Source organism: Ochotona curzoniae, unplaced genomic scaffold (genome assembly GCF_017591425.1).
Source record: "Ochotona curzoniae isolate NIBS_2020 unplaced genomic scaffold, NIBS_Ocur_1.0 contig_65, whole genome shotgun sequence".
Classification (NCBI taxonomy): Eukaryota; Metazoa; Chordata; class Mammalia; order Lagomorpha; family Ochotonidae; genus Ochotona; species Ochotona curzoniae.
This window is the reverse complement of record NW_024466508.1, coordinates 267,110-395,803: the sequence shown is the minus strand read 5'-3', so window position 1 is coordinate 395,803 and position 128,694 is coordinate 267,110. Positions and strand designations below refer to the sequence as shown.

Genomic DNA, 128,694 nt, shown 5'->3' with positions numbered 1-128,694 from the left:
GCCCTGGGCCGGGGCGGACACCGTGCGGAGGGCGGGCCGGGGGTGGGCGCGGGCCCTGGGCCGGGATGGACACCGGGCGGGCCGGGAGGAAACGGATACCGGGTAGACAAGCTGCCCTGGGATTGTGGGCGGGGTGTGTGTGCCGGGCTCGGTGGATGAGCTGCCCCGGAGCGGGCATATGCCCGGGGCTGGGGTGGGCGGGCTGCGAGTGGGCGCAGACACCAGGCGGGCGGGGTGTGGGCGCGGGCACAGTGGGCAAGCTGCCCTGCGGCAGACACCAGGTGGACAGGCGGCCCTTTCGCCCGAATCCCGCGCAGCGTGCTGAGCTACCTGGCGGGAGTTGCCTGGTTCCTGGCGCTGGCCTTCCCGCCGCTGACCCAGCGCACCTACATGTCCGAGAACGCCATGGGCTCCACCATGGTGGAGGAGCAGTTCGCGGGCGGAGACCGCGCCCGCAGCTTCGCCCGAGACTTCGCCGCCCAGCGTCGCAAGTCGGGGTGAGTGGCCGGGCCGGGGGCGCGGGGCGGGGGGCCTGTAGGGGCGCAGCTGACCAGAGCCCGTGTCCCAGGGCGCTCCCGGTGGCCTGGCTGGAGCGCACGATGCGCGCCATGGGGCTGGAGGTCTACACGCAGAGGTTCTCGCCCAAGCTGCCCTTCCCGGATGAGCTGCACGAGCGCTATGTACTGGGGGTTCCTGGGGGGGGCTGGGGGCCGGGGGACGCCCCGCTGTCCCGCGGAGTGACCCCACACTACCCTGTGCAGCTCGTGTCCGGCACCAACGTGTACGGCATCCTGCGGGCGCCCCGCGCCGCCAGCACCGAGGCCCTGGTACTCACCGTACCCTGCGGCCCCGACGCGGCCAACAGCCAGGCCGTGGGGCTGCTGCTGGCACTGGCCGCCCACTTCAGGGGTGAGGCACCGGGGCCGCTGGGTGGGGGGCCTGTCGCCCAGGCAGCTGCTGAGCCCGCCTCGCCCCCCCAGGGCAGATTTACTGGGCGAAAGACCTCATTTTCCTGGTGACGGAGCACGACCTGCTGGGCACCGAGGCCTGGCTGGAGGCCTACCACGACGTCAATGTCACAGGTACAGGTGGGCATGCTCCTGAGGGCGCCACCCCCAGCACCCACTGGCACCCACAGCCTGGCCCTTACAGGTGTGAAGTCATCCCCCCTGGAGGGCCGGGCGGGCGCCATCCAGGCAGCTGTGGCGCTGGAGCTGAGCAGCGACGTGGTCACCAGCCTGGACGTGACAGTTGAGGGGCTCAATGGGCAGCTGCCCAACCTGGACCTGCTCAACCTCTTCCAGACCTTCTGCCAGAAGGGGGGGCTGCTGTGCACACTGCAGGGCAAGGTCAGCTGGCCGACCAGTACGGGGCGCCCCGACAGGGAGACGGGGGCCGGAGTAACCCTACGGGGGAGCGGGGGCACTGGAGGCAGCTGCCCTGACCTGTGCCGCCTCCCTGAAGCTGCAGCCTCAGGACTGGAGCTCACTGGACGGGCCTCTGCAGGGCCTGCAGACGCTGCTGCTCATGGCTCTGCGGCAGGCCTCCGGCCGCCCCCACGGCCCCCACGGCCTCTTCCTGCGCTACCGCGTGGAGGCCTTCACTCTGCGTGGCGTCAACAGCTTCCGCCAGTACAAGTACGACCTGGTGGCTGTGGGCAAGTACGTGCTCTGGTGCCCTGTCTGGCCGGGGCGCGGTGGGGTGTGGGCTGGGCAGCTGTGGCAGGTCTCCCGTGTGGCAGGGCGCTGGAGGGCATGTTCCGGAAGCTCAACCACCTGTTGGAGCGTCTGCATCAGTCCTTCTTCTTCTACCTGCTGCCTGCCCTCTCCCGCTTCGTCTCCATCGGCCTCTACATGCCGGCTGCCGGCTTCCTGCTGCTTGTCCTCGGTCTCAAGATATCCTCTGCCATGCCGTCCACGCGGGCCCCCGCCTGCCGTCCACCTGTGGGCCCCCGCCCTGGCCCTCCCAGTACACCTGTTCTGGCAGTGTCCTTGACTCTGTCACGCCCTGGAGCTGTGGATGCAGCTGCACGAGGCCGGCGTGGGCCCTGAGGAGGCTGGAGGGGGGCCTGGACCCAACCCCTCTCTCCCCCCGGTCCAGGTGCTGGCCCTTCCCACGTGTGTCCTGAGTGGTTCCCACCGCTGTAGTCAGTCTCACGCTGCCCATGGGGAGGGCTCTGGGGGTTCCCTGGGCCCCAGGCCTGGACCCAGCTCCCTGTCCCCCGTGCAGGGTGTGAGCCTGACCTCGCTTGTGGCCCCCATGCTGATCTCACAGGCCATGGGCCTGGCCCTCTACGCCCTTCCGGTGCTGGGCCAACATGTGGCCACTCAGCACTTTCCGGTGGCTGAGGCCGAGGCCGTGGTGCTGACGCTGCTGGCGATTTATGCAGCTGGCCTGGCCCTTCCACACAACGCTCATCGGTGAGGGGCGTCCGGGTGGGATGGGGCAGGCCTGGGCGGTGAGGGGTCCCCTGGCCTCGCGTGTCTTGGGCTGTCGCTGAGCTCTCACCTTGCAGGGTGGTCAGCACACAGGCTCCAGACAGGGGCTGGATGGCCTTGAAGTTGGTGGCGCTGGTCTACCTGGCCCTGCAACTGGGCTGCGTCGCCCTCACCAACTTCTCGCTGGGCTTCCTGCTGGCCGCCACCATGGTGCCCGCTGCTGCACTTGCTGAGCCCCGTGGGCCCCGGTACGTGCGTCCATACCCTTCCCGCAGAGCCCAGCTTCCCCTACCGACACCCCCTCCCCGCTGCCCTGTGCTCACGGAGTCCGCCGTGCTGCCCTTCCCCAGGCCACTGTATGCTGCCTTACTGGTGCTGACGAGCCCGGCGGCCACACTGCTGGGCAGCCTCTTCCTGTGGCGGGGGCTCCTGGAAGTACCGATGTCGCTGGCCGAGGGCTGGCAGCTCTTCCTGGCCGCCCTGGCCCAGGGTGTGCTGGAACACTACACCTATGGCGCCCTGCTCTTCCCCCTGCTGACCCTGGGCATCTACCCCTGCTGGCTGCTCTTCTGGAATGTTCTCTTCTGGAAGTGAGGGCCCATGAGCCAGAGCCTCACATACCCCCCACCCTGCCTCCTGCCTGGGAAATAAACAGGTTCTCTCTCAGCCACCCTGTTTTGGGTGTTGCCTGGCACGGGGCATGGCCTGCCCTCTGGTCTGCCAACCAATTGGCATCCCTGGCAGCCAGACACTGCTGGCCCACCAGGGAGAGGGGGCACCCAGCGTGTCAGCCCCTGGCAGAGAGCCTCCGGCTCTGGCTCATGGGAGGGCACCTGCAGGATGCCGCTGTGGCCTACAGGCTCCACACACCCTGTTTGCTTGGAACAGGCCCACCCACGCAGGATGCCAGCGCCTGGGGTGCCTGCCTGGCACTGTGCTGCAACTCTAGGGGCTGCCTACAGCACCCACAAGTCCCAGTTGAACAGGGTGAAGCGCCAGTCCTCGGTGATGAGCGGCTGGAGCACTGGTAGGAGTTGGTGTGGGGCCAGCCCAGCTGCCTGGGGACCAGGAGGGCCTGGGCAGTTGGTTTTGCACACAGTTGGTGTGGGGCCAGCCCAGCTGCCTGGGGACTAGGAGGGCCTGGGCAGTTGGTTTTGCACACAGTTGGTGTGGGGCCAGCCCAGCTGCCTGGGGACCAGGAGGGCCTGGGCAGTTGGTTTTGCACGGAAGCTCCTACACTCAGAGCCAGCGAGGTTCTCCCTGGTGCCTATGAACTTGGAGACTCTGCCCAAGGGAAACCATGTCCGACTTTATGATCTCGTGTCCCTGCCTTAGGGGAGGGAATGCTGACCACACCTTTGAGGGGTCTCTAGAGCAGGCCCAGCGAGGGCAGCAGCCCTGGGCAGGCTCTGGTGGCTCACACAGGGCTCCCAGGAGAACCACAGGCCACACACCTCTCCCTCCTCCCCAGGCAGGGCTCCGAGTCACTTTCAGGGTGAAGGCTTGGTCCAGCCCGGCTGCTGCACACCGGGAGCTCCTCCGTCCTTCCCTGCCCCGGTCTGGCAGGAGCTGGGATGTGGCCATGCGGGTGTCCCAGAGGCCCCGCCCTGCACGCCTCCTGGCCTGTCCTACACTCACTGGCCTTGGGTGGGCTGGCATTTGTTTGCATAGCTGACCAGGGTGGAGAGGGTTGAGGTTTAGGAGAAAATGGGCAAGAGCATTGTTTTCAAATTCTCTTTGCCTCTTGTATCTGGGGGAGGGGGAGAGAAGGGGAGAAGCTGCCCGCCTCCCTGTTGGGCACACCCCATGAGAGCTGTGTTGCTGGTCCCCAGCACTCGTTTAACCATCGGGACGAGGAGGACGAGTACCAGGGCACAGGTGTTTTTTGGGGTGTCATTTTTTGATAGGGAGTTGGAAGTCCTGCCTGTGCTGGTTCTCCCCCCGAAGCAGCCGTGGTAACCCAGGTGTTCTGGGTAGGGGCAGGCCCCCCGTGCTAGGGGGAGCTGGGACTTGAACCAAGCACCCAAGGGCTGTGCCAGACACCTGCCTGGGACCTCAGTGTAGACCCAAGCACATGCCACCTGCAGCTGCTGGTGACCATGTGACCGTGCTGTAGCCTCAGGGAGGGAGTGTCAGGTGGAACCTGGGGTGCATCAGAGCCAAGGGGCAGCCGGCTGGGGGAGCAGTGCGATGGGCTCTGCACTGGGGTTCACGGAGGGGCAAGATGTGCAGGCCACACCCACATCCACAGGGTGTCTTCCAAGCTGCTGGTCCAAATGCCGTTCATGCGAATGGTCTGGCACGGGAGCCCAGGTGGAGCTCTGGGAGGGTGGCCGATGCTCTGGCACATCCAGCCCCCGGACCAAGGCCCTCGCGCCGGGGTGGGTGGAGGAGGGTAAGCCACCCTCAGGGTCATTGTAAGGCTTGTTCTTGTCATTACAGCAACTGTTCCCGTCTGCAGGGTCACTCCCCCAAATCCCACACAGTTGGGGCTGAGCCAGACAAGCCAGGCACTCCATGGTTCTGTGGGGTTTGCAGAGACCCGCCCCCCCTGCACTGCCATCCAGGTGTGAGGCCAGAGTAGGGCCTGGCACCCCTAGCCAGCGGCTGCCCTGTCCAGGAAGCCAGAGTGAACACTGGATTTCAGATGAGCATTTATGAACACAGGCATCAGCTTGATGCTGTCACTCACAAAGCAGAAGTGTGGCTCCCAGGTACCTGGGTCTCGGGCTGAGGGGCTAGGCAGGCCCAGGGGCCCGAGCCGTCGTCACTGCAGGAACGGCCATGTCGCTACCTACTCCACTGCCAGGCCGGCCTGGGGATGAGCAGAGGGGGCACCATGTGAGTCTGCCCACTGGGCACAGAGGCCAGCTGCTGTCCACCGTGGTGTGGTGGGGACCTGGGCAGCACCTCCACAGGAGGCAGCATCCCAGGAGGGTTACATTTTAGAGATTTCTTTTTTATCAGAAAGTCAGATACACAGGATGATGTTCCATCTGTTGATTCGCCAGCAGGATCTGGATGGGAAGCGGGCCCCCTGGGTTAGAACTGGCACCCATATGGGGTTGCAGTGCATGCAAGGCAAGGAATGGCTGCTAGGCTAGGGCTGGGCCCGAGGGGGGGTGTGTGTGTGTGTGTGTGTTTAATAAGAATGCAGGACCATCAAACACGGTGGGGAGGCTCATGGTAGAGGAGAAGCTGGGTGGGACAAACACTTCCAGTTTTTATTTGCTTTGTCCTGTATGGGGGACAGCGAGGACCATGCCCAGCTGCCAACTCCATCAGTCCCCAGGGATGGGGGATGTCCACTTGATGTCCTCTTACCAGGGTTTGCCTGGGTGGTTTTGACACCGACATCTGTTGGTCTCACTGCTTCAAGCTCCAGGAGATCCTCCCCAGGTCCGCTGGCTGACAGCCCACCCCAGTGCAGCCACTCTCCCAGACACTGCCAGAGCTCAGCCAGGAGCTGTCCAACCTGGCTGCTCTCCGTCTCCCGACGTGGCCAAAGGAGCTGGCCAGCTTGTTCCCCACATGCACCTGGGCGTGCTGTCCACTGCACAGGCTTCAGCAATGGAGAAAGTTCAGTTCTGACACATGCATTCCAAGGTTGGACCACAAATCCTGTGCTCCTCCCTGTGGCTGCACTGTTGAGTCCAGTGGTCCAGGTGAGGTGTCCCCCCAAGAAACCTCACCTGGGGTGACCCCCGACCTGACTCGCGCATGCCAGCCAGCACAGGGTCCAGTTCAGTTGGTCACCCGTCAGCCTATGCCCACACTGCTGATTGCAGTTGCCTGGTCAGGTCCAGCCCCAGCCCCATGTCCCATGCCGATAGGTGCTGCACCCCAGCCCAGCCCAGTCGGGGAGACTCCAAATAACCCACACAAGGCCAGCCTCCACCCCGGTTCCTGTGTGCCAGTCTGTGCCATATCTCAGTCAGGTTCTTGTTACACCTATGGGTGTTGCAGCTTAGCTCAGCCCAACCCACCCTACAACCCAGTTTGCACGTATGCTGCCCCCAGCCCTGACTAGCGCTCACCAGCAGGAGCTGCAGCTCAGCAGAGGAATGCCCAGTTTCTCTACCATGCCCACTCCTAGACCCGGACCTTGCACTTCCCAGGGAGTACTGCAGTCCAGTCTGGCACGACTTGCACCCTGTCCCAGCACTTGCTAGTGGGTGTTGTAAAGCCCAGCCTGTCAGACCTTGTCCTGGCCCTTGCACATGCCAGTGGACATTGCAGCCCAGTCCGGCATGGCCCATTTCACCTCAGCATTGGCCAGTGGGCGCTGCAGCCCAGTCCGGCATGGCCCATCTCACCTCAGCATTGGCCAGTGGGTGCTGCAGCCTGGCTCCTCCCAGCCTGCCCCCAGTTCTCATGTGAGCTGGTGGGTGTTGCATCCAAACCTGGCCTAGCTTGCACCTCATCCTGACCCACAATGATTACTGTACCCCAGCCTGGACTGGGCTGCCCCCAGCTTCAATTCTCACACTCTCCAGCCTGGCTGCGTCTTGACAGGGGAGTTCCCCAAGCTCCCCGTCAGTCATGGGTCTTGCACACACCAGTGGGTGTCTGACTCAGCCCACCTCCAGTCCCAACATGCATGGGTGGGCACCAGACAAGCCCACAACCCTTCTGGCTCTCTTACTGGCCCACCCCCAGACCTGGCTCTCCTGTGGACCAGCCACCAGGCTCCCCTCCAGATCCAGTATGCTCACAGGTCAGTGGGTGCTACCCGGTGTAGTCTGACTCGCAGTCTCAGCTTTTGTGGGTGCTGCTGCATGTCGTGGCTCAGCCTGCCTCACACCCACTTCTTGGGTGTAGGTCCCAACCCCAGTTCCTATAAGTCTTGGGGGTTCCATGGTCATGCTTAGCCCGTCGCTACCCCAGCTCTTGAGCAGGCCAGCAGTTCCACAGCCACCAGACCCAGTTCTCTTGCATGCTGGTTAGTGTCATGGCCCCGCTAATATGGTCTACCCCCCCCCAACACTCCTTGGTTCTGTGGTCCAGCCCTGCCAGGCTGTGCACTGGTGGGAGGTGGTAATACCAACAGCTCAGCTCAAGTCTCCCATGGGTGGGTACACGGTCTGGTCCAAAAGGTCCTCTGGTTTACCTCCTCCAAACCAGCTGATCTGGCTAGCTTACCTGCAAGGAGCCTGGTCACAGGACCTCCTGCAGCACACTCCCTGAGCAGTTGCCCTTCCACACATCCTCACACCCTCCCTGAGCAGTCCACAACTTCCATACCCTTGAGTGCACTGGTTCCCAAGCCTGGGGCCCATACATGCTTGTGCAGGTCCCCAGACCCTGTGTGCCAGCGTGCTGGCATGCTGGCACAGGTAACAACTTTGGCATTAACCCGGCCCAGAATGCCTGGCAGCAGTCAGGTTGACGGAGGGACAAGGCCATCTGGGCAGCTGCTCTGGAGAGGAAGAGGATGCATCGCAGTGAAGGTTGTTAGGACGATTCCTTTGCTCCTTCTCCCTGGGTGAAGACTGTCTGCTGAGGCATCGCCAACCTGGCTGGAGGGGCTTCTCCTTTTAAACATTTCCAATTAGCATCTCATACATACCTATAAATTTGCAGAGTTACAGAGAGGGGAAGAGATCTTCCACCACTACAGATTCACTCCCCAGATGGCTGCAATGGCCAGACCCGGGTTGGTCCAAAGTTGGGAGTCAGGCGTGACTTCCAGGTTCTCACGTGGGTGCAGGGGCCCAGGCGGGAGGGGGAGAATACGGGCGCCGCAGGTGCAACTGATCCGTGGATGCACGGGGGGCCACGGACCCCCTTAGCGGTGCTGCCCGGGGCCTCGCCACGTCCCGGGGCGGCCCGGGGGACCTCGCCACGTGCCAGGACGGCCGGGGCACCTCGCCAGGACTCAGGGCGGCCGGGGGACCTCGCCACGTCCCAGGGCGGCCGGGGCACCTCGCCAGGACTCAGGGCGGCCGGGGGACCTCGCCACGTCCCAGGGCGGCCGGGGGACCTCGCCACGCGCCCGCAGTTCCCGCCACGCGTGAACCCAGGCCAGTCCCGCGGCGCAGCCAGGCCGTTACCGCAGCAACCGGCGATGCCGCGAACCCCGCCCACCCGCGTCCACGGCCCCGCCCACCCGCGTCCACGGCCCCGCCCCGCGCGGCCGGCATCTCGCGAGGTTTGCGCTCGCGCGGCGCGAAGGGACCGACGGGCGCGGGGGCCGCGCGCAGGAGGGCCAAGATGGCGGCAGCGGCGGCCTCGCTTCGGGCGGCGGTGCTGGGTCCGCGGGGCGCGGGGCTGCCGGGCGCGCGAGCCCGGGGCCTGCTGTGCGGCGCGCGGCCCGGGCAGCTGCCGCTGCGGACGCCTCAGGTGAGCGCTGGCCGGGGCCCGGGCCCCCGCGCGGCTGCGCTCCCGGTGAAGGTCACTCCGGGGAGGCTGCGGGCGCGCGCCGGGACAGCGTCCGGGGGGGCCCTGCCCGGCTGCCCGCGCCCCCAGCCCCGCTGCCCGCCGGCCGTGGAGCCCGGGAGCCGGGCCGGGCGCCCTCTTCCCCGTAGCAGGAGCCGGGGCCGAGCGTGGTGGCGCGGGGCGGGCTGGGGGCTTTGTCCGAGGGGGCGTCCCTGGACGGCGCCGCCGCCGACTGTCCGTCCAGACGGAGCCCGCGTCCCCAAGTGACCCCCAGCCTGACCTCGGCCAGCCGCCGTGACCTTGGCCCACGCCGGGTCTTGCGGGCCCCTCGACAGGACCCGGGGACACCCCGACCCTGACCTGAGCCCGGTGCCGGGGAGGTGGGCGCGCGGGCCGGGTCGGGCCGGGGAGGTGGGCGCGCGGGCTGGAGAGGTGGGCGCGCTGGCCGGGCCGGGGCGGGGAGGTGGGCGCTGGCCGGCCCCGGTGCTGCAGGCGCTGAGCGGACCTCTTGCAGGCAGCGTCCTTATCGTCCAAGCCTGGCGCGTCCCGCGGCCGGAAGGTGATGCTGTCGGCGCTGGGCGTGCTGGCGGCGGGGGGCGCGGGGCTGGCCGTGGCGCTGCACACCGCCGTGAGTGCCAGTGACTTGGAGTTGCATCCGCCCAGCTTCCCGTGGTCTCACCGTGGCCTGCTGTCGTCCCTGGACCATACCAGGTGTGCGAGCGGCCGGGGCGGGCACGGGGTGCGGCCGGGCGGGCACGGGGTGCGGGGACCTAGACGCCGCTCACGCGCACGCTCCCCGCAGCATCCGGAGGGGCTTCCAGGTGTACAAGCAGGTGTGCTCGTCCTGTCACAGCATGGACTACGTGGCCTACCGTCACCTGGTGGGCGTGTGCTACACCGAGGAGGAGGCCAAGGCTCTGGCCGAGGAGGTGGGCAGGGCCAGGGGCAGGTGGGGGGCGCGCCACGCCGCCAGCGGGCCTCCCCGGGTGTTGACCTGGGCTCTTGGCTGCAGGTGGAGGTCCAGGACGGCCCCAACGAGGACGGGGAGATGTTCATGCGGCCAGGGAAGCTGTCGGACTACTTCCCCAAGCCGTACCCCAACCCCGAGGCTGCCAGAGCTGCCAACAACGGCGCCTTGCCCCCAGACCTGAGCTACATCGTCCGCGCCAGGTGCGCGGGCGCCGCGGGGCGGGGCAGGGGCGCCCCGCGTCTGCTCGGAGCTGACACCGGGGTCTGATTGCAGGCATGGAGGTGAGGACTATGTCTTCTCCTTACTCACGGGCTACTGCGAGCCTCCCACGGGCGTGTCCCTGCGCGAAGGCCTCTACTTCAACCCCTACTTCCCGGGCCAGGCCATCGGCATGGCCCCGCCCATCTACAACGAGGTCTTGGAGTTCGACGATGGTGAGAGCCGCCTCGGGCTGCTGGGTGCCCTCCTCCCACACCCTGCCCGGGTGACCACCAGCTCCATCTGTCCCTCTCGCAGGCACCCCGGCCACCATGTCCCAGGTGGCCAAGGACGTGTGCACCTTCCTGCGTTGGGCATCGGAGCCAGAGCACGACCACCGCAAGCGCATGGGGCTCAAGGTGCAGGCAGCGGGGTGGGGTACGGGGGCGGGCTGGGCTGGGCAGGGGCAGGGGCTGCTCGGGCTCCCCCCTGAGCCGGCTCTGTCCCTAGATGCTGCTGATGATGGGCCTGCTGCTACCCCTGCTGTACGCCATGAAGAGGCACAAGTGGTCGGTCCTCAAGAGTCGGAAGCTGGCCTACCGGCCGCCCAAGTGAACTCACCGGGCTGTGCCACTCGGCCTGCCTGAAGGACGCTTGGGCTCAGTGAGGCTCCAGCTGGGCCAGTGCGGAGGGACGGGAGAACACGGCCAGCTTGGAACCGCCACCTTGGCCCGTCACAGGAATAAATTAAACTTGTCTCTGTACCCAGCAGAACTGTTCTCTGACGGGCTGAGGGCATGGGTCCTTGGGGTCAGCGCCCTGCTCGTCACAGCAGCAGCCCTGCGGCGCTGAGACAGGGAGCAAAGAAGGGACTGTGGGAGGGGTGTGCCCAGGCGCAGCACCTGGGGAGAGGACGGACCTGCTCGGGGACCCCCCTCCCAGCAGCCATGGCAGCTGTTGATGATGGGGAGCCATGACGTGTGACCTCAGTAGACCCTCTGGGGTGCCTGTGGTGGGATCCTTCACCCTGTGGGAGGCTGTGGGGGAGTGAGCCAGCAGGTGCTGTGAGCATAGACCCACTGCATCCTGCCCTGTGGGGGAGCATCTGGACTGGGGGTTCGGGAAGGACTCGGGCCCCATGGCCAGGGCTGGGGCGGCTCGTGGCAAAGACGGAGGCAGGGACACAGGCAGTTCTTGAGCATCTTTAATGTCCCTTCCCCAGCAAAGCTGCCCCGAGATGGTCGTGAAGTGATCCAGGACCGAGGGCCTCTGGCCGTGTCTTCCACCACCTGGGAATAGACCAGTCATGCCTGGGCTGCTGGCCCACTCCAGTTCCGCTGCCCCGGGGGTTTCCACTCTGGTACCTCGGGGTGCTAGGCGGAAGCTGGGAGCAGGGGGTCCCATGCACAGGGTCTCTGGGCGCTGCACATCTCACAGCCTGGGCGGCTCAGGGCGTTGATGAAGGTACATGAAGGACAGGGCCAGCCGGGCTGGGAAAAAGGGACAGGGGTCTGCTTCCCTGCCCTTCCTGGTGGCACAGCACCACCCAGGCTTTGCCCACTCCCACCTGGCTCACCTGCAAGGGGCTGGGGAGGCTGGAGCTGGCCGGCTGAGCCCCTGGCAGCCCCTGTGGCTGGCCACATAGGTGCCTCAGCTCCCCTTCTGTCTTCAGGGGCCGCTGAGGGCTGAACCCTGCAACAGGAAGCAGGTTCAGGGTCATGCCAGGCTGTACCCTCACTGCCCTCACACCACAGGACCGGGGACTAGCCTGGCGACTCTCCGGTGGCTGACAGCAGGTAGAGGAAGGCAGGGTCTCCGTCGTGCCGGATGCCGTAGGAGGCCAGGCTACGTTCAGGGATACACAGGCACCGCCCGATGACCCAGCGCTGCACGGCAGGCGGGAAGCCAAACTCGGAGAACACCTAGGGCCAGAGTGTAGGGCTGGGCCAGGGACTGGGCAGGGAAAGCAGACTCGGAGAACACCTAGGGCCAGAGTGTAGGGCTGGGGACTGGGCAGGGAAGGCAGACTCGGAGAACACCTAGGGCCAGAGTGTAGGGCTGGGCCAGGGACTGGGCAGGGAAGGCAGACTCGGAGAACACCTAGGGCCAGAGTGTAGGGCTGGGCCGGGGACCGGGCAGGGAGGCCAGTGGCCCTTGGTTGTGCTCACTTGCTCCCGCAGGGCGGCAATGGTGCTGTACGGGTGGACCTGCAGCGAGATGTGGGCTGATGACGCCATGGATGCAGCGGACGCGGCGTCCTCAACTGTGACCTGCAGCCTGGGCCACGTTCAGGGTCAGGGGGCGGGTGGGGCAGCGGCGGGGCGGGCGGGGCTGGGACGGGGTGGGCAGGGCCTCACCTGAGGGACCCCAGGGGAAAGCAGGTCTCCTGTAGCCGCACACTGAGGGCCGCGTGATGCTGAGCTAGCGCGGCTGCCGCGTGGGCCGCCCCCTCCTCATCTCCAGCTTCGATGGCCCGGGCCAGGCGTCCCGCCAGCTCCTCTGCAGGGCGAGGGTGGACAGCTGGGACTGCGTGCCCAGTGCCCACCCCAGCCCGCCCGGCTGCCTACCCGTACCCTTACCGTTCTCCACCTGGCCGCCGGAGCTCCAGGGCAGATCCACCTCATGCTGGGGGGCTCTGGGCGTGGGGGCCTCAGGGGGACTGGGTGGGGCTGGGGGTGGGCTGCCACTGCCTAGGAGGTAAGATGGAGGGGAGATGGGGCCCTGTGTCCCAGCTTGGCCCATGCTTCACTGCTGCTGGTGCAGGGTGCCCCCAGGCAGGCTGGCCTCTCCGCCCTCCTGAGGCCCCACTTTCCTTCCAGCTCCTTGCTTACGGCCTGGGAAACAGCCGGAGTGCCGAGGTCCCTGCACCCACAGGGAGGCCCGGGAAGAGCGTGAGCCTGGCCAGTCCTCGCTGCAGCCACCCAAGTGAGCCAGAGGCTGCCTCTGCTCAACTGCAACTTTGCAAAAAGTCACTTTACACGTATGTGCAACACTTTAGTATCCCAACATACATTTAAAAAAGAAAACTTACTTATTTTATTTGAAAGTCATAGAGAGTCCCACTTGCTGTGTCACTCCGCACAGGCTGCCACAGCCAGAGCTGAGCCATCAGCTGCCAGCTCCTGGGTCTCCCGCATGGGCAGGGGCCCAGGCACTCTTTCCAGCCATAAGCAGGGAGCTGAGCCGCCAGTGGTGCACCCATGTCCAGGTCAGCACTGCAGGCAGGAGATGAGCTTGCAATGCCACAGCACTGGCCCCTAACTTTTAACTCCATTTTTCCCAGGAGTGTTTTCACGTTCCTCCCTGCTTGGCAAATGGCCCGACTGTCGCTCTGTCCCTTCCTGCCTGACCCGACAGGCTATGCCATCCTCTCTCCCTGCCTCCCTCTGCTAGGCTCATGAAGCAGCAGTGCAGCTCCACCACGGCACCCACAGTCCTGTGATTCCGTGCTCTCAGCCTCTTACCTTCCTGAGCCTCACCCGTCACTCCCGTCCCCCCCGTGTCAGCAGAACAGGTGCGCCCAGCCCCCCCGTCCTCACTTCACTCAGCAGGGCAGGTGCACCCAGCCCCGCCCCCGTCCCCCTATGTCAGGACAGGTGCGTCCAGCCCCCCAGCTCCCCGTCAGCAGGACAGGTGCGTCCAGCCCCCCAGCTCCCCATGTCAACAGGACAGGTGCGCCCAGGCCCCCAGCTCCCCGTCAGCAGGACAGGTGCGTCCAGCCCCCCAGCCCCTATGTCAGCAGGACAGGTGCGCCCATCCCCCCATGTCAGGACAGGTGCGCCCAGCCCCCCCAGCTCCCCGTGTCAGCAGGACAGGTGCGTCCAGCTCCCCGTCAGCAGGACAGGTGCGTCCAGCCCCCCAGCCCCCCGTCAGCAGGACAGGTGCGTCCAGCCCCCCAGCTCCCCGTCAGCAGGACAGGTGCGTCCAGCCCCCCAGCTCCCCATGTCAACAGGACAGGTGCGCCCAGGCCCCCAGCTCCCCGTCAGCAGGACAGGTGCGTCCAGCCCCCCAGCTCCCCGTCAGCAGGACAGGTGCGTCCAGCCCCCCAGCTGCCCGGCCCCTCAGCAGGCCAGCCCCGGCCCCCCAGCACCCACCGTCCTGTCCGTCCTGTCGGTCCTGTCGGTCCTGTCGGTCCTGTCGGTCCTGTCCGTCCAGCGAGGCCCCCTGGACCAGGGCCGCCCAGCGCTGCGCTTCCTGCGAGCTGAGGAACTGCAGCCGGAGCGCGCCGGGGCCGCCCGGGGGAGGCTGCAGCTCGTGCTGGCTGGGGCCCCGCACGGCGTAGGACACGGACTCCAGGGGCCACTGCCAGCCGACCTGCGGGGACAGCGCGCTCAGCCGTCCGCGCGCCGCGGCCTCCCGCCGGCCCGACTCATCGCGCCCCGACTCACCGCGCCCGGCCCCGCGCCCAGCACGTCCAGCCGCAGGCGCCCGGGCCGCTCGGGGTCGGCGCGCAGCTGCAGCCGCCGCAGCTGCGCCTCGGCCCCGGCGCCGGCGTCGAGCGGCAGCACCTCGGCGTGCACGGCTAGCAGCACGGCGGCAGAGCTGGACCCCGCGGCCGCTCCGGTCCCCGCGGCCCCTCCGGCCGGCGGCGCCATCTGCAGCGCCCGCCGCTTCCGGGTGACGGGCACGCCCCGCGCCGCCGCCGCCCGGAAACGTGAGCCGCTAGCCGAGGGTTCCGGGAGCCGGGTCGGCGCTTCGCCCCCACCCCGCCCAGGGGCGGGGCCGCACAAGTCCCAGCCAATCGGTACCGCGGAGGAAGGCGGGCTCGCCGGGCCAGGAGCGTGACGGGCAGCTGTGCCAGCCAGTCCGCGGGCAAGGCCCGGCTGAGTGACGGGTCCCGCCCCCAATGGCGGTCCGCGCTCGGGACCCGGAGGCTGCAGCAGGCCATTCCAAGGCGTGAGGCCGGGCCCGGCGGACGCTTGTTGTTGTCCGGCGGGGAGCGGCGGTCGCTGGCTGGCCTTCTCGGGCACCCGGGGCGGTCCGCGGCGGGGCGGCGCGGGGCAGGGCGCGGGGCTATGCGGCGCAGGCGCGCCGTGGGGGCCGCCAGGGCCGGGAGTGACGGGACGTCGCGGCGGAGCGGCCCGAGGCCCTGAGGCCCACGGCCCGAGGCCTTGGTCGGCCAGGCAGGTGGGTGTCCGCCCTGCGGCCGCAGCCCCCGGGCCCCGCTGCCCGCGCACGGCTTCCTGGGCCGGAGGCGCGCTGCCTGCTGGGAGTTGTAGTCGCGGCCGGAGCCGCTGCCGCGCGGGGTCACGGGGTCACGGGGTCGCTGCTGCCCAGCGGGGTCACGGGGTCGGTGCTGCTCACGGGGTGACGGAGTCCCTGCTGCCCAGCGGGGTCATGGGGCTGTAGGGTCGGTGCTGCCCAGCGGGGTCACGGGGCTGTAGGGTCGGTGCTGCCCAGCGGGGTCACGGGGCTGTAGGGTCGGCGCTGCCCAGCGGGGTCACGGGGCTGTAGGGTCGGCGCTGCCCAGCGGGGTCACGGGGCTCTTTCCCTCCATACCAGGAGGCAGCCCCGGGACAGGAGAGCCCCGGCAGGTGTCCGTCGGGCCCTCCGTGGGGTGCAGGACCCTCCCCACTTAGTCCGGGTTTGGGGGGCGCTGCTTTTTGGAGGATGGAGGTGGGGAGCCTAGGGAAGGAGGTGAAATGAGATCTTGAGGGGCTCCCCTGCCCCTCCAGGCAGCAGAGCTCTCAGGCAGGCGGGCGGGGAGACCACCAGCCTTGCCCGTCGGCCCTCAGGCAGCACAGCCCCCCGGAGCACCCCGCACACAAGAACATGAAGCTGTTGGAGAACTCGAGCTTCGAGGCCATCAACTCACAGTTGACGGTGGAGACGGGAGACGCACACATCATTGGCAGGTGAGGCGTTGTGCCCAGCGCCGGTGTGGGAGGACGGGGGATGTGGGGGTCCTCCACGGTCCTGCCTGCACCCCCAGGATTGAGAGCTATTCGTGCAAGATGGCAGGCGACGACAAGCACATGTTCAAGCAGTTCTGCCAGGAGGGTCAGCCCCACGTGCTGGAGGCACTGTCCCCACCGCAGACCTCGGGCCTGAGCCCCAGCAGGTGAGTGGGCCTGCGGCGGCCCCAGGCAGCCAGGGCGCGAGCCGGGGGGGCGCTGACTCCGTGTGCCCGCAGGCTGGGCAGGAGCCAGGGCGGCGAGGACGAGGGCCCGCTCAGCGACACGTGCAGCCGTAAGACCCTCTTCTACCTGATCGCCACGCTCAATGAGTCCTTCCGGCCCGACTACGACTTCAGCGCGGCCCGCAGCCACGAGTTCAGCCGGGAGCCCAGCCTGAGCTGGGTGAGGCCCAGGAGGCCCCAGGGCGCCGGTCCTGCGGGGGTGGGGGGCACGGCCAGCCCCGTCAGCCTGGGACGTGCCCTCCTAGGTGGTGAACGCTGTCAACTGCAGCCTCTTCTCTGCTGTGCGAGACGACTTCCGGGCCCTCAGGCCGCAGCTGTGGGATGCTGTGGACGACGAGATCTGTCTGGCTGAGTGTGACATCTACAGGTGTGGGGACAAGGGAGACGGGGACGGGGAGACGTGGGGGACGGGGAGACTTGGGGGATGGGGAGACATGGGGGGACAAGGAGATGGGACGGGGAGACTTGGGGGACGGGGAGACATGGGGGACGGGGAGACGTGGGGGACGGGGAGACGTGGGGGGACAGGGAGACGTGGGGGGACAGGGAGACGTGGGGGACGGGGAGACGTGGGGGGACGGGGAGACGTGGGGGGACGGGGAGACGGGGGGACGGGGAGACGTGGGGGGACGGGGAGATATGGGGAGATGGAGGGACGGGGAGATGTGGGGGGACAAGGAGATGGGACGGGGAGACTTGGGGGACGGGGGGGACGGGGAGATGTGGGGAGACGTGGGGGACGGGGAGACATGGGGGGACGGGGAGATGGGGGGACGGGGAGACGGGGGAAACGGGGAGATGTGGGGGATGGGGAGATGGGGGGACGGGGAGGTGGGGAGACGGGGGGGACGGGGAGATGGGAGGACAGGGAGATGGAGGCACGGGGAGATGGGGTGACAGGGAGATGGAGGCACGGGGAGATGGGGGGACAGGGAGATGGAGGGACGGGGAGATATGGGGAGATGGGGGGACGGGGAGATGTGGAGATGTGGGGGGGACATGTAGGGCTGGGGCACGGGTATGGGGGCCTTTTCAGTCTCCTTCCCCATTCTTGCACCCCCAGCTATAACCCCGACTTGGACTCAGATCCCTTCGGGGAAGACGGCAGCCTCTGGTCCTTCAACTACTTCTTCTACAACAAGCGGCTGAAGCGCATTGTTTTCTTCAGCTGTCGCTCCATCAGGTCGGCCGCCCCAGCCCAGCCCACCCTGGGTGTCCTCCCCTCAGCCCAGCCCAGCCCAGCCCAGCCCAGCCCAGCTCAGTCCAGCCTGGGCATCCTTGCCCCAGCCCAGCCGGGGTGTCCTCCCCTCAGCCCAGCCCAGCCCACCCTGGGTGTCCTCCCCTCAGCCCAGCCCAGCCCAGCCCAGCTCAGTCCAGCCCGGGCATCCTTGCCCCAGCCCAGCCGGGGTGTCCTCCCCTCAGCCCAGCCCAGCCCAGCCTGGGAGTCCTCCCCTCAGCCCAGCCCAGCCCAGCCCAGCCGGGGTGTCCTCCCCTCAGCCCAGCCCAGCCCAGGCGTCCTCCCCGGCCGGACCTGAGGGACTTCCCTGTCTCGGCAGCGGTTCCACCTACACCCCGTCGGAGTCCGGCCAGGAGCTGGACATGGAGCTGGGGGAAGAGGAGATGGAGAAAGAGCCAGGCGGCGAGGCGGGGGCGGAGGAGGCCGGCGCCAGGGAGGACAGGTGTGTGCCGGGCCTGGGCAGTGGGTCGTGGGGGTGCTGTGCCCCACCTCTGGGTGGGGGCTCCTTAAGGCCCTCTGTGTGCACCCCCGGCCAGAGTCCCTGTGGTTTGTATGTGACGGCGAGGAGGAGGAGCAGAGCCAGCTTCGTCCAGCTTGGACCAGGCGCACACCTGCTGGCCTGAGGTGCCCGGGCCGCCCTGCTGCTGGCCGGAGCCCGGCGCTGCCCCCGGCCACGCCTGCCGGCTCTGGGCTCAGCCTGCACTCTCCTGCCCCGTGCCAGGCTGCGCTGGGCAGCAGGGACCCTGCGACACAGCGGCGGCGACAAGGACGCTGGACCACAGAGTTTATTTTTGTATTTCCCTCCGGGGCCACACTCCAGCCCGCGGGGCCCTGTGTGTGGACCCCTGCGCGCACAGCCCCCGGCTCTGACCTTGGATGGCCCTCGGCGCCCCCGACTCCTCACCTCGCCCGTTGGGCCGTGTGCACTGAGTGTCACTTTGCTGCAGCTCGTTTGTTTCAAATAAAAGTTTCCTGACTTGGCGCGGCCCTCGTTTCGGCCCGGGTGGGGGCGGGGCGGGGCGTGCGGCCGTGGACTCCTAGCAACGGGAGGGGCGGTGGGCAACGCTCCCCGGGACTGTTGGCCGCCGAGATGGAGGGGGCAGCGCCGGACCCCGCAGGGGACGGCCTGCTTGCCGAGGAGGAGGACCTGTACGACGCGGAGGCCTGCGACGTGCCCGACCCTGGGCTGCTCTCCGAGGAGGACGGTGAGGCGGGTCCTCCGGCGGCTCGGCCTGGCCGCCTGGCCGGCCACCCCGCGCCCAGGCACGGCCAGCTGACGGCCAGCTGACGGCCGGCTGACCCGGTCCCCCGCCCGCAGAGCTGCGCCTCTCGGGACCCCCGCACGCCACGCAGTCCTTGGCCGGCAGCCAGAGGTGGCGCAGCCTCACGGTGCGCGCCCGTGCCCGCCAGCTGTGGCTCCTCCTGCGCGCAGGCCTCCACGACCTGGTGGAAAAGGTGCAGCTCCGGCCTCGCCTTGGGGCTCGGCCTCTTCCTGGGGCCCCCGCCCCTCTCTGGGGGAACCGCCTCATCCTGGGGTCCCCACCCCGCCCTGGGGGTCCTGGCCTCTTCCTGGGGTCCCCACCTCGCCCTGGGTCCTGGCCCCGTTGGACTGCCCTCGCAGCCAAACGCCGCAGTCTCCCCGCCCCTCCGCAGGAGAAGCGAGCAGAGCTGCGGGTCGCGCGCCTGACCCACGGCCTGGAGCCCCTGCGCCGTCTGGAGGTCCCTGCTGGGCTCCGCTCCGTGGCAATAGACCCGTCAGCCGGACGCTTCGTGGTGCTCGACGGTGAGGGCTGCCTGCACCTGCACCGAAGGGATGGCTGGGCGCAGGGCAAGCTGCTGGCCCCCGGCGCCCTGATGGGGCTGGCGGCTGTGCTGGGCCCACTGGGCGCCGTGGGCCGCTTTGTGGGCTGGGGCCCGGCAGGACTGGCCATCTTGCGGGCTGACCTCAGCCTGCTGTGGACCAGTGAGCCCAGAGTAGGCTGCGAGATCACCTGTTGCTTGCCGGTACCTGACCTGGGGCTGCTGTTGGTGGTGGAGGAGGCCGGCCGCCTGGCGCTGTGGAGGTTCCGCTCGGGGGGTCGCTGTCTGGTGCCACGGGGGTCGCCCCTGCAGCTCCCGGCCAGCCTAGAGGGGACGCTGAAGCGACTGGCTCTGTGGCCGGTGCCCCCTCACGGCCTCCCACGCTGCCTGGTGGCCTACGGCTCTGCAGTCCTCACCCTGGACCTGCAGGACTGGGCTCTTGTGGATGTGCGCCGGGATCTGCACAAAACGTGAGAGGGCCTGGACAGGAGGGGCCTGGCAGGGGTGTCCCAGGGTGCCTGCTAGGGCCTGGGCCACAGGAAGTGTTGCCCACTGCAGCACCGTATCGGACCTGGCGTACTGCGAGGAGGTGGAGGCCTTGGTGACTGCATCCCGTGACACCACGGTGAAGGTGTGGGAGTCCGACTGGCAGATCCGGATGGTGTTTGTGGGCCACACAGGTGTGGGCTGCAGCGCGTCCACTCCCAGCTGCCCAGAACGCTTGCTGCTCTGGCGCACTTGAGTCCACCTGCGACCAGTGGTGCACAAGGGGTGACCTGAGCCCCTTCCTCCCCCCACGCCCAGGCCCGGTCACAGCGATGGCTGTGCTCCCCGGCACCACGCACGTGGTGTCAGCCTCGCAGGATGGGACGCTGCGCACCTGGGACCTGCAGGCGGCGGCACAAGTGGGCCAAGTGTCACTGTGCTGCTGGTGCCAGGACGCGCTGTCGGCGCGTGTGAGCCGCTTGCTGGCCCCTGTTGGCCCGGGCTGGCCCATGCTCTCACTGAGCACCAACGGCTTGGGGCTCTGGTCCCTGCGTGAGCTCCACTCGCCGCTGGCACAGCTGCCGGCGCCCGTGCTGCATCTGCAGGTGGCGCCCACGCTGCCCATGCCCGTGCACCCGTCGCTGCCGCCGCGTCTGGTGTGCGCCTGCGCTGACGGCTCCGTGTACCTGCTGTCGGCTGCGACAGGGCGCCTGGTCAGCGTGCTCTTGCTGGAGCCCGAGGACTGCGCGGCGGCAGTGGCTTACTGCCTGCCGCGTGAGGCGCTGTGGCTGCTGACCCGAGCTGGGCACCTGGTGCGCGCCAATGCGGCGAGCTGCCCCATGCGTGTGCTGCACCGCCTGCCCCCGCCACCGCCCTCAGAGCCGCAGCGCTGCTGCCTGCACCTCTACAGCCACCTCCCAGACGCCGCCAGCGCCTTCGCCACCTGGGAGCTCGTGCGCCAGCACAGGGGCGAACTGCACCACAGCGTGGCGGCCCGGGCCGGGAAGAGCAAGAACCGGTGGGTGCAGGGAGCTGGCACGCACGTGGGGCAGACGGGGCCAGGGCTGGTGCCGAGCCAACAAGCTGCGTGGCCCCACAGGTTTCTGCCTGTGCTGGGCCACACGGACGGGTTCCTGTCGGTCTTGGATGTGCTCACGTCCCAGACGGTCTTCCGCACCGAGGCGCATAGCCCAGGCCCGGTCATGGCCATTGCGTCCACCTGGAGCAGCATCGTGTCCTCCGGTCAGCAGTTGCCCCTGCCCCTGCCCCTGCCCCGCAGCTGTGTCAGCCCTCCACAAGGCCCAGTGTGGGCTGCCTGCCCCTTCCGCGCAGGCGGAGACCTCACGGTGAAGATGTGGCGTGTCTTCCCCTACGCTGAGGACAGCCTGAGCCTGTTACGCACCTTCTCCTGCTCCCACCCAGCCCCATGGCTCTGTGCGCTGGGCAAGCGCATCACGGTGGGCTTTGAGGACCCTGGCAGTGCCACCTATGGCCTGGTGCAGTTTGGCCTGGGCAAGAGCCCGCGCTGGGACCACCGACCCCAGGACGACCCCTCGGATCACATCACCGGTGAGGAGGTGGGCGGGTGCTGTGTGGTCACCAGGACATCGCGCTGCCAGAGCCCTGACCTGGAGTCGCCCATGCCAGGCCTGTGCTGCTGCCCTCCGCTCAAGCTGTACGCCTGCTCCAGCCTGGACTGCACGGTCCGTGTCTGGACCGCCGACAACCGCCTGCTGCGGTGGGTGCGGTGCCGCGCTGGAGGAGTGCTTCCCCACCCCGGGGCTGCCCTGGGTGGGTGGATGGGGCCAGGGCCCCTCCCTGACAGGTAGGCTCCACACAGGCTCCTGCAGCTGAGCGGGGCCCCTCAGGCCCTGGCCTTCTGCAGCAACGGTGGTGACCTGGTGCTGGCGCTGGGCTCACGCCTCTGCCTGGTGAACCACAAGCTCTACCTGCCTACCTCCTACCTGGTTAAGGTGTGCGGCCAGGGCAGGGGCGGCGGTGGGGGAGTGAGCCCGACTCCTCGGCCCCCCAGGGCTGGGCGCAGGCTCTCCTCTCACCTTCAGAGACTGTGTCAGAAAGCCCCCGATGTCATGGATGACTCCCCACTGCCGCTGACCCCTGAGGAGCTGCCGCCTGCAGCTCAGCTGCACAGGTTGCTCGCCCTGCGCCGGGCGGCCAGCCTCAGGTGGGCCAGCTCTGCCCAGGGCTCCTGGGGGCAGGGGCCGGTGGGCTGGGTGCCTCCCACCGGAACACCCTGCCAGTGTCTGTCCCTGTCTGCAGTGCAGCCCTGCCCTTGGCCCGTCACCAGACGGCAGAGCCTCAGGAGCTGGAGCTGACGGAGGTGTGAGGGCCCCTCACTGCCCCTGCCCAGGCAAAGCTGAGCCTGGGGCCTCTGTGTCTGTGATGCAGAGGAAGGACGGGGGAGCGGGAGGGCAGGGGGAGCGGGAGGCAGGAGGGCAGGATGAGCCCTGGCCCCCCCTAGGATCTGGACAGCCTGGCGGCCCGGAACCGAGACCTTCAGCAGCTGAGGCTGGGGCTGGTGGTCCCGGAGGCCCCGCCCCAGCTGTCCTGGAGGCAGCGGCAGGAGGCCTTCAGCCAGTACCTCTGCGCCATTGGCAGTGCGGGCCTGCTGGTGGCTGTGCGTCTGCCCCCCATGCCCCATCCCCCCACGCCCCTGCCGGTGGCTGTGCCTCTGCCCCCCATGCCCCATCCCCCCACGCCCCTGCCGGTGGCTGTGCCTCTGCCCCCCATGCCCCATCCCCCCACGCCCCTGCCGGTGGCTGTGCCTCTGCCCCCCATGCCCCATCCCCCCACGCCCCTGCCGGTGGCTGTGCCTCTGCCCCCCATGCCCCATCCCCCCACGCCCCTGCCGGTGGCTGTGCCTCTGCCTCTTCCCTGCCGCTTCCCCTCGCCCCGCCTCTGCTGGGTCTGACCCCCACACCTGCTTCCCCAGGACCCTGAGTCTGGAAGGGAGTCCCAGCAGTGGAGCAACCTGGAGCAAGACCCCGGGGACCCGTTGAAGTTGCTTGGTGCTAGGCGGCAGACAGTTACGCCCAGGGCCCAGCTCCCGCAGGGCGTGGACACCCAGGTTAAGCGCTTCGCTCGCCCACCCCGTGTCACCCTGCCCCTCCGGCCTTCCCACCAGGGGGTGCACAGCAAGGCATCCCAGGTGAGGCCACTGCGGCAGCCCACCTCTAGCCCCTGCCACCTGCTGGCCTGGTCCGACTGACGCTTGACTCTGGCGCTGCCCCAGCTCCTAGCCCGCTCCTCTCTGAGCTACGAGCTGGGCCTGGGCATGGACGCAGTGCTGTCATCAGATCAGCTCCCCTGGGAGATGGCCACGGTCCGGGGCCGGAGCTCGCTGTCCTACCTGCAGCACCGGGTAAGGGTCCCAGGCTGCGCGAGGAGCCATGCGGGGACAGGACCAGAGCTTGGTGCAGAGCCTCTGCCCCCCCAACCCCCAGGTCCCCCTGCTGCTGAAGCGACGGCCGAGGGAGCGCCTGTCCAAGCTCCGGGGCTTCTTTCCCACCACCATACACAAGGTGAGACCCCAGTGCCCTGTGCCTCTGTGTCCTGCTGTTATGGACGCTGGCCCCTGCTTATCAGCGCCTCTGCCTGGCGAAGCACAGCTCTGCCTGCCCGCCTCCTACCTGCTTAAGGTGTGCGGCCAGGGCAGGGGCCGTGGGGGACCGAGCCCCAAGGCCGAGGGGGCAGGGGGAAGAGTCGTGGCACGTGAGGACTCTGCCAGCACCCCCACCTCTCACAGCCACACTGACCCCCCTCCAGCTGTCCCTGCTGGGTCCCTGGGCTGGCACGGACCAGTGGGGGCACCTGAGTGAGGAGAGTTGGCTGCAGGGTCTCGGCCCGTTACGCCCGTCTCCAGGGCCGCCTGCCACCCATCAACTTCCCGGGCTGTGTGCCCAACTCGGTGCTGCTGCAGCAGCTGTGGCTGCCGGCGGAGGTCGGCCACCTGGGGTCCCTGGTTCAGCTCAGGTCCCGTGCACGCAGGAGACGCAAGGCAAGGGGCAGAGCCGGGGGTGCAGGGTGGGCTCTGCCCCCCCCAGGGCCTCACGGGAGCCTCCCCGTAAGCAGCCACATGAGAGCTATGACGAGTGGCTACGGCGCACCCGGCGGTCCAACAGCAACTGGAAGAGGAGGTGGATGCAGTGGCTGCGGGGGAAGACGGTACCCAAGGACGAGGAGGAGGAGCAGGAGACCATGATGATCTTGCTGGAGGAGGAGGAGGAGGAGGAGGAGGAGGAGGAAGAGGAGGAAGAGGAGGAGGAGGAGGAGGAAGATCTGGACGAGGAGTGTTCTGATTCCCTGAGCTCGCGGTCAGAGCAGCTGCTGGAGCCTAAGCTTTCGGTATAGACTGAGGAGCAGGGGGCAGCAGGGTGGGGCGGGCACAGCGCCAGGACGTGGAGCCGTCGGCTGCCCTGTCCACCGCCCCGCCCCCTCCAGAGCACTGTGGACCTGAGGCTGCAGCGTCCGAAGGCCGGCAGGACCAAGGGCCGCGCTGGCGCCAAGCCTCGCCACCCGCACGCAGTCTGGCAGGAGCCCTACACGCACCTCCCCAGGTTCCTGCACTTCTTTGTCAGCCAGAACTGGTTCAAGAAAATGTTCCCCACCTTCACCCTGCAGGTACTGAGGGGCTTGGGGTGCAGGGCCCACCAGGGGTCCGGGCACCCACTGACTGCCCCCATCGGCCCACAGGCCTACCCTGAGAGCCACACGGTGGAGGGCTTGGCCCAGCTGCTGCTGTGCCAGCTGACCGAGTCTTCCTGGGCTGACCGCACGCACATCCTACATGCCCTTCTGCGGCTGCTGCCGGACTTGGGTAGTGATGTACACCGGCGGCTGCAGGACCTCGTCCTGCAGCTACTAAACCTGGAAGAGCCGCCCAACTTCCAGGTGACCCCTCCACTCATTCCCTCCCCTGCCCAGGACCCCGTCCCCAAGGCCCTTGCACCCAGCCCCCCGCCCAGAACCCCGTCCCCAAGGCCCGTGCACCCAGCCCCCTGCCCAGGACCCCATCCCCAAGGCCCGTGCACCCAGCCCCCCCCCGCCCCGTCCCGCCCAGGACCCCACCCAGAAGCAGTTCGTGCTGCTGGCGCTGCAGTTGCTTCTGGCTTGCTCGCTGGAGAGCCATGACGTGGTGCTGGAGCTCATGTCCTACGTCCTCTACTCCCCGGAGTCCTGCTGGTGCGTCCCCCACGCCCACTGCTCCCCGCCATGCTTGTCCCACTCTGGAATCTCACGGTGACCACCCATGCTTCCGGCCCAGGCCAGAACTCAAGAGGCTGATGGACGGGCTGGGCCTGCAGGACCCACAGGGCTTCCTGTTGAAGGAGATGCTGACGTGGGCCCAGGGCACCCAGCTCACCTCCAAGGCCATGCTGCGCAAACTCTGCTACCAGAAGCTGGAGGGCATGGTGCAGCAACTGCAGGTGCCCTGAAGTGCTTCCGGGTTCTGGGGCGGGTAGGCGGGACCAGGCGGGGCAGCTCCTGGCTGGGGTGGGAGCGAGGCTGGGGCTTCCAGACAGGAGAGGGGACTCCGCTGTTTGCTGACCCCTCGCTCCTCTCCAGCAGGCGAGAGCCACGCGTCCAACAGCCAGGTCTCAGCTCTGTCTGCTTGCCCTTCCGCCCAAAGAGGCCCCAGCGACAAAGACCCCGCGGGCGCCGGGGCAGAGCGTCCCCGAGCTGCCCTCGCAGGTGGAGGCGCCTGGGCTGCCATCCCGCACCTTGGGGACCAAGCACACGCTCTCGGATACGCTTCAGAGCTTCTGCGGGGCGTCCGGCGCCAGACCGCACTTGCTCGGGCCCCCGGCTGCCACGCCGCTGCCGCTGCCGCCGCTGGAGAGGACGCAGTGGTCACGCACACAAGTGCTGGACCTGGGCTGCGTCGATGCCCTCAACTACTTCTGCGAGCAGCAGCGGGCCAACCAGCTCATCCTGCTCTGGGAAGAGGCGCAGCGCCTGCGCTCTCCCGCGCCCAACGCGGTGGGACGGCAGCCGCGCGACGTCAGGTGCGGGCGGGCGGCTGCGGGCAGCGGGGTGGCCAGGGCACTGGGGTGGCCAGGGGCAGCGGGCACCCAGCTCAACCCGCCTCCTCCCGCAGGCGCTGCCCCATCCTGCGCCTCCAGGAGGTGCCGGCTCCCAGTCCCGAGAAGATGCTGCAGGGCGAGTGCGGGCGGGGCTGGGGCCTCCAGTCCACGCGCCCCGCAGGCCGCGCCCTGGACAGTTCCCTGCGGGCGCTCAAGCTGCCCCTGCCGCGCGTGGAGCTGCAGCCCTTCCCGCCGGGCTGGCCCCGGCCCGCACGCCCGCGCTGCCCGCTGCCGCTGCGGCCACTCCTGCAGCGCTACTTCGTGCCGGAGCTCGCGGACCCTGACAGCTGGCGCTGACCCCTTCCCGCGCCCCCCGCCCGCTGGAGCGTGTCTGGAATAAAGCCCCTGGGCCACACCCTGGGCCTGTGGCCCGCAGACGCTTGCTGGGACCGAGGCCTGGGGGAGGCTGCCAGCGTCAGCGGTGTGGTCAGGAGACCCTCCACACACACCCGGTGCCCGTGTCAGCCGTGCCCAGCCTCACTCTCCCCGCCGCCCTTGGAGGCCATGCGTGTTTGTGGCAGGCGGCCATGCTGTTGGCTCGTAGCCTCAGGCGCTCGTGCCTGGCTGGGGCTGTGGTTGGCTCCCCAGTCCCTGGAAGCGGAAGCTGACACCTTGGAGGGCTCAAGGCCTCATCCCTCCCTCCAGTCCACGGGTGCTGCCTGCCTGGCGTGGCCATGCTCTCGGCTGGCTGGGCAGACTCCACAGTGCGGGCACTGCAGGGACTACAGCCTCCGATCAGGGCTGGCTGCTCCTGGACAAGTAGCCGGACTAGAGGCTTTGGTGCTTAGGAAAGGGGCCTGTGCGTAGCTAGGCCAGGACCAAGTGGGCAGTGATACATCTTAGGGCAGGTGGACACCCACGCAGGGCAGGTGGATGCCCACACAGGGCAGGTGGACACCCACGCAGGGCAGGTGGACACCCACGCAGGGCAGGTGGATGCCCACGCAGGGCAGGAGGACACCCACGCAGGGCAGGTACATTCCCACACAGGGCAGGCAGACGCCCATGCAGAGCAGGTGGACACTGTCAGCACCAGGGTGGGGTCGTGGCAATGGCCATGCTCTGAGCTTTTGGCCTTTTTGTTTTGTGGCATCCCAACGGACCCTGACCATGCACATGTGGGTCGGTCACCTGGGCATGCCGGATTGCAGGGCTGTCCAGGCCGACACACCCTGGACGGTGGTGGTAATGGCTCAGTGCCACCCATTGGACCTTACCAGCCGCAGGGCAGACCTGCACAGAGCCCCCAGCCCAGGCTGTTGCCACACTTATTTTTATTTTTAGATTTATTTACTTCTATTGGAAAGACAGATTAGATTTACAGAGAAAATGAGTGACAAAGTAGCCACATGGCTGGAGCTGAACTGATCTGAAGCCAGGAGCCAGGAGCTTCCTCCCACGCAGGTAGAGTCCCAGGCTCTGGGCCGTCCTCTGCTGCTTTCCCAGGCCACAAGCAGGGAGCTGGGTGGGAAGGGAAGCAGCCAGGACACAAACTGGTAGCTGTGTGGGATTCTGGTGCATGCGAGTGGAGGGCCCTGTTGCCGCATTCAGACAGTGACTGTCTGCCCCTAAATTCAAAGAAATAAGGGTCCAGGGAATCTATATGGTCTCAGGCTAATGTTGTCGAACTGAGGGTGGGCGAGGGTGGGGATGCTGGGAAATTCTGCTGAGCCCAAACTTCCCCGCGACAGAAGGCGTTGCGGCTCTCTAAGACCATGAAGCAGCAGCCCCCTGGCTGTGGGGGTGACCAGCAGCAGACCCCGGCACCTGGGGATCTGGTGTGGGTCCTGGGGCGCCCTCGAGCACACAGCTGGGTTTTCTGCCCGGCTGCCCAGGCCGGGCAGGGCTCCCTGGGAAGAAGCCTTGGCTCACTTTTCTGTGTGGTCACTGCTTTTTCTTCCTTCCCATCCACGGGATGGGGTGGTGGGTGGCTGTTGTGTGTTGGGGTCCAAAGAAACCAAGCGAGACTCCAAGGGCAAGTGAAATATCTATTGTCAGGCGGCCACTTCTTGCCATGAGCAAGGAAGCGCATTGCACACGGTAAATGGGGGGTTATAACAAGTATCTATGTGAGAAGGAACAGTACAGGACAGTGGACAGATACGTGATGAGGGACAGAAAACAGGCAATAAAAACAGAGTGCACAATCTTGGAATTTAGCGAAGCAGCATGCTGGAAATCCTCAGCCCCGAGACCCCATCCCCTGCCTGGCTCCTGGCGTTTCCAGAAGCAGAGTTTATCAGGGGCAGCTGTTTCCTGGGAGAGTCCAGACTCCCAGGAGCACAGTCACCTTTACAATTCAGCCTTTCACTCGAGAGCCACCCTGCTGCACCGCAGTGCCCAGCCCCTAGCAAGGCTTCCTCCAGGAAAGATGTGTTTGTGCACTGCCTCCAGGGGTGTCCGCAGGCGGCAGGTGTCCCAGCACTCGGCCCACCGCCCCCGCGAGGCCTGGCCTTGTCGGGGCCGGCACCTCCCCGGGACACCAGCCTGGGTGCCTCTGTGGCGAAGGCCCACCTGCTGGGTCACTAGCCACGCAGGACTGGGCCGGGGGATTCCGCCCAACCTCTGCAGACCACCTGCCCATCCAAGACCCCTCGGGAGGGACGTCGCCCACCCAGCTCCCAGCTGACCAGAAACTTTAGTGAGTCTCAACCCCGCGGGGTGCCCGAGGCAGCGGGGCGCGGGAGCCCCACGGGGCAGCGCGCAGACAGGCTCGCAGTCAGCCTCCCGGCCACGCGGGGCGCCCGGTCGGCCCACAATGCAGCGCTCCGGCCTCACCCCCGCCGCGGTTGGCCCCTGCGACTTCCGCTTCCCTGAGGGCGGGTCGCGGGGCGGCAGCACGGGGGAGGCCGGGGAGGCGGGGGCGGCCGGCAGCATCGGGGAGGCCGGGGCGGCGGGCAGCACGGGGGAGGCCGGGGAGGCCGGGGCGGCGGGCAGCACGGGGGAGGCCGGGGCGGCGGGGGCGGCGGGCAGCATCGGGGAGGCCGGGGCGGCGGGCAGCACGGGGGAGGCCGGGGAGGCCGGGGCGGCGGGGGCGGCCGGCAGCATCGGGGAGGCCGGGGCGGCGGGCAGCATGGGGGAGGCCGGGGCGGCGGGGGCGGCGGGCAGCACGGGGGAGGCCGGGGCGGCCGGCAGCATGGGGGAGGCCGGGGAGGCCGGGGCGGCCGGCAGCACGGGGGAGGCCGGGGCGGCCGGCAGCATGGGGGAGGCCGGGGAGGCCGGGGCGGCCGGCAGCACGGGGGAGGCGGGCAGCACGGGGGAGGCTGAGGCGCACGGGGCCGAGGCCGCCGAGCTGCTGCCCTTCCTGGCGTCGGGCGCCCGGGCCGACCTGCAGGCGGCGGCGGCGCGGCACGTGCTGGCCCTCACCGGCTCCGAGCCGGGCCGCGCGCTGCTGGCCGGGCAGGCGGAGCTGCTGCGGGCGCTGGCAGAGCTGTCGGCCGCCCCGGCCCCGGCCCCTGCCCGCGACGCCGCGCGCGCGCTCGTGAACCTGGCCGCCGACCCCAGCCTGCACGGGCCGCTGCTGGCGGCCGACCCCGGGCTGCCGGCCCGCTTGCTCGGCCGCGCCCTGGACCCGCAGTGGCCCTGGGCCGACGAGGCGGCCGCCGCGCTGGCCAACCTGAGCCGCGAACCCGCGCCTTGCGCCGTGCTGCTGGAGGCGCTGACGGGCGCCGCCGAGGGGTCGGGGCTGGAGCGCGTCGTGCGCGCCCTGTGCACCCCCGGCTACAATGCGCGCGCGCCCCTGCATTACCTAGGGCCGCTGCTCTCCAACCTCAGCCACAAGCCCGCGGCACGCTCCTTCCTGCTGGACCCCGACAGGTGAGACCCCGGGGCACCCACGCGGGCCAGGGCCGTGGCGGGGGCGAGGAAGGCAGCGGGGCCGGCAACGAGAGAGGTCCCTCCCTCCAGGTGCGTGGTCCAGCGGCTGCTGCCCCTAACCCAGCACGAGGATTCCTCTGTGCGCAGGGGCGGGGTGGTGGGGACGCTGCGGAATTGCTGCTTCGAGCACCGTGAGTGATGGGCGGGGGCAGCTGGGGCGTGGACGCTGTGGTGGGGGGCGCGGGCCGACCACGTCCCTGAGCCCTCCTCCTCACGTGCAGGACACCACAAGTGGTTGCTGGGCCCGGAGGTCGACATCCTTCCGTTCCTGTTGCTGCCTCTGGCCGGGCCTGAGGAATTCTCCGAGGAAGAGATGGACAGTGAGTGGCTTGGGCGTGCAGGAGGGTGTCCCCCCCCACCTTGCAGGGAGTTGAGCGGGTGGGGCGTCACCGGCCAGAGCCTGGCCCGGCCCCCCAGCAGCTCCCGCGCTCACCCGCCAGGGCTGCCCGTGGACCTGCAGTACTTGCCGGCCGACAAACAGCGGGAGCCTGATGCTGACATCCGCAAGATGCTCATAGAAGCTGTCATGCTGGTGAGGGGCGTCCTGGCGCGGGTGGGCGCCTGGGCACGGGGCTGCGAGTGGGCGCGCACATGCCGAGGCACCCTGCTCTCTCCCCAGCTGACAGCCACTGCAGCTGGCCGGCAGCAGGTGCGGGACCAGGGCGCCTACCTGGTCCTCCGTGAGCTGCACAGCTGGGAGCCAGAGCCAGACGTGAAAGTGGCCTGTGAGAAGCTCATTCAGGTGTGTGTGGGGCTGCAGGGCCTGGCAGGGCACCCACTGTGGGCCAGGGCTCACCGCTGGCCCCTGCCCCACCTCCTGCCCGCCAGGTGCTGATCGGGGATGAACCGGAGCCAGGCATGGAGAACCTGCTGGAGGTCCAGGTGCCTGAGCATGTGGCAAAGCGGCTGGAACAGCTGGAGCAGGAACCGGGCCCCGGGTCCTGACACGGCCCTGGGCCGCGCTGCCCCGAGCAGGCCCTGCGTCCTCCGGACAGCTCAGGCTGCGAGGCCAGGGGACCCATGGCTGCCAAGCCCTGCAGGGGAGGAAACTGCCCGTGCCAGCCGTGTTGGTGCCAGCAAGAGCACAGGCTCCAGGCATGGGGAGAGGAGAGGTGGACCAAGGAGGCTGCTGCTACCCGTCTTGGGGGAGGGATGCTGGGGTCCGTGATGTGGACGTGGAGGACACGAGGGTGTGAACTGTTCCACTGCAGACAGGGCTGCAGGGAATGTCCCGCTGCACGGCAGGGCCCGGGTGTCTCTGCATCCACCTGAAGGCAGCTCCAGCCCCTCTGCGTGGACACCGGACAACCCCACTGAGATTTCTGTAATCTGTTCAGGCATTGTCTGCCACTGCGGAGTTAATGTTTACTACCAGTGAGCTTGGAAGTTGATGCTGCTGATAATGTCACAAAGGGGCCTTTTACTGTCCCTGCTGTCCCGGCTGCCCCCATCGGCCATGTGCTAGTCAAGGGCTGAGTCCCTGCATTGGTGGGATTCTATCTGAAGAGTGCTTTCCCTCTTTACTTGATCTTTATTTTTTTAAAAGATTTATTTATTTTATTGGAAAGGCAGATGTGCAGAGAGGAGGAGAGAGAGGAAGATCTTTGTCCACTGTTTCACCCTCCAGGTGACCAGGTGACTGCAACTGCCAGTGCTGCGCTGATCCGAAGCCAGGATCCAGGAACCCCTTCCAGGTCTCCCACATGGGTGCAGGTCCCAAGGCTTTGGGCTGTCCTGACTACTTTCCCAGGCCACAGGCAGGGAGCTGGATGGGAAGTGGAGCTGCCGGGATTAGAACTGGCGCCCATATGGGATCTTGGCGTAGTCAAGGCAAGGACTTTAACCACCACACTATCACACCGGGCCCTTTCCTTGATCTTTACTTAGGTCCCTCCCCCTGTGATGCGCTTCCTCCCTTAACTGATTGGAGATGAAGTTGTGGAAAGAGGATTGTAGCAGGAATGTGTTACTGATTGATATGCATGTCTGTTGAGAGCTTTAAGGTTTAACAAACGGCAGAATTGTCCCTGCAAACACCCACTTGACCATGACGTAAAAAGTCTGGGCCAGAGTTTGCTTCTGTATAAATAAAGGGGACAGCTTTCTTGCATTGTCCATCGTGATCCTGAAATTGTAGTGGTCCATTTCTCTATTCCACGCACCATCTTGAGTTCTGAAGTTGGCTGGAGCTGGGTCCGGCATGGGAGGTGGGCACGGCCGGATGCCCAGTGGCAGTCTCCGGCCGAGTTGCTGCACACCTGTTCAATGTATCAATGAGATAAACCGGTGTCCCAGTCAGCGTAGCTCTGTTAGGACGGGGAGGTCTACGTTTGTCTTTTTCATTAGATCGGTTTATTTGAAAGGCCGACTAACTGGTGTTTACGCCTCAGATGTGCACAGCTGGGCTGGGGCTGGGCCAGCCAGAGCCAGGAGCCTGGAGTCCCTCTGGGTCTCCACGTGTTGGGGGCTCCCAGGATGTGGGGTGTCACCTTGGGCTGCCTTCCTGGGGTGTACTTGAAGAAACGGCAGTGGAAGCCCCGGGCGCTTCAGACGGGCTATGAGCACCGTCCAGTGGAGTGAGCCTCAGGTGACGTGGCAGCCCCTGAGCAGGGAGCCCCAGGAACCTTACAGGATGGCCACCCTGGCCAGAGCCCTGCTGCCCTTGTCCTCTGCTGAGCGGTGCCCTGTTCCTGGACTCTTCCCCCCAATCTTGCAGAGCCCCTGGGCAGAAGGGATCCTGGCCCCCAGGAGCAGGCTCAGCTGCTGGACCTGGGAGCTGGGACTGCTTGTGCAGCACAGCACGGGGCACGTGGGGGCAGTTCCCACATCCCTGTGGCTGTTCTGCTTCCCCTTGCCCACAGCATTCACCCCACCCTGTGCACTGCACCCCGCACCCCAGCTCCTCCCTGTGCCCCCCACTCCAGCTCCTCCCTGTGCCCTGCACCCCAGCTCCTCCCGTGCCCCCAACCCCGTACCCCAGCTCCCTCCCTGTGGCCCCCACCCCCACCCCAGCTCCTCCCTGTGCCCCAAACCCACACCCCAGCTCCTCCCCGTGCCCCCCACCCCAGCTCCTCCCGTGCCCCCCACCACACACCCCAGCTCCTCCCTGTGCCCTCCACCCCAGCTCTCTCCCTGTGTCCCCCACCTGCACCCCAGTTCAGGTCCATTGTAATGAAAGGATCTCTTAATATCGCAACTGGTGTTTTGACTTGTGGTAAACCAACCGTGAAAGAGGACTTGGCGTCAGGAATTAGCTGTACATAAGAATGGAAAAACCTTAGGAACGAGGGCCCAGCATGATAGCATAGTGGTTAAAGTCCATGTGCCAGGACCCCATATGGGTGCCAGTTCTAATCCCAGTAGCCCCACTTTCCATCCAGCTCCCTGCTTGTGGCTTGGGAAAGCAGTCGAGGACTGCCCAAAAATTTGGGACCCTGCACCCGTGTGGGAGACCTGAAAGGGGCTCCTGGCTTCTGGCTTTGGATCGGTGCAGCACTGGCTGTTGCAGTCACTTGGAGAGTGAATCATTGGATGGAAGATCTTCCCCTCTCTCTCCTCCTCCTCCTCTCTGTACATCTGGCTTTCCAATAACAATAAATAATTCTTAAAAAAAAAAAAAACACTTTAGGAACTTTAAGTGTGTTTAAAGCCTGTTAGAGCAGGCAGCTGCCAGGGTGGGGGGTGGGAGGGGGTCAGGTCCTGGCAGCCCGTGAACTCGCCCCCGAGAGGCAGCCTCCTGGCCGCTGCCATTGCTGCCGGTGGCTGGCAGCTCCGTGGGTTCATCCCATTGAGTCCGGGGCTGGTTGGAAGCAGCTGTTGCCGCAGGAGACTGGCTGCCTGCTCCAGGGCGGTGTGCAGCTTGTGGAAGCTGCTGCCCTGTGCACTCAGGGCCGTAGCCGCGGGCAACAGCTCCGGGCTGTTGCTGATATGCCTGCCAGTTGCCACCCAGCCACCTGTTACTGAGGTGCAACGACCAGCAGAGCCAGTAACGTGGACACGGCTAGGGTCTGGGGATGAAGCACCAACAGGAGACCAGTGATGGTGGGAGTCTCTGCGAAGCCTCCCTTCATTGCCCCTTATATACACTTTCCCCAGTGCTTTAACCAAATAGGATGCCAGTGAGTCCCATTAGACCAGGTGCTTTTAGCCGCAAGCCCATTTCCTGTAATGCTCAGCTTAAGGAACGCAAATCAACTCCTTAGCCCACAACAGGTCCCCCTTTTTGTTTTCAAGCCGACTTGTATGCACCTCTTAGGTTATGGACTCTCTGGTCATCAGCCTTACCCGTCATCGGGAATCTCCGTAGCGTGACAGAGCCCCTGTCTTAGGTTGGTCAGTGCCCGGTCCATTTTACCCGTCACTGGCAGCCATTCAACACGTTGCCTGCAGCACAAACCATACTTGGGGAGGCTGGTAACCCTGCTCCAGGGCTAGGAGTGTTTAACTCGGTAGCAACGAGCAGACAGCAGTTCCTGGGCTTGGGACACATTTTGCACTTGCACAGGTGTCACACACATAAAGACATGATGGGGAACAAGAGGCCCTGATCATATCCCACAGCATCTGCTGCTCCTCTGCCAGCACATCAACCTGCGGTCACAACGTAAGCATCCCACCTGCATGTGCTCATCTACACAGCTCTGTTGTTCCATAGCTCAAGCGGTCAGTTCCGCAAGCTTGTTCACGGTCTCCGTGGTCGCTGTAGGGTGTCCTAGGGTCACCGCTGCTGTGGTGGTGGCGCCGACGCCAGGGCAACGGTGGCTACGATGGTCGGTATTATCCCAAAGTCACTTTTACACCTTATCAGGCCAACAGAGGCCTCTCCGTCAGTGCCAACGGGCACAGGCAGGATTCAGGGCAGCTGCAGGACAACAGCAGCATCACCATTGCCATTCCAACGCGCTGTTAGCGTCAGCTGACCTCGGTGCGACTCACTTCAGAGACATTTTCTGTATGTAAGAGAAAGACGGGGGGAGAATACACACAGACACAGGCTTAAAATTCAAGGAGCTGAGGGTCACGTGAGCGAGTCCTCAGACCCAGAGGAGTGATTGAACTGATAAGTTCCATAGGAATAATCGCCTCCCTTAATAAGAAAAAAGGGGGGTGCATGCCATTCCCCACAAAGCTGCCACTTAGAAAAGGCAGGAAATAGCGGTACCTTGGTGCTCACAGGAGAAAGAAAAGGAGGGGTGCTTAACAATATATTAATACACTTATATATTATATAAAGGCCCAATATACTTGCTTGTCCCGCCGATCTTCCAACTCAAATGCCATCACCGTGGCCAGTTCCGAGCTTTCACAAGACTCCCAGCAGGAGCCTGTCGGACAAGCCTCTCAGGAATCCACCATGGGCCATTTTCGTTTTCTAGGAAAACGCAAACTGATCCTGGCCCCCATATGAGGACGGGATCTGGGCCTTGCCGCTGACCGGTCAAGGGATCCTTCCACATCACGTAACCCTTCTGCTCCAGACACAGATTCCAATGGCGATCTGCAGCTGACCGTCCAATGTTAGAAAATTAAGATAAATAATACAAGGTTCAAATGATCTCGGGGAGTGCTATACGCCCCCTTTTTTGTCTTAATAAGGTAATCCTTAGTATGGTTGGCACATTCCACAATACCTTGTCCTTGAGGAGTATAAGGAATGCCTGTAATTAGTTGTATATGGTGGGAGGCAGCAAAATCACAGAACTTACTGCTGGTATAGCAGGGGCTGTTATCAGTTTTAATAACTTTGGGAGTGCCCAAGATGGAAAAACATGTGTTGAAATGGGCCAGAGCGTGCCTTATTCCCCCGTCTGAGGAGTAGCTAGAACGAATCCAGAGCAAGTGTCGACAGTAACACGCGCGTGCTTCGGTGTCCCAAACTCTGGGATGTGCGTCACGGCCATTTGGCAATAGACTTAATCTAATTCAACCTGATTAACTGTCTCCCCAAAACGGGAGATTAATCTGTTGGCATTCTTGAGGCTCGTAAGAATACCAAGGGAAGTCCTAAGATTTGAAACTTTTGAATTCTGATGCCTTTTGAAAGATGGCTAAAAACATCTGGGCTATGGAAATTTTGGGGGGGGGGTTAATACAATTTGGAAAAAGTTGAAATCCCAAATAATTAAATGGAGAAACAAGTTGATTTTTGTCTGGGGCTGTAGCCACTCCTGCCTCAGCTGGAGAGAGCTGGAGTTCCTCCTGTAAATCTTTCACAGCTATGTCCAGACTTCACAGCGCTGAAGGCACAGGCGACGCAGAGGGCTCTGTCCTGGCCAAAAGAGATTCTGGCTTGGCACACACCCTATGGGCACATGCTTTACAGATGGGGGCTCCTCAGCAAACTCACTTCCCTCCTCTCCCCCTTCCTCCTCCTCAGAAGAGGACCGCGAAATCTTCTTCGTGCAGTTTCTCCAGACTTTGTTTGATCTGGGGTCCCCCTCTCTTCTTACCCTGGTTTGGGGTCCCCCCTCTCTTCTTACCCTGGTTTGGGGTCCCCTTTGTCTTCTTACCCTGGTTTGGGGTCCCCTTTGTCTTCTTACCCTGGTTTGGGGTTCCTTCTTTCTTACCCTGGTTTGCGGTTCCCTTCCCCGTCTTATGGATAATTTTTGAAGGCAGGGTTGCACCACCATTTGAGGGGATGACAAAGCATTTTTCACCAAGTGCCAGAGGAAAAAGGTGGCTACAAGGAGAGCAGACCATGGGGATACGTCGCAGACAGTTGCAACGGACTTCTGCGAGGCCTTGAGCTTACTGTCGGTGCCTTGTGGCTGAGCAGATCTCAGACTCCCTTAGTCACTGCTTTAACCGAGTTCCTGCCCCATGACAAATGTTACTTATGCCCCTGCAAAACTTTTAAACTTGCCTCTGGATGTCTGGGCTCCCTCAGATTGTCCCCCGTGCCGTGCCCCACATTAGGCGCAGTTTGCTTCAGCCAGCAGAGCCAGTAACGTGGACAGGGAGAGGGTCTGGGGATGAAGCACCGACAGGAGACCAGTGATGGTGGAAGTCTCTGCGAAGTCCCTATTGCTCCTTCACCTCTCCTTATATACTCTTCCCCCCATGTCCTCATTTAGCGGATGTTGGATACAGATGAGTCCAATTAGTCTAGGTGTTTGTAGCCACAAGCCCAGTTCCTGTTCCTGCTCAGCCCAATGAGCGCTAATCAACTCCTCAGTCCACAACACTGAGGGGCCAGGAACGCCTCCCCTGGAGAATGGTGGCCTTTGCCAGTCGCTAGCATGGGGGCCGGGGAGGGGCAGCATTTAGGGCGGGCAGTCCTAGGGCTGCAGCTCTTCCAGTGCCCCCAAGGCTATGACTTGCAGCTCTGAGGACCTGCCATCTCCAAGTCTTGGTGTGACCAGCCCCAGCCTGCATGGGGCCCTCTGGGGTGGGGGCCCTGGGTGTTTCTTAGCCACGGCAGCCCCGCTGAGAGCACACTTGGGGTGCCCACCTGGCACGCTGTGTCCTCACAGCACACAGGCTGCTGCTGCCCCAGTGGCCGAAAGGCCTGGGACTTGGGAGCGGCCCAGCGAGGCTGCGGGTCCACACAGTCTCACGCTGGGCTGTGTCCACGGCACCTTAGCCACATGATGGTTTTCATCCTGTTGGACCACGCCCCTGTAAGTGTGTAAGACTTGCATTTCCTGTTCCCTTGCTCAACCTCCGCTCTAACTGGTGAGCTGCCGGACAGGGTCCCCTTTGTATGGCTGTGGGCTCTGTGGCTGCCCTGGTCATCAGCTGCTCACCTGGGCGCGCGCACCAGGGACAAAGTGGCCGTGCAGCCACGGGAGGAGGCCAAATGGCTGCCACCACCCCACTCTGTTCTAAGCAGTGCCATAGCCCAGCATGGCAACATTCCACAATGATGGGCAGCGCCCAGAATGGCCCCCAGCCAGGCCCACCTCCCTTTGGCAAGGGCTTGGCCACTCTCCCAGAGGACGCATGGTCAGCAGGTGGGCCTTTGGGACACAGCAGACACAGGCCCACCCCTCACCCAGGCCAGGCTTGGCAGGGGTGACTAGCATGTCAACTCAGAATAATAAGAAGCTTGTGGGCCCGGCGGTGTGGCCTAGCGGCTAAAGTCCTCGCCTTGAACGTACCAGGATCCCATAAGTTGTGCTGGTTCTAATCCTGGTGGCTCCACTTCCCACCCAGGACCCTGCTTGTGGCCTGGGGAGGCAGTCGAGGACGGCCCAAAGCTTTGGGACCCTGCACCTGTGTGGGATACCCGGAGGAAGTTCCTGGATCCTGGGTTTGGATTGGCATAGCATCGGCCGTTGCGCTCACTTGGGGAGTGAATCATCGGATGGAAGATCTTCCTCTCGGTCTCTCCTCCTCTCTGTACATCTGACTTTCCAATAAATAAATAAATCTTAAAAAAAAAATAAGAAGGTTGTTGCTGACCACTGGGGTCACTGACCTAGGGGAGTGAGCCCTCCACCTGGCAGCTGGTGCTACCAGTGACCCAGTGGGTGGCTGTGCATGCAGGCTGCCTGGGGACCTGTGTGAGTGTGTGTGTGTGTGTCAGTGCTGGGTGGGGTGGGCTCTGTGTGTGTGATGGTGCTGGGTGGGCTGTGTGTGTGTGTGATGGTCCTGGGTGGGCTGTGTGTGTGTGTGATGGTCCTGGGTGGGCTGTGTGTGTGTGATGGTGCTGGGTGGGCTGTGTGTGTGTGATGGTGCTGGGTGGGCTGTGTGTGTGTTGGTGCTGGGTGGGCTCTGTGTGTGTGTGATGGTCCTGGGTGGGCTGTGTGTGTGTGATGGTGCTGGGTGGGCTGTGTGTGATGGTCCTGGGTGGGCTGTGTGTGTGTGATGGTCCTGGGTGGGCTGTGTGTGTGTTGGTGCTGGGTGGGCTGTGTGTGTGTGATGGTGCTGGGTGGGCTGTGTGTGTGATGGTCCTGGGTGGGCTCTGTGTGTGTGTGTTGGTGCTGGGTGGGCTGTGTGTGTGTGATGGTGCTGGGTGGGCTCTGTGTGTGATGGTCCTGGGTGGGCTGTGTGTGTGATGGTCCTGGGTGGGCTGTGTGTGTGTTGGTGCTGGGTGGGCTCTGTGTGTGTGTGATGGTGCTGGGTGGGCTGTGTGTGTGTGATGGTGCTGGGTGGGCTGTGTGTGTGTGATGGTCCTGGGTGGGCTGTGTGTGTGTGATGGTCCTGGGTGGGCTGTGTGTGTGTTGGTGCTGGGTGGGCTCTGTGTGTGTGTGATGGTGCTGGGTGGGCTGTGTGTGTGTGATGGTGCTGGGTGGGCTGTGTGTGTGTGATGGTGCTGGGTGGGCTGTGTGTGTGTGATGGTCCTGGGTGGGCTGTGTGTGTGTGTGATGGTGCTGGGTGGGCTCTGTGTGTGTGTGATGGTGCTGGGTGGGCTGTGTGTGTGTGATGGTGCTGGGTGGGCTGTGTGTGTGTGATGGTCCTGGGTGGGCTGTGTGTGTGTGATGGTGCTGGGTGGGCTGTGTGTGTGTGTGATGGTCCTGGGTGGGCTGTGTGTGTGTGATGGTCCTGGGTGGGCTGTGTGTGTGTGATGGTGCTGGGTGGGCTGTGTGTGTGTGTGATGGTGCTGGGTGGGCTCTGTGTGTGTGTGTGATGGTCCTGGGTGGGCTGTGTGTGTGTGATGGTCCTGGGTGGGCTGTGTGTGTGATGGTGCTGTGTAGGCTCTGTGTGTGATGGTGCTAGGTGGGCTGTGTGTGTGTGTGATGGTGCTGGGTGGGCTGTGTGTGTGTGTGATGGTGCTGGGTGGGCTCTGTGTGTGATGGTGCTGGGTGGGCTGTGTGTGTGTGTGATGGTGCTGGGTGGGCTGTGTGTGTGTGATGGTGCTGGGTGGGCTCTGTGTGTGTGATGGTCCTGGGTGGGCTCTGTGTGTGTGTGTGTGATGGTCCTGGGTGGGCTGTGTGTGTGTGTGATGGTCCTGGGTGGGCTCTGTGTGTGTGATGGTCCTGGGTGGGCTCTGTGTGTGTGATGGTCCTGAGTGGGCTGTGTGTGTGTTGGTGCTGGGTGGGCTCTGTGTGTGATGGTTCTGGGTGGGCTCTCTGTGTGTGTGATGGTGGGATCTGTGTGTGTGATGGAGCACCTGGGCAGGTGTGGCGTTGACCGCTGAGGGGGCCTCTGTCCGGAAGCCGGCAGCCTCTCACCTCGCGTCCCTGACTGAAAGGACCGGGTCCAGTGACCGCCGGGGCCACGCCTGCGCAGCTCGGGCCGCGTGAACCCTCCGGTCAGGTGCGGCGGTCACGCGGCAGCGGGGGCGGGGCCGAGCGCGGAGCGGAAGTCAGCACTGGAGCGTGGAGGAAGGACGTGCCTCCAGCCAGTGAACGCGGCGATCGCCAGGAGGCGTGGCCTGGCCGCCCCGCACCAGGCCGCGGTTGGCCAGCGCGCGGCGGGGGGCGGGGACGGCGCGCGTGGCCCCGCCCACTCAGCTCGGGGCGGCGGCTCTTCCGCAGGTAGGCGGCCCGGGCGCTTCCGGCGGCGCCGAGGGAGCTGTTGCCGGGCTGTTCCGGGTGTGTAGGAGCTCAGTTCGCCGCCGGCCGGAGGGCGAGGCGTGGGCGGGAGAGGGATGGCCCTGCTGGCCTGCTGGGGGTCTTCGCTCCGGCCCCGCTGACCTGCCCGGGGTCCTGTCCGCGGCTCCGGGGTTTCTAGCCTGAGGCGGGGCTGGGGCACCGGGGGCAGTGCCCGCAGGGACGCCCCTCCGGGTGGTTCCCGGCTGAGCCCGCAGGGACGCCCCTCCGGGTGGTGCCCAACTAAGCCCGCAGGGATGCTCCTCCGGGTGGTGCTTGGGCAGCCTGAGCCCACAGGGACACCCCTCCGGGTGGTACCGGGACGAGCACGCAGGGACGCCCCTCCGGGTGGTGCCCAACCAAATCCGCAGGGACGCCCTCCGGGTGGTTCCTGGGCAGCCCAAGCCCGCAGGAGAGGTGTGAGGAGCGAGCAGCCTCTTGGTTTTCCTGGCTGGTGCTTGGGCCGGATCCTCTGCACCGGGTTCCTGGCTGGCTGTGTCCCGTGGGGTGCCCCCCGTGCGTGGGATGCAGAGCTTGCTGAGTCACATCTCGGGCAGGTGCGAGCTGCTGTGTGGCCGGGGCATGGCGGGGCCCAGGCTTGCTGCTGGCCCCTGCTGCTCCCGGGTGACCCCTTCCTGCCTGTGCTGTTGACATGTTAATATGAGCCGTGGTGGCCCCTTGTGTTGCTTGTAATTTGTCCTTGCCTTGTCATTCTTTTTAAAATATTTTTTGATAATTACAAGTATGACAAACTATGCTTATGGTCTGTGACACACACAGTCTTTTGAAAGGTGGATATAAGGGAACTTCAAAAAATGTGTATAGGACAGTGAAGGGGCTGGAGAACTGGCCTGGCTGCCGTGGTCAGGGTTCACAAGTCCTGTGCTGCGCTGAAGACCCCTCACCCTGCACACCCCAGCCAGCTCCCTGCACACCCCTGCCCTGCTCAACCCGACCTGCTCCCTGCACACCCCTGCCCTGCTCAACCCGACCTGCTCCCTGCTCGCACCTGCCCTGCTCAACCCGACCTGCTCCCCTGCTCGCACCTGCCCTGCTCAACCGAGTCCCTGCCCTGTTCACCCCTGCCTGCTCCCTGCACACCCCTGCCCTTCACACTCAACCTGCTCACCCCTGCCCTGCACACCCCAGCCTGCTCCCTGCTCTGCACACCCCTGCCCTGCTCATCCCGACCTGCTCCCTGCTCGCACCTGCCCTGCTCAACCGAGTCCCTGCCCTGTTCACCCCTGCCTGCTCCCTGCACACCCCTGCCCTGCACACTCAACCTGTTCCCTGCCCTGCACACCCCAGCCTGCTCCCTGCTCTGCACACCCCTGCCCTGCTCAACCCAACCTGCTCCCCTGCTCGCACCTGCCCTGCTCAACCGAGTCCCTGCCCTGTTCACCCCTGCCTGCTCCCTGCACACCCCTGCCCTGCACACTCAACCTGCTCCCTGCTCTGCACACCCCTGCCCTGCTCAACTCGACCTGCTCCCTGCTCTGCACACCCCTGCCCTGTACACTCGACCTGTTTCCTGCCCTGCTCTCCCCTGCCTGCTCAACCCGACCTGCTCCCTGCACACCCCTGCCCTGCACACTCGACCTGCTTCCTGCTCTGCACACCCCTGCCCTGCTCAACCCAACCTGCTCCCTGCACACCCCTGCCCTGTACACTCGACCTGTTTCCTGCTCTGCACACCCCTGCCTGCTCAATCCGACTTGCTCCCTGCACACACTCTGCCCTGCTCACCCTGACCTGCTCCATGTTCACCCCTGCCCTGCTCCCTTCCTTGCTCACCCCTGCCCTGTACACCCTTGCCTGCCCCCTGCCCTGCATACATTCTGCCCTGCACACACTCTGCCCTGCATACCCTGACAGGCTTAGTCACAGGTGCCTCCTTAGGATACTTTAATGGCTTTTATCTGACCTAGCCCTGGCAGTTTTTTTTTTTTAAACCTATTATTTATTTATTTATTTATATTGGGAAGTCAGATATGCAGAGGAAGAGAGACAGGGAAAGATCTTCCATCCAATGATTCACTCCCCAAGTGGCCACAATGGCTGGAGCTGAGCCAATCTGAAGCCAGGAACTTCTGGGTCTCCCGTGTGTGCAGGGTCCCAAGGCTTTGGGCCATCCTTGACTTCTTTCCTAGACTATAAGCAGGGAGCTGGATGGGAGGTGGGGCTGCCTGGATTAGAACCAGCACCCATATGGGATTCCAGCATGCAAGGTGAGGGCTTCAGCAGCTAGGCTGCCATGCTGGTCCCTAATTGTGAGAGTAAACCAGCAAATGGAATATCTCAGGCTGTTTTTTTTCTGTGTGTCTTTCTATTAATCATAAAAATACAGAGTATAGTCTGGCATTATGGCCCAGTGGATAAACTGTGGGATGCAAAGCCAGCATCCCGTATGGCTGCTGGTTCAAGTCCCAGCTGGTGACTTATCTCGGCTCCCTGCTAATGGCCTGGGAAAGCAGAGAAGCCACGCTGAGGGCTCGGCCCTGCACTCTTGGACACCCACATGGAGCTCGCGGTGTGGCCTGCCTCGACTGGGCTCTCTGGGCCAGCTAGGAGTAATCCAGTGGTTGCAAAATCTGCATTTCTCTCTGTAGCTCTCCCTGTGTATTTGGAACTCTTTCAAGTAAATAATCTTTTTTGGAAAAAACAAAATTTCCATGAACTTTCTAGAACCCTGCCATATTTGTGAGGACTAATTCAAGCTAATTACTATACATGTTACTGTCCCATGCATGTTTGTGTAGAGTGAATGGTTCTCACATGTATTTCATGATCTGATAGAAACTCAGAGGCTTGGCGACTCCTCACCCCCCCTGGCCACGGGCTCATTTTTTCCTAAAGTACTACAATGTTATGTTTCCTGTCATTTCACACCTAAAGCTTAACACTGTACTGTATGGGAATGTGATGATGTAGGGAGCAGAGGAGGACGTGGAGTGAGCCTAGTGGATGACGGTGTGATGACGTAGGAGGACGTGGTGTGAACGCAGTGATGACGGTGTGATGACATGGGAGGATGTGGTGTGAGCGCAGTGATGACGGTGTGATGACGGAGGACGTGGTGTGAGCGCAGTGATGACGTGGGAGGACGTGGTGTGAGCGCAGTGATGACGGTGTGATGACGAGGGAGGATGTGGTGTGAACGCAGTGATGACGGTGTGATGACGTGGGAGGATGTGGTGTGAGCGCAGTGATGACGGTGTGATGACGTGGAGGACGTGGTGTGAGCGCAGTGATGACGGTGTGATGACATGGGAGGACGTGGTGTGAGCGCAGTGATGACGGTGTGATGACGGAGGACGTGGTGTGAGCGCAGTGATGACGAGGGAGGACGTGGTGTGAGCGCAGTGATGACGGTGTGATGACGAGGGAGGATGTGGTGTGAACGCAGTGATGATGGTGTGATGACGTGGAGGACGTGGTGTGAGCGCAGTGATGACGGTGTGATGACATGGGAGGACGTGGTGTGAGCGCAGTGATGACGGTGTGATGACGGAGGACGTGGTGTGAGCGCAGTGATGACGAGGGAGGACGTGGTGTGAGCGCAGTGATGACGGTGTGATGACGAGGGAGGACGTGGTGTGAGTGCAGTGATGACAGTGTGATGACGTTGGAGGACGTGGTGTGAGCGCAGTGATGACGGTGTGATGACGTGGAGGACGTGGTGTGAGCGCAGTGATGACGGTGTGATGACGAGGGAGGACGTGGTGTGAGTGCAGTGATGACAGTGTGATGACGTGGAGGACGTGGTGTGAGCGCAGTGATGACGTGGGAGGACGTGGTGTGAGTGCAGTGATGACAGTGTGATGACGAGGGAGGACGTGGTGTGAGTGCAGTGATGACAGTGTGATGACGTTGGAGGACGTGGTGTGAGCGCAGTGATGACGGTGTGATGACGTGGAGGACGTGGTGTGAGCGCAGTGATGACGGTGTGATGACGTGGAGGACGTGGTGTGAGCGCAGTGATGACGGTGTGATGACGAGGGAGGACGTGGTGTGAGTGCAGTGATGACAGTGTGATGACGTGGAGGACGTGGTGTGAGCGCAGTGATGACGTGGGAGGACGTGGTGTGAGTGCAGTGATGACAGTGTGATGACGTGGAGGACGTGGTGTGAGCGCAGTGATGACAGTGTGATGACGAGGGAGGATGTGGTGTGAACGCAGTGATGATGGTGTGATGACGTGGAAGACGTGGTGTGAGCGCAGTGATGACGGTGTGATGACGTAGGAGGACGTGGTGTGAGTGCAGTGATGACAGTGTGATGACGTGGAGGACGTGGTGTGAGCGCAGTGATGACGTTGGAGGACGTGGTGTGAGCGCAGTGATGACGGTGTGATGACGAGGAGTAAGTTGGCGTACTGTTATTCAGGGGTGCTGCACAGGCTGCTAATGCTCATGAACATGTCAGGTTTTAAACTCACAGAGATGGAGTTTTTCTGTGTTGTGTGTACTAGTTATCACAGAGCAGAGAAAATGTGGTAATTGTGTTTTTTGGGATTGGTTTCTTTCATAAGCTGATGGGTCCATTTGGATCCATTTAATTTAAATAGAGTTTTCCTTTTTTTTCTCCAGCCTAACTGCATTACGAATTCGTGTGTGCCACATTTTCTTTATTCATTCTTCAACTGATGGGTAGCTGGGTCGACTCCGCAGCTCGGCTGTTGTGAATGGGTGTGCTGTGAACATTGGTGCAGGTAATCTCTGCTTTTGTTTGAATTTGTTTCCCATTGGGTCAGGAAGAATCTCAGGGCTGTGTCCGTTATGACTCCGCTGGCGTACATTCCCAGCAACAGTGGATTAGGTATCTCCTGCACGTCTCTGTTCGGGTTTGTTGTGTGGTGTTGGACGACAGCCGTTCCCGTGGGGTGATGTGGAACCTCATTGTGGGTTTATTTGCATCTCCTGGTGCCTGGGGACCGAGTGTTGCTCAGGTGTCTCTGCCCGCCTCTTGGATGCTGCAGTTTGAGAAGCGCTTTGCAGATCCTGCATGGCACAGTTCTGTCAGTTGTACCTTTCTGCAGTACAGCATCTTCCCCGCTGGAGGGAGCCCCACCGGCTCCGGTGCTGCTGTCCTGCAGCGCGTCCCAGGCTTCCTTCCAGTATTTACGTTCTCAGGTGGTTGGTTCAGGCCCTTTATTCATTCAAAGTTGGTTTTTGTAGAGGGTAAAGAGCAGGGATCTTATTTCTTTCCTTTTCCTTTTCTTTTATTGAAAGATTTATTTTTTTTTAAAGATTTATTTTTATTATTTTTTCATTGGAAAGGCAGATATACAGAGAGGAGAGACAGAGAGGAAGATCTTCCGTCCGATGATTCACTCCCCAAGTGAGCGCAACGGGCCGATACTATGCCGATCCGAAGCCAGGAGCCTCTTCCAGGTCTCCCACGCGGGTGCAGGTTCCCAAAGCTTTGGGCCGTCCTCGACTGCTTTCCCAGGCCACAAGCAGGGAGCTGGAAGGGAAGCGGGGCTGCCGGGATTAGAACCGGCGCCCATATGGGATCCCGGGTGTGCAAGGCGAGGACCTTTAACCACTTGCGCCACCGCGCCGGGCCCAGAAAGATTTATTTTTATTGAAAAGGCAGATCTATAGAGAGAAGGAGACACAGAGAAAAATATTTCCATCTGCTGGTTCACCCCCAGGTGGCTGCCATGGCCAGAGCTGAGCTGATCTGAAACCAGGAATCAGGGACTTTTGCAGGTCACCGAAAAGGATACAGGGTCCTGGGCCCGGCGCGGTGGCGCAGTGGTTAAGGTCCTTGCCTTGAACGGCCCAGGATCCCATATGGGCACCGGTTCTAATCCTGGCGGCCCTGCTTCCCATCTAGCTCCCTGCCTGTGGCCTGGGAAAGCAGTGGAGGACGGCCCAAAGCTTTGGGACTCTGCACCCACGTGGGAGACCTGGAAGAGGCTCCTGACTTCGGATTGGCTCAGCTCCAGCTGTTGCAGCCGCTTGGGGAGTGAATCATCGGACAGAGGATCTTCCTCTCTGTCTCTCCTCTCTGTATATCCGCCTTTCCAATAAAAAAAAAAATCTTAAAAAAAAAAAAGATACAGGGTTCCAAGGCTTTGGGCCGTCCTCCACTGCTTTCCCAGGCCACAGACAGACTGGGAGCTGGATGGGAAGCAGGGCTTCAGGACAAATGTTGCAGGTGGCATCTTTCCCTGCTTTGCTGTGGTGCCAGCCTGTCCTACTCTTGACATTGACTCCCCTGGGAAAGGTCCTTGGCTTTAAGGACTCAGACCTGGGCTGTGTGATTCATCAGTCCAGCCCCGTCTGCCCACTTTACCGTTTAGGTCAGTAAGCAGGGGTGTGAGCAGGGTGTCCAGCCCGGTGCTGGGGGGAGCTGACTGCCCTGTGCAGTGAGGGGGAGGGTGGCTGCCCTGTGCAGTGAGGGGGAGCTGACTGCCCTGTGCAGTGAGGGGGAGCTGACTGCCCTGTGCTGTGAGGGGAGCTGACTGCCCTGTGCAGTGAGGGGGAGCTGACTGCCCTGTGCAGTGAGGGGGAGGGTGGCTGCCCTGTGCAGTGAGGGGGAGGGTGGCTGCCCTGTGCAGTGAGGGGGAGCTGACTGCCCTGTGCTGTGAGGGGGAGCTGACTGCCCTGTGCAGTGAGGGGGAGCTGACTGCCCTGTGCAGTGAGGGGGAGCTGACTGCCCTGTGCTGTGAGCGGGAGCTGACTGCCTTGTGCAGTGAGGGGAGCTGACTGCCCTGTGCTGTGAGGGGGAGCTGACTGCCCTGTGCTGTGAGCGGGAGCTGACTGCCTTGTGCAGTGAGGGGAGCTGACTGCCCTGTGCTGTGAGGGGGAGCTGACTGCCCTGTGCAGTAAGGGGGAGCTGACTGCCCTGTGCAGTGAGGGGGAGCTGACTGCCCTGTGCAGTGAGGGGGAGCTGACTGCCTTGTGCTGTCTTGGAGTTGGGGTTCCAGGGGAGCACAGGAGGAGGCCTGCCTCAGAGGCCCTTCCTGCTGTGCCCGCCCCTCCCCCACAGCCTTCCCCTCCCCCCTGCCACCCCCCGCCCCCCGCAGGCCTCATGAAGTGTGTGCTTTTATCTCTTCTTTCTCTTCCTTCCAGAAACTTTCGGAAGAAGGATATGTGTTTTCCAACCAGAGCCCTGCACTGGCCCGCTGTCTCCTGAGATTTCTGCAAGTGTTGGCTGTATTCCTGTAGGTGCTGTTTTATTTATTCAGATTGGTTTAATTATTTGAGGGGATAGGGGGAGAGAGAGATCTTTTCTGTTGGGTGGTTCACTCCCACATGGCAGCAGCCAGGGCAAGGCCATGATGAAGCCAGCAGACTGGGGTGCCCTCTGGGTCTCCCCAGTTGCATGCAGGGGCCCCGGCACTTGGGCTGCCTTTCCCTGTGTTACCAGACACATCAACAGGGACCTGGATTGCCAGTGGAGCAACCGGGACTTGAACCAGCATCCATATGGGCTGCTGATGCTGCAGGGGACAGGGTGCTCCCCACATCCCAGCACTGGCTCTGCGGGCAGCTGTTTGGAAACCTGTTGCCTGATTAGTCTTTTTAAGATAGTTATTTGAAAATCAGGGCTGCAGAAATAGATGGGGCTTCCATCTGTGGGTCTCTGACCTGGTGACCACAGCAGCCAGGGCTGAGTCAGACCATTGTCAAGGAAATGTCCAGGTTCCCCGTGTGGGTTGGGCCCTCTCACACTGCTGTCCCAGCCCAGCAGGGAGCTGGGCGGAGCCAGAGATGGACTGGCACTCCCACGGGTGCCGGAGGGTAGAGCAGCGCCCGAGCTGCCGACCCTCCCTGGGGACTTGGGTGTGGTGGCCGCTTGGGCTCGGTCTGCCTTCCCAGTTCTCACTTTTTTTTCTTAAAGATTGATTTGTTTTCATTGGAAAGGCACATTTACAGAGAGAAAAGATCTTCTTTCAGGTCTCCCATGTGGGTGCAGGGTCCCCACTGCTTCCCAGGCCACAAGCAGGGAGCTGGATGGGAAGTGGAGCAGCCGGGATTAGAACCAGTGCTCATGGGATGCCTTTGCTGCAGAGCAGAGGGCTAGCCAGTTGAGCCATCATGCCAGCCCAAGCCTCGCTCTTGAACTCCCGGGCTTTGCAGGCTTCTAGTCCTGTCCTCTTGGCGACCTGGTAGGATGTCCTGGGGCTCCGGGTGGTCACTGTGCCTGCGGTGCTAGGAGGCGGTAGGGAAGGGATGGGACCCGGCACGCAGGGACGTCTCACACAACAGGGGGCACAGAGAATGAAGCTGGCTGCCTTGTGTGGGGGGTGTGGGCGGGAAGCTGACTGGGCCTTGGAAGGTGCCCTGGGGGCAGAAGGGCACAGCTTGTGCCCATGGCACACAGCACAAGGAAACGTGCAGACACCCTGTTCTGTGGTGCATCCTTGGCGGACATACTTGGTGTGTGTCTGCCCCGTTCGAGGCGTGAGGGGGTCGCTGGGCTGGTGGCGATGGGGACTGCCTGGGCCTGTGGTGGACCTGATGGCCACTGCCCAGCGCAGGGCACTCCCCCGAAGGCGGCAGGGATGTTCCCCTGAGAACAAGTTCCCGCACATGCGCACGCCCCACGAGTTAGCTGCTGGCAGCCAAGGTGCTCAGGAACTGAGGAAGCGTCTGTTGTTGTTCCAGATCAGAGGCGGCCGTGGCTCAGCGGGGAGGAGGCCACAACCTCAGAAATGAGCGCCACATCCTGCGTGAGGAGTGAGTGTGCGCCGAGCGGGGCCTGCCGGGGTGTGCTCAGGGTGGGGTCACGGACAGGTGTCCAGTGACTGCGCTGGGCCCATTGATTTGGTGTACGGAATCTGTCTTGAAGAAAATGCTTCCTCCAAGTTGTTTTTCTGTTTTTAAGATTTATTATTTATTTTTAGGTTCCCAAAGCTTTGGGCTGTCCTCGACTGCTTTCCCAGGCCACAAGCAGGGAGCTGGAAGGGAAGCGGGGCTGCCGGGATTAGAACCGGCGCCCATATGGGATCCCGGGGGTGCAAGGCGAGGACCTTTAACCACTTGCGCCACCGCGCCGGGCCCTATTATTTATTTTTATAGAAAGGTAGATTTATAGAGAGAAGGAGATACAGAGAGAAAGATTTGTCCATTGGTTCACTCCTCAAGTGGCCTCAATGGCTGGAGCTGAGCTGATCCAGAGCCAGGAGTCTGGAGCTTCTTCTGGGTCCCCAGGCCTTAGGCCGTCCTCGACTGCTTTCCCAGGCCACAAGCAGGGAGCTGGGAGGGAAGTGGAGCTGCCGGGATTAGAACTGGTGTCCACGTGGGATCCCCACATGTGCAGAACAAGGATTTCACTACTGAGCCATCATGCCATGCCTTTTCTCCAAGTTTTTATTATAAAAACAACTGGCAGGGCCTGAAGTATTAGCCTAGTGGCTAAAGTTCTCGCCTTGCATGTGCCGGGGTCCCATACGGGCACCAGTCCATTTTCTGGCTGCCATACTTCCCATCCAGCTCCCTGCCTGTGGCCTGGGAAAGCAGTCGAGGACAGCCCAAAGCCTGGGGACCCTGCACCCGCATGGGGGACCCAGAAGAAGCTCCAGGCTCCTGGCTCTGGACTGGCTCAGCTCCAGTTGTTGCGGCCACTTGGGGAGTGAACAAGTGGATGGAGGCTCTGTCTCTCCTTCTCCCTGTAAATCTGACTTTCCAATAAAAATAAATAGATCTTAAAAACAAACAAACAAAAAAGTGGTGCTTCTAGCCCATTTAGAATGTGATAATTATTTAATGATTAGTTTGTTTTGATTTGGAAGGTGGGATGGCAGAGGCCTCAGGGAGAAACGGATTGTCTGTGTGTTGAATCAGGGTTAGTGAGATGTGAGTTTGCAGTGGGGCTGTGGAGTGTGACTGCCTGCTCAGGGAAGGTCCTACCTTGCCCGCCCTCTCCCAGGGCACGGCCGCCTTGCCCGCCCTCGCCCGGGGGCACGGCCTTCTCAGTGCTGTGACTGCATTTGGACAGTCCTCCTCACCCTGTGTCCTCGCTCCATGTCTGCCCGTCCAGGTGACTCTCATGGGGGACAAAGTCAAGAGGGCGTCTCACCCAGGGTCTCAGGGGTGTGGACGTGGCCAGTCTCACCCAGGGTCGCAGGGGTGTGGACGTGGCCAGTCTCACCCAGGGTCGCAGGGGTGTGGACGTGGCCAGTCTCACCCAGGGTCTCAGGGGTGAGGACGTGGCCAGTCTCACCCAGGGTCTCAGGGGTGTGGACGTGGCCAGTCTCACCCAGGGTCGTGGGGGTGTGGACGTGGCCAGTCTCACCCAGGGTCGTGGGGGTGTGGACGTGGCCAGTCTCACCCAGGGTCTCAGGGGTGTGGACGTGGCCAGTCTCACCCAGGGTCTCAGGGGTGTGGACGTGGCCAGTCTCACCCAGGGTCTCAGGGGTGTGGACGTGGCCAGTCTCACCCAGGGTCGTGGGGGTGTGGACGTGGCCAGTCTCACCCAGGGTCTCAGGGGTGTGGACGTGGCCAGTCTCACCCAGGGTCTCAGGGGTGTGGACGTGGCCAGTCTCACCCAGGGTCTCAGGGGTGTGGACGTGGCCAGTCTCACCCAGGGTCTCAGGGGTGTGGACGTGGCCAGTCTCACCCAGGGTCTCAGGGGTGTGGACGTGGCCAGTCTCACCCAGGGTCGTGGGGGTGTGGACGTGGCCAGTCTCACCCAGGGTCTCAGGGGTGTGGACGTGGCCAGTCTCACCCAGGGTCTCAGGGGTGTGGACGTGGCCAGTCTCACCCAGGGTCTCAGGGGTGTGGACGTGGCCAGTCTCACCCAGGGTCTCAGGGGTGTGGACGTGGGCCTCAGGAACATCAGAGTACAAGTCTTACTCAGCTGGGCGCTGGACCCCAGGCCTCCCTGTCATGGCTGGCAGAGCACGGAGGGCACTCCGTGTCACAGCCCTCTGGGCTGACCCATGTGTCTCAGGGTACCCCTGGGAGTTCTGTGCCAGGGACAGCTTGGGCGCTGCTGGTAAGTGACAGGGCCGTGTGTCCCCAGAGCTGGCCCGGCCCCTGCTTGAGGCCATCAGCGACAAGGACCCTGTGGTGCAGGAGCAGGTGTGCGGGGCGCTGTGCTCCCTCGGGAAGGAGCGGCCAGTGGAGACGCTGCAGGCCTGCGAGGAGTTCCTGCGGCAACGGGACAAGGTACCTCATACCCCCGGGTCAGGTCCTGGGGCCGCCCCTCAGCCTGTGCCTCCAGCAGGTGGAGGCTGGTCGAGGAAGCCTTCTGCAGGTGGAAGCTCCTCCCACTCCCTGTGCTCTGGGGATGGCCGGGTTCTTGCCTCGGGGAGGGTGCTTGGCCCCTGTGGGAGAGCTGGCCTGAGAGCAGAGGGCATGGCACATCTGCTGAGCCCCCGGTCGGGGCGAGCTGTCTTCTCCATCCACTGCCCATTTAGCTGAGCTGTGAGAGGTAGGCACATTCCTGCAGCCTGTGCTGGCCCTGGGCTCAGAGCTGCCACCCCACGCTGGCTCCAGGCCTGACGTCCTGCACCTTCTGGTTCTTATTGAATGAGAGTTTGCTCTGTAAGGGCCCTGCAGCTGACTGTCCTTCCTGGGATGGGCTCCCGTGTCCCTGCACAGGTGGCCTGGTTCTGAGTCCGTGTTTGGCCACCTTGTGGAGGACGCGACTTAAGGTCAGACACGCCAACATCTGGAGGGATGTGTAACTCAGTGTGGCCGAACTAGAGACTGTTCTTACGGATTGAGAGGGGATGCAAGGATGGGTAGACTGAGAGCTGCCCAAGTTCCTCTGGGAACTGGGGCTTGGCTGTGCCCCAGAACAGGAGCCGACTCAGCCCACATCTGCCACTCCCAGGGCCCTCCTTGGTGGGGAGCCAGGGTGAAGGGGGCACCGCGGGGCGGGCGGGGTCCTTTTTGCTGTAGTGGCTGCAGGTGTCCTAGTTGGCCCGACGTGCGCCTCGCTGTGTCTGCGGCCGCCTGCAGGGGGCGCCCGGCCCGAGCGCCTGGGGTACTGAACAGTACTTCCTGTGTCCAGGCTCAGGGGCCTTTGCCTTCAGGACTGGCAAAACCCAAAGTGAAGCTCTCCAGGGGCCTGGCAGAGGGAGAGTGTGCGAGCTCATTCCTAAGGTCTCCGTTCGGAAGCAGGCATGGCTGTCCTCTGGCCCACGCAGTCGTGGCGGGCAGCAACCCCCACCCAGGCCGGGTCCCTGACAGGCGGCCTCCTGCCAGCCTCCTGCAAATGGCTTCAAGGTGAGACCAAGACTTGCTGGCCGCCTGCTGCTGGTTCTGTCCTCAGAGCTGCCACCCTGTGACCTCCAGCCATGCGGTGCGTTCTCACCCCAGCTGTTCTCAGGCTGGCGTGCCGGGGTATCTCCCAGGCTGGCACGGTGCCTTTGGGGACAGGTGCGGTGTGTGCTGTGGCTAGCCCTGGGTGTCCAGACTATGGCCAGTCCGTGCTGTGCTTCCTTGGGATGAGCACCGTGCAGGGGTGGCCAGAGAGGAGGAGGTGATAGGATTGTGTGCAGGGTGGCCTGGGCCTTGTCAGAGCCAAGGCTGGGCATGGGGGGCTGGCAAGGCCGGGGCAGGGCCAAGGTGCGGGCTCAGCAGGGCCAGGCCGCAGGCAGGAGCGGCAGCCTTGTGTGCCTGGCAGCTGCTCCCCTCACCCTGCACGGTGGCCTCTGGCACACCCCCATACAGCGACTCCCGGGCACCGTGTAGTTCACAGGGTGCCTCTCGCTGCCCTCCTCAGCTGACACCCCCGTACCGCGCGATGGTCCTGAGGGCCATGGGGACAGTCCTGAACAGTCACACGGGCAAGCTGGATGAGGCCACGGCCAGCACCATCCTCCAGCTGGCGTCCAGTGAGATGACCAGGACCAAGGTGCGTGCCCCTGCCCTGTGGCCTTTACTGGCCACTGCCTCCCAGCCCGCGTCTGTGCACCCCCTGCCTGGAGGGTGCAGGCTGTCCCTCTGGCTTTGGGCAGGAGCTGGTTGGAGACTGGCAGCCGGCGGCGAGCAGTGTACTGGTGGCTGTGGGCAAGCATTTCATCAACCCTGTGATGGAGGAGGTGCTGAGCAAGTTGCAGCCGGGGCTCCTGCCTCACCCGCTCGTGCTGCAGACCTTGGCTGGCCTCTCAGTCTCCAACGGTATGCTGCCCTCGGGGCCTGGTGCCCGGCCTGTGTGCTGGGCGCGCGGGCAGGGGCCGGCTGATGCCCTCCTGACCACCCTGCCCTCACAGTGTTTGGCACAGTGCCCTTCTTGCCGTCCATCCTGAGCACCATGCTGCCCATGCTGGGCATGGCCAAGCAGGACACCATGAGAGCTGTGCTCTGCTGCGGTAAGAATGCGTGTGGCCGCTGCCCGCCTCGCCCCTTGCCTGGGGGCCGTGTGGGGTCTGGCGGGGCTACAGGAGGGCTGCCAGACGCAGGCTGGGCGGGAATCCGCATCCTCGGCTTCGCAGCTTGCACCTGTTTCTCCCTTAGCCCTGGCTCCCTGTGACTGCAGTGTCCAGCCTTGAGGACAGCAGCTCCTTGAGCTGTGCAGGCAGGGCCGTGCGCAGGGCAGGCAGCCCCCCAGGCGTGGGACAGCCCATTTTACACCGTGGGCTCTTCCTGCTGGGTCTGGGCTCCTGTGGCTCCGAGGACCCTGGGGTGTGCCGAGCCCTGGACACTCAGTCCACGTGCTGACCCCACACCCGCACACAGTGACCCTTGGGCACCAGCAGAGTGGTGGGCCTCCTGCTGCGCCCCTTTCCCCACCAGCTTCTCTGCCTTCATGTCCAGCGGCTCCTTTCAAAGACCTTTGGCTGAGCGACAGAAGTTAGATGAGAGTGGGTTTGGGGCAGGGTCTCCAAGAGCTGTGGGATTTGGGGTGCCTATGTGACAAGAGTTTCCAGCTGGGAAACACTGCAGGAGTTGCACAGGGTGACCATCTGGGGGAGGTGGGCCTGGATGGTGGAGTGAGTGGCCTGGGACCATGAGGCTGCTGGTCCATGTCAGGCTGGCACTGAGCTCTCCACAGCACTTCTGAGCCTCATGGCTCTGGTCCCTGTACCTGCTGCAGGTGCACTGGGGGGGCCTGCTCCCCTCGGCCGGGATCTGAGGGTGAGGACGCAGCTTTGGGGAGGGAGCCTGGTGTGCGGCACTGCAGGTCATGTGTTGCCTGGAGGAACACAGGACCAGGAGCCCGCTGCGTGGGCAGCCACAGTTCCAGCCGTCTCGCAGAGTAGGAGAGCACGCAGGGGGCCATGGGGGGGGGTGGTTGCGTAGGCTGTCCAGGGAGAGAGAAGGAGATGGGCTGAGCTTCAGGGACTGGAATTAAGCAAAGCAGACGGTGGAGGAGTGGGTGAAGAGAGGCCGCATGCTGGGGCCCAGAGCCAGTCCCCCGAAACCCTAACCAACAGCACTTCGGGGTCTGAGCTGTGCAGAAGCTGCTGGCCAGGCAGGTCCTCTGGGGTGCCCAGGGCACTGTCCTGTGGATGGCAGTCTTGGAGGAGCTGAGGGACGGGCTGGGCTCTGGGCAGCCCAGTGGGCGGCTTGAGCATCCTTGTCCAGCCCGGAGTAAGAGCTCACCTCAAAGGCCACCAGGGGCAGGTGCCAGGGGGAGAGGGCGCATCTGCTCCCAGGGAGCACTAGGGGAGGTAGGGAGGACCTGTGTGTGCGATGGATGGGGGAGGCCAGTGACCGAGCCTTCCTGCTGTGTTGACTGGCTACCCTGCCCCACCCCTGCGCTGGGCGAGGCGAGGCAAGGAGATGCCCTTGGCCGAGGCCCCAGAAGCAGTTCGCTTGCTTCCTTCCTTCCTTCTGAAGCTCTTTTTCTTTTTCTCCTTTCTTTTCTTTTCTTTTCTCTTCTTTTCTTTTCCTTTTCCTGCCTCAAGTGGGCATGGCCAGCTGGATCCTGGGCCCAGTTCTCTGCTTGCACTGTCTCCTCCTGGGCCTGGAGTCACCCATAGAGTAAACAGCAGCTCCAGGAGCCAGGGCCCGAGCCCAGTGCTGTGTGGCTGGATCTGATGCAGCTCTCAGAAACGAGCCTGGGGGCTGGGTGTGCGTGGTGGACAGTCACGATGCCCGTGAGGCACGTGGATCCTGCTCGCCGTGCTGGGACTCCGCGTCCCTTAAGCCACGCCGGGGACCTGGCTTGGGTCTCTCCCAGCCTGGCTGGGGGCGTTTTGGGAATGAACCAGTAGATGGAAGATTCTGTCCTTTTGCTCTGCTTTTCAAGTAAAAAGAGACTTTTGCAAACAGAAACAAACAAACAAAAACCAAATCCTGCAGGGCGAGGAAGTGAGAACAGCAAGGAATCGTGAGGAAGTGTGGGGCTCTGTGGCGGGGCTGTGCGGCTGCTTGGGCTGGGAGTGTCCACAGAGCACCTGGAGGGAATGGGCTGCTTCAATCCCTGTGGCAGGCGTAGGTGGACCGGCTGCTGCCACAGCGAGTGCTCCCCTACCTGGGCCGCCCCGGGAGCGCTGCTCGCTGACACAGATGCCTGTCTCCAGAGTCAGTGCTTGCCCTGAGCTGGGCAATGGGGCTGATACGACTGTGTGCCTTGCCGGTCACATGAGTGCCACGTCAGCATGGGAGGACCCTTTGGATGTTTGTGTCTGTCTAGAACTGTAGCCTGTGCTACGCTGTCTCAGTTCCAGTTGTGGGTTCAGGGAGGTTGGCATCCCCAGCGACAGCCAGGCCTGGGCCAGCTCAGGGACGTGTGCAGCAGCTGAGGGTACTGCAGGGACCCTCCGGTCCACTTCTGTGGCTGTGGGTGCTAAAGCATGCAGTGTCTGAGTCATGGGGTGGAAGAGACCGCCTCATGTCCTGGACAACGAGCCGTCAGGGTCTGTAATAGGAGAGCGTGCAGGGAGCCTGGCCTCCCGCTGCTGGGCGGAGGCACTGTGAGTGCGGCAGGCTGGGTCCCCAGGACCACCAAACCCCTCAGTCCTTGGGCAGCAGACAGCAGGGACAAGTGGTGCTGGACGCATCTTCGTCCTGCAGAGTGACACATGGTGCAGTCAGGGGGACAGCTGGCACTGCCACGGCCACCTTGGTGACCCACTGCTGGGGCTAGGATGAACATGCTGATGCTGGCTTGCACCAAAAGTATAGTCACCATCCTTGGCTGGCAGCTGCCACACAAACCAGATTGTAACACGCTCTGGGAGCTCCTGAGGAGGCAGGTGACCAGGCAGGGTGCTGCTGGAGCCTCAGCGCGGGGTGGGGGGGCTTAGATTAGCGCCTCAGCTGCCAGCCTTTCGCCAGCCTGTGGTAGCTGGAGTTCCCTGGAGAGCCAGCAGCTCCTCGTTCACTGTCAGGGTCAGGCCAGAATGAGCCCCTGGCCTGCGTGGAGGCCGTGCCCCTGGCCTGCGTGGAGGCCTCGTAGAGCAGTAGAGGTGGGTATGAGCCCAAGGCTTCTAGGACTGGCAGGGTGTAGAGCACAGCTGGATCCGCTTCGGTGAGTCGGGTGATGGGAATGGCTGGAAGGAGGGTGAGAGATGGCTGTGAGCTTGTGGAGGAGCCAGAAGTCCTGCGAGCCCTGGGCACTGCCAGGGGATCCACCGAAAGTCCTGCGGCCTGGGCACTGCCAGGGAGCCACCTCATGGTTCTCTTGTGCTGGATTCAGTGGTTTTTCTCTTTCATATTTACTTACTTAATTGAAAGAGAGGTTGGTCTGCAAGTGTTGGTTCACTCCTCAGATGGCCAGGTGACACTCAGGAGCCTGGGACTCTGTCAGCTCACCCCAGTGGGTGCGGGACCCAGACACTGCTGCCCCTCAGGGTGTGTGTCAGCAGGAAGCCGGCTCAGAAACTGAACAACAGGGTCCACGTGGCCATGAGTCTACACATGGCGGCTTAACCAGCTGCACTGCAGCACTGGCATCAAGTGAAGATGCTGAAAATCTTAGGCAGTATCTGCTCTGTGAGCCCAGGAAGCCCCGGCATTGGCTGTGCGGGCAGCCAGGGGCCGGTGCCCTGTCTGAATCACCAGCCCACTCGGGGTCCAGGCCAGCGTGGGCAGCCGCCATTCTACCCAGCATCTGTGTCCAGAGCTGCTGCTTCGAGTGCAAGCGCAGACCCTGCCCCTCCCCTTGTCAGAGGGGTGACGGTCCAGAGGAACCGAGAGAAATGGGCAGCAGGGTCCCCAGCTGTCGGGGTCCATGCTGCTCCGTGGAGTGTGCGGAGCCTGTCTGGTGTTCGGAGTACCCCTTCGGCACCCGGCGATGTCACATGGTCTGGCCTGGACGTGCTTCTGTTCTCAGCTGCTCTGTGTGCGCCTTCGGGGCTGTGCAGAAGGCTCTGCCTTGGCTACTCCTTTGGGGATCGCTCTCCATTCTTCTGAACCCACACCTGGCCCGGTCCTGCACCTGCCCAAGGCCCCGCAGCCATTGTCTCCCAGACTTTGCCTGGGTGCACATGGTCGCTTTAGCCTCAGGTGGTGACATAGAAGACCCCACAGTCCCGGCCTCTGTCCACCCAGCCAGGGCTGCCTCTATGCAGCCTGTGGACTGCCAACGGAGGGGCTGTGGAGCGAGGGGCCTCTTCACAGCTCCTTACCAGGAGCAGGTGGGCCTTGTGGCCAGGGGCTGCACTCCTGGGGAATCCCTGGTACAGCTACGGTGGCAGACCCTCGGTCCCTCACGGCCCAGGCAGAGGCTGGGAGGTGACATGTGCCTCCTATCTGGCTGCTGGTGGTGACCTGGTCTGCCCCTGTGTCTGCCAGGGCTTCCCGGGAGTGGATCTCACGGGCACCTCAAGCCCTGTTCTATGGTTCCAGGGGGTGTGGGGTCAGGGAATGGTGGCCCAGCGAGGTGCTGGTGCCTGGGCTTGGCTGGTGGGTGTGCCAGAGCGGGCAGCGGTGCGAGCCGTGGGCGTCGGGTGAGTCCCAGTGGTCGTTGCAGCCCTGCAGCACTTTAGTGAGAGTGCCCTGGAGTACCTCGCCAACCTGGACCAGGCCCCAGACCCCACGGTCAGGAAGGACACCTTTGCTGCTGACCTCGCCAGCGCCTATGACGTTCTCTTCCACCACTGGCTGCAGAGTCGAGAAGCCAAGGTACCACCCCTCTGGTTCCTGAGGCTGCGCGGAGCCCACGACCACTTCTGACAGGCCCTGGCCTGCTGCCTCCCCACCCTGAAGCCCCTCCTGCCTCTGTGGGCTCTGGCTGGAGGAGGGCAGAGGATGGTGTGGAGTCACTGAGCCTTTGGACCCGCCCATGGAAAGTGGGGGAGGCCCTGAGCACCTCATGCCAGCTCCTGGCCAGGACCGTTGCCCAGCTGCACGCTGACCTCTGCTGCTGGGCCTGTCGGAGCTGAGAGAGCGGCTCGCTGGCGGGCCTTCTGTCTACAGCTCCGGCTCGCTGTGGTGGAGGCCCTGGGGCCCATGAGCCACCTGCTGCCTGGGGACAAGCTGGAGGAGCAGCTCCCCAAGCTCCTGCCTGCCGTCCTTGGGCTCTACAAGAAGCATGCAGAGGCCTTCCACGTGTCCAAGGTGCCCTGGCTCATCCTCAGAGACCCCTCAGATGGGCCCCTGGCAGTGGGGAGGGAGATTCGGGACTGGGCTGTGAAGGACGGGAGCCTGGGGAGCCCTGTAGGGCCTCACTCCTGGTGCCTCTTCCCTGCCCCGAGCAGAGCCTGGGCCAGATCCTCGAGGCAGCCGTGAGCGTGGGCAGCCGCACGTTGGAGGTGCAGCTCGACACCCTTGTGGCTGCCCTGCACATGCAGGTGGGTATCTTGGGAACCGTGGGGGCACAGCCATGCCCGTGCCTTCCCAGCAGTGCCAGGCATGTGCTGCTGGGCAGAGGCAGGGGAATCCCGGAGGGGCTGGCCGCGCGGGGGCCCAGGGCTGCAGGAGGTGCTTGTCCACGGCCCTGAAGAGGACAGAGGGCTGGGGGCTGTGACGGATGATGGAGGAGTGAGTGCGAGCGGCCGGCGAGGGCATGTTCCAGGGAGTGAAGGGTGTGTGGCTTGCTGGGTCTGCTCTGGCCTCGCAGCCTCGTTCTGGACCTCGCAGAAAGGGCCAGCTGTTCTGAAGGGGTCTTTAGGCCTGGATGGGGACTGCGGGGGGACAGTCGCCCTTCCCCGTCCAAGTTCTGAGTCCTGGGGACAGCTGCCGACGGCTCGGGTGTCTGGTGGCTCTGCCAGCTGTACGGGTGCTTGGCTTGAGCTTGTGGCCTGGCCAGTCCCCATTGCTCTGCATTTAGAGACCTCTCTGTGTAAAACCTGCTTTTCAAGCAAAAACAAGTAGATGTTTAAAAATCAACATTTTAATTTAGATTTTCTTTTCTAAATTTGAGAGGCAGAGTTGAGAGAGAGCTCTTCCATGTGCTGGTTTAGTCCCGGAAGGACGGTGTCGAGCTAGGAGCGTCCTCCAGTTCTCCTACGTACCTTCTGTTGTGCGATGGCAGGGAGCTAGAGCTGGGGACAGTCAGGTGCTGGGCCGTGGGCACCGGGCCGTGGGCGCGGCCTCTTGGGTGTCAAGCAGAGCGCCTGCTCCCTTCCTGACCTCCAGCTTGCTGCTCTTGTGTGCTGGGCACAGAGAGAACTCTACCCGTTGGCTCATTCCCTCCCTGAATGGCCACACTGGCCAGGGCTGGGCCTGGCCATTGCCTGAAGTCAGCAGTGTTAGCCTGTCCCCCACATGCTGCTGGGCCTGGCAGGCACAGGGTGACGCTGCCCCGTCCTGGACAGATCTGTGTGCCCGTGGAGTCCTCTAGCCCCCTGGTGCAGAGCAACCAGAAGGAGGTGCTGCGCTGTTTCACTGTGCTGGGTAAGCAGGGCTGGAATGCCAGCAGCCTCGAGCCCCGGGGGCCGCTGGCTGCTGCACACGGCGATCCTGGCTGGACCTAGCTGCCCCTGTGGTCCCAGGCTCCCCTGTGTGGGCAGGAGCCTCCCGGCTTCCATGCCTGCACCTTGGCTCCTGCCTGTGGCGCTGTGGCATTCTCACCCTTCCCTGGCCATCCTCAGCCCATGGCACTGTTCTCTTGAACACCATGGGCTCTGCCTGCCTGTCCCATCCCCGCACCTCGGCTTCTGCCTCTGTTCAAGTCCGAGGGGCTTAACCCGGAGGAGCCCGAGGGGAGGGCTGGTGTAGAATGGGCGGCCGGTGGTCGAGGGAGGAGGAGCTGCTGAGACGCCTGCCAGCAGTGCCCGGAAGGCTGCACTGGGTGCTGGGGAGACACCCACAACCTCAGAGGGGCCGGGGGTGGGCACTGAGGGCTCTTATGAGTCCCTCAGGGATTACAAACTGGTATGCACGCCAGGTACCATGTGGACCACAGGGCTGAGGCCTTACAGGCTCTAGTGCAGGTCCCCAGCCCCTCCCCTTGGGTGTGGTCTGCTGGGCAACTTACCACCCCCCATGGTGGGCCTGGGCATCGTCATCTCTCCCCCCCCAGTGTGCCTAGGCACCCAGGACAGGGAGGTGCACAGAGGTGGGCCCTGGGCACCCTCCCTTTCCCCCTGGTGGACCCCGAGCACCCTCCCCCTCCCCCGATGGGCCCCTGGGCATCCTCCCCTCCCCCTGGTGGAATAGTGGATCACAGAGGCTGTCCCCGGGCACAAGGAGAGGCAGGCCCCGGGCATGGCACGAGGAAAGCATTGCGAATGGTGCCTGCTGCCCATATTGCTCCATAGCCCGCTGCCTGCCCGACCGCCTGCTGGCCTTCCTGCTGCCCAAACTGGACAGCAGCAACGAGAGGCTCCGTGTGGGCAGTCTGCAGATCCTGAGGCATGTCATCAACGCGGCCGGTGAGTGTCCGTTGTCCATCGAGACTTCAGATGTGGTGCCCCTTCAGCCACTGGCTCCCAGGCCACCTGGGCCTTCAGTTTGCACTGTTAGGTGGCCGGGTTCGTGAGTCCGTCTCCCAAGGCCGGTTGAACTGGCTGGAAGCCTGAAGAAAGGGGTCGGTTTTCCAGGTGCGAGTCTGTGGGGCCCGTGACCGGCTCTTGTGCGCCCCCGAAGCTCAGGCATGGTCACCACTGACTCGAGCAGGTCATGAAGCAGACAGGACACAGTCCCCACGTGGCCACAGGTCCAGCCTCTTCTCATTGCTGTAGGGTGCACAGATGCTCGGCCTGCTCCGTGGCCTGCCGGCTGGGAGGAGCAGTACTGCGTGGGGTGTGGGCCAGAGCAAAGATTCAGTGGCAGCCAGGACTGAGGCACAACATGAGCCCTGCTGAGCCTGTCCCGGCCAGAGGCTGCCTGAGCCCACCGGTCAGACCTGCCTGCCCTTGGCAGCCAGGGCAGCGTAGGGGGCCTCTGGGACAGGAGACGTGGGGCAGGGGAGGAAGGCCAGGGAACACACTGCTGGCAGTGTCGCCCTGGTCCGCAGGACGCTTAGCCACAGGTGCCCTCTGCCATTGTCTCTAGGATGTGTTTTATTTATTTAGCAACCAGAGTGACAGGGAAGGCCATGTGGGAGACGTGCCCAGTGTCCATGTCCCCTGGCACTGCTGGAGGCCAGGCACCTGGGAGGTCTGATCAGAAACAGGACAGCGAGGATTTGAACTGTAGCTCCGACACGGGTTGCTGATGCTCCAGGGGCTGGATGCACCGCAGTGCAGCACAGTCCCAAGGAAGGGAAGAGGAGAGGCCCTCCACCCACTGAGTGACTTACCGGATGGCCATAATGGCAGGGACAGGCCAGGCAAAAGTCAGAAGCCAGGAACGTCTGTGCTGCGTTCCCAGGCACAGTAGCTGGGAACTGGCCTGGACTGGAAGTGGAACAGCTGGGAACTGAACCAGCCTCCGTACAGGATGCTGGCAGTCTAAGAGGCAGTGTGACTGGCTAGCCCTGGTCCACAAGCAGGTCCGTGAGCCCCGCCCCCTCCTGGGCATCTGTGGTCACAGACACTGGGGGTGGAAGGCTGGGTGACTTGTCTGCTGGGCGAGGGAAATGGAATCTGTTTGGAAGAGCAGTGCCCGTGTCTCCTTAGCCAGCACTCGCTCTTTCGTCCCTGAGCTGTATTTGTGCTTTTCACAAGTCGTTTTGGAGGCCAGCTCAGTGGCATAGCATGCTGATACTCCACCTGCAGTGTTGGCGTCCCATATGGGTGCCAATCCAAGTCCCAGCTGCCCCGCCTCTGATCCGGCTCCCTGCTATTGACCTGCAGTGGGGGATGCGCCAGTCCTTGGGTCCCTGCGCCCACATGGGGGACGTGGAAGGAGCTCCTGGCTCCTGACCGCTGGGGAGTGACCCGGATGCAAAACCTCTCTTCCCCATAACTCAAGTTAATTCGATACTTTTTTTTAAAGAAGTCACCTTGTTTTCTCCTGTATCTCATTTCCCCGGAAGTTCTTCCCTTACTCTCACAGTTGCGGTCATCTGGGTAGTGAACCACTGCATGGGAGATTTCTGTTTCTGTAACACAGCATTTCCAATAAAACAGACAAAAGTTACATGATGTTCAGATTGCAGCGAGGTGCCCTCTGATTTCTTTTTTTTTTTTTTTTATTGGAAAGGCGGATATACAGAGAGGAGAGACAGAGAGGAAGATCTTCCGTCCAATGATTCACTCCCCAAGTGAGCGCAATGGCCAGTGCTGTGCCTCTTCCGGGTCTCCCACGCGGGTGCAGGGTCCCAAAGCTTTGGGCCGTCCTTGACTGCTTTCCGGGGCACAGGCAGGGAGCTGGAAGGGAAGCGGGGCTGCCGGGATTAGAACTGGCGCCCATATGGGATCCCGGGCGTGCAAGGCGAGGACCTTAACCACTGCGCCACCGCGCCAGGCCCCCCTCTGATTTCTTTTTAAGGATTTATTTTATTTTTATTGAAAAATCAGATATATGGAGAGGAGGAGACAGAAAGATCTTCCATCTGCTGGTTCACGCCCCATGTTGTCACAACGACCAGAACTGAGCCAATCTGAAACCAGGAGCCAGGAGCCTCTCCAGGTCTCCCATGTGACTGCAGGGTCCCAAGGCCTTAGGTTGTCCTCCACTGCTTTCCCAGGGCACAAGCGGGGAGCTAAACAGGAAGTGAGGCTGCTGGGATTAGAACCTGTACCCAGATGGGATCCTGGTGCGTACAAGGCGAGGACTTTAGCTGCTAGGCTACGCCAGGCCCTCCTGTAGTTTCTGAGGCAGCCAGCTCCACTGGGGCAGAGTGCTGGTGGCTCAGTCCGATCAGAACCCAGTTGTCCTGTCCTCCATGCCAGGTGCTGTTTCCAGTGTTCTGGCTTTTGCATGTGGCTGTCCAACAGGCTCTCAGCACCTCCTCCTGGTCACTGCAGGCCGGGCAGGGGGCAGGGCCCTGACACCCCCACTGTTCTGCCAGTGCCTCTTGTCCCCAAAGGGCTATTTGTTTATACATTTATTTGAAAGAGAGATCTTCCATCCACTCGATCTTCCTGAGATGACTGTAGTGAAGGGGTCCCAACAGGAGCGTGGGACTGGGCGCTTGACACAACCCCACTGCTTTCCAGGCCTTTTGCAGGGAGCTAAGTAGGCCAGGAGGCTCCTGGGACAGAGGGAGACAAAGAGAGGGCAGACACAGCATTGAGGGCCTGTGGACCAGGGGCTACTGGGGAGAGCAGGGGAGGGCAGGGTCAGTTGGGGAAGGATGGGCAGGCGAGGACTGGGCAGGCAGGCTCCTGGGCCTGCTGTCCTGTGGGGAGGGCCCGGAGGGCAGGCTCCTGGACCTGCAGGCTGCACTGGTGGTCCAGGTGCGGGTGGCTGGTCGGGGCCTGCGACCCTGAGCCTCCAGTCTGTCTCTTGCAGCCGCCCAGATGGAAGCGAAGAAGCCGTTCATCCTGTCTTCCATGCGCCTCCCTCTTCTGGACACCAACAACAAGGTAAAGCCGCAGGCTCCCAAGCTCCAGAGCAGCAGGGACAGGGCAGCAGGGCCTGCAGCCACCCTTGCCCACCTGGCTGTCTGCGCAGCGCAGGTGCCCAGCCCATGTCTGCATCTCGTTGGTGCCATCCACCACACGTGATGTTAGCACACGGCCCTGGCTGTGGCCACTGGATCATACTTGCAGCACAAGAAGATGTGTGAACTAGCTGGGGGGCAGTGAGGTGACCCAGACGGGCGCAGTGGGGGAAGGCCCTGCCTGTAGAGTACCCCTCCTCCACAGAACGTCTCTGCCCAGGGTGCTGTCAGGTGACCCCAGTCATGTGACTCCAGTGCAGAGGCCAGGCCGTCTCTGGGCACAGCCTTGGGCGTCCAGACTACCTGGCAGGCTCAGGGCAGCAGGCTGCCTCACCCTTGGGCTGGCCTGTGTGGGGCTTTCACTGTGTGCCCAGAAGCCACTGCCACATAGCCCCATCACACCTGTGCCAGGCTCCCCACTGCACAGCCACCCTGCCCCCATGTTCAGTGTGGACTCCCCTGGGGGCTTGTCCCAGGGACCCAGACAGGGCACGCCTACGGCCCAGTGCTACGTGCGTGCTCTTGTAGGCACGGGGGCCAGCTGCAGCGTTGGGGTCTGGGCAGGCTTCCATGTGTCCTGAGCCTCAGAGAGGTGTACCTGGGTGCGGGGAGGACCCAGCCCTCACAGCAGGGAATGCTGGGGGCGGGGGATTGCGTGAGGGGAACAGCCCAGGAGGGGTGACGGACGTATAAGCAGAAAACTCCTGAATGCCAGCTGCAGGCTGGGCCTGTCACCCACAGTGCCACCCAGGAAGCCAGTTTTGACAACACCAGCCCCCAGCTCAGGTGGGGCACATCTCGGACGGAGGGAATGAGCCGGTTGGCATCTCAGAGCACAGAGCCGTGTGGGGCAGGGCCTTCATAGCACTGGGGGTAAAGCTTGGTAGAGGATGAGAGAGAGGATTAGATCAGGCCTGCAGGGTGCGGGGCAGGAGGCCAGAGAGGGACTGACAGCTGTCCACAGCCGGCAGGCAGGCAGCAAGGCTGCTGGTGGGAGCTGAGGGCCTCCGGTGCGGGGCGTGTGTGGAGCGGGTGCTATCGGCCCCCGGCTCATGCTGACCCTCTTGGCTCTGGGCAGGTGAAGCGGGCCGTGGTGCAGGTCATCAGTGCCATGGCGCACCACGGCTACCTGGAGCAGCCTGGAGGCGAGGCGATGGTTGAGTACCTGGTGCAGCAGTGTGCGCTGCCCCCAGAGCAGGAGGTAAGGGGCAGCCCGGAGCTGGGGGACCCTGGCCCAGGCGCTCTCTGTTGCAGAGGCCGAGTGGCTCCAGAGGCAGCAGCGTGATCTGGCCGTGACCCTGAGCTGCTGCCCTGCCCCTCGTGAGCAGCACAGGCTCATGAGCGTGGTGGCATGGTGGCCCTGCAGCCTGTGGCATGTCCCCTGTACTTCCTGTGGAATTGGGGTGGAAGGAGCCAGCTTCTCGCCTCTGTTGGCTCCTGGAAGAGTATGTGGAAACTTGGCCACATTCCTCCCCAAATGCTTGGCCAAGCTCCCAGATGGAGCTCCACGGGTCCACAGGGCTTGATTGGATAGTCTGCCCCTGTGGTGACAGGACCACGGCTTGGCCAAGGGTCCTGTGCCACAGGCTGGGCTGGGAGGACTGGGAGGGTTGGGAAGGCGGGACGGGGTAGAGGGCGGGTAGCATTCCCCAGGGTGGGGCCGCCTCCCAGGAAAGTGGGCGTCAGAGCATTAGGCAGCTGAGCCAGCCTGGCAGCCGTGACCCTCATGTCTGAATCCCCAGCTCTTGGCTCTGCCTGCATGCTGTGTGCCCTCTGGCTCTCTGCAGCTCGCACCATGGTGGAGAGGTTTGTGGCCACACAAGCCATTGGTGTGGCGGGTCAGCAGAACAGGCCACCGTCCCATGGGTGACCCTCAGTGCCCCAAGGACGTGAGCCCTGACGGCTGCTGCTTCCTGTGTGAACCTGGGGGACAGAGCTGACTCCACTCCAGGGGTGGTCCCTGGAGTTAGTCATGGGGCCAGGCGGGGGAGCGTAATGCCAAACTGCCATTTGAGAAGATGGAGGATTCTGGAGCAGGTGGTAGTGAGGCTGCACAGCACTGTACCTGCGCTGACATCACTGGACTGAACTATGGACGGAGGCCATGAGGGCTAGCCCCCACTGCGCAGCCTGCAGCAGAGTGAACATAGAGGCTGGGAGGGGTCAGACTGCAGCCTCGCTCTTTGGGAGATGGCAGCGGCCAGCCACTCTGGGCCCTGGGTGCGCCTAAGTCAGAGGGTCAGCCTCTGTTTCCACAGACACCAGCTGGGGCGAGCGACTCCCGCTGGCTACGTGCGCCGTTTCTGAGGATGAAGTCTGCCGTTCTGTGGGGTCTCCTCTCAGGCGTCTGTCCTTCCAGGGCTACTCCCACTGGGGCTCTTCCCCGTTTCACTGTGTCCATCTCCTTGTGGAGTGCTGGCCATGGCTGCATCCTGTGGCCTTGAGGAGCTGCTTGGGGTCTCCTGGGGTCTGCACAGAGCTGCCTCCACGTGCCCCTCTGTCTGCTCACAGCCCGCAGTGGCACGCTGGGACAGAGGGAGAAGAGCCCCATTCCAGTATCTTGTTGATGGGGGCCTGGTGGGGAGCAGTACATGATAACCTAAGTAGCTGAGTCTTGTCCACCTGCCCAGGAGACCAAGATTCCAGCTCCCACTCCCAGCTCCTGTTCCCAGCTCCAGCTCCCGCTCCCAGCTCCTGTTCCCAGCTCCAGCTCCCACTCCCAGCTCCTACTCCCAGCTTCTGCTCCAGCTCTAGTTCCTGCTCCAGCTCCTAGCTCCCTCTCCCAGCTCCTGCTCCAGCTCCTGCTCCCGCTCCAGCTCCCAGCTCCCACTCCCGCTCCAGTTCCCAGCTCCTGCTCCTGCTCCCAGCTCCCGCTCCCAGCTCCTGCTCCAGCTCCTGCTCCCAGCTCCCACTCCCAGCTCCCACTCCCAGCTCCCGCTCCCAGCTCCCATTCCCAGCTCCTGCTCCCAACTCCTGCTCCCAGCTCCAGCTCCCAGCTCCTGCTCCTGCTCCCAGCTCCTGCTCCCAGCTCCCACTCCCAGCTCCTGCTCCCAACTCCCGCTCCCAGCTCCTGCTCCCAGCTCCCGCTCCTGCTCCAGTTCCCAGCTCCAGCTCCCAGCTCCAGTTCCCAGCTCCTGCTCCCAGCTCCAGTTCCCAGCTCCAGCTCCCATTCCCAGCTCCCACTCCCAGCTCCCACTCCCAGCTCCCGCTCCTAGCTCCAGTTCCCAGCTCCTACTCCCAGCTCCTGCTCCCAGCTCCCGCTCCAGCTCCCATTCCCAGCTCCCACTCCCAGCTCCAGCTCCCAGCTCCAGCTCCAGTTCCAGCTCCCAGCTCCCAGCTCCCAGCTCCAGTTCCCAGCTCCTGCTCCCAGCTCCAGCTCCCAGCTCCCAGCTCCAGTTCCCAGCTCCTGCTCCCAGCTCCAGCTCCCAGCTCCAGTTCCCAGCTCCTGCTCCCAGCTCCCACTCCCAGCTCCAGCTCCCAGCTCCAGTTCCCAGCTCCTGCTCCCAGCTCCTGCTCCCAGCTCCAGTTCCCAGCTCCTGCTCCCAGCTCCCACTCCCAGCTCCAGTTCCCAGCTCTAGTTCCCAGCTCCAGTTCCCAGCTCCTGCTCCCAGCTCCTGCTCCCAGCTCCAGCCTGGCGACTGGGGCACTTGAGTAGCAGATGAGAGAGCCATCAGTGGACTGGCTGTGTGGACCTCTCTTTGCCTTTTAAACAAAGTGACAAGTAAAAGTGTACTAGTCTGTGTATCTGGTACAGGACTCTGTCATAGAGATGTCTTTATTCAAGGTCATTGTGTCCCTGCGTTCTGAGAGAGGAATTACAAGGCACTTTCTCAGTTTTACTATTTGGTATCTAGCTTCCCAAGGAACCTTGGTGCATCCCTCAGGTGCCTGCTGGGGCGCATTTGAGAGCCATGTGCATGGAGGCCGTCTGCTCCCCCGTGCAGGCATTGCAGGGTTGAGCCAGTGATGGTTAGGAAGTGCTCCAGGCCCTTCACACCCAGGATGAACACTGAGCCAGGGCAAGCTGTCCTCCTGGGTGACGATGGCACAGTGCCTCCACAGGGCTGGTCAGGAGCTGCCCTGCTGCGTGCCTGGCTGTGGAGCCCTTGTCAGGCCTAGTCACACCTGTGCTCCTGCTGTCCAGCCGGGTGCACCTGGCCACCCCACTGTACTTTTGCCTTGTTCCCCCCTAGCTGGACCCTGAACCCGAGGATGTCCCAGCCGACAGCGTCAGGGCAGTCAGCATACGCACGCTCTACCTGGTCAGCACCACTGTGGACCGGATGAGTGATGTACGTGGGTATACAGGGCGGCCTTCCAGCAGGAGCCCACCGCCCTCACTCTCCCAGCGTGTGGGCTGTGGGTTGGCTCGCCTGCAGTCCCTCGATTTGCTCACACCTCTGCAGCTCCTTCCTGCTCACATCCCTGTGTGTCGGGTGTGCTGTGACGCTCCCACTCCAGAGCCCTCTCCCCCTAGGTTCTGTGGCCACACCTGCTTGAGTTCCTCACCCCCGCCCGCTTCACTGGGGCCCTGACCCCACTCTGCAGAAGCCTGCTGCACCTGGCATTGAAGAGGCAGGAGGCAGGAGCCGACACCCTCCTCATCCATTTTGATGCCCATGGTGAGTGTGCAGAGTGCCCTGCCTGGCCCAGCGTGGAGGGCTGTGAGGGGTGCGGTGTGACCATCTCCTTGCCTCCTGTCTGCAGGGAACCTCCCATCTCCCTATGCTGTCACCACGAGACTTCTGGTAAGCCGTATTTGGTAGTCGCTATGCTGGGAGATGGTCTGGGGGGAGTGGACCCTGCTCCCTACTCTCCCCCACCTCCACCCGTGTGGGCTGTGCTGCTACACCTGACAACTCCCAGGGCCCTAATCCTGCTCGCTGTGACCCAGGTTGTGTCTGCCAACCCCTACCTGGGGGATGGGCGTGGGACAGCCTCACTACGTCTCCTACATGTGCTGCACCCCAACATCCACCCTTTGCTGGGTCAGTATTGGGACAGTGCAGTGCCCCTGCTCCTGAAGCATCTGGACGGTAAGGCCCAGGAGTCAGTGGGGTGGGTCCTGGGCAGGGTGTCACCCAGGGGTCAGCAGAGCCGGTCCTGGGCAGGGCGGCACCTAGGGTGCCCATCCTGTGCATTATCACCAGGAACCATGGTTTCTGCTGTGTATGCATAAGGGCCTGGGCTTATGCATAAAGGCCTGGGCCAAAGCCACCCTGCCCGGTCACTAGAGAGATGGACAGGGTCAGGCCAGGGCTGGGTTGGCTGCTGAGTTCTAGGAGCTCTGGGAAGTGTGGTGGGCCAGGCCTGAAGAGGCCGCTGGGCTGAGAGCTGTGGACACTGTGGTTTCAGAGCACACTGAGGAAACGCTGTCTCAGAAGGAGTGGGAGGCTCAGCTTCTGCTGGTGAGAGCCTGGGCTGTCCTGGGGGCGAGTGCACAAGGGGAATCCCAGGCCGTCTGAGCAGCCCCGAGGCCCAGTTCCAACCCCCGTGAGCTGCCCTGACTGTGCAGGCCTTTCCTGGCGTGGCCCTGGTCCTCACAAGCAGCTGTCCAGTTTCTGCAGGACACCCTGGCTGCTGTCTCGGACAACACATGGGTCTGCCAGCTGAGCTTGGAAATGTGCAAACAGCTGGCCTGCTATGATGGGGCTCCCCGGGAGAAGGTGAGGGCTTCTGTGCTGACACGACTACAGAAGTGGGGATAGGCCCAGCTGCCTCCCAGGGACCGACAGACCACAGGGAGCCCCACGCTCGCCTGACGCCACAACCCCACGACTTGGGTGAAATGGGGTCCCTGTTGGATGGTCCCACTCTTGGTTTTTCAGAACTTCCTGTACAAGTGTGTAGGGGCCACACTGCGTGCTGCATCCAGCAAGGAGGTGGTGAGGAAACACCTGAGGGGGCTCTTGGAGAATGCCAGATACCAGGAGGAGGCAGAGCGTGAGGTGGGCACCACCTCCCCCTGCTGGCTGGCACGTGTGTGTGCAGTGTATGTACAGTGTTGTGCAGTGTGTGTGTGCAGTGTGCACAGTGTGCGCTGTGTGTACAGTGTGTGTGCAGTGTGCACAGTGTGTGTGCAGTGTGCACAGTGTGTGTGCAGTGTGCACAGTGTGTGTGCAGTGTGCACAGTGTGTGTGCTGTGTGTACAGTGTGTGCAGTGTATGCACAGTGTGTGCGCTGTGTGTACAGTGTGTGTGTGCAGTGTGCACAGTGTGTGCTGTGTGTACAGTGTGTGCAGTGTGCACAGTGTGTGCAGTGTGCACAGTGTGTGTGCTGTGTGCACAGTGTGTACAGTGTGCGCAGTGTGTACAGTGTTGTGCTGTGTGCACAGTGTGTGTGCTGTGTGCACAGTGTGTGTGCTGTGTGTACAGTGTATGTGCTGTGTGTACAGTGTGTGCTGTGTGTGCAGTGTGTGCAGTGTATGTACAGTGTGTGCAGTGTGTACTGTGTGTGCAGTGTATGTACAGTGTGTGTAGTGTGTGCTGTGTGTGTACAGTGTGTGGAGTGTGTGTGCAGTGTGTACAGTGTGTGTGCAGTGTATGCTATGTGTACAGTGTGTGCAGTGTGTACAGTGTGTGCAGTGTGTGCTGTGTGTGTAGTGTATGCTGTGTGTGTACAGTGTGTGCAGTGTGTGTACAGTGTGTGCAGTGTATGTACAGTGTGTGTGCTGTGTGTACAGTGCGTGCAGTGTATGTACAGTGTGTGTATTGTGTGTGGTGTATGCAGTGTATGTACAGTGTGTGCAGTGTGTGCTGTGTGTGCAGTGTATGTGCCGTGTGTACAGTGTGTGCAGTGTGCACAGTGTGTGTGCAGTGTGTACAGTGTGTGTGCAGTGTGTACAGTGTGTGTGCAGTGTGTGTGCAGTGTGTGTGTGTCTCCCCACAGGGCCTTGCCAGTTGCTTCGGGCTCTGTGCTGTCTCTCACCTTGAGGACACGCTGGCCCAGCTGGAGGACTTCATCAGGTCGGATGTGTCCCGCCGGTCCATCGGCATCCTCAACATGTTCAAGGTTCGGGGTCGGGTGGGCAGCCGGGCCGGGACAGGAGCCTCAGGGGGGTCTGGGGGTTGGCCTGAGGGCAGCAGGGCAGGGGCGACACAGAATGTGTGAGGAGAGGGCCTCCGGTGGCTGGACACTGGATAGGGGCCCTGTGCCCGGCAGCTGGCAGGTGCCCTCGCACCTCCACGTCCTGCCTCTGGTGACCGTCGCACTCACAGCATTGTACTGAGGTAAAACAGGCCGGGGGGTTGGGGTTGTTGGGAGCTACGCACTGTGACTTCTGACCTTGGCCCATTTCCTCTGCTTCTTGGTCTCCTGTGGGCCTGAGCCTGGCCAGCTGTGTATCCCCAGGGATGTGTGTCCACCTGTCGGGCCATGAATCTGCATCCCTGGCTGGCCCTGGGCCCCTTTTTGGCAAACCTCAGGATGTTGGGAACTTGTGGGCCTGTGCCCAAGGCTCCCTTCCCGGAGTGTTGCCAGCGGTTCGGTGAGTCCCTGGCCTCTGGCCTGCCAGGACCGGAGCGAGAACGAGGCGGACAGGGTGAGGTGCGCACTAGTCCTGTGCTACGGGCACGTCGCGTCCCAGGCGCCCCGTGAGCTGCTGCTGGCCAAGGTGGAGTCCGACATCCTCCGGAACATGTTCCAGGCCTTTAGCACCAAGGTGGGCACCGCGGGCAAGCGGGCAGTGAGGGCACGCCAGTGACGGTGCTGTCCATCCTGACCACCTCCTTTCGTCACTCAGGTTCTGGGGATAAAGGTAGACAGCAAGGTACAGTGGGGACGGAGGCGGGTCCTGCTCTCCCTCACTGTCGCTCTCTCCCGCTAAGGGTCTCCCAGGCCAGCGGGGCAGCAGGGCGGGGAGGGCTGTGCAGGTTCTCTTCTGCCTCCGCACTTCTCCAGAGCCTCTCGGCCGAGCACCACCAACCTGGGGGTGGCCCCTGGCTGGGAGCGTGGTGTCTGCCTCCCAAAGACACAGGCCCGGGCTGCTCCTCCGAGAGCCAGCAAGGAGGGTGCACTGGGGGGCAGGCATTGGGGCCCCTGAAGCGCACGTGGCTGTGCCCTCAGGACCCTGCCCTGAAGCAGTGCCTGGTCCAGAGCCTCTACATGGTGTGCCAGGCTGTGCACAGTGGCGCGCAGGCCGGCGGCTTCCAGTTCTCCAGGAAAGCAGAGCTGGTGGCCCAGCTGATGGTGAGTGCTGGGAGCAGGCTCCCTGGCCAGAGGGGCAGAGGCACAGCCGGGAGGAGAGCCGACTGACCCCGGGCTGAGTCCTGAGGCTGTTCGACAGGAGTTCATCAGGGCGGAGCCCCCAGACTCCCTGCGAACACCCATCCGGAAGACAGCCATGCTCACCTGTGCCTGCCTGGTGTATCCTCCCTATGTGTGCAGCTGCCTGCCAGTGCGCAGCAAGCCCACTGTCTGTGCCTGTAGGGACTGGGCGGGATGGAGCGGTGTAAGGTCTGTGCCAGGGACCTTAACTGGCAGCGCAGCTCCCTGGAGCCGGCACTGGAGGAGCAGGCCCAGGCAGACATGGCCCTCGGCTGCCTGCGCAGCATCATGACCCTGCCACCTGAGCCCCAGGAGGAAGACGCTAGCTGCTGGGAGGTAGGCCCGGGCTCCCCCTGCCCCCGCCCTGCCCCTGGGCCGCAGGAAACCCTTGTGGGCGTTGCCGCCTGGCCCTCCTTGCAGCTCCTGTACCTGGACAGCCTAAGTGCCCTGGAGGAGTTGCTGCGGAGTTTGCTACGAAGTAACATGACGCCCCAGGGTGTACAGGTCATGGTGGAGGTATGCGCGGGCACTGCCATGCCTCTCACCACCCCCGTGGGGCCACCCTGGGCACCCTGCGGCCTGGCCGGGCGCTGAGCTGGCCCTCAGTGCCCACGTGTCTGCCCTGGCCCAACACCTGTGTGAATCCCTCTCTCCCAGCACCTGAGCCCGTGGATCAAGTCTGCAAGGGCCCATGAGCGGGCACGAGCCTTGGCCCTCAGTGCTGCCCTGCTGCGTCACTTCCTGGAGCACCTGCGTGTCAGCGTGAGTCCTTGGAGCCCCCAGGGTGGCCCAGGGTCAGATGCTGGCGCGCATCATGTCAGGGCTCTCAGGCTCTTTCTAAAACACCCCAGGGCTTTGCCCCTGGGCGGCGTGGCTGGTGTGTCCCCTTGACTGAACAGGGCTGGCGTGTCCCTGGCTGGGACCTGCCTCTCCTGGCCTAGCCTGTCGGCTGCTCTGGCCTGACCCGCGCCTCTATCACCAAGCTGCCGTGGGTGGGGCCCAGGTACCCCTATACCTGTGCCAGACAAGGAGTTGCTTGAGGAGACCTCACTGCTCAGCCCTGGGAGAGTCAGGACCTGGGGTGACCCCTTGGGCAGGTCAAAAGACCTGGGTGTCCTGTCATCTGACCCCTCGTGTCACAGGCCATCCATCTGCACACACCTGCTCTCTCCTAGGCACCTGTGAGTACATGTGTGTGCTCAGTGCCAGGTGTCTGGATGTGTGTGTGTGCGCGCGTGTGCACCTGGTGCTGTGGGCTCTGGCGCAGGGAGCTTGCCAGCCCCATGCCCTGGCCCCATGCCAGTGCCCCCTGCCCGCTTCTGGCCTCCAGCTCTGGCTTCGTCCCCAGGCCCTGGTGCCCTTCCACAATCTGGGCTTACTGGTCGGCCTTTTCTCTCCACGGTGTGCGGACCTGTGGCCTGCCAGTCGCCAGGAGGCCATGGACTGCGTGTACCTGCTGCTCTACCTCCAGCTGGCCTACGAGGGTGTGCCTGGGGCAGGGCTGAGCGGGGGGGGGGGGGCTTGGGGGTGGTCCTCGGCCTGACTTCCTCTCCGTCTCCTGCTCAGGCTTCTCCCGAGACCACCAGGATGATGTGGTGGAGAAGCTTCCCCCACTCAGAGAAGGCCTCAAGAACCCAGACCCCACCACCCTCCTGCACACTTGCCACAGCATCGCCCAGGTACCCGGGGGCTTCCAGGGTACTGTGTGCAAGAGGGGTGCTGTGTTAGGAGAGGCCTGGCAGTGCCTGCCACCTCAGCCCGCCTACTGCCCACCACAGGTGCGAGGCTGCCACCCATGGGCCTGCCCACTCCCCACTGCAGGTGTGGGGTTGGCACCCGCGGGCCTGCCCACTCCCCACCGCAGGTGCGAGGCTGCCACCCGCGGGCCTGCCCACTGCCCACTGCAGGTGTGGGTCTTTGGAGCAGCTGCTGGAAACTGGGATGCCTGGTGGGAATGTGCAGGGCACCAGAAATGCCACTTGAGACATGTGTCCTTGGGAGCATGACTGAGGCAGGGGAGTGGGGTCTGCCTTGAGGAAAGGCCAGGGCTCTCCCTGCCACACCCTGTCTGCCCCTGTCCTCCCTTGGCCCAGGCTGGCCCTGAGCTGCCCGCCCTCCCACTGCGGCCCAGCCCGTTGAAAGTGGCCTTTGGTGCAAAGAAGCACTGTGTCCAGCAGAGAACGGAGGGAGGAGTGGGTCACTGGGTTTTCCGGCGCTGGCCCAGTCAGGCCAGGGGGGCTCTGCAGTCCTGCCTGACCGTCGACCTTCCCATGAGCATGTTGACAGCCAGCGCTACTGCCCTTGGCCTTCCCAGACCTGGCGGGGAACCAGGGCCCCACAAGGTAGCATCTTGGGCTCCTTATTCCAAGACGCCCACAGTGGCTGCACTCGGGCCTTCTGCTGCCTGTCCCGAGTCCCTACGAGGGCCAGATCTACAGCGTCACCCTCCCCTGCGCATCAGGTTGTGGCCAGGCGCCTCCCGCCAGACCAGCTCATCAGTTTGTTGCTGACCATGTTTGAGGGGCTTGGGGACCCTGACAAGAGCTGCTCTCGAGCCACCACGGTCATGATCAACTGCCTACTGCAGGAGCGGGGTGGCGCGCTGCTGGAGAAGGTGAGCACCCCAGTGGCTGGCCCCCACTCTCTGCCCTGCGCTGGCCCCCACAGCTCAGCCCTGTCACTTCTCCCAACCACACTAGGGAGTTGGGGGATGGGATGAGGAGGCGGAGGAGTGCTGGGGTTCCCAGTGCCTCCCTGCCTCCCACAGGCTGCAGCCAAGTCCCCATGCCTGCAGCAATTAGAAGGGCTAGAGAGGTGGGCTGGCTCTCGGGTGGAAACCAGCCTTGGAGCAGAGAACTAGTGGCAGGGCAGGGGGCACAGCTGCCAGTCCTGGAAGGTGCAGTTATCTGCTGACTTCCATGCAGTCACTTCTTCACATGCTGAGCACCATGGATTCTGCATCCAGACCTCTGTTGGGTTTCTGGGCAGTGCACGGGTGTATGTGTGAGGGGCAGTGCAGGTGTGTGTGTGTGTGTGTGTGGGCAGTGCAGGGGTGTGTGTGTGAGGGGCAGTGCAGGTGTGTGTGTGTGTGGGCAGAACAGGTGTGTGTGTGTGTGGGCAGAACAGGTGTGTGTGTGTGAGGGGCGGTGCAGGGGTGTATGTGTGTGTGGGCAGTGCAGGGGTGTGTGTGTGGGCAGAGCAGGGGTGTGTGTGTGAGGGGCAGTGCAGGGGTGTGTGTGTGTGTGTGGGCAGTGCAGGGGTGTGTGTGTGAGGGGCAGTGCAGGGGTGTGTGTGTGTGTGTGGGCAGTGTAGGGGTGTGTGTGTGAGGGGCAGTGCAGGGGTGTGTGTGTGGGGGGGACAGTGCAGGGGTGTGTGTGAGGGGCAGTGCAGGGGTGTGTGTGTGTGTGTGTGTGTGTGAGGGGCAGTGCAGGGGTGTGTGTGTGAGGGGCAGTGCAGGGGTGTGTGTGTGTGTGTGGGCAGTGTAGGGGTGTGTGTGTGAGGGGCAGTGCAGGGGTGTGTGTGTGAGGGGCAGTGCAGGGGTGTGTGTGTGAGGGGCAGTGCAGGTGTGTGTGTGTGTGTGGGCAGTGCAGGGGTGTGTGTGTGAGGGGCAGTGCAGGGGTGTGTGTGTGAGGGGCAGTGCAGGGGTGTGTGTGGGGGCAGTGCAGGGGTGTGTGTGTGTGAGGGGCAGTGCAGGTGTGTGTGTGGGGGGGACAGTGCAGGGGTGCGTGTGTGGGCAGTGCAGGGGTGTGTGTGTGTGAGGGGCAGTGCAGGGGTGTGTGTGTGTGTGTGTGTGAGGGACAGTGCAGGGGTGTGTGTGTGGGCAGAGCAGGGGTGAGTGTGTGAGGGGCAGTGCAGGGGTGTGTGATGCAGGTCATGGGCCAGGCTACGTGGGTGGCCACCGTCTGCAGTGGTCCCTGGGCAGTGGACTGCATGCTGTTAGGTCCCTGCAGTGCACGTCTGGGTTGGGCCGTGGACGTGGATTGTGGGGTCACGGTTAAGTTGATGCATCTGAAAGGTTGAGAGAGGGAGGGGCAAAGTCAGAGGGCTCCAGTAGCCAAGCTGAAGCTGGAACCAAGCACTCCAATCTGGGTGTGTTGGGCCCAAAAATGCTTTTTTAAAAATGAATTCTGGGCCTGGCTTAGTAGCCTGGTGGCTGAAGTCAGCACATTACACACACCAGGATCCCATATGGGCACCGGTTCGTGTCCCCGCAGCCCCGCTTCCCATCCCGCTCCCTGTCTGTGGCCTGGGAAAGCAGTGGAGGACGGCCCAAAGCCTTGGGACCCTGCACCCACGTGGGAGACCCAGGAGGGGCTCCTGGCTTCTGTTCTGCTCGCTCTGCTCTAGCATTGCAGCAAGGGGGGCTCCTGGTCCAGCAGCCAGGGACCCCCCCCAGGGAGCAGCAGTTACAGCAGTCCGTGCGGAGTGCCTGTGCTCAACGCTCCTGGCTCCTATAGCTAGCCTCCCGGGAGGCAGCGGGTGGCAGCTGGCATGGCTGCCCCCGCAGAGCAACAGAACGGAGTGCTTGGCCACTGGAACCTCTGTCTGCCCCTCGCTCTCTCAACCTTCAGATACACCAACTTAACCATGATGTCACGTCCACACACACCAGGCCAGGTTCCAGGCGCTTCATCCTGTCTCCCAGTGCTCCCTGGGCCATTCCCCACTGCCTCCCTAGGTGCACCACGGGAGCTGGATGGGCACGCCTGTGGCTGCCAGCATCTCAGGCGCTGGCTGTGCCCACCAAGCCACAGCACCAGCCCCAGATCAGTGACATGGCTGGCAGCCGAGCCTTCCTGTTGCCTGACTTCATCCAGTTGGCTGGTCTTTTTTTTCTTTTGAGGTTTGTTTTACTTGAAAGGCGAAGTTAGGGCAGACAGCAAGCATGAATGTGTGTTTGGAGCACGACGTTGTCAGTGAGTAGCTGAGTTGCCTCTGGCCAAGCTTTGGTGCCCCATCTGAGAAGACACTGGGCCCCTACACCCTGTCTTGTCGGGCTTGTGCGGGTCTGGGCCTGTTCTGGTGGAGCGGGCCTCTGCCCGTGGGCGCCCCTGCTCCCTGCACGTCCAGCTGGAGCTGGGGCCCTGTCCATGGCCAGCCCCTGCCCCTCCCAGTGCATCCCAGGTGTGGGTGTATGGAGGGCTGCACGCGACACACGGAGACGCTAGACTGGGAACTAAGGTGTGCAGACAGAGCCAAGGGAGAGAGGAGGCTACGGTGGCAGCAATGGGGCAGGGCTGGAGCAGACCAGCGCCAGGCGCCTCCTCCAGCAGTGAAGGTTCCTGCCCTGTGGACATGCTTCCGGACAGGGAACGCTGCTGGCCGGAGGAGGATGTGCGGCCTGTGGCTGCTCTCCGTCTCGGCCCATGTGTCGGGGAGTCCCAGTGGGCCACGCCTCCTGGCGGCTGACCCAGTGGATGGAGGATGTCGCTGCCTTTTGGAGCAGTGATACCCAGGTGTCACACAGGCCATCGAACAGGGAAACGCACGGCCTACAAAAGAGCATCGCCCACACGCGTGCTGTCATGTGCTCCCAGTGAAGCCAGCACAAGGAGTGCCACACCCAGAGCAGCCCGGCTGCAGGGACAGGAAGTGGGTGACCGGTTAGAGTGTGGGGACGGGACGTCCGAGGACTCACTTCTGTTGCTGGAACACCTACCTGTGTTCCCACCTCCGGCCCAGCAAGGCCCAGGGCTGCGGTCATGACAGACTGCTGTCCAGCGGGGCCCGCGGACAGGGATGGGAGGTGGAGAGAGCTGGCTCTGCCCAGTACAGTGGCCGGCTGAGTGCAGTCCAGGGCTGTCCATCTGTCCGGGGAAGGCGTGCGGGTGGGCAGCCTGGGCCGTGAGCAGAAGCCACTTGTCCCACCACTGCTGCTCCCCAGGCCCCCACCCTGAGGTGGGGGGAGCTGCCCCGGGGTGGCCCAGCTCCTACTGGGAGGACTTGTCCTGGTCACCTGGGCCTCCGTGGAGCTGTGCTGGCTGTAGACAAGGAGCAGGCGCACACTGCCCCCTGCTGGGCAGTGCCCGTGCCACACTGCACCATCCACAGCGACACCGGTGGCACGCAGGGCTTCTGTCCTGCCAAGGCCATCTGGAAGGGTGATGCTAGCCCTGTCCTGGGGACACGGGTGGGTGGCCATGTTCCCAGAGTGCCTTGGGCACCGGGACCCAGTGCGATGAAAACCTGGCCTGGATGAGGCCCCTGGGGGTAGGCCTTGCAGGGAGCCACCCCCGGAAGGTCCCCTTCCCTCACCAGACTGACTCGCAGCCTCAGCCCTCATCCCCTGTACGTGAACCCAGAGCACCAGAGATGGCGTGCCATGTTTCTGGGGAACCCCACTTCCTGCTGACCATGCTGTCCATGCCGCCCGCAGGTCCCCGAGCTCGTGAGCGTGCTGCGCTGCAAGCTGCGGGAGGCCCCCGAGGAGCACATGCTGCCAGCGGCCCAGCACAGCGTGTACCTGCTGGCCAGCCAGCACTGTGCCGCCGTGGTGTCCAGCCTCCTGGGCAGCACCCTGCCCTTCGACAGGTACCCCACCCGAGCACCTGCATCCTGCCAGTCGCTGCTGCTTGCCAGCACTCCCCCAGGGCACATCCCTGCCCTGCTTCTGTGGGGGCACAATGCCCAGGGCCCTCCTGGTATGGGTTCCGACATGCCCGCCCCAGGAAGGCCTCCTCACCCCTGGTGTCCATGCCCAGTGCCCACCTGCCCTCCCCCTGTTCCTCCCAGGACTGCTTGCGGATTGGCCTTGGGGCCACGTTGTTATTTATTGGGAAGGCAGAGTTACAGAGCAGGCAGACCATTCCCAGATGCTGGCAGCAGCCGGGCTTGGCCAAGCTGAAGCCCGGCTCCCCAGCTGGCCCTCTGCCCTGAAGAAGGGACCCCAGGCCCTCGGGCAGCAGTGCCGGCCTCCCATTCGTGCGGCCCACTGTCAGCGTACTTGTGTCTCCTGTGTAAGAGTAGGTGGCAGGGACAGAGGACCAGTGACACAGCACGAGAAGACACGTGATGTGGCCCACCCCTGCCCTAGGCACAGCTGGGTGGGAGTTGCACATAGTGCCTGCAAGCCACACCCTCCGTGGCTGACGTCCACAGTGGGGCCCACTGGCGCTCATCTGCCAGACATGCAGCTCCACTTGGCAGTGAGCACGGGCTCCACAGGGCAAGCCACCCCGAGGCCCTGGCTATGGTCTGGGCTGTGCCTTCTCTTGCCCTGGCGATAGCCAGGATCCTCTCTGCTGTCCGAACTCCAGCCACAGGCCCTTAGTGCCCGGGAACCCCCTCTCCCAGCACGCTGGTCCCCCATCCAGGCTGGCACTTGGCTCCAACACCCATACAGGCCCCACAGCCAGGGCCCACTGGGTCACCACTGCGAGCCACAGGATGTAGGCAGGCGGTCCACGCACGGGGCTCAGCAGGCCTTGTTGGCTTAGATCCTGTCTTCCTGTTGTTTCTTTCTGTGAGCCAGCATGGCTGCTGGTCCCCAGCGCCCATCCTCCAGGGAGACCACACTCCCCTACGGCCCCCATCTCCCACCCTGTAGGCTTGTGGCCGCCTGTCCCTGGGCAGGCCGGAGGCCAGGACGCAGGGCCAACAGTTTCATTTCCGTCTCTTCCTGCAGCCACACCTGTGCCCTGTGGCGGGCGCTGGCTGTGGAGCCGGCTCTCAGCACCCGGGTCCTGGGACTGCTCCTGGACAAGCTGGCCAAGGACGTGCCCTTTAAGGAGAGCAGGGCCTTCCTGCCAGGCAGCGCTCCAGACCGAGTGGCCACGCCACTGCCCCTCGCGGTGAGCACAGCTGGCCAGCCCCCGCCCAGGCTCCTGGCGCCTGCACAGGTGTTGGCCCCCGAGGGAACCCACATCACATTTTATCCTTCAGGGAAAAAAAAAATCCCAGCTTGGCAGCATCTTGAGCTGTAAAATACCTGGGAGGACTGTCCTTCCCCCTTCCCAGAACAGATGGCCCGGCCCCCAGGGAGCGCCCACTGAAGGGTCTCCGGCCTATCTCGGTGCTGCTTCTCCCCAGGCCACCTGTGCACTCCGAGAGGTCGTGTCTGCCCCCGCGTCTGGGCCCGCAGTGCTGCAGCTCTTCCCGCAGCTTTTCGTGGGCCTTCTGCTGCGGGTCAGCAGCACCGTGGGCGTCCAGCTGCCCCGGAACCTGCAGACCAAGGAGAGGAGGGGTGCCGGCTGGACTGCAGGAAGCCTGGAGCCCTGCAGGTAACCCCAGCTCGTGTGAGCCTGGTGAGAGGGTGGGCCCTCACTTGGGGCGAAGCCTGGGTCTCAGCCCCTCAGCTGCTATGGCCAAGAGGCTGGAGTTACTGCATGGGTACTGGGCTGCCCCTGTGCTCTTGACATTCTGAACCACTCCTAGCAATACACCCACCCTCTCTCAATCCTGCTCTGGGCTTGGGTGTGCACTCCAGCCACCCCACTGTCCTCACAGCCCTAGCAGGGCCTCCCAGACCCCGATGGGCCCGTTGCGCTGCCCCCAGGTGCGGGCATGGGCGTTAGCAGGCTGACCGGGGCCTGATGGGTGAGGCCGTCTGTTGGGTGTGGCTGTACTTGTGCCTGTGTGCACTCTGGTCTGAGCCTGCACAGAAGCTGCCTGCATGACGGGCTCCAGGGAGCCCAGGGACTACCCAAGGTGGAGGCGGAGGGCAGGGAGAGTGACCAGCAGCTGGGCCCTTCCCTGGGTGCGGGTTGGCCCCTGGTCAGGTGCTGCCCTGGCAATGAGCCCTGTCACCCCCAGCTCTGCGGTGGAGGCTCTGAGGGCCGTGCTGCTTCAAGGCGGTTGCAAGGACGTGGAGCAGTGCCTTGCACAGGACGGGGGCTGGGCACTGCTGAAGACCTCCGCGGGCCACGAAGAGGGAGTCAGCCGCCTGGCCAGGTGAGCCCTGCCACCTGGGGACCTGGAGTCCTCAGCATCTGGGGCCAGATGGCTGGAGCTCAGTCGGGCTTGGGGTCCATGGGGAGTCCAGGCACCTCCCGCCCCCCACACCTCTGCCGGCCTCCTTCCCAGTGCCATGGCCAGGTATGCAGGTCCCCGGCTCCCCCTGGTGCTGAAGCCCCTCGCATGCCCTCAGGGCAGCCTGCTCGAGGTCCAGAGGGTCACCTGCACTGCCTTCCTGGCTGAGGTACGATCACGGGGAGCCCTCCAGCTGTGTGCCCCACCGCAGCCCTGCCTGCTGGGACATCAGCCACTCCATGCGTCCCCCCACCCTGCCATGCCCACAGTGGGCTGCACACATGGGCAGTGGGAGCTGGCTGACATGGACACAGCTGCCCCCTCTGCCCCCAGCTGCTCAGCAGTAATGTAGCTGACGACCTGACCCTCCTGGAGTCGCTGCTGGACAGCCTGGTGGCACGGCAGCAGGACCCCTGTGTGGGCGTGCGGCGGCTGGTGCTCCGCGGCCTGGCCAACGTGGCCTCCGGCTGCCCCACTAAGGTAGGCCTACGGGCAGGGCTGTGGGTGGGGCCGGGGGCAGCTCCGCCACAGTTTGGGGACCCTCAGAGCGTACGGCTCCTCCAGGTGCAGGCCCACGGCCCGCTGCTGCTCACAGCCATGATCAGTGGCCTGGATGACGGCGACCATCCCCACAGCCCAGTTGCCCTGGAGGCCATGGCGGGGCTGGCGCGGCTGGCGAACCTGGTAGAGTTGCGCTCTGCCCTGCTGCACGTGGCCATCCGGATCCGGCCCTTCTTCGACAGTGTAGGCACCCACCCCACCCCACCCCCGGTAGGGACATCCTTCCAGCTCACGTCCTCGCAGGCCAGGGCTGATGCTGGCCACACCCACAGGAGCAGGTGGAGTTCCGGACAGCATCCATCCGCCTCTTCGGGCACCTTAACAAGGCGTGCCACGGGGCCTGCGAGGACGTGTTCCTGGAGCAGGTGGTTGGGGGGCTGGCTCCCCTGCTGCTCCACCTGCAGGATCCGCAGCCCCCCGTGGTGGACGTGAGTAGCCAGCGGGGCAGGGTTGCAGCAGGGAGGGTGGGCCAGTGGGTCGAGGCTTAGCGCCCGCCCCACAGGCCTGCAGGTTTGCGCTGCGCATGTGTGTCCCCAACCTGGACTGCGAGCAGCTGGAGGCCGTGTTCCAGCAGCACCTGCAGGAGGGCCGCGGCCTGCACTTCGGGGAGTTCCTCAACGCTACCTGCCGGCTCCTGGTGAAATGGTGCCCGGGGTGGGGTGGTGCCCGAGGCTGCCTGCAGGCCCGTCCTGACCAAGCTCGCTCTGGGCAGATGCACAGCTTCCCGGACCTGCTGGGCCGCCTGGTGAGCACCAGCCTCTTCTACTTCAAGAGCAGCTGGGAGGCCGTACGTGCCGCAGCCCTGCTCTTCACTGGTGAGTAGCCCGGCCCGCCAGCCCGCCAGCCCGCCAGCCCGCCAGCCCGCAGGCCCCTGCCGCCCCAGCTCAGCCCGCCAGCCCGCAGGCCCCTGCCGCCCCAGCTCAGCCCAGCCAGCCCGCAGGATCCTGTCGCCTGCTGCCCCACCTGCCCTTCTGCCCGCCCTGCAGGGTTCCTGGTGCTGCACGCCGACCGGGAGTTCCTCCCGCAGGTGGACCTGGAGCAGCTGCTGGCCGGTAACCACCCCCCCCACGGCCCCCGATCCTGAGGCCAGGCACCCCGGGGCCCCCCCGATCCTGAGGCCGGGCACCCCGGGGCCCCCCGATCCTGAGGCCGGGCACCCCGGGGCCCCCCGATCCTGAGGCCGGGCATCCAGGGGCCCGCTGACTATCCTGGGTTTCGGGATTTTTCCTTGCCACTGGTGACCTCATCCTCTCTGGTAATTCACGGAAACTTCCGAACTGTTCCAGAGCGCTTAAAAACACTAAAAAAGGAAAGCTGCCTTCCCGCTGGCTCCGCAGCCCTCCCAGTAGGCCCGTGGGGAGGGCGGCGGGCGGGCCTGCGCGTGCAGGAGCGTCCCCCAGCACCGCCCCTACTCCTAGGCCTGCAGCTGCTGCTCGCCGACCCTGCCCCCTGCGTGCGTGCCGCGGCCGCCGAGACCCTGGGCCGCCTGGTCAAGTTCGCCTGACGCTGCCCACGGGCCCGAGGGGGCGGCCCCATCCTGCCCTCAATAAAGTGTTTGGCCCCGGTGATGGTGTCCCGAGCCGCGCAGTGCTGGGTGGGAACGGCGCTGTGGACGCCACAGGACACGGTGGCCGGCATGGACTGTATTGGCCACGCAGGGCGCTAGGTGAAAAGGCGGACCGTGCCGTCCGCCCCTGAGGAGAAGATCCAGGGCTGCGTGGGGTGGAAGACGATGTCCAGCACACCCAGGTCCCGGGTCAGTGCATGCCCCTTGAGCACCTTGACTGGCACCAGCAGCGGGTTCTGCAGCAGGTCACTGCGGGAAGGGAGCGAGGGGTGAGGTCGGGCCGCGGGCAGAGCACCTGCACACCCTGCCGCCGTGAGGGGAAGCAGAGCCGGGCACGCACCTGTACACCATGCCATGGCACACAATGACGCTGCCGTCGTCCGAGCCGGACGCGAAGAGTGGGTATCGTGGGTGGAAGGCCACTGCCCGCAGCGCCTTCTTATGGTGCCTGCAGGGCCGGGCAGGTGGGCTCAGGAGGGAGGGAGGGGGCTGGGCAGTGCCCCCCACGTCCCCCGCCCCCGCCCTCACCTCAGCACTTGGTAGGGCCTGGTGGAGAGGTCCAGGTCAAACCACGTGAGCTTGCTGTCGTAGCTGCCGCAGATGAGGTTATCTCCTGCGGGGACAGACGGCAGTGGTAGCACCCCGCAGCACCTCCACTGCAGGCACCCCCCGCTCCAGGTACACACGCCCTCACCTGCAGGGTGCACAGCCATGCTGGAGACCCACTTGCAGTTGGGCAGCAGTTTCTTGGTCAGCTCCTGTCGCAGCAGGTGGTAGAGGCGCACGCTGCGCTGGGAGGCCACGAACAGGAAGGGCCGGCTGGGGTGGAAGGCTACTCGTTGCACCTGCCCGTGGCTGCGGCGGAAGGGGCTCTGGCTGCGCCGCCGGCTCAGCTGATGGATGAGCACCTGGGTGTGTCCCTGTGCAGCCAGCACCACGGCCAGGTAGTCCCCACGCGCGTGCCATGTCACCTGTGCCACTGGCTGCAGGAAGGCAAGGCCGGCTGAGTGATGGGTGCTCTGCCCATCCCTGGCGTCGCCGCACTCCCACCCCCACACCCCGCACCTTGTCATGACGGATGCGCAGCCGGAGGCCCTGTTGCCGCTCCTCTTCAGAGGCTTCCTGCCAGCGGGCAGGCTGCATGGCTGGCTCCTCGGCTGGCTCAAAGGTGCCCAGCAGCTGGTCGGTGCCAGCCACCACCAGCCTGTCCCCCAGCAGTGGGTTCAGCAGCAACACCATGTCCTCCCTGCAGGTGGGGCCGTGGCAGCCTTAGCACGGCCTCAACCCCTGCCCCCCACCCTTGCCTTCCCCTGGGGCCCCCACTCACGTGGCCACAGCCACCAGGCACACGGTGGGATTGGGGTTCCAGGCTACACTCCTCAGCACGCCCCCGACAGCCACGGTCCTCATGCAGCGGGCAGTGGCCACCTCCCAGAGCCGTAGGGAGCCATCATCCGAGCCTGGACGTGGCACAGGGGACCCTCAGCGCCAGGCACTCCCACTACCCGCCCTTGCCACCTGGCCAACAACCCACCTGAAGCCAGCCACTGGCCTCCCGGGGAGACACTGAGGCAGCGGACAAGGTCACTGTGGCCCCTGTAGACCTGGGGGAGGGCAGGGAGGCAGTGAGCCCGCAGGCCCAGGCACCCCATCCCTTCCCAGCCCATTCCACTCCCACCTACCAGGGCCTGGCATGTGGGGAACGGCTGCAGGTCCCTGGGCCGGGGCAGCTTGGGGATGAGGTCCTCGGGGTCCACGTTCACCTGGGGGACAGCACCGGTTTACTCCCGCCCCGCCCCCCGGGAGACAGTGTCCACTCCTGCCCCCGGCCCAGTCCCCCGCGCACCCTCATCTTGCGCTGCCGTGGACACAGGTAGAGGTCAAGACAGCGCTCGAAGCGCTCATGGATAAAGCGGGCGTAGGCGGGCACCGCACGGAGGCTGGGGAAGCTGCGAGGCAGCGAGCTGGGCTTGCGCTCCTCCGGGTCCTGCTGCTCCCAGGCCAGGCGCTGCGGAGGCAGGAGGGGTGAAGGCATGGAGGGGCATCACAGGCAGGGGGGCCATGGCCACCGTGCAGGCACCCTCCACTGCAGGCTCACCTCTTCCTCACTGGGCAGGTACTCGGGTGGAGGGTTGTAGGACTCGGCGTGGCCAGGCAGGGCCAGCTTAGGCGCAGGCACATGCATCTTGTGGCGCGCCAGCACAGCGTTGGGGTCCTCCTGGGCCCAGAGGTCGTAGAAGCTGGGTGTGGGGTCCCGGGGCCGCCGGGGCTGGATCCAGCCCATCTTGATGGCGTGCACTAGGCGGGAGACCTACAGAGCCCGTGGCGGGGAGGTCAGGGGGACAGGGCCGGCTAGCCGGGGCACGGAGGACGGCTGGGGGGCACGGAGGACGGCTGGGGGGCACGGAGGACGGCTGGGGGGCACGGAGGACGGCTGGGGGGCACGGAGGCAGTACCACTGCACCTTCTCCTTCTCCACCAGGGAGGGGATGAAGCTGCGCTTGTCCGCCGGGCGATTGGTCACAGGGTGGATCATGGTGTCTCCACTGAAGAAGTCGACTGCGGGCTGGGGAGGTGCGTGGGGTGAGCTCCAGGCCAGCCGCCCGCGCCTCCCCAGGGCCAGGGCCTCTGCCTACCTCATACGGGTCGAAGCCCATGTCCCCAAATCGGCCGCTCTGCAGCCGCCGCACCAGGGCCACCTGCTCATCCGTCAGCCGCACGTCTCGCCCCGTCATCCGGTCCTGCACAGTACGCCTGAGGCCACCACGGTTGTCACACGTGTGGTTGGCGTGCAGGGCCCCCGGCCCCCACCCCGCCACCCACCCCCGCACACCAGTAGTCGGGGTCCTCCATCTTGTCCAGGAACTGGTCTAGCTCGTCCCGTGTCCGCAGGGGCTTGTAGATGCGACGGCCGTCAAGGTCGTAGCCCACGTGGGGGAAGTCGTCGTACCACTCCAGGGGCACATTGCCCACCGTGTTGCGAATGTCCTGCAGCCGTCACAGGGGCATCAACGCCTGACCCTGCCCGCCCCAGGCTGGCCTGCTCTGACGTGGCACCGGCCGGCGCCGAGCCGCACCTTCCCACTTTCCACTGAAGTGGTGCCAGCCCCAAGCTCCCCCCGCCTCGGATTCCTTGGCCAGGGCTCCGGGCAGCCACAGACAGGGATGACCTCACCGGCCACGGCTCCCCCCCGGCAGGGGCCTTAGGGAAAAGTGGGCAGCTATGAGGGGAGACCGGGGCCAGGGGAGACCCCGGGACCCATGATGGGTGTCAGAAGCGCCTGCCTTTGGCTTGGCAAAAAGTGCGCCCGGGCACTGCCCCAGGGTGGGTGCAGTAGCCACTCCTGCTGCAGCCCCTGCCAGCCACCAAGCTCACTCCTCCCAGCACGGTATCACTGTCCAGGCAGCCGATTCCTGCCACAGTCACCATGTGGGGTGGGAGGGCCCCCCAGGACCCCTGGCTCCAGCACCTCGCACAGTCCCATCCTGGCCTATGGCCCTCAGCTGGCAGAAGCAGGAGAAAGGAGAGGTGGGGTGGCCCACCCCCGCAGAGCCGGGGCCAGCCTGCAGGGCAGGTGCAATGGGGCAGTTCCACTGGGGAACCTTGGAGCCACAGCTGAGGGGCCGACTCCTGACCCTGCCCCTGCCAGACGTGGTGCACCGGGACGGACAGACGGGCAGACAGGACACAGCAGGGACAGCCGCGGGGACTCGGTTCTGCAGGGGCGGGGTGGCCACTGCGCGAACCCGGGGACCCCAGCCCCCGCCCCCAGGCCCGGAGACTGGAAGGCGCCCCAGAAGCGCGGCCCGGGGAGGCAGAGGGACCACGGCCCGCCGGCCTCCGGGGGCGGGGCGGGGCGGGGCGGCGGCCGGCGCGGGGGAGGGGCCCGCCGCTATAAAGGCGCCCCTCGCGGCCCCGCAGCAGCCCGGGACGCACGTGTGCGCGCCGCCCCGGCAGCCGCCACCGCGGGGCGCAGCCAGACCCCGCGCCTCCCCGGCCCCGGCGGCCCCGGCGGCCCCGCGAGGCCCGCGGCGGGCGCAGGCGGCGGCATGCGCGGCGCACGGCGGAGCTGACGCCGGCCCCCGGCCCACCCAGCCCTCGCCATGCTGCGCTCGGCGCCGCCGGGCCGCTACCTGTACCCCGAGGTGAGCCCGCTGTCGGAGGATGAGGACGGCGGCAGCGAGAGCTCGGGCTCGGACGAGAAGCCCTGCCGCGTGCACGCAGCACGCTGCGGCCTCCAGGGCGCACGGCGCAGGCCCGGGGGCCGCAGGGCTGGAGCCGGCGGGCCGGGGCCAGGGGGGCGGCCGGGCCGCGAGCCCCGGCAGAGGCACACGGCGAACGCGCGCGAGCGGGACCGCACCAACAGCGTGAACACAGCCTTCACGGCGCTGCGCACGCTCATCCCCACCGAGCCGGCGGACCGCAAGCTCTCCAAGATCGAGACGCTGCGCCTGGCCTCCAGTTACATCTCACACCTGGGCAACGTGCTGCTGGCCGGGGAGGCCTGCGGGGACGGGCAGCCGTGCCACGCCGGGCCAGCCTTCTTCCATGCCCCGCGCGCGGGGAGCCCGCCGCCCCCGGCCCGAGACTCAGAGAATGCGCAGCCTAAACAGATCTGCACCTTCTGCCTGAGCAGCCAGAGGAAGCTGGTGAGCATGGTGTTGGGGTGCCCAAGGCTGCGGCTGGGGGGCTGGGGACAGCATCCACTGATTTACAGCCCCCGCTAGGCCGGGTGGCACCACGCAGCAAATCCCCCCAGCTTCCTCTCCAGACAGCGCGCACTCCTGGGGCCCGAACATCTGGGAAATTTAATTTTACAATTTCGGCTGCAGCAGTGTGCTCCCCTCCCCAAAGCTCGGGGGGAAACTGGGGGCCTGGCAGGGGTGCCGCAGCGCACCCCGTGGGGGGCCAGAGGCTCGGGCCAGCGCTGGGCCCTGCCAGGCCTGACCCTCATCCCCTGCCCTCCACAGAGCAAAGACCGGGACAGGAAGACGGCCATTCGGAGCTAGGACGAAGACCACGGAAGCGCAGCCTGGCGTGGGCCCTGCGGGAGCCGGCCTGCCAGGCCTGCCCGGCCCCAGCCCCGAGTGGGGCCACCGGACACAAATGGGGACACAGGGCACTAGCAGGGGGCTGAGCTGCTCCGGCCGGCAGAACTCTGGGGCCTCCCGCCTGGTGCGCCTCGGGCTGCTGCCTGCTGCCGTCTGTCTCTGCAGTAACAGAAGGCCTGGAAATGCCGTCTAAAACAGACTGTACTGCCCAGCGGATGCTCACTCCACCCCATGGCCTCCCCCTGGGGGAGGGGTGACAGGCCTGCCCCCCCACGCACCCCCAGAAGGCCGTGGACCCCCCTGCCTGGACAAGGAGCGCGCCCACAGCCCCCAGCAGCCCCTCCCACGCCGGGCACAGCTGGCCAGCCATTAAAACCCTGCAGGTGACAAGCAGTTTAGTGGCCTGAGTTCAACGAGCAGAGCAGGGAAAGGGGGCAGCCTCCCTCCTCAGCCGGGCTTCCGGCAGGGTGGGTGGGCGGGGCCTGGCCGGGGAGCCCAGGTGCCTGGGCCCACACGGGCATCCTGGCAGGACTGGGCCCCAGGGGCCCTCGGAGCAGGAAGCGGTGGGGTAATTTTGGAGGCAATTCTCAGAGCCAGAGCCGCAGCATCCAATCTGATAGAAATACAGGACAAAGTCGCCGCCACAGCTTTCCTTCACAGAAACCCAACCCCAGATTTCCTCTCCCTAATCCTGCAGGAGCCTCCAGCCGGCGAGGGGGGGCGGGGAGCAGGGACCTGCGGGATGAGGGGGTGCAGCCAGGGCTCCCTCCATGGAGTGACCCGACAGGGCCTAGACGCTACCTCCCTGCCCAGCTGGCTCCAGGGGGGGATGCCTGGTCACCCTGCCAGACCCACAGGCCTCCCATGTGCCCCAGGGGCGCCCACTAGCAGAGGACCCCCAGTGGGGTTGCTGCACGAGGGACCCCCAGGCGCCTAGCTGGCCGGGTGCGGCACGCGCTGGCTGAGCCCTCCGCCACGGGGCTGACTGCCGGCTGCAGCTTGGCCGGCCCCAGGCCTGGGCAGTGGGCCCGGCCGCTCCCCAGCTGCACCGGTAGCAGCAGCAGCAGCAGCAGCAGCACGGCGGCCGCGGGCTGAGCCAGCAGGAGGAGGGGAGGCGGGAAGAACACTCCGTCACCCACTCAGCTCCAGAAACTCAAACCAGACCGGGGGCGGCGTAGGCTCACCCATCAGGCTGCTTTGGCTGGCAGGTGCAACCCAGCCACCCCAGCCAGCAGGCTACAGGACAAAGACCTGGGGTCCCCTCTGCAGGGGCCCCACAGAGGCAGCTGCGGAAGCAGGCGGGGGCCGGGGGTGTGGGGCTGGAAACGCTGGCCCCGCCTCAGCTGTCAGCCCCCTGTCCCCAGCCCGGGGCACGGGCTGATTCATCACCAGGCAGCCGGCACCCAGGCCAGCAGCCCCGCCCTGCGCGGCACCTGTGGACTGCCAGGAAACACATGTGACCCCTGCGGGTCAGCCACCACACGCGCCCAGCGGGGGCACCCACAGGCCCGTGGGCTGGGCAGCGCCCCCCAGGACACCGCAGCCGCTGCCTAGGACTGCCTCGCCGGGATTTTTCCGCTCTGGAGGCGCCCCTCCCCTCCCCCTCCCCAAAGCGGCTGCAGCTGTCAGGACCACAGATTGGAACTGCAGGTACGGGGCTGGCCGGCTGCCCACCTCCCTCCCGTGTCTGTCTGCGAGAGAGGAAGCCGGCCCACCTCTGGAATCCTTCACTCTCTCCTCGTTCTGCCTCTCCCACCTGTCCCCGGGGAGCTGGGGGTCAGCCGCCCGCGCTCCGTCTCTCTCCTCCGCAACCCCTCTCCGATTACAATGGGGCAGTGTTCAGAGCCCGCTCCCGCACCAGACCCCGCCCGCCGGACACCACTGGGCTGTCCTGCGCCTCCTCCTCTCCTTCCTCTCTCCTTCCTCCTCTTCCTCTTTCCTTCCTCCTCCACCTGGTGCTTTTGGGAGCTGACCCCACACAGGGGTGGCTTACCCAGGGCCCACTCCCCCCAGTGCCCCTGGGTTAGGCCTGCTCCCCAGGCCCAGAGGATCGGAAGAGATTGCCACAGGGTCCAGCAGGCAACCCACGCAGCGAACCCCAGCCTAGCACCCTCGTAGCAGGGGACCCGCCTCCTGTCCAACAAGTGGCCCTAGCCTCCATGACTAGGCAGCCCTGCCCCCTGCCTACCACATGCTGTCCCTGCTGGCCTGCTGAGTGCCCCCCCGCCCGAGCTGGCAGGGCTCCCCCAGCAAGGGGCGAAGACGGATCTCAGGGGCCACTGGTCCCGAAAGGCTCCATGGGGGCACCTAGACCCCCTCGCCCTGCCCGTCTGAGGGGACACCCCCACCCGGGGGCAGCCACAGGTCACGGACGCACAGGCTCACAGGTGCCCAGCAGCTTCAGGAGGCGCTCACTCCAGAAGCAGGCGGGGACCAGGCCAGAGGGCCAGAGCGAGCCGGTCCAGCTGCCCGTCCAGAGACAGGCACGCAGGCAGGCTGGCGTGGACGGCCGCCAGGGCGGTCTGCAGGCCGGGCGCCCTCCACAACAGGACGGGGCGGCCGCTCGCTCCCACTGGAAACCTGAGCCGCCAGGCGCTGCTGCCAGCAGCGACGCAAGCGAGCGAGTGCGGGGCGGCGGCCAGGCCGCGGGCGGGGCCGGGGGGCCAGCGCTGGAGCAGCTGCCGGTTCAGTAGCTGGGAGAAGCCATTAACGGCGCTTGGCGAGAGAGCAGAGGGCTGGCGGGCTGCGGATGCAGACGGGCCGGCCCGGCGCGCCCCTGCCCCGGCCACGCTCCCACCCCCACCCGCAGGCCCCGGGGCCCCCGGGGGTGGCCGCCCCAGCCCCCAGCCCCCTCCCGGACGGGGGATGAGGTCACGTCTGTGACGCCTGGGTGCGCAGGGGCCCGGAGGGGCGCAGCTCAGCCGCTCCTGGGGGCTCGGGGACACCCCCAGGCCCAGCAGGAGTGCAGGGGGCCGCTGCGGGAGCAGTGCGCCTGAGGGTGCCGGAGTCTCCGGGAGGGGACCCGGGGGCGGGCGCGCACCTGCCAGGACACTGCTAGGTGACGGACAAGGATGCGGCCGGCAGCAGGGAGCGCCCCCCAAAGCCCCTCTGACCACGCCGCACGGGGGACCCGGGGCGACCTGGAGCAGGGGCTTCTCCGGAGGGGACGCGTGCTGCGGCGCTGTCATTCCGCACAGATGGCGGAGTCATCACGAGGAAGCAGCCCCGGCCCCCCGCGAGCAGCGCCTCCCCCTGGGCAGGCAGGGTCAGCCGGCCCCGCCCCCGCAGCACCAGCGCCGCAATCACCACCCCAAGTCTGCAAATACAAAAAGTTGCCGACAGGATGTGGCTGCCGACAGCCGGGGGCCGGGGGAGGGGCGGCGGCCGGGAGCTGCGCCGTGCGCCCCCCTCGCGAACGCCCCCCTCGCGAACGCGCCCGCGGCTCCGGCCAGGAAACCAATTTATTTTGTTTTGTCTCTGTTCTCGAGCGAGCGCAGAGCGCGGATCGGGCGCGCGGCCAAGACTCCAGTGGCCGCTGCCAAGACGCGGGGGCGGGGGCCGGCCGGCGGGGGAGGGGCGCGTGTCCCCGCCGGGGATAGCCCGACGGGCGGGCGGGTGGCCAGGGCCTCCCCAGCGCAGGGACTGCTGCCACCCGGGGGCCACCAGGGAGGGAAGCGCAGAGCCACTGACCCTGGTCACCCGGCCTGTCCTTGGGGCCCGTGGAGACAGACGCCATGCTGGCTACTCCAGGTAGGAGCCAGGGCAGGCCTAGGGCCTCCTGCCCGGGGGGCATCACTGCCCAGCCCACCTCCTCAGCCCTGCCACCTCCTCCCAGAGCTGCCTACCTCCTCCCAGAACTGCCCTCAGCCCCCGGCCTTGCCCACCTCCTCATCCGAGCTGTCCTCCGCATACTCGTCCCCACCGCACATGCTCGCCTCCATCTTCGGGCCAGGAGGACCAGAGGCCCCAGCCTGTGGAGAGGTGGTTACATGAGGGGGCTGCTGCAAATGACCTTGTCCCGAACCTGGGCTCAGGTTCCCAGACTCACAGCCCCCCACACCCCTAACACCAGAACCAGCTGTATGGGACTAGGAACGGGGGCTGGAGGCCTCAGCCAGCCCCCAGGGGAGCACCTGCCCAAGGCAGCCTAGCCACCAGGCAAGGCCGGATCCCAGCCCCCGGGCTGACCCCAGCGCTGGGCCAGTGTGGGCGTCCCTGACTGAGAAAACAGGCCAGGGTCCCTGCAAGAGGGCACCCCTGCCAGGGCCCCACTCCCCCCATGCGGGCCGCAGCCCAAGGCCCGCTCTTCCCGGCGTTTCCCTCAGAAAAAGGATGCAAGACTTAAGTTTTTCTGCAGGCCAGGAACAAAGCATTGGGTTTCCACGTCTCCCCAGCTCCCACTGCTAGCTGGGTGGAGTCAACGGGTGGGGGCTCGGCCCTGAGCCCCAGCTCCCGCCTCCACCCAGGACCCCAGCTCACACAGGCTGGCTCTGGGGGGTGCCAGGCCCTGAGCCCCAGCTCCCACAGGCTGGCTCTGGGGGGTGCCAGGCCCTGAGCCCCAGCTCCCGCAGGCTGGCTCTGGGGGGTGCCAGGCCCTGGGCCCCGGCTCCCTTGTCCGCCCAGAATCCCAGCTCCCGCAGGCTGGCTCTGGAGGGGTGCCAGGCCCTGAGCCCCGGCTCCCGCCTTCGCCCAGGATCCCAGCTCCCCCAGGCTGACTCTGGGGGGTGCCAGGCCCTGATGCAGGCAGACCCCAGGCCTGAGACGCAAGGTGTGATACCAGAAGGTGAGGCTGTGCCAGCACTGGTGCCTACAGGCCCTGATAGAGGAGGCAGGGGCACCGAAGGGCTCTCCGTGTCTCCCACCACTGTGCTCCAAGGCAGGACTGGCCTCTCCCCAGCAACTGCACAGCACATGGCGTCCACCAGAGGGCAGCAGTGGCTCTGGGAAGGCCACTGCTGGCCTAGAGCAGGGGCACTGCCCACAGGGCGCAGAGGCACCGGATGCAGCACGCTGGGAGACAGCCACAGCTGGGGAGGTGCCAACCTGCTGGCTATGCCAGGACCAGTAGCGCCATCCGGGTCTCCCATGTGCGTGGCAGGAGCCCGCGTCCTCTGGTGTGTGCTGGACAAGAGCTGGAGCTGGGCTTGAACCCAGGCCAAGGGATGCGAGATGACATCCGTCCTGGGGCCCAGAGCCGGCAGTATGTGCAGCATGAGGCAGCCATGTGGCCCCGCACACACGTCACACATACCAGACACACACAGACCACACCACAGTGCACATACCATGTACACGCATGCCACACACACCATACACAACACCAACTCCCACAGCTCACGGTTCAAGCAGCTGTGAGAGGTCAAGTCGGGCAGCAGTCCACAGGTGTAAGGTACACCCACACCCCTGTACACCTCAAGGCCAGCCAGGCAGCCCTACTGACCTGGGCCCAAGTGCCAAGGCACACGGTCGTGGCTGGCCGGTCTACGCCCAGCACACTGCTTGCCAGGGCCCAGGGGAGCACTGTCCCTCACCTGGCCAGGGAGGGAACAGACCAGCAGGGACTGTAAGGCACACACAAGGACCCGCAGTGTCCTGCCCAAGCGCACTCTGGAGTACCCCATGTTCCAGAGGTGAACAGGAGCACAGAAACACGGGGACATGGGGTGGGTGGGAGGTGGCAAACTCAGCACCCCCCACCCTCTCCCGTGCCCACCCCCCCACTGCGCCACCTCCACGAGCCAAGAGCTCCTGGTACAGGGACAAAACCCCCTGTGCCCAAGGCTGGCAGAGGCCCTACACCCCAACCTTCCCAGACCACAACCAGGGCCACCTAACGCAGGGCCCAGCTCAGCAGACTGTCCCAGGCCAGGGTGGTCCCAGGAACCCCACAGCCAAGAACAGAGCTGGGGGAAGCGGCTGTAGCTCCCAGTGCCAAATTCCTACAGAGGCCCATGCTGGCCCGTGCGGGTCTCCCATGCAGGGGTCAGGGACCCGGTCACTAGACCGACCGCCTCGCTAGGCGCCTGGGCCCACTGCAGCCATGTGGGAGACTCAGATGAGAGGCAGCTCCCAGCTTCTGCCCTGACACCACCTGGGAGTGAAGCAGCAGAAAGCCCCTCTGTGACTGCACCTTCCAGTCACCAAGCCAACCCCACCAGAGCAACAGCCCAGACCCCAGAGGGGGTTCCAGTGTCCACGAGGTCCATGCCCCGCCCTGGGCACCGTTCTTGGAATTTACCATGTTCTCAACAGTGCAGCGACTGTAGCATCTCTGACTGCAGGTGCAGCTGCTCCACACCGTCCACGGGCTGGGGGAAGGGCCCACACCGTCCATGGGCTGGGGGAAGGGCCCACACCGTCCATGGGCTGGGGGAAGGGTCCACACTGTCCACGGGGCTGGGAGAATGGTCCACAGGAGTGGGAGAACGGCCTGCCACTGTCCACAGGGGTGTGTATGTGAGGGTACACACAGCACCCTGGCACCTGCAGTGAGTCAGCTAACCCCTCAGACACTCAGTGGGGATGAACAGTGAGTCAGAAGGACCCTTCCCCAGCCAGTGGCCCACCAGGCACTGCAGTGGTCTTTAGCTGAACCCTGGCCGCTCTCTCAGCAGGCCCTTCAATCCAGATGTAGTGGCCAGGAGCCAGGCACTGCACCATTCTGCACGCTCCCTGGGAGGAGCCTGGCACAGCTGGCAGACATAGCAGCGGCCAGCACAGGTGAGAGAGCATGTGGGAGCCCCACACAGGGACATCAGCTGGAAGAGCTGCTGCCTGCAGAGCCGGCATCCCATATGGGCACTGGTTCAAGTCCCAGTTGCTCCACTGCCCAGTCACCTCCTACTGGTGGGGTGGGAAAGCCATTCCCCCACCCCTGTGATTGGGGTAGACGATAGACCAAGTGTTTGGGTCCCTGCACCCAAGCGGGAGACCTGGAAGAAGCTCCTGGCTCCAGCCCGGCTCAGCCCCGGAACTTCAGCAGCAGACAGAGTACCAGGCTCTCTCTCTCTCTCTAACTCTACTTTTAACTCAAATAAACAAATCTTTAAAACAGAAAAGCAACACACAGGTTAAGCACACGCAACACTGGTGTCCTTATGGTGTTCTCACTAAATTAAACGCCTCCAGCTGCCTCACCCACCTGTGCCTGCCGCCCAGGGCCACCCTCCGCACCAGGGCTGCTCACCCACCTGCGCCAGCCGCCCAGGGCCACCCTCCGCACCAGGGCTGCTCACCCACCTGCGCCAGCCGCCCAGGGCCACCCTCCGCACCAGGGCTGCTCACCCACCTGCGCCAGCCGCCCAGGGCCACCCTCCGCACCAGGGCTGCTCACCCACCTGCGCCAGCCGCCCAGGGCCACCCTCCGCACCAGGGCTGCTCACCCACCTGCGCCAGCCGCCCAGGGCCACCCTCCGCACCAGGGCTGCTCACCCACCTGTGCCTGCCGCCCAGGGCCACCCTCCGCACCAGGGCTGCTCACCCACCTGCGCCAGCCGCCCAGGGCCACCCTCCACGCTGGCTCCACCCTGACCCATATTCTCCTCGTCTTCCTCCTCCATGTCGTCACTGCCGGAGTCTTCCAGACCAGAGAACACGCTCTCTTCACTCTCTGAGAGGCCGGAATCACTGCCCTCGCTGTGGCTGGAGGCAGGACTGCCGAGGAGGGAGACCTGCAGGAAGCCCAAGCAGACAGGGGTCACTCCACAGCTGGGCTCCCGGCCCCTCCTCCAAGGACCAGCAGGGAGTCTTACCCAGCTCTCTACCCAATGGAAAGCACAAAGCACCAGTTCCACCCAGCCTTTGTGGACACCCACCGCAGCAGGGGGGGCAGGTCACCGGGTGCAGAGTTTGATGCCACCAGCCAGCGGTGAGCCTGGCTGGGGCACAAATCCCAGAAACCAAAAGGGCTGCCTCTCACTCCTCCCCGAGGCTGGGCATCCCGGGCAGCCGGGGCCTCTGTATAGCACACACGTACACAAGGGAGACCTGCGGCCTAGTGGGCAGCTGGCGCAGGCCTTCCAGCGCAGACTCGCATTCGGGGTCCAGTGGGCAATTGCTGCAGGGCCACCCCCGATACCCTCTCTGCCCCCCGATACCCTCTCTGTCCCTCGATGCCCTCTCTGCCCCCGATGCCCTCTCTGCCCCCCGAGCCTTCTCTACCCCTGAGCCCTCTCTGCCCCTGAGCCCTCTCTGCCGCCCAAGCCCTCTCTGCCCCCCGAGCCCTCTCTGCCCCCCGAGCCTTCTCCACCCCCGATGCCCTCTCTGCCCCCCGAGCCTTCTCCACCCCCGATGCCCTCTCTGCCCCCGATGTCCTCTCTGCCCCTGAGCCCTCTCTGCCCCCGGAGCCCTCTCTACCCCCCGAGCCTTCTCTACCCCCCGAGCCTTCTCCATCCCCGATGCCCTCTCTGCCGCCCGAGCCCTCTCTTCCGCCGAGCCCTCTCTTCCGCCCGAGCCCTCTCCACCCCCGATGCCCTTTCTGCCCCCGAGCCCTCTCTGCCCCCCGATGCCCAGGCCCCCGCCCCGGGCCTCCTCCACCGGGCAGCTGCGTCCCAGCACAGCGCGAAAGGCCAGGAGACCCAGATAATCGCCCCGCCATCCGCGCACGCCCTCAGCCACCTCCTCCTGCTCCGGCTCCGTCTCAGGACTCGGCCGCCGCTTTCCCCGCTGCGGCGCCAGCGCCTCGGCGCGCCCGCCGGCCCGCACACCCGCCATGCTTCGCCGGCCGCTTCCGGCAGACGCGGGTCCGCATGCGCACTCGGTGTCCCGGCCCGCCCTGCCGCTCCGGATTGGCGGGCGACGAGGGGGCGGGGAACCGGCGCGCATGCGCGCGGGGGCCGCGCCGCTGCGCAGGCGCTCGGCGGGGCGGGGCGCCGACGGGAGCGCGCCCGGCGCAAGATGGCGGCGGCCATGCGAGGCCCGGGCGCTGCGTGTGCGCAGCGGGCGGTGGCGCGGCCCGGGCGGCAGGCGCGGCGGCGACGCTAGCCCGGCCCTCGGCCCCTGCTCGCGGCCCCCGCTCCGCCGGCCTCGGCCGACATGGACCTGCCCGTGGGCCCCGGCGCGGCGGGGCCCAGCAACGTCCCGGCCTTCCTGACCAAGCTCTGGACCCTCGTGAGCGACCCCGACACGGACGCGCTCATCTGTTGGAGCCCGGTGAGGGGCGGGGGACCCGGCCGGCCTGCGCGCGGCGAGGCCTCGGGAGGTGGGGGCGTGCCGGGCCGTCACCTGTGGCCTCGCTGGGGCTGCGGTGGACGGACGGTGGTCGGTGGGCAGGGCGCCCGCCTGGACGGGGGTGTGCAGCCTGCTGCACGACAGGGCGGCGCTGGTCACCTTGGCGGAAAGGCTGGTGCGGGGCCTGCTGTGAGGGGACCCCGCAGCCCAGCGGGCAGAGAGGGGCTGCTGAACGGGCAGTGGACAGCGTTGCCCCCTGACAGGGCTGGACGGGGGTGTGGAGGCAGCTGGACCAGGACGTGGTGAGCGGGGGACCTGCTGTGAGGGGACCCCGCAGCCCAGCGGGCAGAGAGGGGCTGCTGAACGGGCAGTGGACAGCTGTGCCCTGCACAGGGCTGCACGACAGGGCGTCTCTGGTCACCTTGGCGAAGGGATGCGGTGAGTGGGTGGCCTGCTGTGTCAGTGGACCCCCACAGCCCAGAGGGGCTCATGAACAGGCTCCTCTCGTGAGCAGCCCCTCGGCCAGGGAGCCGCTGACCAGTTCTGTGCAGGATGCCAGCAGGGCCAGGTCACAGCGCAGCTAGTCGGGCCAGCAATGCACCTGGACGCTGGTTCCAGGCCCAGCGGCTCCACTTCCGATCCAGCTCCTGCCGGTGGGCAGGGGAAGTGGTAGGGGACAGGCCAAAGCCATGGGACCCTGCCCCGGTGGGGGAGAGCCAGAGGAGGCTCCTGAGTTCTCCTTGGCCTAGCTGGCCATTGTAGCCATCTGGAAAGCATACCAGTGAGTGGAAGAGCTCTCTGTTTTAAGTAACAAAGCTCCCCTGGTTTAGCTTGTGTGTCTTAACACGTTAAGAACTGAGGGAGGCGTGTGGCCCAGCAGGGCTGGCCGCGTGAGGGCAGAGGCTCCGGGCACCTCCCAGGCCAGCCGTAGTCCTCGGGTTTCAGGGCAGCGGGAGACCATGTAGGAGCTGGCTGTCCCCGGGACGGGTTACACTTCGTGGGTGAGCTCATTCTCATAGGGCTGGCAGGGCCTGGGCAGCGTCACCCAGCGATCCCACAGGCCTCGCCCGTGCCTGCCACCATTGCGTGTCTGTGTGGCAGCGGGCGAAGCCTGCTGTGTGATCTGTTCGTCCTTCAGTGAGGAGATGGGGCTCTCGGGTGTCAGGAAGGTATTAGCATGGTAAGATGTAGAAGCCTGGGCAGGCTAACCAGCGGCTGCCCCACTTCCCGTCCAGCTCCCAGCTGCGGCCTGAGAAGGCAGTGGAGGACAGCCTAGCCTTGCCCCTGAGCCTGCTTGCATGCATGGTCTTATCCTGAGTTTCATGTGGGGCCCACCTTCCCCTGCCTAAAGACGCAGAGAAGCAGGCGGCAGGTGCAAAGACAAGGCGGCCCCACACTGTCCTGCCAGTATCCTCCTGCCCATGGCCAGGAGGACAGGAATGGGAGATGGCCACACCCAGGACACCTGCCGAGCACCACAGCCCCCTTGGGGAAAGGCCTGGGGAGGGACCTGAGAACCTCCCGCAAGGGGTCTGGCTGACTGGAGCCCTCAGGCCTGTGGGCGCTGAGCCGAGGGAGAGGCCAGCCCCTGCAGGACAGAGCTGGGACCAAAGAGAGTGGGTCTGGGGTGGGCCGCCGTGTCCTGTGGCCACCTGCGGCTGCCTCACCGCGCCCGTGCCCTTGGTGCTGAGCGCTCCTGTGCCTCAGGGCTCCGAGGACCTGCCACGCATTGCTGTCGGCTGAGCAGGGCAGGCCTCCCTGGGGCGGGGGGGACTGGGGCAAGCAGACGCACAGTTCTGTGGCCATGCCGAGGTGTTGGTGCCATGCACGGTGAATGCAAATGCAGGGCCTGGCGTCACCTGCTCCTGCCTGCTCCCGACTCCTCGGCCAGCTCTTCACTACACCCAGGAAGGACTGACCAATAGCGGAGGGGCCCAGGTGGCAGGGACCCAGAAGCCTGACCCACCCAGCACTGTGAACCAAGAGGCTAGGGGCCCAGACTTCCTCCTGCCTGAACTCAGCACTCAGCAGTGGCGTGGAGTTCTTGTGTCCAGGACCCAATAAACAGCTGACAGAGGAGTCAGCACCACGGCATAGCAAGCCTAGCCTCTGCCTGCGGTGCTGACATCCTGTGGGCGCTCCTCCACTTCCCGTCCAGTTCCAAGCTTGTAGCCTGGGAAGGCAGTGGAGGGTGGCCCACGTGCCTGGACCCCAGACCCACATGGGAGACCCAGAGGAGTTTCTCGGCTCCTGGTTTTGGACCAGCGCAGCTCTAGCCGTGGGGGCAACGAGTGGAAGAGCTGGCCCCAGCTAGGCTCCTCTCTTCTCTGTGGAACTCTGCCTTTAGACGAGGGGATGGAGAAGAGAGAAGCCAGCAGGCAAGAGACAGCATGGGGGCGGGGGCAGCTCCTCCAGGCCTAGGGCCGTGCGGTGCACACACCTTCCCACCCGAGGACCTGTGGGGGCAGTGCTCGTGGCCACACTTGTCCCAACAGTGCAGAGGAGGGCATCTGGCCATCCTTGCTTGGCCTCCTGCAAGTGCGATGGCCACAGCTGGCTGCGAGGACGTCAGGGACATCTGGACTGAGGGACACGGCTACCCGCGTGGCTGTCAGCTCAGCCAGGACGAGCCAGATCTGAAATCAGAAAGACCAAGGACCCCGATGCTTACCATGGGAGGGGGGCTCTGCTGTGCTGTGGCGAGGGCACCCCAAGCAGGAGGTCTGGGCGTGTGGGGGGCTCTGCTGTGCTGTGGCGAGGGCACCCCAAGCAGGAGGTCTGGGCGTGTGGGGGGCTCTGCTGTGCTGTGGCGAGGGCACCCCAAGCAGGAGGTCTGGGCGTGTGGGGGGCTCTGCTGTGCTGTGATGAGGGCACCCCAAGCAGGAGGTCTGGGCGTGTGGGGGGCTCTGCTGTGATGAGGGCACCCCGAGGCAGGAGATCTGGGTGTGGGGGGGGCTCTGCTGTGCTGTGGCGAGGGCACCCCAAGGCATCAGAATAAGAGCTAGAGACAGGAAAACTGGCAGCATCGGCAGAGTCTTACGGGATGACGTCAGGGGAGGCCAGGGGACCCAGGCTCTGCCCTTAGTGCTGTCGTTTGGATAGATTCTGGTTACATTCCTGGTTACCCCACTGTGACCCAACGCCTGCTCGTGTGCCTGGTAAGGCAGCAAAGGACAGCGCCCATGGGGGAGACCTGGAAGAAACCTCTGGTCATTGCAGACATTTGGGGAAAGACCCAAAGGATGGAATGTCTGTCTGTCTCCCTTCCAAATAAATATGAAAAAGGAAAGTTTCCCAGACTTTGTAAAAGCCTTCACATCTTCCGTCTGAATATTGATACGTTCCTAGCAGAACAGCAGACAGCCAGACTAGGAAGTCTCACACTCGAGCCTCTGGAGAAGACTGGAGAGAGACCTTTAAAATAGTGGGTGTGGCCAGAGCCAGGACAGGGTGCGAGTGCTGTTGCACTGAGCCTGGTAGGGAGACGCTGGTGTGCAGGAGAGCTGGAGTGGGTCAGGCTAGACAAGGCAGCACCCATTGGCATGGGACGCGGGGCTGGGGCTGGACCTGACCAGGCAACTGCAATCAGCAGTGTGTGCACAGGCTGACGGGTGACCGACTGAACTGGACCCTGTGCTGGCTGGCACGTGCGAGTCAGGTCGGGGGTCACCCCAGGTGAGGTTTCTTGGGGGGACACCTCACCTGGACCACTGGACTCAACAGTGCAGCCACAGGGAGTAGCACAGGATTTGTGGTCCAACCTTGGAATGCATGTGTCAGAACTGAACTTTCTCCATTGCTGAAGCCTGTGCAGTGGACAGCACGCCCAGGTGCATGTGGGGAACAAGCTGGCCAGCTCCTTTGGCCACGTCGGGAGACGGAGAGCAGCCAGGTTGGACAGCTCCTGGCTGAGCTCTGGCAGTGTCTGGGAGAGTGGCTGCACTGGGGTGGGCTGTCGGCCAGCGGACCTGGGGAGGATCTCCTGGAGCTTGAAGCAGTGAGACCAACAGATGTCGGTGTCAAAACCACCCAGGCAAACCCTGGTAAGAGGACATCAAGTGGACAGCCCCATCCCCCAGCACTGATGGAGTTGGCAGACAGGAGTTACCCCCACCCCCAGATACAGGAGAAAAGAGAAGAAAAGGAAAATTAGAAGCATTTGTCCCACCTTCCCCCAGGCCTCGACCTCTCCCTGTGCAGTTAGTGGTCCTCATGGGCCTGCATGCTTGTGAACTGTGTAGGCAACATCAAAAATTTTTAAAAAGAGCCCAGTGGCGTGGCCTAGCGGCTGAAGTCCTCACCTTGAGCACAGCAGGATCCCATATGAGCGCCAGTTCTAGTCCTGGCAGCTCCGCTTCCCATCCAGCTCCCTGCCTGTGTCCTGGGAAAGCAGTCGAGGACTGCTTTGGGACCCTGCACCCACGTGGGATACCCAGAAGAGGATCTGGGCTCCTGGCTTCAGATCGGCATATCATCGGCCGTTGTGCTCACTTGGGGAGTGAATCATCGGATGGAAGATCTTCCTTTCTGTCTCTACTCCTCTCTGTATATCTGACTTTCCAATAAATAAATAAATCTTTAAAAAAAAAAAAACAAGGTAGGGAAAGGAAGTGTTTGCCCACGCTTGGCCCACAGTAGGGGAGAGTCTATGGCGACAGGAGGCCACAACGGCCCTCGCAGGGTGTGTCCTGGTGGTGACAGCACAGGAGTCGCATCGGAACCAAAGGGGGCTTGAAAGCCACCTGGCCCGCCCGTGCTTAGAAGCCCCAGTGGCTGTGTGAGCAGTACTGCAGTGAGGGGTCAGCAAGGATGGAGATGCAGCTGCAGTGTGGGACGCGTTGTCCGAGTACTGCGAGTCAGCTGTTGAAGAGTCGAGCGTTGAGGAAGAGAACCGTGCGGCTTGTGGAGCTGCTGTGTGAGCGCTGCCTCCGCACTTAATGACCCGGAACCACAGGCGCTGTTAGCTCAGCTGTGAGCGTCGCTCGAGGCTGCAGGTATCCAGGGCTGGCAGCGTCTCAGCACTCACAAGGCTCACCTGCGCAAGGAGGGCCGCCTCGGGGCTTGCGCTGTGGGCTCTTGGCCAGCCCAGCTCTCCCCTGGCCGCGGGCCAGGGCCTTCAGTGCGCTCCTGCGCAGGCCTCAGAGCTGCCAGTGCGAGTCACAGCGCAGGCCAACCCCGGGCCGCTCAGCCCCCTGGGTCCCACGGAGGGAGCGGCACATGCAGGGCCAGGACTGTACTGCCAAGTGCTGCCCGAAGAGCGTGCAGGACTTACCTGTGGTGCTGTGCTCATCAAGACTGGCAGGAGTGGCCGCACGCAGGGAGGTCAGCTGTGTGTGGCAAGTGGCCTGCTCAGCCCAGTGCAGGGCCGGGCCAGCAGGCCCCAGGTGAAGGCTACACAGCCTGCCTGTGGGTCAGTCCGGGCAGAAGCATGAAACAGGAAGAGGCTAATGCTGTCAGGTGAGAAAATCTCTTTCTCACAGAAAGATCTTCAGGCTGCTGCTTTGCTCCTCAAACAGTTGCGACAGCCGGAGCTGCGCCGATCCGGAGCCAGGAGCCAGGAGCCTCTTCTGGGTCTCCCACACAGGTGCAGGGTCCCAAGGCTTTCGACCGTCCTCTGCTACTTTCCCAGGCCACGAGCAGGGAAGCAGATGGGAAGTGGAGCAGCTGGGACACGAACCAGCACGCATTTGGATTGCCAGCACCCCTGGGTGGAGGATGAGCCTGCCACACCACCGCAGCAGCCCAGAACTTCAGCCACCGCCGGCAGCTCAGGAGGAGGCCCTTGGGATTTGTTTTGTTTTTTGTGAGAAAGGACTTATATTTAGCTTTTAGGTTTGCCCTGTGCTGGTTCACTTGTCAGCCGAGACCATGAGCTGGAGCCGTGTGCAGGTCCCCGCGTGGTTGCAGGCACCCCGCTGCGTTAGCGGAAATCCAGTGGGAAGCCCTGGCTCGCTGCTCCAGAATGTGGGCATCCCCACCAGGCCTCGGCCCTGAGGCACAGCCTGAAGAGACTGGCTGGCCAGGAGCTCGCCAGCACCCCCAGCTGGCCGCCCTCACACCCAGGGTGGCCCACATCTGAGCCCGTGGGGCTCTAGCCCTGTGCAGAAGGCCCAGCAGTTCAACAAAGTCTTGAGAGACAACTGGGCCTACACGAAAGTGTGTGTGGCCAATGTGTGGGTGTGTCCACTCCGAGGGGATCCTGCAGGCGCCACCAGCGGGCTGCACACAAGTGTGTGTGGCCAGTGTGTGGGTGCACGGGGCATCACCTCTGAGGGGATCCGAGGGGAGCAGCGGTTATTGCCGTATGTTGGGAAGGAGCAAGGGGCAGATGCTGGAGCAGCTGGTTGAACGCCTGCTTCAAGGCTCAGCGGCACTTGCTGGGCACCGTGAGGGTGCCCCCGCCCCAGGTGGGAGACTCCGTTGCACTCCTGACGGCTGAGTTAAGCCTGGCTGAGCCCCTGCTCTCTGGGAGCTTTGGGGTGTGGACTGTGTATCTGCTTTCCAAATAAATGATAATGACGATCAGAAACAGCCATTCTAAGAAAGAGAAAACAGACTTAGGGGACGAGAGGCCGAAGGGCCCATGCCCACAGCCCAGCCCGGTCCTGTGTGCTGGACTCGCTCCCCACGCCTCCAGGTATCCCCACACCACAGGCCTCCCCGTGGCGCCCTCCAGCCTACTGCGCAGGTGACCGGGACTACTCCAGGGTGCACTTTGTTTAAATTTTAATGTTTCCTTAATTTCATTTACTTGAAATAACGGTAGAATGAGGGAGCGAGGAGGAAGACTTTCCTTCCACAACCAGGCTGGCCGGGCCAGAGGCAGCACCCAGAGCTCTATCTGGGTGTTCTGTATGAACGGCAGGGCCCAGGCAGCCGAGCCTGCCCAGGTCATGTCCACTGAGGGCTTGGCCCCACTCCCCACGCATCACTCCTTTCATTCTTAGACACGTCTTTGTCACCATCCCAGTGGATTCCAATCCTCTCGCTGCAGTCTGTCCAGCTCTGGACCAGTGCTTATGAGATGGTCGCAGCAGGGGACATGGGGCCCCCGGGGACTACCCCCTGTTACGTTGGGTGAGCTGCGTCTACCTTCTGGTAGAAGGACCGTTCCTGAAACGCCTCTGGTGAGGCAGGGAGCACTCTGGGGGGACGTGGCTGCAGGTGCAGCCCCAGCGCAGTGGGCCCACCTGCAGATGCACGGGGGAGAGTAGCCAGCATGCTCCACTGCTCGAGGCAGTGCTTCCGCTGTCGGTCCAGCGCCCCCCCTGAGGGCGCCACAGTGACCCAGCAGGCCTGAGCGCACAGGGAGCGCCCGCCCAGCCACCGCGTCCTACAAGTTGTTTGCAGTTGAGTTTGAGAGCAGATCTCATCTACTGATTCATTCCCCACCTGCCTCCAGTGCTCGGGGCTGGGTGAGGCCCTGCCCAGCAACCTGGCACCGGGAGCCAGGCTCCTGGGCCAGTCTGGGTGGGACTGAGGGAGAACTCGGCCCCTCACTCTGACAGGGGAAGCGCCGTCCCAGGCCACGCCTTGCAGGTGCCTCTTCTTTTTCTTTCTTTCCTTTTTTTTTTTGTTTTGTTTTGTTTTTTAAGTTTTATTTATTTTAATTGGAAAGGCAGGTACACAGAGACGAGGAGAGACAGAGGAAAATGCTCCATCCGCTGGTTCACTCCCCAAGCGGCTGCAACAGCTGGAGCTGAGCTGAAGCCAGGAGCCTCTCCTGACCTGTCCCTCACGTGGGTGCAGGGCTGCAAGGCTTTGAGCCGTCCTCGGCTGCTTTCGCAGGCCACAAGTAGGGAGCTGGCTGGGAAGTGGAGCTGCTGGGACACGAACTGATGCCCTCTTGGGATCCCGGTGCTTGGAGGTGGAGGATTAGCCGATCAGCCATTGAGCCAAGCCCTGCAGTGGTCCCCTGGAATCTGCCCTCCGGAGGCTCAGGCCGTACCTGGCACCACCCCTTCCCTCGGCATCGGGACAGCCCTGCCTTCAGCGATCCTGAGCCACAGGAAGGGCTGAAGCTGTCGGCACAGAGGAGCGGTGCTGGCTCTGCACACAGCTCTGTCTCAGCATGCTGGAGATGACTGACGGGAAGTGCACTGGGTGTGGCAGGCTCAGATGTAAGCCTGTTTTTCGGGCTGCTGCAGGGCAGTCCTGCTGCCCCATGAGGGACTCACCTGGAGTTCCGGCCACTCCTGTCACCCTGGCCCACATCAGCTACTGTGCATGTGTGCGGAGTGAGCCGGTCGGTGGGAGATCTTAGGAGGCGGAGCAGACAAGGGCGAGTGTTAGCCTAGGAGCTGCAGCTGCCACCTGCCACTCTGGGACCCCGTGTGGGTGTCAGGTCATGTCCTGGCTGCTCCACCCGTCGTCCAGCTCCCTGCTTATGGCCAAAGCAGTACTAGACGGCCTAAACCCTTAGAGCCCCGCATCTGTGCGGGAGACCAGGAAGAGGCTGCTAGCTCTAGCCTGGCCCAGTCAAAGATGAACTAAGTTAATACAAATGAAACCATACTCACGGAGACCTGTGAGGTGACGTTGCAGGTTTCCCGGCACGCTCCTCTGGCTTGACTCCATCTTTGTGTGGCCTGCATCCTCCTTGTTGCTGGTCCACGTGGACTTGCGGTCCGGCTCAGCCATCCCTGGTGTTCCTGGTGTCTTGGGTCCCCCTGCTGTCCTGTCTGGCTGGAGCAGCCCTGGCCCTGCTCCCTGACCATCTCACCCCATCACATGCCTGCCATGCGGTGCGGTATAGCAGAGAGGGGCTGGGGCTGGATGAGACGCTCAGGAGTTTGAGCATGTGCGTGTGTCACACCCCTGCACGGCACTTTCCAGACTGGACATGGTTTCAGTAAGCTGGGTTCATGCCCTGGCGCACCCAGCTCTGCCAGGCGTAGGGTCCTGCCAGCCCAGCCGGCATCACAGTGCGCACTGCCCTGGCCTGCATGGGTCAGTGGCATGTGGCTCCCACACTCAGGGTTTCTTCATTAGTATTATTATTGGAAAGACTGAGTTAAAGATGGATGTTACGGCCATTGGTTCACTCCCTCTGGGGAGGGCCACCCATCTACTCTCCCACGGCCGCCAGCACGTTCCCACTGGGCCACTTGCTGGGTGCTTCTCCTTTATGCTCCCCTCACACCAGACAATCTTTTTTTTTTTTAATTTTAACTTTTTCCATACTCAGCTGCTTTCCCAGGCCACAAGCAGGGAGCTGGATGGGAAGTGGGCCGGGATTAGAACTGGTGCTCACATGGGATCCCCCACGCATTCAAGGCGTGGACTTTAGTCGCCAGGCCACGGCGCCTTCCCAATTCTTTGTGACCGCTGCTCCAAGTTCTGTAATGCTTTTTCAGGTTCTCCCCCGACCTTTCGCTCCAACATCTCCATGTAGTTCCCCTGTGGCATTCATTCCTTTGGCGATGCCCTCCCGATAGGTGAGGTGTGGTCACAAAGGAACTGTCCTCATGAGCCCACTGACCGGGCTCCCTGGCTGTGCTAGAAGGTGGCCTCCACCCAGCCTCGCCACCGGCCCCTGGACTTGTTGCAGGCCGCTGGCTCGGCTGCTTGTGGGTCCCCTCTCCACTCCCCTGTTACTGCGGAGCTGTGTCTAGGCGGAGGGCTTTCCCGAGCTCAGGACACCTAGGGTGCAGCTGTGTGGCACCACTGGGTGGGAAAGAAGTGTCCTACAGTGTCTTCACATACTCCTTATGGAAAAGGCCTTTCTATCCTGTGACAGCTTCCTGTCACCAGAGATGAGCGACCCTGCTGGGGAGTCTGCAGAGAGCTGCGCAGCAGACAGGCCCTGACCGGTCTCTGCGCGGGTGTCTCGTAGCAGCCCGAGGTGGGCTGTGCTGTGTCGCACCCCCATCACTGCAGCTCCGGGCTGTGGGCTCCGCCGGCTGACCACCTCTTCTCGGGCGGTTTAGAGGCGTGCCAGTCCCGGCCAGACCTCAGGCCCTTGGCTCTTTCTCATGCCCAACTGCTTGTACCAACCCTGCCTCACGTACACTCTTCCAGTTGCCAGCTGTGCCAGGAGGCTGGGCTCCTGTCAGCCCTCCAGTGGCAGTTGTGCCTGGGGACTCCCCAGCAGATGGACCTGCAGGTGGGGGTGCTGTTGAACATGAAGCCCTTGTCTTGGGAGCCCCCCTCTGGCCACACGGCCTGCACCTCTTGTCAACGGGCAAGCGCAGTGCAGCACGGGAGGCAGGTGTCGGGAGGGTGGCCCCACACTGCCTGCTCACCTGTGACCACTGCTTGTCTCCGGCAGAGCGGGAACAGCTTCCACGTGTTCGACCAGGGCCAGTTTGCCAAGGAGGTCCTGCCCAAGTACTTCAAGCACAGCAACATGGCCAGCTTCGTGCGGCAGCTCAACATGTGTGAGTGACCGCCTGCAGGCCGGCCACCAGCGCCTGTGCCCGGGGAGGGTCCTCGTGCGGGACGCAGAGCCAGGCTGGGGTCTGGTGAGGGCCTGAGGCCGAGCTGCCCCCTCGTATGCGCAGACGGCTTCCGGAAGGTGGTCCGCATCGAGCAGGGCGGCCTGGTGAAGCCCGAGAGGGACGACACCGAGTTCCAGCATCCGTGCTTCCTGCGTGGCCAGGAGCAGCTGCTCGAGAACATCAAGAGGAAAGTGACCAGCGTGAGTGGCCACCTTGCCTGCCCGCCCCGGGGCGCTGTGCTCCCGGCCCTCCCCCACAGGCCTGGCAGGGGCCATCTCCCTGACTCCTTGTTTGCTGGGACCCAGGCGTCCACCCTGAAGAGTGAGGACATCAAGATACGCCAGGACAGTGTCACCAAGCTGCTGACGGACGTGCAGCTCATGAAGGGCAAGCAGGAGTGCATGGACTCCAAGCTGCTGGCCATGAAGCAGTAGGTGACACCCCCACCCTGCCTTCCCTGGGGACGGGGTGGCCAATGCCAGTGCTCTGATCCCTGCTTGCTGCCCAGGCTGAGAACCAGCAAGGGTCCGTGCTCCCCTCCCCGGCACTCCCGCTGCCCCTGCAGCCCCTGGCATGCTGGCCCGTGCCTCTGTCCCGGCCTGGCCAGGACGCCCTCCCACTTGTGTCTGAAGCCCAGCAGCTCGTGGTCAAGGTTGTGGCTCACTCCTTGATAAGGTCCCCAGGGTTCTGGGGATCCCCTAGTCTGGGTGCTCAGGCAGCTGACCTCACCCACGAGGGAGAGGCCCAGGGCGTGATGCCCCACACCTGAGGAGGCCATGAGCACTGCCCTGGGGAGACTGCATGAACATGTACCCGGCCCACGTGGCCAGTGGGTCACGTGTCCACACAGCAGACGTCACTGTTGGGCCCAGCTGGGGCTGTGCGGCCACGTGAGCTGGAACCTGTTCCCTCAGTTCTGGTGGGGGCAGCATTCAAGGGTGCAAGGTCCCCAGGGGTTAGGCCCAGAGCAGTGGACACAGGCTGGGAGCCGGGAGCCACGTACCCCAGCCCAAGCCCAGGCCTGTGTGTTGCAGCGAGAACGAGGCCCTGTGGCGCGAAGTGGCCAGCCTGCGGCAGAAGCACGTCCAGCAGCAGAAAGTGGTCAACAAGGTGGGGGCAAGGTGGCTCCCTCACCCCTCCCCACTGTCCCAGAGGTGGCCCGGAGTGACCAAGTGACCAAGTCCTCCCTCCCCACAGCTCATCCAGTTCCTGATCTCACTGGTGCAGTCCAACCGGATCCTGGGGGTGAAGAGAAAGATGTGAGAGCCGGGGCCCTGCACCTTGCACCCAGGCCTGGCCCCCCGGGCTTGGGGCGGCTGCTAACCCCGCCCCTTCCCCGCAGCCCCCTGATGCTGAATGACAGCAGCTCCGCACATTCCATGCCCAAGTTCGGCCGGCAGTACTCCCTGGAGCACGTCCCCGGGGCCGGCCCCTACGCGGTGAGCGCCGGGGGCCTGGCGGGGGCCAGGTGGGACGGGTGCTGGCCCGGGCACGGGGGCCAGGCAACCGCCTGCCTCTGCTTGCAGGCCCCAGCCCCAGCCTACAGCAGCTCCAGCCTCTACTCGACGGACACCAGCTCGGGACCCATCATCTCCGACATCACGGAGCTGACACCCTGCAGCCCGCTGGGCTCCGCCAGTGCCAGCGCAGACGAGAGGTGGGCTCAGGGTGGAGGGGGGCTCCCACTGATGGGTCTCGCCTTGTGTCCAGGGCCCCCTAGGGCAGGGCGTCAGGGGATTTGTTCTGACCATCCTCGCCTACTGTGCTAGGCCACTCTCCCACAGCCCCCTGGTGCGGGTCAAGGAGGAGCCCCCCAGCCCGCCACGGAGCCCTCGGGTGGAAGAGGCGAGTCCTGGGCGCCCATCCTCTGTGGACACCCCCCTGTCCCCAGACACCTTCATCGACTCCATCCTGTGGGAGAGCGAGCATGCCCCTGCAGCCGCCTCAGCTGCTGCCCTCCCGGAAGTGGGAGGCCGCCCCCCCTCGGCCCCACCGCCCCCCACCCCCGAGAAGTGCCTCAGCGTAGCCTGCCTGGACAAGTGAGTACCACTCCACCCCAGGGCCCTGGGCTACGCGACTTGTGGAGGGCAGGCGGGGCTCAGGTCTTTCCCCGAGGGAGGGCCTGTGGGTGGGCCACCAGCACTACAGAGGCAGGCTGGGGACGATTAGTGGCCCCTGCCCCAGTGCTCCTGGAGCATGTCCTGGCGGCCGCAGGGCCATGTCCTGCCCTGCCGCCCTGCCCTCCCGCATGGGGTAGGAGGTGGTACGCAGGGCCCTGTCCAGCGGCTAAGCCTGAGGCAGCGGTGCCTGCCGGCCCCCACCGCTATGGGGGCTCTTGTCTTTGTATCTTGCAGTGTGGCTCGCACTCCACAGATGTCTGGGGTCGCCCGCCTCCTCCCCTGCCCCTCCTTTCTGCATGGCCGAGTCCAGCCAGGGTTAGCGCTGCCCCCACAGGGGAGGGAGGGCTCTGCCCGAGCTCGGGCCCCTCCCACAGCCACAGATCCGGCCCAGCCAGGGCGTGGCACTAGGCCCTGCCCAGCTCTGCCCGTGCAGGCAGGACATGGGTCTCTGTCCGCCAGCCAGTGCCCTGGGAGCCTCCTCGCAGCCCTGCAGGGAGGGCCTGCGTGGCCCCAGGAGCTCATCCCCCAGCTCGCTCGGGTCCCCCAAAGGCAGTGGCAAGACTTCATCAGGCTCCACACCTGGGCCCGGCAGCCCCGACTGACACGGGCGGCCAGAGCTGCCCAAGCTGCCCGAGCGCATGCCAGGCCCCCAGGCGGAGCCTGTTGGGAGCACGCTGGGCAGGTCCTGGACCGCTGCTTCACCCGCCCACTCACTCTGGGCCAGGAACGAGCTCAGCGACCACCTGGACGCCATGGACTCGAACCTGGACAGCCTGCAGAACATGCTGAGCGGCCACGGCTTCAGCGTGGACACCAGCGCCCTGCTGGACGTGAGTCTGCCCGCCTGCCCCCCCCCACGCCCCGCCCCCCCCAGGCCCTGACTCCCTCCCTCCCTCCTGCAGCTGTTCAGCCCCTCCGTGACTCTGCCGGACATGAACCTGCCTGACCTGGACAGCAGCCTGGCCAGCGTGCGTGGGGGTAGGAGGGAGGGGGTGGGGGCGGGGCCAGCGGGAGCCTCACCTTGTCATCCCCACAGATCCAGGACCTGCTGTCTCCCCAGGAGCCCCCCAGGCCCCTGGAGGCTGAGAACGGCCCCGATTCAGGTGAGCCCGGCTCCCGCTCCCCTGCCAGCCCCTGCCTGGCCCTGCCTTCGCCCACTCACCACCCCACCCCACCCCACAGGCAAGCAGTTGGTCCACTACACAGCGCAGCCCCTGCTCCTGCTGGACCCCGACGCTGTGGACACGGGAAGCAGCGAGTTGCCAGTCCTCTTCGAGCTTGGCGAGGGTTCCTGCTTCTCCCAAGGAGAGGACTACTCGGACGACCCCACCATATCCCTGCTCACCGGCTCCGAGCCCCCCAAAGCCAAGGACCCTGCTGTCTCCTAGAGGGCCTGGAGGAGCCGGGCCGCCCGCCCATCTGCTTGCCGCCCCAGCGTCGGGCTGCTTTGGGCCGGCGGGCTGGGAGCCACAGTTGCCTTCACCCCTCCCAGTGTGCAGTGGTTCAGCGGTGCTTGGACTGAGCCTGCAGGCCACCCACGGCAAAGTTGTATTTTGGCTTTTTACTCATGAGCCCCCTTCCCCTCCCCCAGGCGGATGTGTGTCCCGGGCCGGAGGGTGAGACAGACGCATAAAGGGACAGGCTCAAGCTGCCGCCTCATGTGGTGGTTCCTCCCCCAGGGGGCTGGGTGTAAGCAGTGCCCTACATACCGGTCAGGGCCTGCCCACTGCCCTCCTGGCCACATGGTCACAGGCCCTGTTGACTGTGGGAGAGCTGGGACACCTGGAGTCTGGGGGCAGACACGCTGCAGGGGGTGTGGGCGGCCCCCACCACACCACAGGTATGCTGTGGTAGGGACGGGCAAAGCTGCCCCCCACCCCCAGTTGGTCGGCCTCCCTGACGGCCTGAGACTCTCCATCTAGGTCCTCCAGGGCCTGCTGGGCAGCAGCACCCTCCCACCTACAGGGTGTCACCCAGACAAGCCAACCAGGCTTCCGGCAGGCAGAGGGAGTTGCTGTAGGCAGCACTTTATTCACACTGGCCAGGCAGGGGCACCCAGCCCTGCACAGCTGAGGGTGTCCTGGTCAGTGTCCTTCCCTGAGGGCAGCCCGGGAGGCCCCATGGGGGCAAAGCCTTTCCAGGGCCGGAGGGGAGCAGCTCAGGCCCCCGTCGTCGGGGCCTCGTGGTTGAGCACGTAGTAGTCGTGGACGTACATGAGCACAGCCACTGGCTGTCCGATGATGAGCGTCAGCCACACAGCCGCATTGCCGTAGTTGCCCCGGAAGAAGCGGCCCACGAGCCAGGCCAGCGGCAGCTGGGGACATGGGGAGCGGGGTCAGCCCTGACCCCAGGGAAGGCACGTGGGGCGGCTCTGGGGCGCTTGCTCACCTGAGCCATCATGCCTGTGAACGCCCAGAGGCGGAACATGCGCAGGGGAATGCTCACCAGGTACTAGAGTTGGGGAGAAGGGGGTTAGGCTCTCCGGCTCTCCCAAGGCCGCCCTGCCCACAGCCCAGGTAGGGCCCAAGGAGCACTGACCTCGTGGAAGAAGGCCGAAGCCAGGAACACGCCTGTCCTGGCCACCCACCTGCTGCTGCCCCGCCGGATCATAGGCTTGTAGAAATGCCTGCAAGAGCGGCCATGGGCAGGGCGCCCAGCTGAGCCCACGCCCACCCGACCCCGCCCAGCTGAGCCCACCAGACCCCGCCCACCTACCTGCTGCACCACTTGTGCACTGGGATGTTCCAGTTCTGCCAGAAGTAGGTGACAGATTCCGAGTTCCTGGGGGTGAGGGGACGGAGCTGTCAGGGCCTGGGGGGCCCCAGCCCACCCCCAGCACCACCCTGGGCACCCACCACCAGTCCCGGTAGAACTCGCGGTCTCCAAACTGCATGAGCTCGCCCACAGCATTGAGGCATGAGTGGAAGAGCCAGTAGAAGAATATGAGCCAGATGAGGTGGTTGGGGACCTGTGGGGGAGGCGGCTCAGTGTCCGAGCTCCAAGCTCCGCGTGGCCGCCCTGCCCGTGCCCCTGCTCACCGCCAGCTTCAGCAGGCGCTCAATGATGCGTGAGTAGTCCATGTCCTGGGAGGAGAGGCTGCTTCAGCACCCATGTCCTCCCGCGCCCACCCGTTCCTGCAGCCCCTGCTCACCTTGAAGGGCTTCATGGAGTTCTGGATGGTGGGGACCATCCACTGCAGAAGGAGACAGGGTCAGCCACGGCTCTGCCAGGGCCCTCCCCACCCCCGGCCCCACAGCCTGGTCCACGCACCTGCTGGATGAGCCCCACCTGGAGCTGTGTGAAGAAGAGCTGCAGGGAGAGCCAGACACCTCAGCTGGCACCCAGAGGACCCCAACCCAGGTCCCCCGCCCTGACCCGGCCTCACCATCTCCAGGAGCCGCCGCAGCAGGAAGCGCTTCCGGATACGTGGGGAGCGGGGGAAATTGAGCTCGTAGCACAGGGTGGGGGCAAAGAGGAAGTAGTACAGATCTGCAGGGAGAGCAGGGGTGAGGGGAGGCTGCTGCACCTTGGGAAGGCAGGGCCGGCACCACTCGGCCCCATCCAGCCCCATCCCCCTGCCCTCACCGCGGTAGGTCAGGTTGTCTGGGTAGCTCACAGTGGACCGGGCTGCATCCCCAGGGGCCCTTCCTGCAGACATGGGACAATGCAGAGGGGAAGGCCAAGCGGGCGGCCACTGCCCAGGCCCTGCCCCTTGCAGCCCAGCTCAGCGGGCCTCACCAGCTTCCTTGGCCCTGCGCTGGCGGCACCACAAATTCACGTCCCGGTAGGAGAAGAGCTTGAGGAAAAGGATGGTGTGCACGGCCAGTGCCAGCAAGGAGCCCACTGTGGAGAGGGGGGCTCAGGACGGGGCCCCTGGAGAGCCCGCTGTGGAAAGGGGGCTCAGGACGGGGCCCAGAGCCCCAGGGAGCCCACTGTGGACAGGGGGGCTCAGGACAGGGCCCAGAGCCCCAGGCCAGGCTGGACAGCAGGCGGACAGGCACACCTGGGGTGATGGACTCCACCAGCAGGGACACAGCAGCGGGGAAGCAGAGGATGGTGGCCAGGTTGGCCACGTGCAGTAGCAGCCCCACTGGCTCCGTCAGAGAACCCTGAGGGGACAGGGCACTGAGCAGGGCTGCCTGGCCAGATTCCAAGGCTGTGGCCGGGGCGGGGGGGGGGGGTGCGCGGGCATGGCTTACCACTGCCAGGCGTCTCTCAACCTGGAACGCAGCCACGGCAAAGATGTTGGCCACTGCGGATAGAAGCAGCTGAGCAGGCTCAGGCCCTGGCCAGCCCTGCCGCCCCCCGGGCCCTCCTGGCACCCCGCTCACCAAGAACCAGGCACGGGGCCGGCCAGCTGTAGGGGTCCTTCAGGAACAGAGACACCACCTGAATGGGGTCCACTAGGATGCCATACCTGGGGGCAGGGAGGCGCCTCAGTAGCCAGCTCCAGGCCCTGCCTGGGGGCCCCACAGCAGCAGTGCTGGACTGCTCCAACCACTCACTTGATGAGGTTCTCCAGAAACAGCCGTGCATTGCTCAGGATCTGCAAGACACAGGTTAGGACTCAGCTGCTCGGGTGGGGTCCCCGTCAGACTCAGACCACCCCACCCCACTCCTCCACGGGGCAGAGGAGTTGACCAGTCCCCATCACGCCAAGGGAGACCACTGTGGCACCAGCCCCCACCCATGGTAACTGGGCAGCCCACGGACCCCCTGCCACACGGAGGCTCTGCAAGGTAGGCCACGCCCACCCAGGGGCCAGGCTGCCACCCCCCACAGCAGGGCAAGTGCCCGTGGTGTCCAGCTTGTGGCAAGACACACGGCAGAGGTGACAGGAAGGAGTCGGCCCCACCATGCCTGGTCTCCTGCCGCTCTCCAGGTTCCCAAGGACCCTTCAGACGCCAACCACACCAGGTATGGAGCCCAGCGGGGCCGGGCCGCTATCAGCTCGTCTCATAGGACCGCCAGGCCCAGCCCTGAGCAAGAACTGACCCAAACCATTAAAGTCCACACCGGTGAGAGGGCCCTGAGCTGTAGGCAGTTCACAGGCCAGGCTGCGGAGGGACGGCAAGAAGCCCAGGGTGCCCTGCAGAACGGACGGACACCCCACCTCTTGCGGCCAAGCCACACGGGGCCATGGCCCAAGGCCCACTTCACTCCCTGGAAGCTGTGACTGTCCAGGGCAGCTGGCAGGGAGTGGCCACAGCAGGGGACGGAGGACAGCAGGCTGAGGGAGGACGCAGCCACATCTGCCCTGCTGTACAACAGGCCCTTGCCCTAAACTTCCCCTCTGAGCCTGCACCCCAAATGCTGTAGGATCAGCTGGCAGCCCCAGCATACCACAGGTGCCAGACCTCATTCAGGACCACAGGGGAGAGCGAGGCTGGAGACCTGCACAGGGGCGGCCAGCCCAGCCACTGCCTTCCTGCCAGAGGCCCCACTCCACTCACCAGCATCACCACACACCAGTTCAGGATGCCCCGGTAGTTGCTGAAGCCACTGTCAGAGCTGAAGAGCGAGTCCTGCAGGCGATGGCACCTACAGGGCAGGAGGCCGGCAGTGAAGGTCGGGAGGCCGGCAGTGAGGGGCAGGAGGCAGGCAGTGAGGGGCAGGCAGAGAGGGGCAGGAGGCCGGCAGTGAGGGGGCAGGTGGCAGGCAGTGAGGGGCAGGTGGCAGGCAGTGAGGGGCAGGTGGCAGGCAGTGAGGGGCAGGAGGCAGGCAGTGAGGGTCGGGAGGCCGGCAGTGAGGGGCAGGCAGAGAGGGGCAGGAGGCCGGCAGTGAGGGGGCAGGTGGCAGGCAGTGAGGGGCAGGTGGCAGGCAGTGAGGGGCCGGCAGTGAGGGGCAGGTGGCAGGCAGTGAGGGGCAGGCAATGAGGGGCAGGAGGCAGGCAGTGAGGGTCGGGAGGCAGGCAGTGAAGGGCAGGAGGCCGGCAGTGAGGGGCAGGCAATGAGGGGCAGGTGGCAGGCAGTGAGGGTCGGGAGGCCGGCAGTGAGGGGGCAGGTGGCAGGCAGTGAGGGGCAGGAGGCCAGCAGCGGGCGTGTCCTCCCCTCCTTCCTGCCCAGGTTCCCTGCAGCCGTCGGCTCAGGGCCTTGAGGAAGTCCACGTCTCGGACAACTGTGGACTCTGGTACCACTAGCCGCTATAGTGACAGAGGGTGACAATCAAGTCCTCCCTGCTCAGCTGGCCCATCCGGCCACTCAGCATGCCACGAGGCCCTCACCACTGTGCCCACTGAACCGCAGCGGGCACCCAGCCCACAGAGCCCACTGGGCTGGGTCAGGGCCAACGGGAGCAGGGCCTGTGCCCTCCAGTCACAGCGCCTGCAGGAAGCCTGGGGCCATTGAGCAAGGCCCCGCTGTGGTAAGAGTCCAGCCCTTCTCCCTCAGGACACGCCTCCCAGTGCCAGGGAGGAAGACACGCCGCAGGGGCCCCTCTCAGCAGTCCGTGTTCCACTCCGATCCTGTGCCGCCCTGTGGGCCCCAGACTCGGGCCGCACCTGCCCCTCAGCCTGACCGTCCTCGCTGTCCCGCACAGCCTCAGGCCTGGGCCTGGCGCAACGGCACCTGCGCTGGGCCACCACACAGAGGCTCCCAACGCCAATGCCAGCTGATGTTACAAAGCCTTCGATTACCCTGCTGGACCCCAAGGCCCCCAACCCATCCCTGGGCAAGCCCAACCCTGAGCACCCCACTACCTCAGGCCAAGGCCCCTGACCCGGGTGAGCAAGTCATGTCCACAGGGTCCAGGCTGGCCAATGCAGCCAGCAGCAAGTGGGTTAGAGGGCGGGCCCCGGGAACAGCTGGCACACAGCAGCAGGCCTGGCCCGTGGCGCCCAGAGCCATCCTTGCCACCCTCTCACCCACTGGACAGCCTGCCCAAGCTTCGACGTCCCACACTCACTGCTACTTCCTGGCTGCCCTCCAGGCAGCCTGACCCCATCCTGGGCAGCAGGCTCACCCTCCAGGGTAGGCATCACCCAGGAACCTCAAGGTCCAGGGCCAGGCAGAGATCAGCAGGGACCCACTCCCCAGACCCCAAGGGCCCTGGAACTGGCAGGTCCTGCCTGGGGCACGCAGCAGGCCAGCCTCCCCTGGCCTCGGGGCAGGAACCCAGGATGAGCAGGAAATGAGGGGCGGGGTGGGGGCTGAAGGAGCCAGGAGGAAGGCAGGCAGCGGCCCAGGCCAGCAAGGGGGGCAGGTCAGCCAAGGCACCCCAGGACTGGAGCCCAGCGCCCACAGCCCATGGACACCCTCGCCTGGCCGCCACGCCCCCCAGAGGACTCCTGACCCCACACCCCTCCTCACAGAGGGGCCCAGAGGCCCTCTCCTCCCCCAGGGCGCCTCTGGGTCCTCCGGGGTGACCTTTGTCCGCACTGCTCCCCTCACTATCTTATCTCCAGGCTCACCAGGGAGCACCCCGGGGGCAGTCACAGGGCCTGCACCTCGCAATGCCCAGTCCTCACTCACCCAAGTGACCCACTGTCCACTTCCTCTCGAGGACCCTGGGCATGCAGGAACCCCTGGCGGGGTGCCCCTCCGGTCACTGGGGAGCCCTCGGGTCCGTCATCCAGCCAGGCAGGAGGGCGCGCGGCGGGCACCCCAAGCAGGGGACCCGGTCCCCGTGCTCACACGGGCCCCCGCCGGGAAGCCGCGCCCGGGGCGGACCCCCACGGGCCTCGCACCCACCTGACGATGCGCGGCTGACCTTGGCGGGCCGTCACCCGTCCAGGCCCCGTCCCCCCGACAGCCCGGCGCGCCCGCGGCCGTCTCCGAACCCGACGCCCGGCGCGGCCGCTACCTCAGCTCCCACTGGCCGTTGCCCACGTCGGCGTCTCCGTCCTTGTCCGGGGCCGGCGAGTCTCCGCCGGCGCCCACGTCGGGGCCCGCCGCCCCGTTCCGCACCTCCTCTTCCGCCGCCGCGGGCCCGCCGCCCTGGCCCGAAGGTCGCGCACCGGCCCTCCGGCGCCGGGAGCCGCCCGCGCCGCCGCGCTCGCCCATGGTCTCGGCCCGCCGCCCTCCCGGCTCGCGGCGCCCGCGCCCCGCGTCCGGACTCCCGCCGCGCACCGGGGCCGCCGCGCGCTCCCGCCCCGCACCGGGGCCGCTGCGCCCGAGCTGCCCGCGTCTGCCGCGCGGGGCGGGAGCGCCCATTTGTAGCCCGCGGCCGGCGGGGGCGGGGCCCGGGCGCGCGCGGCAGCCTGGGGCTTGTAGTCCCGGCGCGCAGGCCGGCCAGCGCTGGCCACCCCGGGACCCTGCGGCGCGGGCGCGCGGGCGGAGAGGTCGGCAGGCCGGGATGCAGCGCCCGAGGGCTGTGCGCGCCCGCTCCGGGCTCTGCCCACGCGTCCGGGCCGCCTTCCAGCCCGCAGGGCACCCACAGGAGCTGGCCCGCAGAGGGGCAGGGTCTCGGTGTGCGGCCACGTGTGCCACCCAGCCACAGGGACCAGCGTGGAGCCACAGGAAGTTAGGTCCAGCCAGCCAGTGACTACACAGACGTCAGGGAGAAGCCAGAGAGAGGTGGGGTAGGGACGAGGACGTTAGGACCACCCTAAGGTGGTGGTGAGCAGCCTGGGCATTGTGTCCATGGATGGTCTGGAAGGTCGCCTTCGCCCTCACTGCCCCCAGGATCCGCAGGGGAGCAGCCAGCTGAGCCCACGGGGCTGGGCAGTCCTGGGAAGGAGATACTTGCCTCCACGGTGCCCGTCAGGGGCAGGGCAGTGGGCAGGGCAGTGGCCAACAGTCCCTGGGCTGTCGCCTGGAGAGGCTTGGCAGGGGGTGGCTCCAGGCTTGTTCTCAGGCAGGCCTGGGTCCAGCCGAGTCCCCCCGGAACAGCCATGCCCCCTAGCCCCGGGGTGGGGAGTAGGAGGAGAGCCAGGCCACTGACACCCGGCTCCTACAGACACTCCAGCCCGCAGGGACCTCCAGGCCTCCAAAGGGCTACCCCACAGTGGAACCTCCAGAACCTCCACATGCCACCTGGGCTGCCTACCTGGCTCTCCGTGAGCCGGGCCTGAGCATTTTCCCCAGGGCTGGCCCTGGCTGGCGGGTCATGAGCCCTAAGGCCATGGGCTGCCTGCTCAGGCCTCCTTCCTCCTGGCCGCAGTGTGGCGCCGGCCCTGTCCCTGGCTTTGCCCCCATCACCCAAGGGTGCTGCAGGAGTGTGGCACCGCCCGCCCAGCCATCCGGCAGTCTCCAGCGCCCGCGGAGTAAACTTAAGTTAGGCCAAGGACACGGGCAGCAGCACCTCGAGGCCTCGCCTGTGGCCAACAGGTGTGCGAGTCAGGATGCCCAGGAAGGACAGAGGTTCCACGGGCACTGCCACCCTTACTCCTCCTGCCACCACTCTGGCAGGGGTCAACTCACCCCAGAGCCGCTTAGCCTGCACTCTGACATGCCAGCCTCCAAGGGCCCAGGTGGAGTCACCACCCCCACACACACGTGCACACACACACACTCTGGAAGCCCAGCCCAGCCTGGACGCGGGACAGTGGGACAGCCCAGCCCTGCCCGGACACGGGACAGCGGGACAGCCCAGCCCAGCCTGGACGCGGGGCAGCCCAGCCCGGACGCGGGGCAGCCCAGCCCACCCCGGCCCGGACACAGGACAGCAGGACAGCTCGCCTCAGCCCGGACTCGGGACAGCCCAGCCCAGCCTGGACGCGGGGCAGCGGGACAGCCCAGCCTGGCCCAACACGGGACAGCCCAGCCCAGACGTGGACAGCAGGACAGCCCAGCCCGGAAAAGCAGGGAAAAGCAGGACAGCAGGCCACACGCCAGCAGTTAGTATCAAGAGTGGCGTTTATTCTCCTCGAGGAGGTGCGGCGCTCGGGGCGCTGGTGCCATTGTGCTTAGGAGGTCGGTCCGTCCGTCCGTCTGTCCGGCCGGCCCAGCCCCAAACGGGGGCAGAAGAGGGGCCGGCCCGAGTAAAAATCCCGGCCAGATCCGGGTGGGGAATCTGTGTACAAGGCGGCGGGGCGCAGGCAGGGGTGGGGGGCAGGGCCGGGCCGGCAGCCGCGACCCCCACCCAGGGCCCCGCACCTCGGGCCCTACTTGTAGAATAGTACAAAACAGGTGCTAGCTAAAGGTTCCTTCTACCTGAATTCGCTAAGTCGGTTATTGTGCTGCTTCGTTACGGGGTGGGGGCGGGCGGAGGGGGCCCATGGCTTTCCACGGCGGCGGGGTGTGCGGAGAAGCGGGGGGACCCTGGCGGCCCACGGCCCTCGAGCCTTCTCCTCAGGTAGGCAGACAGGAGTGGGGGTTTGGGGGTGTGTTCACGCGACCGCAGGGGGCACCGGCGGGACAAGGCCGGGCTGTGCGCGCACTGCGCCGGGTGCGGGCCTCGGGATTGGGGGCGCGCTGCGGCTGCGCCCCGGGGCGCGCGACCCTCAAGTTTGCACCTTCTCCCGCCAGGGGTCCCTGGCGCTGGTGGGACTGGAGGGTGGGCTGTGTGCGTGTGTGGGAGTGGTCCTCGAGCTGGGGGGTCGAGGCCCTGGGCTCGTCTTGCCTGAGTTGAGGCCCGAGGCAGAGCCGGGAACGCAGAGCAGGGCCCGGAGGAGCCGCGCAGAGGGCTGGCTCTCCGTGGCGGACACGCACCTCCCCACGGGCCGCTGAGGCCCGGGCGCACGCACCCACGGGCCCAGCAGGTGCCCAGGAGCGGTCGGTGAGTGATGGACGAGCAGAGGCGGTGGGAAGGGCGTGTCTGGGGGACCCCCCAGGCCCGAGACCCCCTGCCGTGGAGAGGAAGCGGGACGGGGAGTGAGGGAGGGGGAGAAAGTCTGCGCGGCCGGCCCCGCGCAGCGTCCCTGATCTAGGGCCTATGGGGCGGGCGAGGAATACCTGATTCTCAGTAACTCTAGAGGCGGCGGCAGCTTCGCATGCAGTGCGCATTATTGCTCTATGGTCGGCATCGGACTAACTAGGGGACCAGGGGAGCGGGCAGCCCCGGGGAGAAGGTCGGGCGGGGGGTCGGGGCTGCATGCAGTGGCGTCACAAGGCGGCGGCCAATGGCGCGGGCCCTTGGGGCGGGGTCGCCGCGAGGCTTTGGCATAGACGGGCGAAAAGTTGGCAGCTGAGGGAGGGGCGGGGTCCGGGGCTCCCCGGAGGCTGCGCCCGGCGAGCGGCGGGGACCCCAGAGCGCACGGCCCCTCGCCCCCGTCCCTGACCCGAGTGCAATCGGTTCATCAAGAAAACAAATAAAGAGAGGACCCCGACGCGTCCGCGCCCTTCCGGGGGGCTTTACCCGCAAAGCGAATACAGAGGTGTGCAAGCGCCAGAGCCGCGCCCGCCTGTCGGGCCCCGGGCCGCCCTTGGGGAGCGAGCGCCCCGGGAGTGAGGGAGGGGGCCCGGGGCTGGGGTCCGAGGGGGCCGGGGTGTCCATGCGATTCGATATGCGTCGTTAATATTCCCGGCGAGCCGGGCTGGAAGAATTCGGATTTAGCCGAGAGGGCAGAGGCGGCTCCGACAGGGACGCGCCGTCCCATCCCCCGGGGGTCGGCGGGCAGGGACCCCGCCTCCCAAGGCCGCGCCCGCCCGCCCGGCGGCGGAAGCCCTGGACGGCTTGGGGAAGGGGCGCGGGGAGGGAAGACCTGAGTCTCGCGCAGAGGAGGGAGGAGGGCGCGCCCCATCCCACCCCACCCCACCCCGAACCCGCCTCCCGCTCCCCTCCCCTTCAGAGACCCAACTCGGATATGAGGTTCTGTTCTGGGTCTCGCGGACCCTATTGCTGGGAGAAAGCCTGGGGGGGCACCCTGGAGGGGAGAGGAGCGGGCTAGGTACGGGGTGGGTCTCCCCTCGGGACCCTATTGCTAGAAGGGGCTGGCGAGGCCCCTGGCGGGCAGGGTGGGGCCGGCCCCCTCCCCCTATTGCTGCGAGGAGGGGCCCGCCCTCCGGCCCCTCGGCCTGGACGCCGGCGGAGACTGCCCGGCAGGGGAGGAGGGCGCCCTCCCTCCCGTATTGCTGCGCGCCGAGCCGGCGGGCCTAGGCCTGCACGGGGCTGAGCGGCGGCGGCGCGGGGGCCGCGGGCCCGCCGGCCGCGCCGCCCTTGAAGCAGGCCGACTCGTAGTGCTTGTTGAGATAGGACTTGAGCGCGAAGCTCTTCTTACAGCGCTTGCATTGGAAGTGCTTGAAGGCCGAGTGCGTCTGCATGTGCGCGCGCAGGTTGGAGCGGTCGGCGAAGGCCTTGCCGCAGTGCGCGCAGCCGAAGGGCTTCTCGCCGGTGTGCGAGCGCATGTGGCCCTGCAGCAGCCAGGGCCGCGAGAAGGCCTTGCCGCACACGCCGCACTTGTGGCGCAGGTCGTGCGTGAGCAGGTGCATGGCCATGGCCGGCATGGACACGTACACCTTGCCGCACGTCGGGCAGCGCCGCGCCAGCTGGCTGTCCAGGCTGCGGTGCGTCTGCTTGTGGCGGCTCAGGTTCGACGACGTGGCGTACGTCTTGCCGCACTCCCCGCACGCGTGCCGGCCGCCGCCCGCGGGCCCCGGCCCCGCGCGCGCCTCGCCGCCCGCCCCCGCGCGCGCGCCGCCCCGACCCCCCGCGCCGGAGCCGCGCGCGCCCGCCCCGGGCCCGGAGTCGCCGTCGGGGGGCGCCGCCGCCGCCGAGGCCGCGGCGGGGGGCGCGGCGGCGTGGGCCCCGGCGCCCGCGTGGGCCGCCTTGCGGCGCGAGCGCCCGTCGGTGATGAAGAAGGCGTCGGCCGCGTAGCCCTCGCTGACGGCCGCGTCGCCGTTGATGTAGCCGCCCGCGGCCGTGGCCAGCTCCGGACGCGGGGTGGGCGGCGGCGCCGAGCCCGCGGCGGCGGGACCCAGCTCTCCGCGCACGGCGGCCGCGTACATGGGCTCCGGGGACGGCCCCTTGAGCAGCGCCGCCTCGGCGTCGCCATCGTAGACGGCTGCGGGCCCCACGTAGTCGCTGAGGTATCCTGCGGAGCGAGAGGGGGCGCGGGGGGCGGAAGACAAAGGAGGGGACGGGGTGGGGGGCGGGACGGAGACAGCGGGGAGGGGGCCGGGTGAGCGCGGCCCGCCGCCCCGCCCCGCCGCGGGAGGAGCGCCGGCGGCTCCGGGCGCGCCCGCCCCCCTTCCGCCGAGCCTCAAGGTCAGGGGGGAGGGGCGGCGCGTCCTCGCCTCGCCCCTCCCCGCGGGTTCTCCCCACTTCAGCAGTTTTGCCTGATTATGCAACACACTGCGGGCCCGCAGCGCACAAAGCCGGGCCGCGGGCCCGGGGACCCCGCGGCGCGCGCCTCTCCCGGGTTCCCCCACCTGGCTCCTCCCCGCGCCCCGCCTCGGTGCTGTCCCCTCTGGCTGCCCAGGTCCCCGGCGAAGCCTGGGAGAGGCGCCCTGCTCCGGGCTCCCGCGGCCTCCCCGCGGCCTCCCCGCCTCGCACTCGCTGGGCCGGACGCCCCCTCCCCGCCCACCTTGGCCAGCGCGCCTCCCTGACTCCGGCCGCTTGGGTGCGGCTGCGCCTTGGGGGCCTGCCCTGCACCCCACCCTGGGTGACAGCGCCCGGCGGACAGTGCAGCGTAAGGCTGGGAGGAGCGTCCACCAGGGGACACCTTCAGGGAGACCAGCTGTTGCGGCAAGCCAGCGGCGGCGTTGGCGCAGGTGCCTGCAGTGGCCCCGGAGCGCGAGGCGGATCTCCCGGCTCCAGCTGCTGGCGGACCCCCAGGAGCCCTCCCACCCGTGCCACGGTCACACCTGCCGCAGCAGGGACACCGGCGGTCACATGGCGCGCGGTGGCCTCGGAGTCACATGGCCCCGTGGAGTGGCACACAGGCAGGCACACACTCACACAGGGTCACACACTGACAGTCACATGGCCACACGCAGTCACATGGGCCCACACAGGCTCCCGCTCCTGCAGGGCACGCTTGCTCTGCCACCGCGCCGCTGGCACTCCCCGCGCCCCTGCCTGCATGCTAACAGTTGTCCTTGAACTTGGGCAGCACACAAAGAGCCTTCCGGCCGTGCGCGGAGAGGGGAGGTGGTGGCGCCGAGCCCCCTCTGCCGCCCCGGGGGCTGTGGGCCTCACAGGTGGGCGCCCGCCCAGCCGCAGGCCTGCTGCACTCGGCTCCGGCCTTCCTGCTAGCAGGGGTCCGGGCTGTCGGAGCCGGGGGTCCCGGCATGCGCGCGCCCTCCCCCGGGGCGGCAGCCCCCCACCGCCTGCCTGCGCGCCCAGCCCGGCCAGGTCCTGCCCGAGGTGCCCGCGGCCCCCTCCCCCTCCGCGGCCCCCAGCCCGGCTCGCACCTTTCTCATGTAGCCGCACGCCGAGGTCGCCGCGGGCGCGCCCGTAGGAGCTCTCGAGGTCGGCCGAGGAGAAGGTGTCAAGTTTGACCTTCTTGACCAGGAAGGACCTGGGCATGGTTCCTGCGGGGCTCCGGCGCTGCGGGCCTGCGCAGCCGGGGCTCGGGGGCGCTGCGGCCGCGGCGGGCGCCGGGCACCATCCGAGGAGCGGCGGCGGCGGCTCGGGTCCCCGCTCGGGCCGCCGGATGCTGCCGCGCCAGGGCCGGTCCGTGCGCCGCGGGCTCGCCGCTGCGCGCCCCGGGACGGCGGCCCTCCTCGCGCTCTCGCCGCCTTCCTTCGCTCCTTGCTTCCTTCCTTCCCTGCTCTGGTCCCGGCTTCCCAGCCCGCAGTGCCGCCCCTGGACAGGCGGGGGAGGAGGCTGGTGGCTGGGGGGGGGGATGGCGGAGAGGGGGGAGCGGCTCCGTCCCGGGCCCGCGGGCTGCGATGGGTGCAGGGCTGGCCCGGCCGCGCGGCCCCCTTCCGCTCCCCGCCGCCGCCGCGGCGGAGCCTCAGTCAGCGGAGCCCCATGCCCCCGGGGGCGGCGGCGGCGGCGGAGGGGGCGCCAGCGTTTTCAGCACCGCGGCCAGCGCCGGCCCGGGCAGCACCGCGGCCAGCGCCCGAGCGCGCACGGCCGGCGCGGGCGGAGAGGGGCGGGCCGAGGGCGCTCGGCCGCCGGGCGGGGGTCCTCGGCGGGGGTCTCGGGGAGGCTGGCTTTATTGTTCTGCAGCCAGAGCGGCGGCGGCGGCGGCGGCGGCGGCGGGGGGCGGGGGTCCTGGGGGGAGGGGAGCGCGCGGAGGGCGGGCCGAGCGAGGGGGAGGGACGGGGCTCGGGGGCGGGGCTCGGCGCTCGGACAGCTCCCGCGCGGCCTCCCGAGCCCGCAGCCGCCTCTGCCCGCGGCCCGGCCCGGCCTCGGGCTTTTAAAGGCGGCGAGCGGGGGGGAGGGGAGGCGGCCGGCGGAAATGGCTGCGCGGGCCCGGTCCCCGGCCGGGGTCTCCTGGGAGGGGCCCCGGGGAAGCCTCGGCGTGCTGGGAGTCCCCCGCGCCGCTCAGGGAATGGCCGCCCCGCGCGCGCCCGCATTGTCGGCCGGGTGGGAGAGGAGGAGCGGGGCGCCCCGGGGCCTGCGTGTGTGGGGAGGGGGTGCCATCCCAGGCGGGACGCCGCGCGCTGCGCCCTCGGGGTCACCCGCCGCGCGTGGGGGGGCAGGGACGCGCGCGGTGCGGGGGCGAGTGCTGAGGCAGCGAAAGCGGGTGTGCGGGCGCCGCGTGCGCGCCGTGCCGCAGTGTCTCCGGCCGCGCGGTCACCCGGGCTGACCCCGAGCCCGCCCCCCGGCCCTGCGGCGGACGCGGGGCGCGGGGGCCTGCGGTGACCCCGCTGCAGGAACGGGGCTCCGCGGGTGGCTCTGCGCCCTTGTGCGGGGCTGCAGCTCCCCCGGCGGCCCCGCAACCGGGCGCATCACCTTGCGGAGGCCGCCCGCGCCGAGTTCGCAGCCCCCATGACGTCAGGCGCGGCGGCCAATGGCGCACGCGGGGCGCGGGGCCGCACAATGGCCGCGCGCGGGGCGCTGGTCCCCGGTCGGGGCCGGCGCCGCCATTGTCCCCTCGCCGTCCCCGCCCGGCCCTCCGGTCTGCGCGGCCGCTCGCCAACGCCGCGCTGCGGGGAGCGGGCGCGCGCGGTGACCTTGCGCGGGGCGGCCGGGAGCGCGCGGCCTGCGCCTCGCCCGCACGCAGCCGGCCGCGGAGCCGACCCGGCGCGGGGACATCCATCTTCTGTGGCAGGCTCTCCCCGGGGGTCGGGCGGCCGCACCGCCGCCCCCTTATCGCCGGGCCACAGCCGGGGATGCTCGCGGCGGGGGGGCGAGGGAGGTCCCCTCTGCCTCCTGCGGGGGGAGGGGGCTCGCCCGAGGCGCAGCCGGAGTCGCAGGCACAATTAGCATTTTGATTGCGGGATTGGGGGGGCGCATCTGGACCGAGGCCTAATTACCTGGCAAGCCCTCGGGGCGCGACGCCCACCGCCTGTTCCTGGACCCTGTCCTTTTCCACGTGCTTCTCCCCCTCTCTTCGTCTCGCTCTCTGGGGTCCCGTTTCTCCGTCGCCCCCCTCCTTCCTTCGTCCCGTGTCCCTGTCCCTTGCCCCTCGGGGACCCGGCCGGCCCTGACCCGCAGCCCCCCGCGCAGGCTGGACGCAGCCCGAACAGGGGCACCTGTGTCTCCTAGCTGCGCACTCCCAAGGGGGCTGTTGGTGCGGCCTGACTGGCGCCGGCGTAGGCTCCCGCAGCCCATGCCCGGCAGGGGAGGGCAGCTGCGCCTGAACCCTGGCCATCAGTCCAGGCCCTCCCAGGTCCGGAGCACACATGTGGCCCCGCTGCACCGCCCTTGAAGCAGCCACCCCAGCCGCCTCCACATCTCGAGGTCGGGATGGGCCCACAAGGACCCTTGGCCTCGCTGGTCTTCAACACTTTTCAGTTGAGGCTCCCAACTGAGAGGGGCGTGAGGGAGGGTCACCTAAGGTCGCAGGTCAGGACCCCAGGCAAGACCGTGCTGGTCCTGGACTACAGTCCCCCAGCCCTTCGGGTCCTGACCCTCAGGCTCTCTGTGGTCTGTTACACAGTGCCCCTCAAAAACATGGCCTGGCCTAAGGGCGGGTTGAGCCCCCCGCAGCCCGAGGGTGGGTCGTGGGCTGAGCCCCCCGCAGCGCACCCCTGGCATTGATGTGGTCTGTATCACGCCCTCACCACCTCCTCCTCGCTGCTAGGGCTCTGAGGGCTTCTGAGTCCCTGATGTCTCTGCCGCCAGGGTCAGCCCCATGCCGAGAGGAAGTTGTGGGGAGGGGCAGGGTGTGCAGGCCAAAGCTGCCACACCAGGGGCATGAAGGATACGGGATGGAACAGCGGGGCTGACACTGGGGGCTGGGAGACATGCAAACTGTGCTCCTCAGTGGGGGCAGGGCTGCAGGTTCCTTGAGGACAGAGGGTGGGTGCTCAGCTTCAGGACCAAGGGTGCCGATGCAGGGCCGCTCTGGCGCTCACTGGCTGTCTGGGAGTGCGGGCCGGAGTGTCCAGTCATGCCCCACTCAGCTGAGACAGACAGAGCTCTGGCTCTGGCTCCAGCCTGCTGGGCCCTGGCTGTGCTGAAGCATGGCATGCTCAGAGACAACAGGGGCCAGGGCAGGGCCAGTGCCCAAGCCAGGATCTCCATCTGGCACTCACTGTGGGTGCAGGGGCCCAAGCACGTTCGCCATGCTTTGCTGCTTTCCCGAGCTCATCGGTGGAGCAGCTAGAACTCGCCCATGTGGGAGGCTGGCGCTGCAGGTGTCTGTGCTGGCTAAAGCACAGCACGGGCACTGCTCTCCCACGTGTTAATGAGAGTGTCCACGGAGGACACTGGCCCTGCTGGTCAGCACCCACAGTGTATGTGTGTGTGTGTGTGTGTGTGTGGAGGGAGAGCACATTGCTTTGCAAACGCAGAAATAAATGGGTCTGTGAGCCTGAAGCTCCGGCAGATGGGCAGCACCTGGACCTGACACAGGTGCGCAGGGCCGCGTGGGTGCTGGCGCAACTGTGGGTTGCTTACACACCACTTGCCGCATCCTGGCATCCTGTCTGCCATGCCCGGTGGCAGCGTGTGCAATATGCAAGGGCGCTGGGGCCTTGCCCTGGCTTCCCGCACCCCCGGAAGCGCCCTGTGCTGCCTTGCCTGCTCACCCCACTCTCACCGGCTGCTCCTGGCTGAGTGTGGCTTCACTCTTGAGCCTGGAAAGCAACAGGCACCTGGCCGTCCAGCAGGGAGACCAGGGTGGAGGCGCCCCCGGCCCTGCTACAACAACGGCAGGTCTCCAGGCAGTGAACCAGCAGCTGGGGATCTGTTTCTCTCCCGGAACTGAGTTTTTTTCTTTTCTTTTTTTTTTTTTTAAGATTTATTTATTTTCATTACAAAGTCAGATATACAGAGAGGAGGAGAGACAGAGAGGAAGATCTTCCGTCCGATGATTCACTCCCCAAGTGAGTGCAATGGTTGGAGCTCAGCAGATCCAAAGCCAGGAGCCAGGAGCCTCCTCCAGGTCTCCCATGCGGGTGCAGGATCCCAAACCTTTGGGCCGTCCTCGACTGCTTTTGCAAGCCACAAGCAGGGAGCTGGATGGGAAGTGGAGCTGCCGGGATTAGAACTGGTGCCTATATGGGATCCCGGCGCGTTCAAGGCAAGGACTTTAGCCGCTGGGCCACTCTGCCAGGCGCTAAAGTAAAAATTTTAAACAACTAACAAGAGGCCCCATTTCTCTGCACCCCCACCAGGAGCTGCGTCTGCCCGGGCTCCCCGCCCCACCCCATCCAGTCGGCTGGTCCTAGGCCTCTTTGTGGATGGTGCTGTCCAACCACAGTGCTCGCCTGCCTGCCTGTGT

At 65.2% G+C, this 128,694-nt stretch overlaps 12 protein-coding genes across 19 annotated transcripts in view; 8 read left to right on the top strand and 4 right to left on the bottom strand.

Moving 5' to 3' along the window:
• The window catches only part of GPAA1 (glycosylphosphatidylinositol anchor attachment 1), a 3,409-nt gene extending 312 nt beyond the window's left edge, over window positions 1-3,097 (top strand). Inside the window, exons 2-12 of one of the 4 annotated variants that reach the window (XM_040991642.1) lie at window positions 318-497; window positions 569-680; window positions 762-909; window positions 981-1,082; window positions 1,153-1,349; window positions 1,465-1,661; window positions 1,742-1,895; window positions 2,005-2,100; window positions 2,275-2,420; window positions 2,516-2,686; window positions 2,789-3,097. In XM_040991642.1, the coding sequence (XP_040847576.1) occupies window positions 318-497; window positions 569-680; window positions 762-909; window positions 981-1,082; window positions 1,153-1,349; window positions 1,465-1,661; window positions 1,742-1,895; window positions 2,005-2,100; window positions 2,275-2,420; window positions 2,516-2,686; window positions 2,789-3,032 (1,747 nt within the window). In that variant the 3' untranslated portion in view covers window positions 3,033-3,097. Of the gene's footprint in view, window positions 1-317; window positions 498-568; window positions 681-761; window positions 910-980; window positions 1,083-1,152; window positions 1,350-1,464; window positions 1,662-1,741; window positions 1,896-2,004; window positions 2,101-2,229; window positions 2,421-2,515; window positions 2,687-2,788 lie in introns of those variants that run through there. The other 3 variants (XM_040991641.1, XM_040991640.1, XM_040991643.1) reach the window with 3 other exon arrangements.
• Window positions 3,098-8,635: 5,538 nt separating this feature from the next.
• On the top strand, window positions 8,636-10,745 carry LOC121163902 (cytochrome c1, heme protein, mitochondrial). Its single transcript, XM_040991636.1, has 7 exons — window positions 8,636-8,780; window positions 9,331-9,527; window positions 9,619-9,745; window positions 9,829-9,986; window positions 10,060-10,220; window positions 10,303-10,403; window positions 10,495-10,745. Exons 1-7 carry the CDS (start codon window positions 8,652-8,654, stop codon window positions 10,597-10,599), a joined length of 978 nt encoding a protein of 325 aa, XP_040847570.1. The 5' UTR covers window positions 8,636-8,651; the 3' UTR covers window positions 10,600-10,745.
• A 428-nt stretch (window positions 10,746-11,173) lies between these two features.
• SHARPIN (SHANK associated RH domain interactor) lies at window positions 11,174-14,820 on the bottom strand. The gene is made up of 9 exons (XM_040991635.1): window positions 14,373-14,820; window positions 14,125-14,298; window positions 12,564-12,675; window positions 12,342-12,483; window positions 12,153-12,261; window positions 11,753-11,906; window positions 11,561-11,676; window positions 11,349-11,474; window positions 11,174-11,273 (listed from the first exon to the last, which is right to left on the bottom strand). Exons 1-8 carry the CDS (start codon window positions 14,577-14,579, stop codon window positions 11,358-11,360), a joined length of 1,131 nt encoding a protein of 376 aa, XP_040847569.1. The 5' UTR covers window positions 14,580-14,820; the 3' UTR covers window positions 11,174-11,273; window positions 11,349-11,357.
• Window positions 14,821-15,006: 186 nt separating this feature from the next.
• On the top strand, window positions 15,007-18,341 carry MAF1 (MAF1 homolog, negative regulator of RNA polymerase III). 2 transcript variants are annotated; one of them, XM_040991638.1, is made up of 8 exons: window positions 15,007-15,111; window positions 15,720-15,839; window positions 15,917-16,045; window positions 16,118-16,283; window positions 16,369-16,490; window positions 17,187-17,306; window positions 17,680-17,802; window positions 17,897-18,341. In XM_040991638.1, the coding sequence occupies exons 2-8, from the start codon at window positions 15,757-15,759 to the stop codon at window positions 17,916-17,918; spliced, it is 765 nt and encodes a 254-aa protein (XP_040847572.1). In that variant the 5' UTR covers window positions 15,007-15,111; window positions 15,720-15,756; the 3' UTR covers window positions 17,919-18,341. The 2 variants fall into 2 exon arrangements, with proteins under 2 accessions (XP_040847572.1, XP_040847571.1); XM_040991637.1 differs by having other exon boundaries at window positions 15,022-15,111; window positions 15,660-15,839.
• A 109-nt stretch (window positions 18,342-18,450) lies between these two features.
• On the top strand, window positions 18,451-26,051 carry WDR97 (WD repeat domain 97). Its single transcript, XM_040991586.1, has 23 exons — window positions 18,451-18,565; window positions 18,679-18,815; window positions 19,014-19,630; window positions 19,719-19,840; window positions 19,965-20,664; window positions 20,746-20,888; window positions 20,979-21,215; window positions 21,294-21,384; window positions 21,487-21,619; window positions 21,710-21,831; window positions 21,927-21,987; window positions 22,129-22,518; window positions 22,600-22,815; window positions 22,900-23,028; window positions 23,111-23,188; window positions 23,530-23,664; window positions 23,739-23,831; window positions 24,108-24,287; window positions 24,360-24,557; window positions 24,727-24,848; window positions 24,931-25,093; window positions 25,236-25,672; window positions 25,765-26,051. The coding sequence occupies exons 1-23, from the start codon at window positions 18,451-18,453 to the stop codon at window positions 26,045-26,047; spliced, it is 4,902 nt and encodes a 1,633-aa protein (XP_040847520.1). The 3' UTR covers window positions 26,048-26,051.
• A 2,457-nt stretch (window positions 26,052-28,508) lies between these two features.
• Window positions 28,509-30,911, top strand: HGH1 (HGH1 homolog). The gene is made up of 6 exons (XM_040991585.1): window positions 28,509-29,566; window positions 29,657-29,757; window positions 29,848-29,946; window positions 30,067-30,158; window positions 30,246-30,368; window positions 30,455-30,911. Exons 1-6 carry the CDS (start codon window positions 28,509-28,511, stop codon window positions 30,569-30,571), a joined length of 1,590 nt encoding a protein of 529 aa, XP_040847519.1. The 3' UTR covers window positions 30,572-30,911.
• Window positions 30,912-40,068: 9,157 nt separating this feature from the next.
• Window positions 40,069-83,223, top strand: MROH1 (maestro heat like repeat family member 1). Its single transcript, XM_040991634.1, has 45 exons — window positions 40,069-40,104; window positions 44,691-44,812; window positions 47,184-47,279; window positions 48,723-48,794; window positions 51,082-51,227; window positions 52,792-52,923; window positions 53,027-53,189; window positions 53,282-53,380; window positions 57,931-58,082; window positions 58,377-58,517; window positions 58,658-58,750; window positions 59,717-59,795; window positions 60,662-60,775; window positions 63,744-63,817; window positions 64,973-65,095; window positions 68,088-68,186; window positions 68,372-68,516; window positions 68,602-68,642; window positions 68,789-68,930; window positions 69,250-69,302; window positions 69,453-69,560; window positions 69,723-69,842; window positions 70,783-70,905; window positions 71,408-71,554; window positions 71,636-71,662; window positions 71,959-72,081; window positions 72,179-72,258; window positions 72,381-72,495; window positions 72,580-72,675; window positions 72,817-72,921; window positions 73,508-73,643; window positions 73,726-73,838; window positions 74,621-74,773; window positions 78,536-78,690; window positions 79,784-79,949; window positions 80,188-80,378; window positions 80,911-81,048; window positions 81,181-81,295; window positions 81,460-81,606; window positions 81,691-81,870; window positions 81,960-82,115; window positions 82,190-82,324; window positions 82,400-82,502; window positions 82,674-82,739; window positions 83,106-83,223. The coding sequence occupies exons 4-45, from the start codon at window positions 48,770-48,772 to the stop codon at window positions 83,189-83,191; spliced, it is 4,905 nt and encodes a 1,634-aa protein (XP_040847568.1). The 5' UTR covers window positions 40,069-40,104; window positions 44,691-44,812; window positions 47,184-47,279; window positions 48,723-48,769; the 3' UTR covers window positions 83,192-83,223.
• Window positions 83,224-83,326: 103 nt separating this feature from the next.
• On the bottom strand, window positions 83,327-97,018 carry BOP1 (BOP1 ribosomal biogenesis factor). The gene is made up of 16 exons (XM_040991632.1): window positions 96,923-97,018; window positions 95,791-95,976; window positions 92,191-92,277; window positions 86,088-86,242; window positions 85,891-86,008; window positions 85,719-85,820; window positions 85,353-85,565; window positions 85,101-85,262; window positions 84,937-85,017; window positions 84,789-84,858; window positions 84,582-84,714; window positions 84,320-84,500; window positions 83,949-84,237; window positions 83,783-83,867; window positions 83,595-83,702; window positions 83,327-83,503 (listed from the first exon to the last, which is right to left on the bottom strand). The coding sequence occupies exons 1-16, from the start codon at window positions 97,016-97,018 to the stop codon at window positions 83,350-83,352; spliced, it is 2,220 nt and encodes a 739-aa protein (XP_040847566.1). The 3' UTR covers window positions 83,327-83,349.
• SCX (scleraxis bHLH transcription factor) lies at window positions 87,359-88,264 on the top strand. The gene is made up of 2 exons (XM_040991633.1): window positions 87,359-87,904; window positions 88,226-88,264. The coding sequence occupies exons 1-2, from the start codon at window positions 87,359-87,361 to the stop codon at window positions 88,262-88,264; spliced, it is 585 nt and encodes a 194-aa protein (XP_040847567.1).
• Window positions 97,019-97,196: 178 nt separating the features above from the next.
• HSF1 (heat shock transcription factor 1) lies at window positions 97,197-111,680 on the top strand. Of its 4 annotated transcripts, XM_040991627.1 has the most exons (14): window positions 97,260-97,456; window positions 107,745-107,853; window positions 107,977-108,113; window positions 108,219-108,343; window positions 108,948-109,023; window positions 109,111-109,172; window positions 109,256-109,352; window positions 109,440-109,570; window positions 109,683-109,952; window positions 110,268-110,348; window positions 110,758-110,863; window positions 110,936-111,001; window positions 111,070-111,136; window positions 111,216-111,680. In XM_040991627.1, exons 1-14 carry the CDS (start codon window positions 97,340-97,342, stop codon window positions 111,419-111,421), a joined length of 1,650 nt encoding a protein of 549 aa, XP_040847561.1. In that variant the 5' UTR covers window positions 97,260-97,339; the 3' UTR covers window positions 111,422-111,680. The 4 variants fall into 4 exon arrangements, with proteins under 4 accessions (XP_040847562.1, XP_040847561.1, XP_040847563.1 ...); XM_040991628.1 differs by lacking the exon at window positions 110,268-110,348 and having other exon boundaries at window positions 97,197-97,456; XM_040991629.1 differs by lacking the exon at window positions 110,936-111,001.
• A 457-nt stretch (window positions 111,681-112,137) lies between these two features.
• On the bottom strand, window positions 112,138-118,033 carry DGAT1 (diacylglycerol O-acyltransferase 1). Its single transcript, XM_040991631.1, has 17 exons — window positions 117,834-118,033; window positions 115,487-115,574; window positions 114,539-114,579; window positions 114,365-114,450; window positions 114,233-114,285; window positions 114,037-114,142; window positions 113,763-113,876; window positions 113,619-113,681; window positions 113,419-113,522; window positions 113,304-113,342; window positions 113,185-113,226; window positions 113,072-113,116; window positions 112,889-113,001; window positions 112,749-112,814; window positions 112,572-112,659; window positions 112,422-112,484; window positions 112,138-112,347 (listed from the first exon to the last, which is right to left on the bottom strand). The coding sequence occupies exons 1-17, from the start codon at window positions 118,031-118,033 to the stop codon at window positions 112,192-112,194; spliced, it is 1,467 nt and encodes a 488-aa protein (XP_040847565.1). The 3' UTR covers window positions 112,138-112,191.
• A 3,845-nt stretch (window positions 118,034-121,878) lies between these two features.
• On the bottom strand, window positions 121,879-124,486 carry SCRT1 (scratch family transcriptional repressor 1). Its single transcript, XM_040991565.1, has 2 exons — window positions 124,265-124,486; window positions 121,879-122,943 (listed from the first exon to the last, which is right to left on the bottom strand). The coding sequence occupies exons 1-2, from the start codon at window positions 124,377-124,379 to the stop codon at window positions 122,006-122,008; spliced, it is 1,053 nt and encodes a 350-aa protein (XP_040847499.1). The 5' UTR covers window positions 124,380-124,486; the 3' UTR covers window positions 121,879-122,005.
• Between the last annotated feature and the right edge of the window lie 4,208 nt (window positions 124,487-128,694).

Excerpts from the sequence above, each read along its gene's own strand:
- LOC121163902 (XM_040991636.1), top strand. The coding sequence starts at position 8,652 with ATGGCGGCAGCGGCGGCCTCGCTTCGGGCGGCGGTGCTGGGTCCGCGG. Across the intron at positions 9,987-10,059 it reads AGCTACATCGTCCGCGCCAG|GCATGGAGGTGAGGACTATG; the intron begins GTGCGCGGGCGC and ends GTCTGATTGCAG. Across the intron at positions 10,404-10,494 it reads GCAAGCGCATGGGGCTCAAG|ATGCTGCTGATGATGGGCCT; the intron begins GTGCAGGCAGCG and ends CTCTGTCCCTAG.
- SHARPIN (XM_040991635.1), bottom strand. The coding sequence starts at position 14,579 with ATGGCGCCGCCGGCCGGAGGGGCCGCGGGGACCGGAGCGGCCGCGGGG. Across the intron at positions 14,299-14,372 it reads TGGGCGCGGGGCCGGGCGCG|GTCGGCTGGCAGTGGCCCCT; the intron begins GTGAGTCGGGGC and ends CTGTCCCCGCAG. Across the intron at positions 11,475-11,560 it reads GCCTCCCCAGCCCCTTGCAG|CCCGGCTGGCCCTGTCCTTC; the intron begins GTGAGCCAGGTG and ends CCTTTTTCCCAG.
- MAF1 (XM_040991638.1), top strand. The coding sequence starts at position 15,757 with ATGAAGCTGTTGGAGAACTCGAGCTTCGAGGCCATCAACTCACAGTTG. Across the intron at positions 16,491-17,186 it reads GCTGAGTGTGACATCTACAG|CTATAACCCCGACTTGGACT; the intron begins GTGTGGGGACAA and ends TTGCACCCCCAG. Across the intron at positions 17,307-17,679 it reads TTCAGCTGTCGCTCCATCAG|CGGTTCCACCTACACCCCGT; the intron begins GTCGGCCGCCCC and ends CTGTCTCGGCAG.
- WDR97 (XM_040991586.1), top strand. The coding sequence starts at position 18,451 with ATGGAGGGGGCAGCGCCGGACCCCGCAGGGGACGGCCTGCTTGCCGAG. Across the intron at positions 21,832-21,926 it reads CGCCGGGCGGCCAGCCTCAG|TGCAGCCCTGCCCTTGGCCC; the intron begins GTGGGCCAGCTC and ends CCCTGTCTGCAG. Across the intron at positions 24,558-24,726 it reads AAGAGCCGCCCAACTTCCAG|GACCCCACCCAGAAGCAGTT; the intron begins GTGACCCCTCCA and ends CGTCCCGCCCAG.
- HGH1 (XM_040991585.1), top strand. The coding sequence starts at position 28,509 with ATGCAGCGCTCCGGCCTCACCCCCGCCGCGGTTGGCCCCTGCGACTTC. Across the intron at positions 29,758-29,847 it reads GAATTGCTGCTTCGAGCACC|GACACCACAAGTGGTTGCTG; the intron begins GTGAGTGATGGG and ends CCTCACGTGCAG. Across the intron at positions 29,947-30,066 it reads CTCCGAGGAAGAGATGGACA|GGCTGCCCGTGGACCTGCAG; the intron begins GTGAGTGGCTTG and ends CTCACCCGCCAG.
- MROH1 (XM_040991634.1), top strand. The coding sequence starts at position 48,770 with ATGAGCGCCACATCCTGCGTGAGGA. Across the intron at positions 53,190-53,281 it reads TGGCCTCTCAGTCTCCAACG|TGTTTGGCACAGTGCCCTTC; the intron begins GTATGCTGCCCT and ends CTGCCCTCACAG. Across the intron at positions 81,296-81,459 it reads GCACTGCCTTCCTGGCTGAG|CTGCTCAGCAGTAATGTAGC; the intron begins GTACGATCACGG and ends CTCTGCCCCCAG.
- SCX (XM_040991633.1), top strand. The coding sequence starts at position 87,359 with ATGCTGCGCTCGGCGCCGCCGGGCCGCTACCTGTACCCCGAGGTGAGC. Across the intron at positions 87,905-88,225 it reads TGAGCAGCCAGAGGAAGCTG|AGCAAAGACCGGGACAGGAA; the intron begins GTGAGCATGGTG and ends TGCCCTCCACAG.
- BOP1 (XM_040991632.1), bottom strand. The coding sequence starts at position 97,018 with ATGGCGGGTGTGCGGGCCGGCGGGCGCGCCGAGGCGCTGGCGCCGCAG. Across the intron at positions 95,977-96,922 it reads CGGAGCCGGAGCAGGAGGAG|GTCTCCCTCCTCGGCAGTCC; the intron begins GTGGCTGAGGGC and ends GGCTTCCTGCAG. Across the intron at positions 86,243-92,190 it reads AGGACAGCTCGGATGAGGAG|GACATTCGCAACACGGTGGG; the intron begins GTGGGCAAGGCC and ends TGACGGCTGCAG.
- HSF1 (XM_040991627.1), top strand. The coding sequence starts at position 97,340 with ATGGACCTGCCCGTGGGCCCCGGCGCGGCGGGGCCCAGCAACGTCCCG. Across the intron at positions 107,854-107,976 it reads CGTGCGGCAGCTCAACATGT|ACGGCTTCCGGAAGGTGGTC; the intron begins GTGAGTGACCGC and ends TCGTATGCGCAG. Across the intron at positions 110,864-110,935 it reads ACACCAGCGCCCTGCTGGAC|CTGTTCAGCCCCTCCGTGAC; the intron begins GTGAGTCTGCCC and ends TCCCTCCTGCAG.
- DGAT1 (XM_040991631.1), bottom strand. The coding sequence starts at position 118,033 with ATGGGCGAGCGCGGCGGCGCGGGCGGCTCCCGGCGCCGGAGGGCCGGT. Across the intron at positions 114,451-114,538 it reads TTTCTGGAGAACCTCATCAA|GTATGGCATCCTAGTGGACC; the intron begins GTGAGTGGTTGG and ends CCCTGCCCCCAG. Across the intron at positions 112,660-112,748 it reads GTGCACAAGTGGTGCAGCAG|GCATTTCTACAAGCCTATGA; the intron begins GTAGGTGGGCGG and ends CCGCTCTTGCAG.
- SCRT1 (XM_040991565.1), bottom strand. The coding sequence starts at position 124,379 with ATGCCCAGGTCCTTCCTGGTCAAGAAGGTCAAACTTGACACCTTCTCC. Across the intron at positions 122,944-124,264 it reads CGTGCGGCTACATGAGAAAG|GATACCTCAGCGACTACGTG; the intron begins GTGCGAGCCGGG and ends CTCGCTCCGCAG.